Source organism: Sapajus apella, unplaced genomic scaffold (genome assembly GCF_009761245.1).
Source record: "Sapajus apella isolate SASKATOON/1434 unplaced genomic scaffold, GSC_monkey_1.0 scaffold91, whole genome shotgun sequence".
NCBI lineage: Eukaryota > Metazoa > Chordata > Mammalia > Primates > Cebidae > Sapajus > Sapajus apella.
Genome location: NW_022437031.1, coordinates 8,465,409 through 8,588,766, shown reverse-complemented (window position 1 = coordinate 8,588,766; position 123,358 = coordinate 8,465,409). Strand labels below are relative to the sequence as shown.

Genomic DNA, 123,358 nt, shown 5'->3' with positions numbered 1-123,358 from the left:
CTCTGGAGGCTGAGGCAGGAGAATGGCTTGAACCTGGGAGGCAGAGGTTGCAGGTTGTAGTGAGCCGAGATCACACCACTGCGCTCCAGCCTGGCCACAGAGCAAGATTCCATCCAAAAAAAAAAAAAAAATTAACATCAGTCATCCTGAAACTCTTCCAAAAAATTGAAGAGGACCTAAAAAATAAAAATCCCTGGCTGCAGTATAGAGCCTTATTAGATGGGAACACAGAATGGAGATAGGGAGACCAGTGAATTCTCCCCGTCTCCACTCCAGAGAAAAAGAAGTCTCCTTGCCTGTGACAGCTGTCCAGGCGAGAGATGCCGGGGCCTTGGACCACAGCAGACTACGGACTGGAGGACAGGTGCAGTTTTCAAGAGATAGTTAGGAAGTAACACCGCCAATAGTTTAGAGAGGAAGAAAGAGGCAGACGTGACAGATTGTAGACCTGAGTGACTGAGAGAATTATGGCACCACTAGCAAAAACAGGGAATTCAGGAAAAGGAAGTGATTTGGGGAGTGATAAATTTTTGCCTTGAACACACTGAATTGGAGGTGAGTGAAGGAGAGCAAGTGTAGCTGCCCTATAGGCAATTGGAAGCACAGGTCTGGAATTCTAGAAAGAGGTGGGAAGGTACCAATTGAGGAGTTTTCTGCTTAGAGGTGGTGCTTGAAACTAGGAGTCGACAAGCTGGGCGCGGTGGCTCACGTTTGTAATCCCAGCACTTTGGGAGGCTGAAGCGGGCAGATCACGAGGTCCGAGTTCCACACCAGCCTGACCAACATGGTGAAACCCCGTCTCTACTAAAAATACAAAAATTCGCCGGACATGGCGGCACATGCCTGTAAACCCAGCTACTCAGGAGGCTGAGGCAGGAGAATCGCTTTAACCCAGAGACAGAGGTTGCAGGTTGCAGTGAGCCGAGATCGCACCACTGCACTCCAGACCAGGCGACACAGCGAGACTCTGTCAAAAACAAAAACCAAACAAACTAGGGGTCAACACACTACAGCCCACAGGACAAATCAAACCAACCACCTGTTTTTGGATGGCTTGCAAGCTAAAAACAGTATGTGTATATACGTGTGCATATATATGTGTGTATATATACATATATGTGTGTGTGTGTGTACATATATATATATATATATTTTTTTTTTCGGACAGATTCTCACTCTGTCACCCAGGCTGGAATTCAGTGGTGCCACCTCAGCACACTGCAATCTCAAAGTGCTGGGATTATAAGCATGAGCCACCACGCCCAGCCAGTTTTTACATTTTATTTTACTTATTTATTTATTTTGGTAATGTAAGATTTACTTTTGTAAAACCATGTGGACAAAGATTAAACGTTTTGCTTGCATTTTGAACAATATAAATATAAAACACAAGACATCCGATGTTACGTACTGATCTCCCATGCCTGACCTGGATTTAGATACTGAGTATTTCCCATTTTATAGAAAGGAACTTTCTAAGTTTTGTCAATACTTAAAGTATATACTGTTATTCCTCACCGAAATCTTCATGAAATTTAAAAGGCTGACATTAAAAGTAGTTTTTTTTCTTAAATATGCTAAAACATGTGAGTTTGGATTAACCCCCAGAATTTCAAGGCACGAAAGATATACAAATAGAGTATCCAAGAATATGTTTTAACACATTTAGGATAAGTTTGTTTACAGTTGTAACAGGAATACCTTTGACTTTCAGACACTGAAAAAAAAAAAAAACTCTAAGCAAACATAAAGGGTGTTTTGGGTCAAGTTACTTCTTAGTACAAATAATACATTGTATCAATCAATTTTTAAGCCAAAATCTTAAAATCTTTCAAAAATCACTTGGATTTTGTAATTGTCAAGAATGCATTTATGTAATAAAAGCGACAACAAAATTTAGAAAAGAAAATCTCACACTATATTCCAAGTACCAAAATAAAAAAGAAGAAATTTGCAAATGAAGAAATTATCAGTGCTGCTCAGAAACATGCCTTACTTTTACTCCGAAATTCACTTTAACTGCTTGACTTATTTTTAAGTATATTTAATACTTAAAAATAATATAGCCAGCCGGGCGTGGTGGCTCACGCTTGTGATCCCAGCACTTTGGGAGCCGAGGCGGGTGAATCACCTGAGGTTGGGAGTTCAAGAGCAGCCTGACCAACATGGAGGAACCCCCATCTGTACTAAAAATACAAAATTAGTCAGGTGTGGTGCCGCATGCCTGTAATTCCAGCTACTCGGGAGGCTGGGACAGGAGAATGGCTTGAACCTGGGAGGCGGAGGTTGCGGCGAGCCGAGATCGCCCATTGCACTCCAGCCTGGGCAACAGGAGCGAAACTCCATCCACACCCCCCGCACCAAAAACAAACAAACAAACAAACAAAAATATATATAGCTAAGTTGTTTAATAGTGTTTATAGAATGTTGCTTTTCTGGGTAGACACGTTTCACACAACAGCTTTCAATTAATGCTGAGAATTCATTTGATAACTTTAATCATAATTTGTGATTCACTAAGTAATGGATTAATAATTTATTCAGTAACTTAGATGCCATAAGAACCACCGAAAGGAATAATCTGATAGTCGCTCATTGTCCAATGTTGCCCGTTAGTAATACTAAGCCAAGAATCTGAGGGGTATCCCACTCTGTTGAATTACATGTTTCCATGCGTGTGATTTTGGTCGACAACAGAAAATCGATACACAATGTCATGCCTTTAGCTTTCCCTTTTTTTTTTTTTTTTTTTTTGACAAGCAGCTCAATGATTTGGGAAGCTGGTTAGTACAAGACAGAGAACATAGGGAGAAAGTATTACAGGGCACTTAACGCCAGTGCCGACGCTTACCTCATTACGGTTATTACTAAGGATATTATTAATATTTGTGTCGTTTTTCTTTAAAACATAAAGTCATTACCTGAAACTTGAGGTATATGCACAGTACATACACAACCTTAAGCAAAATACTTTTCGTAAGTAACATTACATTTTAAAATATTGGAAACTGAATCTCTCTGCTGATTTGCATTTTGACTTAGAGCACAGCATGCCTGGATATGCCACTGGTGATCTCTAACAGAAGTTAGCTTCAACAACTGGTAAATTTCTGCTAGTCATGCATCCTCTAACATCTTGTTTATTGGCAAGAGTCAGCAATCCAGCTTTGCTTAGGTCCTCACGTGCTAACTTACAGAGTTCTTCTCCAGTTACAGAAATCCTCTCTCTCTGTCTGTACTGTCCACGGCAACTATTGCAAACTCTGTGTTTGTATAGTAAGTGTTCCAGGAAGAACGAAGAGATTCTTGGCCACCGATATCCCACATTAGGAAACTTGTATTCTTAATCACGATCTCTTCTACATCACCTCCTATTATGGAGATGTATGTGCAATTTCATTCATAGACAATTGGTACAGGGTGGTAGTTCTCCCTGCATTATCCAGACCAACAATGGCAACTTTGTGCTCCTGGTGATGGAACAGTCTCCACATTCCGGTGAAGAGAATCCCCATTCTCGGGCAGCGGATCCCCCTCCAGACACCCGGGCCGCCTGGCCTCCTCTGGCTCAGGCTGAGGGGGAGGAGAGAGACGTGCGGGAGCCTCCGCCTCTGCTGCTGCTGCTGCTGCTGCTGCTGCTGCTGCTCCCGCGCCGGCCGCGGGCCCGCTTCCAGGGAACCGGAGGGAGGCCAAAGCCCAGGCCGCCCTGCCGCGCGCGAGGCCCCGGCCGCTGCCGCCGCGGCACTAGCCTGGCTGGCGGTGCGACGAGCGTCGCGGGCCACCGTCCTCCCCCAGCTCCTCTTGGGCGGCTGCGGTGGTGACTACCACGCGAGTGGGCCAGTTTTTACTTTTTAAATGTTTGTATTCTAAGGACGTACAGAATTGCCTCGATTTTGCCTCTTGGCACACAAAGCCGAAGAGATTTACTCTCTGACATTGAGGAAAAGCCCGCCAAGGCCTCGTCAGACCATGAGAGGAGAGGTGCTCACCAAGCGGGTGGTGTTGAGGGAGGAGCATCATGCTTGAGGAAGAGGATAGACAGAGGCAAAACCACAATAAAGCAGCAGTGGAGATCAAGGAAGGAGAGTGTTTCAAAAAAGACAGGTGGGCCAGGGTGCCAAGTGCTAGACAGAAGATGAAGACTGCCCCCTGAGTTTGGGAGCTGGGCGGTCGTCATGTTAGTGGTCGTTAGGTTGGCGATCGAACGGTGGGAGCAGAAGTCAGGCTGCAAGGGATTAACAAGTGAGGAGGCCACGAGCAGCTTGAGGAGCATGTGTAGATTATCCTTTGCAAGAGTTTAATGGGCCCGCACTGCTCACTCCTGTAATCCCAGCACTTTGCGGGGGCCGAGGCGGGGGCCGAGGCGGATGGACGACCTGAGGTCAGGAGTTCCAGACCAGCCTGGCCAGCATGGTGAAAGCCTGTCGTCTCTACTAAAAATATAGAAATTACCAAGGTATGGCCGGGCGCGGTGGCTCACGCCTTTAATCCCAGCACTTTAGGAGGCCAAGGTGGGTGGATCACTAGGTCAAGAGATCCAGATCATCCTGGTCAACATGGTGAAACCCCATCTCTGCTAAAAATACAAAAAAAATACAAAAAATACAAAAAAAAAAAAAAAAATAGCTGGGTGTGGTGGCGCGGCCTGAGTCCCAGCTACTCCGGAGGCTGAGGTAGGAGAATTGCTTGAACTCGGGAGGCGGAGGTTGCAGTGAGCCGAGATCGCGCCATTGCACTCCAGCCTGGGTAATAAGAGCGAAACTCCGTCTCAAAAAAAAAAAAAAAAAAAGAAAGAAAAAGAAATTAGCCAGGCATGGTGTCCTGTGCCTGTAATCCCAGCTAGACAGAAGGCTGAGGCAGGAGAGTCGCTTGAACCCAGGAGGCAGACGTTGGAGTGAGCCGAGATCCCACCACTGCACTCCAGCCTGAGCAACAGAGTGAGACTCTGTCTTAAAAAAAGACAAAAAGAAAAAGTTTAATGAAGGGATAGGTCAGCATAGGGTGGTATCTGGCGTGGAGAGCTGAGAAGGTGTCTTTAGAATGGAGGAGATCTGAGTGTATTATAAGCAGAGGGGAAGGAGATGTAGAAAGAACAACTGAGGCCAGGCACGGTGGCTCATGCCTGTAATCCCAGCACTTTGGGAAGCCGCGGCGGGCGGATCACGAGGTCAGGAGTTTGAGACCAGTCTGGCCAACATAGTGAAACCCCGTCTCAACTAAAAATACAAAAAATCAGCCAGGTGTGATGGCGTGCGCCTGTAATCCCAGCTACTTGGGAGGCTGAGGCAGGAGAATCGCGTGAACCAGGGAGGCGGAGGTTGCGGTGAGCCGAGATCTGCCATTGCACTCCAGCCGGGGCAACAGTGCAAGACTCTGTCTCAAAAAAAAAAAAAGAAAAAAGAAAAGAAGAAGAACATCTGAAGAGGCAAAAGAAATGTAGGATCATGGTTGGAGAAAAGCTTGGAGATAGCACTCTAGGATGTGAGTCAGGGGACATTGTTGGCAAGGAAGGGGATGATTCTTCCTCAGCCATGACAGGAGGAGGCCAGGGAGAGGCAGAGAGGCTTTCCGGTAATGAGAGTGGTCCCATAGCATAAGAGGGAGGGACTTTTTCTCCTGCAAACGTGGACTTTTGGAAGTTAAAACAGTAAGCAGGGGGTTATCTGGGCCTGGAGGCCATCCAGAGACAGGGACTGTGGAAATGCAAGGTAGCAGTGAGCACACAGTGAAAAGTCTGGCCACGAAGTTCTGTCTTGGCAGGGAGGTGACTGAGACCAGAAAAAGATAGTCTGGGAGAATGAGGATGGCTGGAGGGGCTGGAACCCAAGCTAGAGACAGAGCAAGTTTGGTGGAAGGAAGAGAACTGGAAAAATCAGAGGTTGGCCGGGCGTAGTGGCTCACGGCTATAATCCCAGCACTTGGGGAGGCCAGGGGAGGCCAAAGGACGCAGATCACCTGAGATCAGGAGAGAAACCCTGTTTCCACTAAAAGTACAAAAAATGAGTCCGGCGTGTTAGCGCATGCTTGTAATCCCAGCTACTCTGGAGGCTGAGGCACGAGAATCGCTTGAACCTGGGAGGCAGAGGTTGCGGTGAGCCGAGATCACGCCATTGCACTCCAGCCTGGGCAACAAGAGTAAAACCCTGTCTCAAAGAAATGAAGAAGAATTAGAAGGACAAGAAAGAGAAGGAGAAGGAGAAGGAGAAGGAGAAGCGTTCATTGCCAGATACTCGGTTTCTCAGTATAGGCCACGGTGGAGTTTGAAATATCTCTTTTTAGGTTCTATGCAACTGGTGTTTCTAAACCGCTGAATCAAAACATAGAAGAAGAAGAAGAAGAAGAAGAAGAAGAAGAAGAAGAAGAAGAAGCAGAAGCAGCAGCAGCAGCAGCAGCAGTGGTGGCGGCAGAGGTTATACTAAAAAAAGAGGATTTCCAAGTTTAAAATCTTGAAAACGAACAATGGTTGGTTGAGTGAAGAAGAAAGTATCCTAAGTGTGATTAAATGTGTGGGAGGCTGAATGACAGTCAAGATGGAGATGACTGAAATGGAAAGGAATAGGGTGTCGTTTAATCCTCGTCACATACGTGGGCCATAGACATGAAAAAACCCAGGCACTGAGAAGTTAAGTAACCGGTGCAAAGTCATGAAGCTAGCAAATGGAGGAGGTGAGCTTTGACCAGATCTGTGACTCTCAGATCCAGTTGATCGTGTCATGAAAGGAAGATGGTGCTTTGCTCTCACTGGAGATAAGATCTGGGGAGGGGTAAAAGAAAGATGACATGGAGAGGGAGGACAACGTCCTGTGGACGAAGGCAGGTCGAAGCAGAATTAAGCATGAAGTGAGTTTAAAGACTGGGAAAGGAATAGGGAGGATTTAATCCGTATGAACAAGTTCCTAAATTAGGAACTTAATTTTTTTCATCTCTTTCTCTGGGCCACATTTAACTAACGTGGTTCTTTGGAGGTTATTAGTGTGCAGCACATGACCATTTTCAGCACTTTCACTTCATCTCTCAGTATCTGCACAACAGTCTCTGAGGGTAGCTATTATTATTTTGCTCATTTTACTGAGGAAGAGACAGGCTTAAAGACTGTGAGCTGTCCGTGATCACACAGGAAGTGACAGATAGAGGCATGCAGTCCAGATATCGTCTCCTTTTGTTGATCCATCTGGGTGAAAGCAGGACTGACTTTCTGCGCCACCCCTGGTGTCGAAGTCGTCTCTAATTCCAGTCCCTTCAGCCTGAGGCGACTGAGACCAGAGGGAGGTGATCTGGGACAATGAGGAGCTGGGCCCCGGGGGCCTGAAACCAGGTCCTCGGAGAGAGTCAGTGAGAATCTTACAAGATGGCAGGAATGTAGAGCTACCATGCATAGCCTGTACCTTCAAAGAATTCTTTAAGCGGAGGAGAAAGAATTGTTTTAAAAGTTACCATCTTTTAAAGCAACTGAGGTGGGAGGATCGTTGGCGCCTGGGAGGCAGAGGTTGCAATGAGCCGAGATCGTGCCACCGCACTCTAGCTTAGGTGACAGAGCAAGACCCCGTCTCAAAAGAAAAAGAAAAACAATTAAAATCCAATATCCAAACTTCTATTCTATCCTGGTGCACACTGTCCTGTGGGACCCCAAAAAGAAGCAGTCACTACTGCATTGGAGGTTTGAGGCCGACTTCTGAAAGGAAGAGATTCCCAATGGATAAGGCAACTGAGTTAGGATAGAGCACATGGAAACAAGACGCACAGAGGCTTGGAGAGGAGCCTGTTGACCCATTTGGTGAACAAACTTGGCAGTATGCTTGGTAAGTGGGGCTCTTGTTAAAGAGCCAGGCCATGGGGCCTTGTGCGTCAAGATCCGGGCATCAACCTATACAGAGGGCCGTGGGGAGGAGCACCGTCAAGTTTTGAACAGGGAAATGAGATGATGAGGTTTGTATTCTGAGCAATCTTTCCACAGCAAGGCAAGACTGGGCATAGGGGAGTCAGAAAAGAGGGGCTGTCGCGGTGGGCCAGTTGAGAGATGCAGAGAGGAGGGAACCTACTTAAGAACGTAGATTTCTGAGCACGTGTGCTGGTAGGGTTGCTGAATCATCCCAGATGCTCCTGTCGCCTAGATACTAGCCAACTGCTCTCCAACAAGGATGCACCAATTACGTAGGAAATGTTCTTTAGAGCACCCCTGCTATTTTCCATTCTCTCTCACTCTTCCCGTAATGCTATCACGTATCGACTGCTCTGTGAAGGAGAATCATATTCTCTGATGTGGATAAAGAAAATCAAAAGTTTCATGTTAAACTTGTGATTCCCCATGTACCACGCATGGCTCCCCTCTGCTTTCTCTTCTACTATGCCCAGGCTCCTCCGTACGTTGAAAGGTGTAGCTTTCTTTACTGTTAGTCATCCCAGACTAGAAATCTAGGTATACGAGAAACCTTGCCTCTCTTGATTGGTTTTCTAAATCCATCTCATTTCGATTCTGCACTCCATCTCGGCAGAGTGTGGGAAATTCACCCTGAGTCATCCTCACAGTTTCTGCTTCCCTGATGTCAAGAAAAGGTCTTGGGACCCTTCACAGTATCAGACATCTGGGGACGGAGGGGTAGGGGATCTTGTTGTCGTCTGTAAGCTTCTGCTAAGCTATTCGTTGTACCCTGTTCATTGCTGCTTTTGTGGCTGAGGAAATCCGCCAGGCAGCTGGAAGGCTTCAGTTTCTGGTGCATCTCCCTGCGTGCACCGGGGACCACTCCTCTTTGGGGAATTACCACCTCCTCGGAGTGTTACTAGGAAACAGGGCCCGGGGACCCATAGCGCTCTCTCTCTCTCTCTCTCTCTCTCTCTCTCTCTCCCCTCCTTCTCCTCCTCCTACCCAGGCTGTATACCTCTCCTGAGGCGATAAAGCACACGGCTGGCTTCATTTTGATAAGGTGTGGGGAGAAAGAGAGAAACGCAAGAAGGGAAGATACAAGCTTCAGCCTATGGCATCTAAAGGGACGAACTGATCGGCTGCTGAGTGAGAGAATTAAAACTGATGTGGTATCAGAATACAGTAATATTTGCATTTACATTTTAAAAATGCTTACTTTGAGACACAATGGTTCACCCCTGTAATCCCAGCACTTTGGGAGGCTGAGGCGGGAACATTGCTTAAGGCCAGGAGTTCAAGACCACCCCTGCCCGGCAACATAACGAAACCCTGTCTCTCTCTTTTAAAAAAAATGCCTAATTTGAAAATGCTGGCCGGGTGCGGTGGCTCACATCTGTAATCCCAGCACTTTGGGAAGCTGAGGAGGGCAATCACCTGAGGTCAGGAGTTCGAGACCGGCCTGGCCAACGTGGTAAAAGCCCGTCTCTACTAAAAATACAAAAACATTAGCCGGGTGTGGTGGCATGCACCTGTAGTCCCAGTTACTTGCGAGGCTGAGGCAGGACAATCACTTGAACCCGGGAGGCAGAGGTTGCAGTGAGCTGAGATCGCACCGCTGCACTCCAGCCTGGGCGACAGAGCAACACTCTGTCTCAAGAAAAGAAAAGAATATGCCAAGTTCCAATGTAACTTTAAAATACTTAGGCCAGACACAGCAGCTCATGCATGTAGTCCCAGCACTTTGGGAGGCCAAAGTGAGAGCATCGAGACCAGCCGGGGCAGCATAGTGAAACCGAGTCTCCACGAAACGAAAAAAGCAAGCTTAAAATACCTAAATGGGGGTGTAGCCCAACATCACGTATTCCCGGGAAATCTCCCAGGGGACGTTGCCACCTTTCCTCCTAGGATAGCAACCCTTTTCTTCCTAGGCCTGTGGGGAAGGCAGAATAATTCCCCAACTACCAAAGATATCCACATCCACATCCTAACCCAGAACCTGTGTGCATGTGAGATTACATGTCAAAGGGGAATGAAGGCTGCAGATAAAAATTAAGGTTGCCAGTCAGCACACTTGTGACAGGGATATTCTCCTGGATTGTCCAGGTAGGCGCAATGTAGTCTCAGTGTCCCCATAAGTAGAAGGGGGAGGCAGAATGAATGAACCAGAGAGATGGCAGTGTGAGAAGGGCTTAGCCTGACGTTACCAGGTCTGAAGATGGGGGAAGGGGCCGTGGGCCAAGGCGTCCAGAAGTTGGAAAAGGCAAGGAAACAGACTCTTCCCTAGAGTCTCTAGAACAAACACCAAGCCTGCCAACACCCTGATTTTAGTCTAGTGAGACGCATCTCAGACTTCTTTGTTTGTTTGTTTGAGACAGAGTTTTGCTCTTGTTGCCCAGGCTGGAGTGCAGTGGTGCCATCCTGGCTCACTGCAACCTCTGCCTCCCGGGTTCAAGCGATTCTCTTTCCTCAGCTTTTCCAGTGACTGGGACTACAGGTACACAACATCACGCTAGGCCGATTTATTTTTATTTTTAGTAGAGACGTGGTTTCACCATGTTGGCCAGACTGGTCTTGAACTCCTGACTTCAGGTGATCCGCCCGCCTCAGCCTCCCCAGGTACCGGGATTACAGGCGTGAGCCACCACACCCAGCCCACATCTCAGACTTCTGACTTCTAGAACTGTAAGATCATAAATCTGTATTGTTTGAAGCCACTAAATTTGTCACAATTTTTTACGGCAGCAGTAGGAAAAAAATACAAGCTACAAAAGGAAGTCGTGGTTTTTAATTTCTTCTTATGCTTTTCAGTGTAACTGTTTCCATTCTGGGGCTTGAAGGTAGCCCCGAGCATGACTGTTTGCTCCCACACGGTAGGGTGGTGGAGGATGGGGTTAGGACACATGGTCTGCCTCTGGCCCTGGCCTCGTGGGCTTGTAGAAATCCATGTCTTCCCTTTCCTTCTAGGCAATGTAAAAGCCAAGTCTTGTCTAGGGATTAGCGTTGACAGCTGCTGGATCTACAAATAGGTCGTCTTTCCAGGATTGTGACAGGATTGCATATCCTGGGAGCCTCTTTAGAATTAGGTGTGGACATGTGGCTTGCCTTTGCCAATGAAGCTTTAAGTCAGTGTACAATTCATCTCATTCTCATCCCAATGCTGCAGTGAGCATGAGAGAATGTACCAAGACGGGGCCACCGTTAGAGCCTGGGTCACTGGGTGACTACAGTGAGCCAAGCTTCACTAACCTATGTTGCACATTTAATGTGAGTAAAAAATAAAGTTCCGTTTGGTTAACACTCTGCAGTGTGGAACTTTTTGTTTCACAGCATAACCTAGTCCTGCTTGGCCTGACAAATCTGGGTCTTTTTTTTAAGAGCCAGGGTCTCAGTTTGTCACCCAGGCTGGAGTACAGTGGCACAATCATGGCTCACTACAGCTTCAAACTCCTGAGCTCAAGCGATTCTCCCACCTCAGCATCCTGAGTAGCTGAGACTACAAGCACATACCACCACATCTGGCTAATCTAAATTTTTTTTTTTCTAATAGAGACAGGCTCACACTATGTTACCCTGGCTGGTCTCGAACTCCTGGGCTCAAGTGATCCTCCTGCCTCAGCCTCCTGAGTAGCTGGGACTACAGGCATGTGCCACCACACCGGGCTCTGGGTCTTAGAAGGCTCTCTGTCTCCTAGTCAGCCTCTTTACTCATGTGGCCACGAGAGGCAGGGCCTGAGCTTTCTTCATTTCATGCACAAATATGTACAACACAAACTCTGGCCCCAGCCTCACAATAATAAGTGAGGGGGGAAAAAAAAACCTGCCTGGCTTCTCTCCCCAGGGAGCTGGGAGGCTGAGGGAGCTAGGCCCTGCATTGGACCCAGTAGAGAAAGGAAGGAGTGTTCCTTTTTGGAAGTGCTAACCTCAAAAGGGTAGAAGTCAATCCTTCGTGAGTCCTCATACCAGTTAGCTTGACCCTCACATGTATATTTAATACTTTCGAACCAAAAGCACTGGCCCATGCTAAAGGTCAACTTCTGTTGCAGAGAGCCAGAAGAGAGATACTGCAGTCCCTCGCCTCAAGCCTCAGCAGTCATGACAAGGTTGTCCCATCCCCCTGGGGCAGAAGGGAGTAGACACCGCTGACCATTGGGGCCAAACCAGGGGCTTCCCTTTTAAAAAAAACAAAAACAGAAACTAACGAACAACAACAATGAAAAACATCTCTTTCTTCCAGGCAACTCCTGGCAGCTGTCGCTGGTCCTCTACATCCCCACCACCCCGGCCCTGTAGTCTCTCCATGTAGGGGCCAAGGCTGTGGAACTTCAGTGGCTCCAGGGACCCTTTTTCTCTTGTGCTTTTCACTGCCCCTCACGCTTGCTGAGACTTTCTCCCCAGCACAGCCAGTGCTGCTGGATCTTTCGCATTCATTATTATCTCACTGAGAAGGTCAAGAGGGTTAATTATTGATGTCAAAGCTATGAAACTTGCTACTACTCTTAAAGATAATATTCATTAACAGCTGTTTTGAAATTCTCATTGCCTCAGCACTATTGTCTAGTGGCTTTCTACTCTTGATGTGCATTGCAATTACCTGGAGAGCTCTTGAAAACTACCCAGAGCCAGACACTCTCCCCGGCCTAATTAAACGAGAGGCACGGCGTCCTCATTGCTCTCTATCAGGCATAATTACCTCTCCATGTCTTTGTGCGCTGTGGGTCCCAGTCCTTGACACACAAAAAGAATCAGCAGCAGCACTTGGTCAATATCCAGCCCTATCCCTCCCATCCTGAGGAGGGCCTGATTTCCCAGAAATTTTTTCTTCCTGTACTCTATTCCCATCTCTACCCCATTCTTTCTAAAAGCCCATTTTCATCAAGTCAACATTTCTCAGAATATATTCTGTAGAGAGAGCAGGGGAGCTGGGAAAAACACAGCAGTTAATGACTATGGTTGTCTGATAATGTCTCCTAAAGATAAGTCTGGTCCTAACCCCTGAAACCTGTGAATGCTGCTTTATTTAGGGAAAAGGGTCTTTACAAATGTAATGAAGTGAGACTTGACGATGAGAAGACTATCCTGGATTACCTGGGTGGGACTTAAATGCCCTCACAAGTGTGTCCTTATAAGATAGAGACTAAGAGAAAGCAGACACCTGGAAGAGGGAGAGCCCCCATGAAGATGAAGTCAGAGCCTGGAGTGATGCTCTCACAAACCCAGGAATGCCAGCCAGCAGCCACCAGAAGCTGCAAGAGGCGAAGAATGGATTCTCCCCTAGAGCTTCTGGAGGGAGCATGTCCCTGCTGACACCTTGATTTTGGACTTCCCAGCCTTCAGAACTTTGAGATAATAAATTTTTGTTGTTTTAAGCCACCCAGTTTGGGGTGATTTGTTATGGCAGCCTCAGGAAGCTAATGCAGTTACCAAATGAGTTCGGTGACTCTGTCTATAGCAGAAGATCCTGAAAACTTTCCTATGCTAATGGGCATTGTTTTCCAAATACAGGCCCCAGACAGGTGCTCCACAAAACATACCCTGCACTAGGTCACACCTCAGCCAGCAACCATGAACCAAGCTCCCAGCACTGCAGGTCGTTGTGTGCAAGACCTTTATATATGAGACTGTTTTATTTTCTAACTCATTCAAATAAAGAATTATTTCTTGAATATTTATTTATTTTGAGGCAATCTCACTCTGTTGCCTAGGCTGGAGTGCAGTGGTACCATCACAGTTCATTGCAACCTCTGCCTCCCAGGCTCAGGTGATCCTCCTGCTTCAGCTTCCTAAGTAGCTGGGACCACAGGCTTAAGCCAGCACATCTGGCTAATTTTTTGTATTTTTTGTAGAGACAAGGTTTTGTTATTGGAAAGGGGTCCCGATCCAGGCCCAAAGAGAGGGTTCTTGCATCTCATGCAAGAAAGAATTCAAGGTGAGTCCATAGAGTAATGTGAAGGCATATTAGGAAAGTAAAGGAATAAAAGAATGGCTATCCATAAGCAGAGCAGCCCAAGGGCTGCTGGTTGCCCACTGTATTTTATTTCATTTTATTTATTTATTGATATGGAGTTTCCGAGCCTTGTTACCCAGGCTGCAGTGCAGTGGCGCCATATCGGCTCACTGCAACCTCTGCCTCCCAGGTTCAAGGGATTCTCCTGCCTCAGTCTCCCAAGTAGCTGGGACTATAAGTGCGTGTCACCACGCCCGGATAATTTTTTGCATTTTTAGTAGAGATGGGGTTTCACCGTTTTAGCCAGGATGGTCTCAATCTCCTGACCTCGTGATCTACCCACCTCGGACTCCCAAAGTGCTGGGATTACAGGTATGAGCCACCGCGGCCGACCTTATTTATTTATTTATTTATTTATTGTTATTATCATTGAGATGGAGTCTTGCTCTGTTGCCCAGGCTGGAGTGCAGTGGCACCATCTCAGCTCACTGCAACCTCTGCCTCCTGCTTCAGCTTCCCGAGTACCTTGAATTACAGGTATGTGCCATCATGCCTGGGTAATTTTTGTATTTTTAATAGAGCCGAGGTTTCGCTATGTTGGCCAGGCTGGTCTCGAACTCCTGACCTCAGTTGATCTGCCTTCCTCGGCCTCCCAAAGTGCTGGGGTTGCAGGCGTGAGTCATTGCACTTGGCCCTATTGCTTGATTATATGCTAAACAAGGGATGTGAATTATTCATGCCTCCCCTTTTTAGACCATATAGGATAACTTCCTGACGCTGTCATGGCATTTGTAAACTGTCATGGCACTGGTGGGAGAGTAACTGTGAGGACAACCAGAGGTCACTCTCATCCCTATCTTGGTATTGGTGGGTTTTGGCCAGCTTCTTTACTGCAACCTGTTTTATCAGCAAGGTCTCTATGACCTGTATCTTGTGCTGACCTCTTATCTTCCGACTAAGAATGCCTTAATCTCCTAGGAATGCAGCCCAGCAGGTCTGAGCCTTTATTTTATCCATCTCCTATTCAAGATGGAGTTGCTCTGGTTTAAACACCTCTGACAGTTTCACCGTGTTGCCCAGGCTGGTCTCAAACTCCTGACCTCAAGTGATCTGCCCACCTCAGCCTCCCAAAGTGCTGGGATTACAGGATGAGCCACGGCACCCAGCCTATTTATTGAATACCTAAATAAATAAAAATGTATTTGTTGAATGACCACCTACTATGTGTCAGAAATGATTGAAGGCCCTGGTTGATTAAAAAACCCAAAATTATATCTCTCGTTCTAATGGAATAATCGGTCAAGAACCAAATAAGCAGGTAAGTAGCAGGTAGTGATGAATGCTATGAAGAATATAAAATGGGCCAGGCACAGTGGCTTACACCTGTAATCCCAGCATTTTAGGAGGCCAAGACAGGTAGATCAACTGAGATCAAGAGTTTGAGACCAGCCTGGCCAACATGGTGAAAACCCATCTCTACTAAAAATACAAAAAAAATTAGTCGGGTGTGGTGCTACGCACCTGTAGTCCCAGCTACTCAGGAGGCTGAGGCAGGAGAATCGCTTGAACCAGGGAGACAGAGGTTGCAGTGAGCCAAGATCACGCCACTGCTCTCCAGCCTGGGCTACAAAGCGAGACTTCGTCTCAAAAAAAAAGAATATAAAATGGGACAAAAGGATAGAGAGGGATGAAGGGTGTATTTTACAGTGGGTGATCAGAGAAGGCCAGGCATTTCACCAGGTGATTTACTCAAATTAATCTCATGTAATCCTCTCAACAACCATTTCATCATTGTCATATAAAGTAGGTGCAGTCTCTACTTTGTACACGAGGAAACAGAGGCTCAGAGAAGTGAAGTGATTTGTCCAAATCACACAGCTATGAATTGGTCAATATGGGATTGGGACTGAGACCTAGACAGGTCCGACACCAAACAAAGCCCATTTACTGCTACCATGCTACAGGAATTGGTTCCTGTACCCAATCGGACTCCCACTGGAATCCTCTAGAGCCTGTCTTGGCCTTTCTATGACACTTGTTCACTGATTCCCAGTGGAGTTCTGGAGATCATTGACTAATGATCTGAGGGTAAGAAGGCTGGAGACAGTGGATCAGATGGCAAAGGACACTACTAGTCAGGGACTTGGCCTGCAGAATCGCTTCAACTTAGTTCTATATTTGGAAGGCAGCCATAGGGTACTGAAACTTCCTGCTTCCTCTCCTGGGTCTCCTCATCTCTCCTTTGTGTCCTGCCTCATCACCTGGGGACCTCAGGCAGAGCCACAGAGTCCGGCTAAAGGGACTTTTTATGGCTTCGTGGCTCTGAGCTGCATCTCTGAGTCCTGGATGGTGGGTGGGGCTCAGGCAGACAGACCAGCCAAGCAGTGGAAGCTTGGATCAGGTCTACAACAGCATGTGGCCCAGTTTGGCTGGAATATAGGATGCACAAGACAGAGTGGAGAATCAGGCCGGCCTGGAGGCTGGAGCCAGATCATGAAAAGCCTTAATGGCCAGGCCAGGAGAACAGCCTCCTTTCTCTGGGCTGGTGTTTCCCAAAGCGTGTCCTGCAGACCACTCGTGTTTGGGGATAGTGATAGCCGTGACAGGAGGGGGTCTTTTGTGAGAAAGTGAAGATTCCTTGTCAAATAACTTGAGGTTCAGTGAAACTAAACAGATTCCTTTTGTGCAAGGCTTCTCCGACCTGGCATGAGAGCCAGAAGGCAAACCAATGGGTCACGGTGAGTGCCATCCTCACAGAGAAGATGGATGGAGCCCCACTAAAGGCAGACCAGCCTGGGGGTGTCCAGTCAATCCTGTGGACTCCGCTCTTTATTGCCTCCTCTCCCTGCTCCCTGCCACCCTGTTACCTCCACTTTCACTAACACCCTCCTGCCCTCTAACTGGTCTCCCTGTACCTACCTGCCCCCAAACCATCTCCCCTTTTCCAGACTTGCCTTTCCTGCCCACACCACAGTCATGCTCTGCCACCATCCCATTACCCTGCGCCTCTTCACACAAAAGCTCTTCTCCGGCTATTTTATAAGCTATAGTAATGGCTAAATACTCCAGGTAATTAGTTATGTGAAAGACCACTACTCAATAGCAAATATGCCAAAAATTCATCTGAATCTCACAGAGGGTTTGTCCTAAGCCATCCCTGAAAAAAATGTTGACTATTTATGTATTTATTTATTTATTTATTTTTGAGATGGAGTTTTACTCTTGTTGCCCAGGCTGGAGTGCAATGGCGCGATCTCTGCTCACCGAAACCTCTATCTCCGGGTTTTGTTTTGTTTTTTTTGTTGTTTTTTTTTTTGAGACGGAGTCTTGCTCTTGTTGCCCAGGCTGGAGTGCAGTGGCGTGATCTCAGTTCACTGCAACTTCTGCCTCCCTGGTTCAACCGATTCTCCTGCCTCAGCCTCCCGAGTAGCACGTGCCACCACACCTAATTTTTCTATTGTTAGTAGAGATGGGGTTTCACCATGTTGGCCAGGCTGGCGCCTCCCAGGTTCAAGCAATTCTCCTGCCTCAATCTCCCAAGTAGCTGGGATTACAGGCATGCCCCACCACGCCCAGCTAATTTTGTATTTTTTAGTAGAGACGGGGGTTTCTTCATGTTGGTCAAGCTGGTCTTGAACTCCCAACCTCAGGTGATCCGCCTGCCTTGGCCTCCCAAAGTGCTGGGATTACAGGTGTGAGCCATCGCGCCCGGCCTTGACTTTTTAAAAATATCGTTTGCTTTTTTTTTTTTTTAGAACTAGACAGACTCGGAGCTTTATTGCGCTGTTAGTTTTCTTGATAACCACCTCCAGTTCCTGACCCCTAGACCTTCTGTCCTCGGTTCCTAACTGCGGAGTGCCCGAGGCACTCCCACACTCCCTGGCTCTAGGAAGGTGTCCTGCTGTGGTTCTCACCCCAGCCCCTGCACTGTCTCTGTGCTCCGCTCCAGAGCCCAACACCAGGTCCAGCTCTGGGTGTCCTCAGCCCCTAAATTCACATTATTGTCTTTTCAAATCCAGTTGGGGGCAGGAAAGGTATTCACAAGATAAAACGCATTCCCAGAGACAGTAAAGCAGGCTGGTTAGGAGTGTGGACTTTGAAGCCCGGTGGCCTGGTTTGAAAGCCAGGCTTTGTCACTTACTAGCCATTTGATCTTGGGCAAGTAACAGCCTCTTTGAGTCTGTTTTATCATCTTTAAAAGAGAAATAAAAATAGAATCTATCTCATAGAGTTTTCATGAGAATACGTGTGTGTAAAAGTGCTTTAAGCAGCACCTGGCACTCGGGGAGCGTTCCTGATCAATGTTACTGTTGTGGCCATCCATCTGTCTGCTCATCTTCAGATATTTTGGCTTAGTCAGCAGTTAGCCTGGGGTTTTGTGACTGAGGAATTCGTGGGTGGCACAAGCAAGAGCATGTTTTTAATTTGGTGTCTCCTCAAGCTTCTTTTTTATTCTTTTTTTGAGACAGTCTGGCTCTGTCACCCAGGCTGGAGTGCAGTGGCGCAATCTCAGCTCACTGCAACCTCTGCCTCCTGGGTTCAAGTGATTCTCCTGCCTCAGACTCCCCAGTAGCTGGGATTACAGGTTTCCACCACCACACCTGGCCAATTTTTTGTATTTTTAGTAGAGATAGGGTTTCACCATGTTGGTCAAGCTTGTCTCAAACTCTTGACCTCAAATGATCCACCCACCTCGGCCTCCAAAGTGCTGGGAGTACCCAGGCATGAGCCGCCACAGCTAGCCCTAGATTGACTCTTAATCCAGAAGACAGAGAGGTGAAATAACCTGTCTGAGGTCATGTAGCTACTAAACGGCAGAGCCAGGACCAGGAACCCAATCCAGACAGCCTGCTCCAGGGTCTGTGTGCTAACCCACTCTGCTGCCCTACCTTGCATGGAGCCAGCCAGGCTCTGGCCAGACTGCCACTGATGCCTGTGCCTGTACAGATGGCTGGCTGCCTAGTTGGAGAACTATGGGCTCCACTCTAAGAGGAGGCAGCGCCTGGGCCATGGCACCTTGGCAGGGGGCATGCAGACAAAGTCCCCAAGGCCAACACCACACCCTGTTGGGATTGTAGAAAACGAATTTTGACTGGTCGAGGAATTTTCCAGAAGGCCTGAGAGTCCAAGTGGGTAAAGTGCAGCCCAGAGTTGGGACCACCATTAAGAGGCCTCATGCAGGTCCTGGGAGGGCAGCTTCAAGCGTTACTGGGTGTCTCAGAAGTTACGGACCCAGGGAGGGAAGTTACTTGGCAGCTTTGCTCAGTGAAGTGTCTTTGGAGTGGGCACCAGGGTTTCCAGGGTGCACCTTTCTCTCTTCCTGGAAGCCCAGCAGCAGCCAAGAACCCCAGGCTATGCCCAGTCCAGACTGCCTGCTCCTCAGGAAGGGGCCTCACCCAGCTGCGCAGGCCTGAGATTTTAGGGGAAAGAACTTCAGGCTTTCAGCTGGTGACACCCTCTGAATAACACAACCTCAAATCCCTTCTATTCAGACAGTCTGAGCCAAGGATGCGGTCACGCCGGGAGCCTCTGGCATGGCCTGTATTCCTTGAGGTGCCCTGAGTGGCTTGAAGAAGAAGCCCTCCGGCTGCTGATGCCTTGCAGCTGGAGGGCAGGCAGGCTTCCCTCCCTGGCTCAAAAGGCTGCAGGGGAAGTTGGGAGGAACTTGGTTGAGAGGTTGGAGGTTGCAAGACAGTGGGAAAAGGGAAGAAGCCCAGAACCCTAGAGGCACGAAGTGAGGCCACAGGCAGGAAAGGTGGGGACCAACTGAGCGAGGGACTAGGATGAGGCCAGAGGCCACTGACAGAAAGGATGTGTTCCCAGGCAGCCTTGACCCCATCTTCTTCTCACATGGCCTCTAAGCTGATTCAGGGAATAGCATCCGATAGCAAACTCATCCTGCCGGAGATTCTTTTTTGGTAACTTTTATTTTGATATAACATCAAACTTATTAGGTTGGTGCAAAAGTAATTGTGGTTTTTGCAGTTAAATGAGGTTTTTGCAATAGTTTTAATATAATCCTTTATGTCATTCCTCCGAACCATCAGTTATGAGCATGTCATCCCATTTGCTTTATCCTTTGTGCATTCTCTCTTACTCAGCATGTTTGGTTTCCAAGCCACACAAAAGTAAATTACAGACATCATGACCCTTTACTCCTAGATACCTTGATGTGTATTTCCTACAAACCAGGACATTCTCTTACATTATCCAAATTAGCAAAATAGCAGGAATACAAGCTTTTTGTCTAATCTCCAGGCCATATTCAAATTTTAACAATTGTCCCAATCTTTTAGCTTAATTTTATTCTTTTTTTTTTTTTTTTTTTTTTTTTTTTGAGACAGAGTGTTGCTCTATCGCCAGGCTGGAGTGCAGTGGCACAACCTCGGCTCACTACAACCTCCGCCTCCCCGGTTCAAGCGATTCTCCTGCCTCAGCCTCGTGAGTAGCTGAGGTTACAGGCGCCTGCCACCACATCCAGCTAATTTTTATATTTTTAGTAGAGATTGGGTTTCACAGTGTTGGTAAGACTGGTGTCAAAGTCCTGACTTCATGATCCGCCCACATTGGCCTCCCAAAGTGTTGGGATTACAGGCGTGAGCCACCTTGCCTGGCCTTTCTTTCTTTTTTTTTTTTTTTTTTTTTTTTTGCCTTTTGAGACAGGGTCTCACTCCGTCACCCAGGCTGGAGTGCAGTTGTGCAATTTTGGCTCACTGCAGCCTCAACTTCCTGGGCTCAGGTGATCCCCCCCACCTCAGCCTCCCGAGTAGCTGGGACCACAGGTGTGCACCACCACACCCAGCTAATCTTTGTATTTTTTTGTAGAGACGGGGTTTCACCATGTTGCCCAGGCTGGTCTCAAACTACTAGGCTTAAGCCATCTGCCTGCGTTGGCATCCAAAAGTGTTGGAATTACAGGTGTGAGACACCGTGCCCAGCTTATTCTCTTCTTTTTTTTTTAAGATGGGGTTTCACCATGTTGGCCAGGCTGGTCTTGAACTCCTGACCTCAGGTGATCCACCCACCTCCCAAAGTGCTGGGATTACAGGCGTGAGCTTATTCTCCTTTTTGATGACTCTTTAATCACACAGCTACTACATGAATGCAGTCTCTGAATAAAACAATACAGAAAAGTCCAAAGTAGTCCTCTTTGAACACCATTCTCACTCCCAGCCCCTCTCACCTTACACAGTGTCCCTGTAGAGTGTAATGGGGGAGAGTGAGGAGCCTGTGCCACTAACTAGCTGTGTGACTCTGAGCAAGTTCCTTGAACTCTGTGTTTCTGTCATCTGTAAAATGAGGATGATGATGATAGTAACGGCCACATAGTTACTTTATAGTTGTGGATATTAAGTGAATTCATCCCAATAAAACCCTGAGAACAGTGCCTAGCACACAGGTAATCAATAAATGTCCATCAGGCAAGGTGGCTAATGCCTGTAATCCCAACACTTCTTTGGGAGGCTGAAGCGGGTGGATGGCTTGAGTGCAGGAGTTAGAGACCAACCTGGGCAACACAGTGAGACCCCTGTCTCTACAAAAAGTTTTTATTTTAATAAGTTGGGCATGGTGGCACATGCCTATAGTCCCAGCTACTCAGGAGGCTGAGGCGGGAGGATCACTTGAGCCAAGGAAATAGAAGCTCCAGTGAAGAATGATCGCACTCCCGCCTGGGCAATGGAGTGTGACCTTGTCTCAAAACAATGAAAAACAAAAACAAGCCAAAAAAAAGAGCCAAAAAAAAAAGAACCAAAAAAAGCCCCAAAATAAATAAATGTCCTTAGTTCTTATGACACTGTTTGACCTCACCCTGTGAGAAACCCAAGGGAACGCAAGAAGCAAACTTTATCAACTCTCCCCGCTATGGCTCCAGCCCAGCCAAGCAGGTGTCTGCCCTCACCACAGCACAAGATGCCTGATTAGGGCCTCGTGGTGAGGCAGGTGTGGCTCGTAAAGAGTCTTTGAGCAGCAGAATGTTTGGAGGGCTGGCAGTGTGACACAGCCTTTCTGGCTGACTAGGTTTGGACAAGTCACTTCACCTCTCTGAACCTCCATTCTGCAAAATGGGCGAAGTAGCCTCTCCCTCACTGGGTGGCTCAACAGTTTAAAGGAGATCATGTGTACGAAAGTAAAGCCTTGCAGGATGGAATTCGCTGTATTTAACAATTCCCAGGGGACTGCCGGGGACAGGATGACAGGAAGGTCATTGTGCTTGGTGGTGGGGCTTGGGTCCTGAACTGCTTTCCAGTCCCCTCTACCCTCCTGCCCTCATAAGAACATTTTGTTCTAACCAGTCTGACCGCCCCTGGTGTGACAAGCTCTTCCTTACTTCCTTGTCTTGGCACCTGGTGTTCCCCCAGCCTGAACGGTTTGTCTCCCTTTGCCACATGACAAACAGCGGCAACATCCTCCAAGACCCAGCTCAAACTTCATCTCCCCTGTTAGGCCTTCTCCGTTCCAAAAAAAGCAAGTGTCCCCACAGGTCTGGAAACTCACCCTCATGGGCTGGGACTATCTGTCCCACCTCCTGCGCTCCCAAGGCCCCAGCCCACAGCCCCCAGCACTTAAAATGGACTTGCCTCCCAAGAGGGCTCAGAGCAGCAGGACGTGGGCAGAGGAAGAGGCAGGCCCCTGGCCCCAGGTCTCCCTGTGACTTCATCTTGTTCAAGGGAAATTCAGGGCCAGGAGAAGGAAGCCCAGAATCCCAGCACTGTCTGGGGCAGGTATATGCCCCTGCCCAGGGCTCGGACTCTCCTTAATTTCAAGTAAGAAATTCTCAGCCCCAGCCTGGGCCACATGGGAACTTCAGGCCAGACTGAGCCTGCTCCCCTAACAGCCTGGGGATGGCGGCCAAGTCCAGGAGCTTTTGGAATAGGGCTCGAAGGGGCATTCGGAGGAGCTGCGATTGAGGTTGTGAGGCAGGCGCCTCTGAGGGGGAGGAGGAGGAAACGGCCCTTTTCCCTGGCTGGCTGGCCTGGCAGACAGCAGTAGGGGCCCCCCTTCCTGTTAGGCGCTGGGCCCAGGCCTCAGCCTTTGAGCCTCCCATCTCCTCAAACCACAGCCCAGAGGTGTGAAAAAAAGAAAAAAAAAACAGGGGGAGGGGTGGCAAAGAAGAGCCAGGTGCACATTTCACACCTTGACCACAGGTGGGGCCCGGAGCAGCTTCACTCTGACTAACTTCCTCCACAGGCTTCCCCACCAGCTGCTCTGGAGGGCGGAGGCAGGAGGCTCACCAGCCAGAACTCTGATTGCAGGCCCTTGGCCAGGCGGCTCTCCCCAAAGCTGGGTCTGGTTCTGTCCTGGTCTAGGAGCTGTTTAGGACCAGAAAGAACCAAATTAGACAGCTGGTCAAGGGTTTGGCTCGGGCCTGTGACCAGGAACCTTCCAAGGCATCTTAGCTGTGCACGACCGCAGAACCCCACCGACTTACTTTTGGGAGGTTGGGAGGGGTTGGTTTGGAAAGTTCCTAGAGTGGGAAGAGACTGCTGCGCAAGGGGCACCTACCCTGCCCCAGACACTTTCTACACGTATCGTTTGCAGTCCCAGAGCAATCCTATCAAATGTATCGTATCCTTAGACCCATTTTTCAGATGAGGAAACCAAGGTATAGAGATGGAATAATTTACCTGGGATTACACAGCTGGGCAGCCAGAGGATCTGGCTAGGACTGGCAAACCCACTGTCCCCCTCCACCCCCAGCTAAGGCAGAGGGTGGCCTCTCTGGAAAACCAGCCCTCCAGCCAAGTCCACGCCTGTATGCCCCACAAGTGCCACCCTCTATCACTGGCTCCCTTGATACAAAAGGTTCCTGGTTGCTCCAAGTTTATAGCCAACATCTCTCTCAACATTCTCGATTGCACTCCTACTAAGCTCTGGACCCTGTGCTGGAAGCCTACAGCCTTGGTTATTCCAGTTCATCTTGTAACAACGCCGCTGAGGAAACTGGCTCAACTCAGCTATGTATTTAGTCCAAAGTCACACAGCTCGAACAGGGTGGAGTCAGAGCTGGAACTCAGACAAGTTTAGCATTCTTCTCACAACCTCATGGCCTCACCAAGAACAGCTGAGCCCCACAGCCCAGCTTGGGCTGTCAGGACACGGCCCTGATAGAGTGTCCAAGCTCAGAAAGGAAAGCTCTCTGCCCCTTTCCAAAGCACTTGCTCTGCCTTTCTCTCATGTGTCCTTCCCAGCAACCTGGGAAGGACATGGGACAAACAAGTGAAGAGACTGGAAGGACATTAGGAAGGACACCAGGGTTATCTTTTTTTTTTTTGGAGATGGAGCCTCACTCTGTCGCCCAGGCTGGAGTGCAGTAGCACAATCTCGGCTCACTACAACCTTCACTTCCTGAGTTCAAGCGATTCTCCTCCCTCAGCCTTCTGTGTAGCTGGGACTACATCACAACTGGCTAATTTTTGTATTTTTAGTAGAGACAGGTTTTCACCATGTTGACCAGGCTGGTCTCAAACTCCTGACCTCGGGTGATCTGCCCGCCTCGGCCTCCCAAAGTGCTGGGATTACAGGCATGAGCCACTATGGCGGGCCTGGATTCTTATCTTTCACATGGACCAGTAAAATTTCAACATCTATTTAGAGCAGGGCTCCCCAACCCCCCAGCCGCAGACTAGTAACTAATGCCTGATGATCTGAGGTGGGACAGTTTCATCCTGAAACCATCCCCACTCCAGTCGGTGGAAAAATTTTCTTCCGTGAAACCAGTTCCTGGTGCCAAAAAGGTTGGGGACTGCTGATTTAGAGGACCCACACTGGGTTGTCAACTGCCATCACAAGATATTTCCAAAACTATCATCTGTTTTCCCCATCATTTCATAAAGAAAAGGCGCTTGTGTGTGTGTGTGTGTGTGTGTGAATTTCTTTTTTTTATTGCATTTTAGGTTTTGGGGTACATGTGAAGAACTTGCAAGATTGTTGCATAGGTACACACATGGCAGTGTGATTTGCTGCCTCCCTCCCCTTCACCTATATCTGGCATTTCTCCCCATGCTATCTCTCCCCACCTCCCCACCCCCCCGTCCCTCCCCCATTTCCCCCCAACAGACCCCAGTGTAGTGCTCCCCTCCCTGTGTCCATGTGTTCTCATTGTTCAACACCCGCCTATGAGTGAGAACATGCGGTGTTTGATTTTCTGCTCTTGTGTCAGTTTGCTGAGAATAATAGTTTCCAGGTTAATCCATGTCCCTACAAAGGACACGAACTCATCCTTTTTGATGGCTGCATAATATTCCATGGTATATATGTACCACATTTTCCCTGTCCAGTCTATCATCGATGGGCATTTGGGTTGGTTCCAGGTCTTTGCTATTGTAAACAGTGCTGCAATGAACATTCGTGTGCATGTGTCCTTATAGTAGAACGATTTGTAATCCTAGAAAAGGCGCTTTTAATACCAACAAAAGGGGATAAATAACATGATTGCTGAATACAAGACAGGCCTTTACAGATGTGGCTCTCTATGGTCAATTTTCTCATTTGCAGAAGAGCAGGGAACTCAAACCTCTTCACAGGCCAGCAATGTGAAACTGTGGTCCCAGCTCCCGTCCCCTTTCCACCCCCATAGGTAGCTGCTTGCCAAGTCCTGCTCATCCTAACTGGCCTGGCTTCTGGAACTCTTCCTGTTCCCTTCACTGGCACTGCTCCTGACCTCTGCCAGGCCCTCAGTTCCCTCTGGCCTGAATCCTGCAGGTGACAAGCTGTTTTAGAGCAAGGAGAGTCACATCTGTACACAGGAGGGGAAGGGCCTTGATGCCTTGCAAGTATGCATCATGTGAGTAGGTGTAAACTGAATTCCAGGCCCTAGCCTGGAGGCTTTTGTGGAGCAGCCTGGCTGAAAACTGGTCCCAAGACCACGGGCTAGCACTTGCCTCTGTCTCTTTCTGTATCTTCTCCCCCGCCTCAACCCCTGCCAACCCCTGCTTTCCAAATGGGGGAGAGAGAGAGAAAGAGGAAAATGTTTGGGAAAAGCAAGTTAGGGGCAGCCTTGCCCGGTGATAATAAGAGGGTAACAGGGAGGGGAGAAGAGGGCAAAGGGGAGAGCTAAGGGCAGGCGGGAGAGGAACTGTTCACCACTCTCTGCCATACAGTGACTGACGTGTTATACCAAGGCCACCTTACAGCTTTTCCTTAAAATCAAGAGGTTCCTTAAAAGGCCAACAAACATATGAAAAAAATGCTCATCATCAGTGGTCATCAAAGAAATGCAAATCAAAACCACAATGAGATACCATCTCACGCCAGTTAGAATGGCGATCATTAAAAAATCTGGAGACAACAGATGCTGGAGAGGATGTGGAGAAATAGGAACACTTTTACACTGTTGGTGGGAGTGTAAATTAGTTCAACCATTGTGGGAGACAGTGTGGCGATTCCTCAAGGATCTAGAAATAGAAATTCCATTTGACCCAGCAATCCCATTACTGGGTATATACCCAAAGGATTATAAATCATTCTACTATAAGGACACGTGCACACGAATGTTCATTGCAGCACTGTTTACAATAGCAAACACCTGGAACCAATGCAAATGCCCAGCAATGATAGACTGGACAAAGAAAATGTGGCACATATATGTCATGGAATACTACACAGCCATAAAAAAGGATGAGTTCATGTTCTTTGTAGGGACATGGATGAATCTGGAAACCATCATTCTCAGCAAACTGACACAAGAACAGAAAACCAAATACCGAATGTTCTCCCTCACAGGTGGGTGTTGAACAATGGGAACACATGGGCACAGGGAGGGGAGCACCACACATTGGGATCTGTTGGGAGGGGCCAAGGGAGGGACAGCGGGGGGTGGGGAGGTTGGGGAGGGATAACATGGGGAGAAATGCCAGATATAGGTGACGGGGGGATGGAGGCAGCAAACCACCTTGCCGTGTATGTACCTATGCAACAATCCTGCATGATCTGTACATGTACCCCAGAACCTAAAGTACAATAAAAACAAAAAATCAAGAGGTTTCTATGGCCTCCTCCCCAACCTCATCTGCCTTCTTGCCCCAGAAGCAACTGCTTTCATGAATTTGTGGTACCTCCCCTTTCCCTGTTTTAAACTTTGAGAACAAACAGTGTTATCCAAAACAACGTGGTATTGATTTTGTGGTGGTTTTTAGAGTTTACGTAAGTGGCCTCAAACTATAGATGGCATTCTGTAACTTGCCTCTTCTGCGATGTGATCATTAGCTTTTCTAGATGCATCCATGTTAAAATGTATAGCTTTAGTTCATTTGTTTTTAACTGCATGAATATACCATAGCTTATTCACTTAAAAGAAACTGAAGACAGTGTCATGAGTAGGAAAAGGAGAATCAGACAGCCATGGGATCAGTCCTCACACCCACCTTTACTTGCTGTGTCTGGTGAAGGCCTGTCCCCTTTCTGAATCATCCATGTAGATGACCCCGCAGTTCACAAGTGAGTTGTGTGGTTGGAATAAGGCAGTGTCAGAGAAAGCACCTAAAGCAATGTCTAGCACATAGCAAGTTCATTACTGGTAGTTCCCTTTCCTTTTCCCCGTTAATTAGCAGGGAGGGGTGATGGTAAAGAGCTAAATTTAGTGTGATGACTTTTTTTTTAATATTTGTTTTTTGAGAGACAGGACCTCGGCCGGGTGCAGTGGCTCATGCCTGTAATCCCAGCACTTTGGGAGGCAAAGGCGGGTGGATCACCTGAGGTTGAGAGTTCGAGACCAGCCTGACCAACATGGAGAAACCCCGTTTGTACTAAAAATACAAAATTAGCTGGGCGTGGTGGCGCATGCCTGTAATCCCAGCTACTCGGGAGGCTGAGGCAGGAGAATTGCTTGAACTCGGGAGGCGGAGATTGCAGTAACCCGAGATAGCGCCACTGCACTCCAGCCTGGGCAAAAAGAGTGAAACTCCCTCTCAAAAAAAAGAGAGAAAGGGCCTCACTCTGTCACCAGGCTGGAGTACAGTGGTACAATTGTAGCTCAAGGCAGCCTTGAACTCCCAGGCTCACGCAATCCTCATGCCTCAGGCTCCCAAGTAGCTAGGACTACAGGCACATGCCACCATGTCTGGCTGGCTTTTTAAATTTTTAGTAGAGATGGAGCCTCACTATGTTGCCCAGGCTGGTCTCAAACTCTTGGCCTAAAGTGATCCTCCTGCCTCAGCCTCCCAGTAGCTGGGATTACAGGAATGAGCCACTGTTCCTGGCTGAAATTTTTAAGAAGGTGAATCTCCTTTACAGACTTATTTCTCTACTCAACCTTTACAATCGTGCAAAGGTCAACTCAAGGCCAGGATAGATGAGTTCCAATCTATGGAGCACTGACCCTACCAGTGCAGGCAGCAGAGCTGCCCTTCACTTCCCAGCTGCATTGCTGCTTCTTCAGACCTCTCTCCTCAAAGGATCTGCCCCCAACCGGTCATCGTCTGCCCAGCTTTTCTGGTCCCAAGCTTGTGGCCAGCTCCTCCAGAGAGACTTCACCAAGCCACAGAAACAGCTGGCATAGAAACTCTGCAGCCTAAGGTTCAGGGAGGTCTGGTATAGGTGACTCTCTGGAAGAGGCTGCTACTAAGAACTGCCTGAAACTCCCACTTCCTCTGTGACTGCAGGTTTCCAACCACAGCAGAGGGGCACGTAGCACATGACCCAGCAGCCAGAGCACCATCCCAGCCATGGTCTTTGAGGTAAGTGCTGCTGCCCAGCCAGGCCAGGACAGAGCTCAAAGTGGAGAACCCTGGGCACTGGGGGAATGCCGGGGCTGGCCCACAGCCCAGGGTCACCACAGGGTTGGGTGAGTAGCTGGAGGCTGCATGGGTTGTGGTAGAAACAGCACTAGATGGGGAATTGGGAACCCAGCTTGGCCACTGACCCTGGGTGTCTCTCCTCTCCTCTCTGGCTTTTGTGTCTCACCTGCAAAATGGGGGTGGGGGACGGGTAGACTCTAAGGCTCCGTTCAGCCAATTTGGAACTTTGACTCTTGCATGCTGGATTGAATTGGCACTGGGGAGGGCTGCAGGTCTGTAGTGCTGGGGGTGAGAGGGTAAAGAAGATTCTTTTCGAGCTCAGTAGGGGATCCCCTCATGGGCAACTAAATGGCTGTGCAAGCCTCAATGTAGGGAAGGGGAAAGACGGTGCCAACTGCATGCATTTGGGGGGCGTGGTGACTTATAGAGAGGCCACACGGGGGGGCAGGAAGTTGGGGTCCCCAGAGAAGAACCGAAGAGGGAAGAGGAGGGTCAATAACTGGGAAAGGGGACTGTGGAGAGGCACTGGGGAGGAAGGGAGGAAGGTGGTTGAACTAGGTGGCGGGGTGGGGCACTGAGGACGCAAGGCAAGCCGTGAAGGGAGAGCAAGGAGAGCGAGGACAGCAGGCGGAGAAGGCTCTGGGCAGCTTAGGGACATTCTTCCTCCTGCCCAGGGATTCCTGGGCTGATGGGATCACGCAGAAGAGTGAGAGAGAAGCAGCCTTTGAGAAGGGAAGTCACCATCCCAGAGCCCAGGCTGAGCGGACGGAGTTGAGGAGGTCTGGCCCTGGAAGATGGGCGGGGACAGTTACGGGGCCTGCCTTCAGGAGGAGCTGCTCAGAGTAAATCACAGAGGAAGACAGACTCAATTATAAAGGAGTTCCTGCCAGGCCTTTACACAGCCCCTTCCTCCCTGTTCCCTTCCTCCCAGGTGAGTGACCGCCAAGTGCTAAGTGAGGCTGAGGTGGCCGCCCTCCTGAACTTCAGCTCTTCCTATGACTATGGAGAAAACGAGAGTGACTTGTGCTGTACCTCCCCGCCCTGCCCGCAGGACTTCAGCCTGAACTTCGACCGGGCCTTCCTGCCGGCCCTCTACAGCCTCCTCTTTCTTCTGGGGCTCCTGGGCAACGGCGCGGTGGCAGCCGTGCTGTTGAGCCAGCGGGCAGCCCTGAGCAGCACCGACACCTTCCTGCTCCACCTGGCCGTGGCGGACATGCTGCTGGTGCTGACACTCCCGCTCTGGGCAGTGGACGCTGCCATCCAGTGGGTCTTTGGCTCTGGCCTCTGCAAAGTGGCAGGTGCCCTCTTCAACATCAACTTCTATGCAGGGGCCCTCCTGCTAGCCTGCATCAGCTTTGACCGCTACCTGAACATAGTGCACGCCACCCAGCTCTACCGCAGGGGGCCCCCGACCCGCGTGACCTTCACCTGCCTGGCAGTCTGGGGGCTCTGCCTGCTCTTCGCCCTCCCAGACTTCATCTTCCTGTCAGCCCACCACGACGAGCGCCTCAACGCCACCCAGTGCCAGTACACCTTCCCGCAGGTGGGCCGCACGGCTCTGCGGGTGCTGCAGCTGGTGGCTGGTTTCCTGCTGCCCCTGCTGGTCATGGCCTACTGCTACGCCCGCATCCTTGCCGTGCTGCTGGTCTCCAGGGGCCAGCGTCGCCTGCGGGCCATGCGGTTGGTGGTGGTGGTCGTGGTGGCCTTTGCCCTCTGCTGGACCCCCTATCACCTGGTGGTGCTGGTGGACATCCTCATGGACCTAGGCACCTTGGCCCGCAACTGTGGCCGAGAAAGCCAGGTAGACGTGGCCAAATCAGTCACTTCAGGCCTGGGCTACATGCACTGCTGCCTCAACCCGCTGCTCTATGCCTTTGTAGGCGTCAAGTTCCGGGAGCGAATGTGGATGCTGCTCTTGCGCCTGGGCTGCCCCAACCAGAGAGGGCTCCAGAGGCAGCCGTCGTCTTCCCGCCGGGATTCATCCTGGTCTGAGACCTCAGAGGCCTCCTACTCGGGCTTGTGAGGCCAGAATCCGGGCTCCCCTTTCACCCACACAGTCTGACTTCCCCGCATTCCAGGCTCCTTCCTCCCTCTCTGCTGGGCCGGCAGGCGCTGGCTCTCCCCATATCCTCACTCCTGGGATTCACTGGCAGCCCCAGCACCACCAGGTCTCCCGGAAAGCCACCCTCCCAGCTCTGAGGACTGCACCATTGCTGCTCCTTAGCTGCCAAGCCCCACCCTGCCGCCCAACGTGGCTGCCCGGAGTCTCACTGCCCTTCTCATTTGGAAACTAAAACTTCACCTTCCCCAAGTGTAGGGAGTACAAGGCGCTGCATGGAGGGCGCTGCCCCACGAAGCCACAGCCCAGGCCTCCAGCTCAGCAGTGACTGTGGCCATGGTCCCCAAGACCTCTAGATTTGCTCTTTTATATTTACATCTAAAATCCTGCTTTAAACTTTTTAATAAACAAGATTGTCAGGACCAGGGCGTGTTCGTGCATCATTACAGCCCCCACCTGGTCTCCAGGAGCACTTCCTGCTTCTCCTTGCCTGGCCCTGGGTCTGTGCCAGCCCATCCTGCCTTCATCAATGTCTGTCTGCACTCTTGTCTCTGCCCTCGTGGGCACTCCTGTTCTACTCACAAGGAAACACCCAAGTACACAGGTGCAGAGTGAGCAGTTAGATAGCTGGCTGGCATAACTGGGGAAGGGGCCATCAGTCATGAACATGAGAGCTCTGCACTCCAGCAGCTCAGGACAGCAGGCAACATATGCATGGAACTAGTGAAACCCAGCAGCCTGGGCCATGGGGCAAATAAGTGGCACAGTGAACCCAGAGCTCAGGGCACTGAAGGTTGGAGCCATTTGGGAAGGCTTCTTAGACTTAAAGGGCAAGTAGTATTTCCGGGCATAAGGGAGGGCAGTAGCAAAGGTGGGAAGGCTGAAAGTAAGGATGAAAGGTAGTTCGGCATCAGGTGACGGTATTGGGGACCAGCTAGAAAGCCCTACTCATTTTTCAGATGAGTGATACAAGCGCTTACTAAGGAAATGGCTGTGGACTTGAAGAAAAGCAAGGCCGGATGACTTGCCAACAGTCATTAGCACACAGCCACCTGGAGGAGGGCTGTGGGGAGCATTATTCCAGGGCTATCGATGAGATTGAAGTGAGGGGAGGAAATAACTGGGGCTTCCCAGAAGGGCAGATGACAGGACTACTCAGTCAAAACAGAAGGTGATGGGCTGGGTTTACTGCACTGTCAGTGCCCCCTACTTAAGTCACTGACGTGCTAGGATCCAATTTCACAAGCCCACTGGGTCCCTGCTGAAACTGCAGATATGGCTACAGATGGGAATAGGGAGGAAGAATCTGAAGAGTTGGCTGCGAAAGCTCGTCCCACCATATAAACACACCAGCCCACTTTGTAGCCACTAGACACTCCAAGCTTTTAGAAAATGAAGAAAGGAAGGGAAATGACAGAACCCACCTTGACTAGAAAAAGTAACAGGATAGTCAAGATGCTTGTAGCCGGCTGAAAACGTGGGCCCCAAGACGTCCACGCACTAATTCCCAGAGCTTGTGACTATGTTACCTTAGATGACAAAAGGGAAATGAGGTTACTAATCAGCTGACTTGAAGAGGCTCCTGGATTATCCAGATGGGCCCAAAGGAATCACAAGCGTCCTTTAAAAGTGAAAGGGGCTGGGAGCAGTGGCTCACACCTGAAATCCCAGCACTTTGGGAGGCCGAGGCAGGTTGATCACTTGAGGTCAGGAGTTGAGACCAGCCTGGCTAAACCCTGTCTCTACTAAAAATACAAAAATTAGCCAAGTGCGGTGGTGCATGCCTGTAATCCCAGCTACTTGGGAGGCTGAGGCAGGAGAATCACTTGAATCCAGGAGGTGGAGTTTGCAGTGAACTGAGATAATACCACTGCACTCCAGCCTGGGCGAGAGTGAGACTCCATCTCATAAAATATATACATATGTGTATGTGTTTGTTTATATATATATATATATACACATATATATAAAGTAAAAGTGAGAGGCAGCAGGGGAGTGAGAGAGGGAGCTGCTGACCAAGGAAGTGTGAGCAGCCTCTAAAAGGCAGAAAAGGCCAGGTGAGGTGGCTCATGCCTGTAATCCTAACACTGGGAAGCTCAGGTGGGTGGATCACTTGAAGTCAAGAGTTTGAGACCACCCTGGCCAATATGGTGACTAGTAGTCAATACTAAAACTACAAAAATTAAGTGGGCATGATGGCAGGTGCCTGTAATACCAGCTACTTGGGAGGCTGAGGCAGGAGAATCACTTGAACCCGGGAGGCAAAGTTTGCAGTGAACCAACATCGCACCACCGCACTCCAGCCTGGGTGACAGAGCAAGACTCTGTCTCAAAAAAAAAAAAAAAAAAAAGAAGAAAATACAAAGCAATGGATTCTCCCCGAGACTTCAGGAAGGTACACAGCCCTGCTGACACCCTGATTTTAGCCCAGTGACACCAGTGATAAGACTATCTGACCCCCAGAACTGTAAATGTGTGTTTTAAGCCACTATGCTTGTAATTTGTTGCAGCACCCATAGAAAACAAACACAATGTGGGTCCCAGTCCACCCCCTGAATCACTCTAAGTAGGGAGGCTGCTAAATTCTTATGGGCAGTCACAGAAGCCAGAGAAACAGGGAGTGCATCGCGCTCCTCTAGACATGTCCTGGAGGGCTTCAGATGTCCGGTGTCTTGGACAAAAGATCAGAGGGTCTGTTCCGGTCTAGGTGCAGGGAGTCAATGAACGGACTTTGCTAACAAGTGAGATGCATACAACTTTTATTTTTTGATTACATGGCTCAGATAGTTTCAATCAACGTCATCAGAAACATTTATGAAACACGTTTGTCTTTCCTGTCTACATAGATGTCACAGTAGCCCTGGTGTTTTAAGTGCTGCCTCTAAGTAATTTGTCCTCTTTCAAGCATTCTCCTCTTTCTCTCAACCTGCCACTCTCAAAACCTCATTTTTCTTGTGCATTTTGTCCTACATGTGAAAACTATGGAGCCAAAGTGTCTTTCCTCTGTCTATGTAGATGTCACAGTAGCTCTGGTGTTTAAGTGTTACCACTAAAACTTGTCCTCATTCCAGCATTCTCCTTTCTCTCCACCTGCCACTCTTGAAAACTCACTTTTCTTTTGCATTTTGTCTTACATGTGAAAACTATGGAGCTGAAAAAAGACCCAAGGTAGATCCCAAAGGCTTCAGATCTTCCCTGTCAAGGGCACAGAGTGGTTAGCAATAGAGCCCCTGGTTAAGATCAATTATCATTAATAACATGAATCTTAAATTCTAATATTACTTACTTAACAGTACCTAAATTCTATAATATTCCTAACTTCACAAAAACAAAGTTTTCTAAAACTTCTTAACAGTAAAAAATGTAGCTCACTTGTCTGTAGGTAGGATGACAGACAACTGCAAAAAACAAAAACATATATAGCTCACATGAATATACCCTCAGATAACCTTAAGAATTCTTTATTGGCCGGGCGTGGTGGCTCACGCCTGTAATCCAAGCACTTTGGAAGCCAAGGTGGGCGGATCACCTGAGGTTGGGAGTTCAAGACCAGCCTGACCAACATGGTAAAACCCCATATTTAAAAAAAAAAAAAAAATTCTTTATCACCTTGAAATTCCTACCAAATGTTTTCATCACATCCCTGTGGCTAATCCCACCCATCTCCTGCAGAATTTTTCTATAATACTTCTGTATATACACAGCAAATGGTCGCACGTGGGGCACAATGTGGGTCCCATCTTTCCAAGTTAACGGCACCATGACCAGAGACGCCTTGAACTTGACATAGATGAAACACCTGGTATCCAATGATTTGGTGTAGCGGCCAATTCTGGGAAGGAAAGGAACAAAACACAACAAAAGAATCAGTCACTGTTCCTTAGCATCAGATCTGAGATGTTGGTCTTGAGCCCAAAGCAAGAATTTTCTCTGGGTTGTCAGAGACCGGGGCACCAAGCTGCAGCAGGGGTCAGGCCGGCTCAAATTACACAAGAGAAAGGAGAAAGAGAACATGGAAAGGAGGGGAGGTTCTCCTCCTCAATTCAGACAGCCGCCTAGTTAAAAATCACTCGAGAGCCACTTGGAGGCCCCAGCAAAACATAACTGGGAAAAGTCTGAGGACAAGAGTCTTAGCTGGTTTTGCACTTAGTACATTCATAATGGACCTTGAAGGTAATCTTATAGCTATGGCAACAGGTGGCCTTGGGCAGCTCCAGGTGCACCCTGTTGGATTTCCTGGCATAATACTTCCACGTGTCACCATAACAATGACGGAAACCATGAGCCAGGAAACAGCATGGCATATTTCATGCATCAAGGTATCCTGGATTTGATCTTTAAAGAATAGAAGGCTGGGCGCAATGGCTCATGCCTGTAATCCCAGCACTTTGGGAGGCTGAGGCGGGTGGATCACCTGAGGTCAGGAGTTCAAGACCAGCCTGACCAAAAAATGTTGAAACCCTGTCTCAAAAAAAAAAAAGAAGAATGGAAAGAAATTGTGAGCACTAAAACCAGTCCCCTTCTTTTTGTTTGAGACAGAGTCTTGTTTTGTCACCCCAGCATAGTGGCGTGAGCTCAGCTCACTGCAACCTCCACCTCCCGAGTTCAAGCAACTCTCCTGCCTCAGCCTCCCGAGTAGCTGAGATTACAGGTGCACACCACCATGCCCAGCTGATTTTTTGTATTTTTTTTTTTTCAATAGAGATGGGGTTTCACCATGTTGGCTAGGCTGGTCCCGAACTCCTGACCTCAAGTGATCCACCCACCTCGGCCTCCCAAAGTGCTGGGATTACAGGCCTGAGCCACTGCGTCCAGCCTCAATCCTCTTCTTATCTGCTACCCAACAATCCCTCGACTTTCAGCCCCATCAGACACAAGGCTATCTTCCAGAAGCACATGCAGGTGGGCATGAGTGTTACCTTCCCAGGATTCTCAAAGTGAAATCTCCACCTACTTCAACCCGATATTGTTTATGGCAAAGAGCCTTCGGTGAGCAGGTCTTTTTGGAGCAGCTCCAACATGCTCATCTTTTTGTGAGGCACTGCCAGAAAAATATCCAGACAAGATCTAGTTTCTGCCTCCAGGAACAGAGGTGGGTGGACAGGGTGGGGAGCAATCACTATGGCCATGAGATTTGCTTAGGGGAAGCTCCATGGAGAAAATGAGACCTCAGGGGCACTTACTAATTGATTGAATTTCCAGTCAGGAAGGTCATTCTGGGTGTGGTAAAACACGACTGTGGCACATTTTTAAAAACATTTGAGAGACTGAGTCTCGCTATATTGCCCAGGCTGGAGTGAAATGGCTATTCACGGGTGCAATCATGGTGTGGGCTTAAGCGAGCCTGTCAACTCAGCGTCTGAAGTAACTGGGACTACAAGTGTGTGCCACCACACCCAGCCTGTGGTATGTTTTGAAGGCCAGTGTGAAGAGAGCCTGTCTGGGCCATGGGCTAGTAGTAGAGTACTGAGAGACAAGATCGGCCAAGGAGAATGGGAGCAGATCACAATGGCCTCAAAACCCTGGTTTCTCAGCAGGAAAGCAATGCAGTAGCATGCGGGAGAACAAACGGAGCAGGGATGAGGGCCTGTCTCTGGATGGAGGCACAGATGGAGAAGAAATGGTGAGCTACTGTGAAGGAAGATTTGGTGACTGGCTAGACAATAGGGAACCTTGAACCTCAGCTCCTGAGACAATGAAGATGCTACTGCTGGCAAAGGGGAAATGCAGAGAAAGGCAGGCCTGGTAGAAAGATGGATGGGCTTGATTCACAGGGATGGTGAGATATCCAGTAATTATGTCCTCTAAGCAACACACAGTATACCTGCCCACCCAAAAATGACAGTTCAAGCTGTAACACAGGCTACCAGCTAGGAGTAATTTCACAGGCACAGTGTCAGAAGGAAAGAGCATAGTGGTGAAACTGCCACAATCCTGCAATCACCTGTAGATAGCTGCATGCCAATCTGGATCTTTGCTGAGATTTTCATGCCAATCTGGATCTCGGCAAAGCACTGCCTGTTTTGGTACGGCATCTCACCAGTGCTGCATGGGCCAGGAGTTTTCAGCATCTTGTTATTCCAGGCAATCCGTCGTTTCTCTTGCAGCTGAGAATGAAAAGCAAACGAAAGGAATCAGAAAAGCAGTTTAGTTTTTTGTCGTTTTTTTTTTCAGACAGAGTTTTTGCTCTTGTTGCCCAGGCTGGAGTGCAATGACACAATCTCAGCTCGCTGCAACCTCCGCCTCCCAGGTTCAAGCGATTCTCCTGCCTCAGCCTCACAAGTAGCCAGGATTACAGGCATGTACCACCACACCAAGCTAATTTTTTGTATTGACGGGGTTTCACCATGTTGGTCAGGCTGGTCTTGAACTCCTGACCTCAGGTGATCCACCTACCTTGGCCTCCCAAAGTGGTAGGATTACAGGCGTGGGCCACTGCACCTGGCCCAGAAAGCAGTTTTAAGCAGACCAGAAAATATGACCTCCAGAATTTTTTACCATCTAATAAAAAGGAAAAGAAACTTTCTCCCCCAGGTTCTTGGCTCAGAGCAAGTTTGAGAAGAAACTTATTCAAAAAGCACACAAATCAAAACATTCCGGGGAGAATAAAAGCCACATCGAAGTCTGGGTAAAGACAACGAAAAGGCAATCAGGACACAAGGGAGACTGCTAGAACACGTGAGTGCAGGACTTGGGCTCTCTTGTCCTTGGGGCAGCTAAGGAGAGAACAACAAGCCTGCTGAGGTGGGTGGGGCTGAACTGAAAATGCAACTCAGAACACTTCAGGTTCCACCCATCTGATGTGACACCACTGTCATCAAGAAAAGCACCAAAAGCTGGGGAATCTTTAGGAATATATGAGAACTTCCCTCCAGAAAGTCTTGTCACCAGAGACAATGAAGTCTGAAAAATCTAATGACCAATAGGTCTCTCTGCCTCCAGATTTTATCCAATCCAGTCCATACCCACAGGTTACTGTCAGGTTAATTTCTTTCAGCAGGTTAATTTCATTCGCTCCCTGATGCACCTCATCCCTATGCAGTGGTGCCTACTGATGTAAATTTAACCTGCTCAAACCAGATTCCCAAGGCCCTCCAGTATCTGGTCCTAAACTGTCAAAAAATAAGAGCTTACTAAGTCCTAGGCCCTGTTCTAACGCACTGTATGTGTATTAACTTATATAAGTGTAACAATAATCCTATGAGTTAATAAGTATCATGTTGTCCCCATTTTACACATGAAGAAACTGAGGCCAAGTAACTTGTTCAAGGTCACACAGCTCTTTTCCATTATCCTTCCACATGAATCCTCTCTTCCTGATTGTCAAGCTTCAACTCTCCTTCTCCCCCATCCTGTTGTTCTCACCACTTACCATCCTTTAAGAACCAGAGTCTCACTTCCTCCAGGCAATGTTACTTCCTGGCTGTTGAGGCTGTCAATGATTTCTCCCTCTGCTGATCTCCTGAGGTAACAGCTGTCTGTCCTACACATTATAACTCATACACATTCTCTACTGCTTTTACCTGTACCAGGGCTCGTCTCCCAACCTCAACTGCCTCTGCTCAAGGGTGGGAAGTATACATGGTTAGCACACCTCGCTGCGCCAAGAGTACTGGTGTATAGCAGGTGCTCAATCAGTGCTCGTTCACTGATCCTACCTTTTTATCACAGTCGGTTGTGTTAAACAGGTCGTAGATTCTCTGAAACAGTTCATCCTTATTTTGCTCTAAATTTTTTCCAGAGTATTTCTTTGACTTTCCAAGGCCATGCAGGAAACTTCCATGGACTTTGCACTTACAAGTCCTGCAAAGGTAAATTCAACTGAGATTTATGAAGCTAAATAGAGAGAAGGAATGCACGCATTAAGTGTCTTGTGAAGAGACCCTGAAAACCTGTCGCTTCCCTCTTCCACCTAGATCCTTAGATGAGGGCATTTCCCAAGCATCCGTCTGTAGCCTTTTCTCTTCACTCTCTGCAACCCTCAGAGGTGTGAATGAAGCACATGGTTTCAACTTCAATGAGACTTATCCCCACATCTGTATCTGTACTCTGGAGCTCTCTCCTGAGACCTAGTTCTGAATTTACCATTGCCCAGTGCAAACTTCCAACTAACAAGAATGTATCTTGTATCTCCAGCTAAAGTGTGTTCAATTATCAAACTTCTGTTACAATTGGCTGAAAAACCTCAAAGCCATTTTAAAATTCCTTTTCTCTCTTTATTTGTGCAATTGGGCACAGAGACAGACTATCTTTCTTCACACTTTCTCTTCCAGCCAGCCCCTCTTTTCCATCCCCCTGGTTCCTACTCTAGTTCAAGTTCTTATCCTACCCTTTATGCCTGGATATGAGAACATTCCAGTGTTCCTTACCCCCAGGCTCTTTCTCCTCTCAATCACACACACCCCTCCCTCCAGATTCATTTTCGCAGGCCATGCTCCAATTAACGTCCCCATCTGGTTTTTCACTGACTGCTTGGCCTCACATTCATGGCCAAGGTCAACCTGGTCCCAAGCTTTACTCCCAGCTACCACTGCCACTCTAGCCAAAGCGGGCAACTTAAATGTTCCCTGGATACAAATTGTGATTTCCCACATTTGTGCCTTGGCACAATCTATTTTCCCACAGCTAACAATGACCACATGTCCACCTCTACCGAGAATAACAATCTGTGTAGCACTTTAAATATGCAAAGAACTTCCTTTTGCATTGTCATATTTAATCCTCACAACCGCCCTTCAAAAAAGCTACTACTATTTTTACGCTCTCCACTGTGCTCAGAGGTCAAGAGACTTGCCCAAAGGTCACAGAGACAGTGAATCTCCTGATCCAAATCTCATGGTATTTGGTTAAACCACAATCGCTGCCCCATCTTTCAAGGCCTAATTCAAAGGGCACAAAGAATAATGCTGAGCACATAAAGGACTCATACTATAATAACTATTATTTAAAAAGAAGCATTTTTATCTTAGCTGGAACAGTCCAGTAAGTCCACAGATGAGCCCAAAGAGCCGGAAAGATAGAACGGGAGCAAACGCAGCAGGTTTCTGACTAAACAGAACTCCTAAAACTGAGATTTTGCCAGAACACTTATTAAACCTTAAATCACAAACTAAACCCTATGTGAGGAAATTGGGCTGCAGAGCAGTTAAGTACCAGACAAGACATAGGTTACGGAAGGGTCTTCATCTCAAGCCTAAAATGGGGGACTTCTGCCTCCAATTACTTAGACCTGAAAGCAAATTTACATCAGTATTTAAGGTGGCAGATGCAAACCTGAACCCTCTGCAGACTTTGGCAGAGCCTGTGACCCATGTGTTTGTGCTCACACAAAGCTGGCCTTTTCGCTTAGCATACTTTTGCCTCAAGGCCTGAGCACCTTCACATCAGAGAAACCAACAAGACCCGAAACTGGGTATATCAGACACCATGACCAGCAAGCAGCCTCCACAAGCACAGTGCCAAGCGTAACAGGAAGCCTCCAGACTGCCACAGGAAGTGCTAAACAACAGTTAAGAGTCCAAAAAGGCTAGCCTCCTTTGCATAATGCAGACTGACGACACAAAGGGGCAGCTTCTCCCTTCTTTTGTCACGCTCTAGCAAAGCAACCTGGGAGCTACCCAAGACACACATCCCTGGAGGCAAAGCGGCTTAAATATGTAGCTAGGAATCCAGAGCAGAAACCTTGCTGAAAGGCTATCCAGCCAAGAGAGCACTTGGAAAGCTGCTACCGGCTGCCTCAGCCAGCACAGAAACAGACAGCCCTTCTGCTCAGGTCCAGGGTGACCTGGTGCCCCTATGGCTGACACATTAGTCCTTTTCCCCTCCCTTAAGATACACTTATTGTCTCCAAATACTACTTAAAAAAATAACATATAGTCTTTCAAGTACATTCCTTGTCTTGTAAGACAATTCAGATGTGAGTATATATTACTTTTCAATGAAAGTAAAAACAAAGAAAATTATGCTTACTGTATCAGATTTTTAAGGAAAAAACTAAGAAATTCCTGGAATCTAAATAAGAAAATATATTAATTTTTTGCCTTAAGTATTAACATGACTTTGGTCTAAATGATCAGTTGTTGTTTCCAGTATCAACTATATATAGCTTAATAAAAATAAAGGAATGACAAGCAATCCATTTCATCCTAACATTTAAGCTTTAAAAGTTCATAAGAATATACACACTAAGAGTAACTGGGTTCAGCCAAAACACTAGAAAAACCTGGAAGACAATCTTGACCACTCTCCCTCCAATTCCAACAGATCAATGTGTTGCTTCCACTTTCTCACCATTTCCACTGCCTTTGCCTTGGTTTAGAGCAAAGTGGTAGCCATGAGGCTGTATCCAGCCTGAAAGAAAGTGTCTTTTTATTTTTTAATTTTTTAATTTTTTTTTTTTTAATTTAAAGACAGGGTTTCACCATGTTGGTCAGGCAGGTCTTGAACTCCCAACCTCAGGTGATCCGCCTGCCTTGGCCTCCAAAGTGCTTGGATTACAGGCGTGAGCTACTACGCCCAGCCAAAAGTGTCTTGTTTGGCTACACATCATTCTTTGATCTGAGTTGAAGGACACGGGCAATCTGAGAGGCCAGAGCTGCTGTCGGGGCAGACAGGCCCCCCTCTATCCGGGTAACTGTAGGCACCTTGGTAGAGAGCCCATGCCTAACCTCAAAGACTGGGGAAAGAAGCAAGGAGGAAGTCAGTGGGTGGTGTTCTCCCTTTCTTGGGCCCTCCCACTCAAGGATAGAAATCTTGAACTCCAACCCCATCCCAGCCACACTCCTTCATCCCCTTGCAGAGCACCCCTACCCAAGTGCCCAGTGTACTACCCAATGTGACAACTGTGCAGTCAATTCCTGTTCAACTGAACATGAGCAGTACATACCTAGTCTTGCGATTTTCAACTTTTGCTGCACCGGGTTTCTTCTTTGAATGCCCACACTTCTTATGTCCTTTATCAGCTGAAAGAAGAATAGTTTACTTATATCCTGAAAATTGGTATCATCCAGAGACTAACAGAAAGGTAAACCCAAAAGGAGCCCTTACAGCCAAGTCCAGTGCAACATCTCTAAACAAAACTGTCTGAAGTGGCGTACTGCCACCTTCATCATTCTCAACCATCTCACCCACATGAATTCACAGTGCTGCCAGCAGCATGAGCTGGGCAGGATTCTGTCACAGGAACCAAGCACTATGAGGGTCCAGGAGTATGCCCTTAGAAGCTAGACAGTGTGGGCAACCGAAGCATGTGCAGTCAAAGAGGTGGTACAGCACAGCTCATGCATTTGCTCTGATGAGTGGCTCATATCCTAGGCAGCACCTTCACCCAGTGTGTAGCAAAGGCCAATTTTTCTGCCTTGGCCTAGGACCCATCCTGCCAGCTGCTCTGGCTAGAGACTTGTGTTATCAATAATCAGTCATTCATACACTTAAAAAACTTATTGAACCCCTATCACGTCCTAAGCACCAGTCCAAATCCTGAGAGAGACTAAAAAATGAGGAAGAGTCCTCTCATGAAGAGGCTCACAGTCTACCAGGGCAGTGCCAAGGTGGGACAGACTCAGAAACATATTCTAACAGTGTGACTAGTGCTTTGGTAGAGATGCGCTCCAGAACTTTGGTAACCCGAGAGAGAGAGGAGCCACTCTGACTTATGGCTTCATAGAGGAAGTGATAATTGGGCTGAGTCGTAAGAAAAGTAAGATATCCTCAGGACATAAGGTTTAGGGAGACAGCACTCCAGGCTGGTGAACAGCAAATACTAAGATACAGGAGCATGAGAAAGATGTGGCCATTCCTCCCCCGTTCCCAGAATCATCGTTTCACCAGGATGAATGCCTCCTGGGGCCACAAGGAAGTTGCTGAAATGGCACAGGGCTGACGAGGAGGACAGGCAGACTAGATAAGACAGGCACATTTGGCAGGCAAGGCACATTCAGTGGGACAGGCATACTTGGAATGACTGGCTTACCAGGTGTCACAGGTACATTTTTGGTTTTTGCCTTCCTCTTCCTCAGTGGCTCCACAATACTTTCAGTTTTTGCCTTCCGTTGCTTTAGTGGCTCCACGATAGTTTCGCTTTTTGCTTTCCTTTTCCCTGACTGTTCCACCCCAGGTGCAGGCTCCACCTCAGTTGGCAGCTTTCTCTTTGAAACCTCCAGGTTAGCCTCAGGATCACTCAGTGGACCGCAGAAATTCTCACCAAGATCCTGCTCACCAGCCTCATCCAGCTCTTCTTCATCTGAGGCAATTTGGCTTTCATCACACAAATCTTCTTCTGCTGGCACAGGAACTTCCAAATCATCACTATTGTTGTCAGGAACTTCCCAATCATTGCTGTCATTGGGAACATCCGAATCATTACTGTCTTCATCGGGAACATCCGAATCGTGACCATCGTCATCGTCAGGAACATCCGAATCATGATCGTCATCGGGAACATCCGAATCATGACTGTCGTCGTCATCGGGAACATCCGAATCATGACTGTCGTCGTCATCGGGAACATCCGAATCATGACTGTCGTCGTCATCGGGAACATCCGAATCATGATTGTCGTCGTCATCGGGAACATCCGAATCATGACTGTCACTTTTGGGAACATCTGAATCATCACTCTTGTCTTTGGGAACTTCTGAATCATCACTCTTGTCTTTGGGAACTTCTGAATCATCACTCTTGTCTTTGGGAATTTCTGAATCATCACTCTTGTCTTTGGGAACTTCTGAATCATCACTCTTGTCTTTGGGAACTTCTGAATCATTACTCTTATTGCTGTGAACTTCAAAATCATTACTCTTCTTGTCGTCATCGTCATCATCATCATCACTAATAACTATTAGGGGTCCCTGGATGGTAGGCTTCACATTATAACGTTCCATATCCTTACCTGAAATTCAAGAGACACAATCATATGTAAATATACTCTCTCCTTCTTTACACATTAAATTTCAGCAGATTACTTCGCACAAATTAAGACAGGAACTGTAACATTTTGAACAGCAGTTAAGAATCAGTTATTTTAAGGCTGGGCACAGTGGCTCATGCCTGTAATCCCAGCACTTTAGGAGGCCGAGGCAGGAGATCACTTGAGGTCAGGAGTTCTAGACCAGCCTGGCCAACATGGCAAACCCCATCTCTATTAAAAATACAAAAAATTAGCCAGGCATGGTGGCACACGCCTGCAATCCTAGCTACTGGGGAACCTGAGGCAGGATAACTTCTTGAGCCCAGGAAGCAGAGGTTGCGTTGAGCCGAGATAATGTCACTGCACTCCAGCCTGGGCGACAGAGTGAGACTCCATCTCAAAAAAAAAAAAAATGAGTTATTTTAAAGGGGACACCAACAAATGGAAAGATTCCATGTTCATGGATTGGAAGAATCAATACTGTAAAAATGTCCATACTACCTAAAGAAACCTACAGATTCAATGAAATCCCTATCAAAATACCATTGACATTCTTCACATAACTAGAAAAAAACCATTCTAAAATTTATATGGAACCATGAAAGATCCAGAATAGCCAAAGTTATCCTGAGCAAAAAGAACAAAACTGGAGGAATCATATAACCTGACTTCAGATTACATTACAGAGCTATAATAACCAAAACAGCATGGTATTGGCATAAAAACAAACACACAGACCAATGGAATAGAATAGAGAATGCAGAAACAAATCCACACACCTACAATGAACTCATTTTAAACAAAGGTGCCAAGAACGTACACTGGGGCAAAGGCAGTCTCTTCAATAAATGGTGCTGGGAAAACTGGATATCCATATCCAAAAGAATGAAACTAGATTCCTATCTCTTGCTACGCAAAAATCAAATCAAAATGGATTAGACTTAAATCTAAGACCTCAAACTATGAAACTACTACAAGAAAACTACAAATACCCCACAAGCAATGGTAACCAAAGCAAAAATGGACAAGTGGGATCACATTAAGTTAAAAAGCTTCTGCACAACAAAGGAAACAATCAACAAAGTGAAGAGACAACCCATAGAATGGGACAAAATAACTGCAAACTAGCCATCTGATAAGGGATTAATAACTAGAGTATATATGGAGGTCAAACAACTCTATAGGAAAAAAATACAATAATCCAATGAAAAATGAGACAAAAGATCTAAACAGACATTTCTCAAAAGAAGTACAAATGGCGTGCCGGGCGCGGTGGCTCAAGCCTGTAATCCCAGCACTTTGGGAGGCCGAGGCGGGTGGATCACGAGGTCAAGAGATCGAGACCATCCTGGTCAACATGGTGAAACCCCGTCTCTACTAAAACTACAAAAAATTAGCTGGGCATGGTGGCGCGTGCCTGTAGTCCCAGCTACTCAGGAGGCTGAGGCAGGAGAATTGCCTGAACCCAGGAGGCGGAGGTTGCGGTGAGCCGAGATCGTGCCATTGCACTCCAGCCTGGGTAACAAGAGCGAAACTCCGTCTCAAAAAAAAAAAAAAAAAAAAGAAGAAGTACAAATGGCACACATGCATATGAAAAGGTGCTCAACATCATTGATCATCAGAGAAATGCAAATCAAAACTACAATTAGTGACCAGGCACGGAGGCTCACACCTGTAATCCCAGCAGTTTGGGAGGCCAAGGCAGGTGGATCACCTGAGGTCAGGAGTTCGAGACCAGCCTGACCAACATGGCAAAAATCCATCTCTACAAAAAATACAAAAATTAGCCAGGTATGGTGGTGCACAACTGTAGTCCAAACTACTTGGGAGGCTGAGGCAAGGATAATCACTTGAACCTGGGAGGTGGAGGTTGCAGTAAGCCGAGATCATGTCCCTGCACTCTAGCCTAGGCGACAGAATGAGACTGTCTCAAACAAAACAAAAAACCAAAAAAGCCAAAAAGGTATCATCTCGCCCCAGTTAAAATGGTTTTTATACAAAAGACAGGCAATAACAAATGTTGGTGAGGATGAGGAGAAAAGGGAACCCTCTTACACTCCTGGTGGGAATGTAGATTAGTACAACCACCCTGGAGAATAGTTTGGTGGTTCCTCAAAAAACTAAAAACAGAGCTACCATACAATTCAGCAAACCCATTGCTGCATACATACTCAAAAGAAAGAAAATCAGTATATCAAAGTGATAGCTGCACTCCCATGTTTGTTGTAGCACTGTTCACAACAGCCAAGATTTGAATCAACCTAAGTATCCATCAATAGAAAAATGCAGGCCAGGTGCAGTGGCTCGTGCCTGTAATCCCAGCATTTTGGGAGGCACATGGATCACTTGAGGCCAGGAGTTTGAGGCCAGCCTGGTCAAAATGGTGAAACCTCGTCTCTACTAAAAATATAAAAATTAGCCGGGCATGGTAGCACATGCCTATAGTCCCAGCTACTCAGGAGGCTGAGGCAGGAGGATTGCTTGAACCCAGGAGGCAGAGGCTGCAGTGAACCAAGATTGTGCCACTACTCTCTAGCCTGGGCAGCAAAGCGAGACTCCGTCGCTTAAAAAAAAAGCAAAAACAAAAACAGATGAATGGATAAAGAAAATGTGGTACATATACACAATGGAGCAATGGAGTACTACTCAACCATAAAAAAGAATGATATCCTGTCATTTGCAACAACCTGGATAGAACCGGAGGTCATTATGTTAAGTGAAATAAGCCAGGAACAGAAAGACAAACTTCGCATGTTCTTATTTATTTGTCGGGTCTAAAAATGAAAACAATTGAACTAAAGGAGATACAGAATAGAAGAATGGTTACCAGAGGTAGATAGTGGAGGGGTGTGGAAAAGTGGGGATGGTTAATGGGTACAAAATAAACAGAAAGAATAAGATCTACTATTTAACAGCATAACAGGATGACTATAAGTCAATAACTCAATTGTACATTTTAAAATAATTAAGAGAGTATAACTGGATTGCTTGTAACACAAAGGATAAATCCTTGAGGGGACAGATACTGCATTCTCCATGATATGACTATTACATATTGCATGCTTGTATCAAAACACCTCATGTATCCCATATAAATATATACATCTACTATCTACTTACAAAAATAAAAAATTATTTTTTAAAAAAGAAATTTTAGATTGTTTTTCCCTCTATTTTTTATTTTACTGAGAGCAGTGACAGATCAAATAGCAACCAAATTCATGCGTCAATTTTCAAATCACAGTCTCTAAGTAGCAAGATTCAGTTGTTGCTCAGGGCTTCCCAAACACAGGCCTGTAGACTTGTATATTTTCACTGGTCCACAGCAAAATAAGATAAAATAGAATAATAAAGTGTTATTTTGCCCCCATCAAGCAAAATTTCTAAAATTTAAAGGACTGTCCTTTATTTTGTGATTATATCTTGGTTAAACTTTTGGTGCTCTTTACAAAATTACAAAAATAGCAAATGGTAGCTGAAGTTTTTTTTTTTTTTTTAATTTCCTTCATTAGACAAATTAAAAATTGACAACTCTGTTGGTCACCAAAATTTCATTCTTTAAATTAGTTCGTAAGTGCAAAGCTCTCAGAGCCACTGATCTAAGAGCCAGGAGAAAGTCCCAATGCCAGCAATCTCTGAGAGGCCTCGGGAACATCTGGGACATCACTGCCTGCACTGAAAGGAAGCCAAGTGTGTCTGATGCCACATGCTCTTTGGAGTCTGTTTGGAGCTCAAGTTCTAGGTTTGTATGATTCTGGATGCAAAAAAAATCTAAAAATCTAAACCATAGCATAGGCAAGATGTGAAAGATATATTTATGGTACAAAAACTCTTTATCCTAAAACTGCAGATTTGAGGTAATATATTTTGAGTCTCATCTGTTATTTGAATTAATTATGAAAAAACTTCAAATACACAGTAAGGGAAGGGAAAAGGAGTGGATGTTCCTATGGTAAAAAGCCCCACCTCCTTCCTAGAAAACTTAAAAGATTTGCCACCTACAGCTGAAATTAAAAATTAGAAAAAGTAGGGACACACTGCTTACAATATATTTTAAAATGACTACATACAGCAACAAAGGTTGGAGTTATGCTTTAGAGTTTACTGGGCCTTGTTTTCTGTAGAACTGTCTAAATAAAATGAAATGCCACATAGAGAACAGTAAAGAAACATACAAAGCCTTTCCTATAGGAGCATCCTTCATCCCTCCATTGCTGGGATGGATGCCCACAGTTACAGTCCACAGGCCAGCAAGGTAAGAGCAGCCTTAGTTGAAAGTTCACGCTCAAAAGAATCTCTCTCTTCTGATTCAAGGAGTCAAGCACCTGGCAGCCTCCAGTTGTGAACTGGTTTCTGGCTCTGTCACCCCTCCCTGCCCTCAAGCTGCCTCCTTGGAGTTCCTTTCACATTTCAACAGCTTGTCAAGTCAGACCCTCTACTCTGTACTCAAACCTCTGTCCTGCTTAAGCATAGCCATCCAGAGCTAGAGAGAGGAAGCAGGGAAAGAAATTCAAAACGATGGGTGATGGAACAATAGGAAACTAGCATTTCAAACCACCTCTCCCTTCCCTGCTCTGATATCCCGGGTTAACTAAGAAGTTCTGGCTAACAATAGCTCTTGGGTAATTATCTAAGAAGTAGCTGGTGCTGGTCAGGCCCAGTGGTTCACACCTGTATCCTAGCACTTTAGGAGGCCAAATCACTTCAGGCCAGGAGTTCAAGACCACCCTGGCCAACATGATGAAACCCCATCTCTACTAAAAAAAAAAAAAAAACACAAAAATTAGCTGGGAACGGTGGCAGGTGCGTGTAATCCCAGCTACTCAGGAGGCTGAGGCAGGAGAAACACTTGAGCCTGGGAGGCGCAGGTTGCGGAGAGCTGAGAACACACCACTGCATTCCAGTCTGGGCAACAGACCAAGACCCTGTCTCCAAAAAAAAAAAAAAAAAAGTAGTTGGTGCTTTACGGGCCTTTCATTTTCAGTGGAGTTTGGCTCACCAAACATTAACTAGGTGTATCATGTATCATGCCCTACACCTGTACTGGGAGAACAAAGGTCAATGAAATACTGTCCCTAGTGCTTAAAGTTTCTAGTCTTCCTGTGTTTCATGCCCACTGAGCAGGTAGGTTTTAAACTGAGTTAAGCTCCAAGCCTCCCAGAAGGTTAAAGGGGCTTCTGAATCCAAACAGGCTCTAAGAAATACAAGAATCTGTAGAAAATACAGAGGGACTGGCAAACAGCAAAGACCAACAACTCAATGGAGAAAATAAGGATTCTTCCCAACACGACACTGCCAGCTGGCCCATAAACCACCACCCTTCAAATTGAAAGGAAAAATGAGCCAGGCCTCTTATTCCTTTCTTCTTCCTCGTCATTCCTACACATAGAAGGGGGAGAGAGGAAGAGGGGACTACAGAGCAGCTTCCATACTTCCCAGCCTCAGTTCTTGACCACCCACCCCCACCCCGCTTCACTGATGTAGCTCTGGACAGGTAAAATCTCTACTGAGGGGGCCACCAAGGTCTCAGGCAGCGAGAACAGTTGCTGCTGCTGGGAAATTAACAAGGGGGTATAGGGAACCCAGCCACATTCACATCCAGCACATATGAGGAAGGAAACGGTGGCACTTGCTGCTGAGGAATTCCAAAGATAAAGTCTGCGGACACTGATCCTGAAACTACCATGTGTGATGAGGCTTTGGGGCTCAGCCACTTCTCTAACAAAGTGATATATACTTGCCGTCATGGTTTGTTTTCAGTATCTTAGCTTTCTTCTCAGAGGGGTAGCATTCGTTATCAGAGTCAGAGTCAATCACTACCACGGAGCTGAGTGATAAGACAGGAGAAAAACAAGAGAGAAGTATGAATGCGACAGTCTTCGTTTCATGGCATTTCCCACCTTTTCTGATCTTGACCATTTGTAAATTTTTTGTTTCCCACAATAACTCTGTTCCCCTCCTTTGGAACTACTCAATCCTTCCATTCTACCTGATTTTCTATCTTTTTCCATCTTTCTACAACATCATTCCATCTGTCTCATATCTTTCTAAGGAGGAGTCTGTCACATACTGAGAGTGAAATGGGCTCTGTCAGATTATATATATTCAGATAGTTTTGGTGCAGGGAAAAATCTGATCAGGGAGTTGTCATTTTTCTTTATCAAATTTTAGGTCCAGTTGTCTGAGAAGGGTAGAGGGCCTCAGATGGAGAGAGGCAGCCTCAGAGTAGGGAGATTCTCTTCAGTGCTACTCTCTACAGCATCAAATCAGGACTACCATCTTGAACTGACAGACTGCTCTGGTAGGTGTCAAATTCAACAGTGCACCTGCACCACCCAGGGTACCAGTGGTGAGAACCCCCTGGGGTCCTCATCCTTGGCTGACCCTGGTATTTGGCTCAGAAGTTCCAGCAGGTTTAAACTGACCACCCTCCTGTCTCCAAATAGTGTATAATAAGTATAATATACTTTCATAATGAAAGAAAAATACTTAATACACTGTTACAGGACATACTGGCACCTGCTACAGACACACATGTTCATCTGTTTCCACTATGTTTACCACTTCTGACATTGCCAAGTTGATAGGCGTTTATTATCCTATTGACTACTCTATCCTTAAAACTCTTTTTGATTTCTGGGAAACAGTTGTCTTTTGGTTCTTGTCTCACCTTTCCATTCACCCGTCTTCCTCGACTCATTCCCAGGACTCATCCACAGCCCTCTCATGACAATACAATCAATTATTAATTACACCAGCCCAATCCATTATATTGAGCCCAACTTTTCTTCTGATTTCTAACTCCAACTTTCTACCTGGATGTCCTGTGGGCAGGGTTGATATGCTGATATATACAAACTGATTTGTTTATTAATAGTATCCGTCCTCACCAGCAGCCAATTCCTGCCTGTGCTCTGTTGGTTGGTAGAAAGTTTTGAATATCAGCCCTGTCTACAGGCTCCTTGATTCTAGCATGACCAAAACCAAACTCATCACCTTCCTCCCATATCTATTCTTCCTATATTATTCCATATATAGACGCCACGTGGGATTGGACCAAAACCTGTGGGCACTCCTTGCAGGCTCCTTAAAATTGAATTTTTAAAACATTTGTTCACCATCTATCTAGCAGAGACTGGAATAAACTTATTCTCTTTTTTTGAGACGGAGTTTTGCTCTTGTTGCCCAGGCTGGAGTGCAATGGCACAATCTCAGCTCACTGCAGCCTCCGCCTCCCAGGTTCAATCAATTCTCCTGCCTCAGCCTCCTGAATAGCTGGGATTATAAGCATGTGCCACCATACCCGGCTAATTTTGTATTTTTAGTACAAACGGGGTTTCTCCATGTTGGTCAGGCTGGTCTCGAACTCCTGACATCAGATGATCCACCCACCTCGGCCTCCCAAAGTGCTCGGATTATAGACGCGAGCCACCACGCCTGGCCAGAAACTATTTTTTCTATTTAAAAATCAGACACATTTCAACTATCTAATAAAGACTTCATTATGTACAATATTATATACCGGAATACTTCTTAGGAGCCATGATAGAACATTTAAAATGAATATAACAGCAATGGAAATACTCTGCATCTTTATAGTAGTGATGGTTACACTACCACATATGGTTGTCAAAATCTATCAAACTATACACCTAAAAAGAGTTAATTTTGCCATATGTAAATCATACCTCAGTAAGCCTGACTTTTGGTCAGGCACGGTGGCTCACACCTGTAATCCCAGCACTTTGGGAGGCCAAGGTGAGTGGATCACCTGAGGTCGGGAGTTCGAGACCAGCCTGACCAACACAGAGAAACCCCATCTCTACTAAAAATGCCAAATCAGCTGAGCATGGTGGTGCATGCCTGTAATCCCAGCTACTCAGGAGGCTGAAGCAGGAGAATCACTTGAACCCAGGAGGTAGAGGATGGAGTCAGCTGAGATCGCGTCATTGCACTCCAGCCTGGGCAACAAGAGTGAAACTTTAACTAAATAAATAAGCCTGACTTTAAAAATACAATTAACAAAACTAATCATCAACAACTAATAGCTTTATACGATGCTTTATTCGGCACTAGAATTTCAACTGACTACAACTGACTTCATTTTTTTTTTTTTTTTGAGAGTCTCATTCACCCAAGCTCAAGTACAATGGCACAATCATGGCTCACTGCAACCTCCACCTACCAGGTTCAAGTGATTCTTTTGCCTCGGTCTCCTGAGTAGCTGGAATTAGAGGCGTATGCCACCACACCCCGCTAATTTTTGTCTTTTTAGTAGAGAAGGGGTTTTGCCATCTTGGCCAGGCTGGTCTCAAACTCCTGACCTCAAGTGATCTGCCCACCTTGGCCTCCCAAAGTGCTGGGATTACAGGCATGAGCCACCACACCAAGACTGCAACTGCTGACTTTAAATGACATTTCACACATTGGTGTCAGGAGTTGGTGTCTTACATGTTGTAAAAATACTCAACAGAGATCAGAGCTAGCCAGAATACAAACTTTCCCAACCTGACAGCACTATTTGGCTTGATGGGGGGAACAAGAATGACCAATTCACATTTGTACAGTAATTCAAGGAAACAATGTGGAAACCATAGTTATCTAGAACCATACTTGGTATTTACTCCAGTAATTTTTTTCAGCAACCCGTATAGTTAGGCACCTGGGCAACAACCCTCCATCTAGCTCTGGCTAGAGCAGAGGATTCATTAATAGGAAGAGTAGCAGACGAGGCTGAAAGATAGGTTATGGCCAGGTCACAGAAGGCGTTAATTATTGTTGGGGTAAACAGCTTGATTTTTCTATTATGAGCTATTTGAATTGGGGACTGACATAACCAAAGCAGTGCCTCAGGAGATTCAGCTGCAAGTGGTACACAGACTGGAGTAAAAGACCAAGGTGAGGACGCCACTTAAAAAGAAGTAAACAGGCCAGGCGCAGTGGCTCACATCTGTAATCTCAGTGCTTTGGGAGGCCAAGGCAGGCAGATAATTGGAGGTTAGGAGTTCAAGACCAGACTGATCAACATATGAAACCCTGTCTCCACTAAAAAGACAAAAATTCGCCAGGCATAGTGGCGTGTACCTGTAACCCCAGCTGCTCGAGAGGGTGAGGCAAGAGAATAACTTGAACTCAGGAGGTGGAGGTTGCAGTGAGCCAAGATTGTACCACTGCATTCCAGCCTAAGTGAGCAAGACTCAGTCTCAAAAAATACTAAACTAAAAATAAAAATAAAAAGGAATAAACACTGATAAGTGCTTAGACTAGCAGAGCCTGGAATATTCACGCACAGTTCACAGAGATACCTTGCAGAAGAAACTGACCACTTAGATAATGGGTCGGGGACAAGGACTCTAATATTTTGAAACTGACTGTGATGAGAAACAGCCATTGTGATCCTGCTGAGAACCAGTGTCCACAGAGGAAATGTGAAGTTTACTCTTTTTTTTTTTTTTTTTTTCCCCGAGACGGAGTTTCGCTCTTGTTACCCAGGCTGGAGTGCAATGGCGCGATCTCGGCTCACCACAACCTCCGCCTCCTGGTTCAGGCAATTCTCCTGCCTCAGCCTCCTGAGTAGCTGGGATTACAGGCACGCACCACCATGCCCAGCTAATTTTTTTTTGTATTTGTAGTAGAGACGGGGTTTCACCATGTTGACCAGGATGGTTTCGATCTCTTGACCTCGTGATCCACCCGCCTCGGCCTCCCAAAGTGCTGGGATTACAGGCTTGAGCCACCGCGCCCGGCTGAAGTTTACTCTTAAATTTCCTTACCCAGAGCATTGGGTTTTCCCCCCTTTAAAAAAAAAACAAAGTCAAGTTTCATTAATTCTTCTACTCACGTGGCCTGTCTCTTCGGAGCTGCTCTGACCACAGCTAAATCAGACAAAGAAGGCATTAGAAAACATCTGACGCACGATAAAATCTGGTTGCCTACGTCTTTAACTCCCTAAAACCAAAGTCTGTAAATCAGAACCGATTAAAATTTACATCTCCCATGAAAGGAAATAAAAGTAAGAAAACCCAGAGCCAAGAACAAAAATAAAAAAAAAGAGGAAAGGAAGTAAGTTGGAAAAGAAGCAGAGGCCCTCCTCCACTCCTGACAGTAGGGAAATTTCATTTCACCAACCTAAAGACAGCCCTAGAGGTGATGAACCTAGAACCAACTTAGGCTAGACATCCCAAATCACATTTCAGTCTTCTCTACAAAGGCACTTTGAAATGTTACTGCTTTGAGTGGACTCTACTTACAAGACCCACTGGTGTTACCAGGTCTTGACCGGACATTCAGGATGCAACTGCAAAAACAAAAGAGATACTTTATAAAACGAGGGCTACCGACACCTAAGCAACCAAATAGCAAAATCCCATATAAGTGAGGAAAACAACCAATCAGAATTCCTAAAATGCAAAAGGGTTTTAAAGACTTTAAACCCTTAGGAAATTAGAATTACAACAGCAGAAGTGAACAAAAATTAGAAGCAATGAGCTACTCAGTCTTTACTACTGAATCAAGGACGGAAAGAATGTTAGCTGAGTAACATTAGCTATCAGTGAGAAGTCTGCTTTCTGCCAAGTAATTTATTTCTATTTAAAGTATGAAAGGCTCACGCCTGCAATCCCACCAACTCGGGAGGCTGAGGGGGGAGGATCGCTTGAGCCCAGAATTCAAGGTTCCAATGAGCTATGATGGCGCCACTGTACTGCAGTGTGGGCAACACAGCAAGACCTTGTTTCTAAAAACAAAATAAAAAACAAAGGCATGAAAGTGAGTCTTAGGGTAGGGGCCACAAGGGAAAGGACTTGAGGATGAAGAGATTGCAGCTAAAACTTCAAAAGGCAAAAGGGCAAGGAGGTCCCATTTCAGGGTGTACTTTTTGGAGACAGCCTACAGTTTGGGATTGCTATCTAGGTAAATGGACAAGTACTGAACTCAGTTTCATGGGGAACCAATGAAGGATAGTTTCAAAGCTACAACTGCTCCCTGCAGTGAACCATGATGCTGGGGGGGCCTCTTGCTTCTCTGCCTCATCTGCCAGCGGCCTCGGCACTCACTCTCCACTGCTGTGTGGCAGGCCACTTTACCTCTTGCCATCACTTACCAGACAGCTGTGCGGCACTACCTGAGGTGAAGCCAAGCAGTTCCTGCTCGGAACCCTTCAGCTCACCAGACAGCAGCCGGCTGGACTTCCACTGTCAGCCAGATCCAAACTCCAGCCCAGAGAAGTCACACTGTGGTGAGCATCACTTCACCGTCACTGCCACTCCTCCGATGTGGTGCCTGGCTACATCATAGGTCATCTTGTTATTAGTTATTGTGACACATAGTCCACTGAGGGTATCAAAATGCTGAAGGAGGGGACATAATGGCTATAAGGAATTCCAGGTTCGACATATTAAAAGTTAGAATTAGGCCAAGTGCGGTGGCTCATGCCTGTAATCCCAGCACTTTGGGAGACCGAGGCAGGTGGATCACTTGAGATCAGGAGTTCAACACCAGCCTGACCAACATGATGAAACCCCATCTCTATTAAAAATACAAAAATTAGCCAGGTATGGTGGGGTGTGCCTATGATCCCAGCTACTCTGGAGGCTGAGGCAGAAGAATCACTTGAACCTGGGAGGTTGAGGTTGCAGTGAGCCAAGATGGTGCCACTATACTCTAGCCTGGGCAACAGATCAAGACTCGGTCTCACAAAAAAATAAAAGCAAAAACAAAAAGGAGTAAACACTGATAAGAGATTAGACTAGTAAAACCTGGATGTTAAGGCACAGTTCATAGAGATACCTTGCAGAAGAAACTGACCACTTAGATAATGGGTCAGAAATAAAGAATCCAATGTTTTGAGCCTGGCTGCAATGACAAACAGCCATCATGATTCTACTGAGAACCAGAGTGTCCACAGAGGAAATGTGAAGTTTACTCTTAAATTTCCCAGAGCATTGGGCTTTCCCCCTTAAAGAACAAAAAAAGTCAAGTTTCATTAATTCTCCTACTCACCTGCCCTGTCTCTGTGGAGCTGCTCTGGCCACAGCTAAATCAGACAAAGAAGGCATTAGAAAACATCTGAAGCACGATAAAATCTGGTTGCCTACGTCTTTAACTCCCTAAAACCAAAGTCTGTAAATCAGAACCGATTAAAATTTACATCTCCCATGAAAGGAAATAAAAGTAAGAAAACCCAGAGCCAAGAACAAAAATAAAAAAAAGAGGAAAGGAAGTAAGTTGGAAAAGAAGCAGAGGCCCTCCTCCACTCCTGACAGTAGGGAAATTTCATTTCACCAACCTAAAGACAGCCCTAGAGGTGATGAACCTAGAACCAACTTAGGCTAGACATCCCAAATCACATTTCAGTCTTCTCTACAAAGGCACTTTGAAATGTTACTGCTTTGAGTGGACTCTACTTACAAGACCCACTGGCGCCATCACTGCTTGACTGGACGTTAAGAATGTAACTGCAAAAACAAAAGAGATGCTTTATAAAATGAGGGCTACCGACATCATAAGCAACCAAATAGCAAAATCCCAAATAAGTGAAGAAAACCACCAATCAGAATTCCTGAAATGCAAAAAGGTTTTAAAGACTTTAAACTCGGCCGGGCGCGGTGGCTCAAGCCTGTAATCCCAGCACTTTGGGAGGCCGAGGCGGGTGGATCACGAGGTCAAGAGATCGAGACCATCCTGGTCAACATGGTGAAACCCCGTCTCTACTAAAAATACAAAAAATTAGCTGGGCATGGTGGTGCATGCCTGTAATCCCAGCTACTCAGGAGGCTGAGGCAGGAGAATTGCCTGAACCCAGGAGGCGGAGGTTGCAGTGAGCCGAGATTGCGCCATTGTACTCCAGCCTGGGTAACATGAGTGAAACTCCGTCTCAAAAAAAAAAAAAAAAAGACTTTAAACTCTTAGGAAATTAGAATCACAACAGCAGCCGGCTGGACTTCCACTGTCAGCCACATCCAAACTCCAGCCCAGGCGTGGTGACACATAGTCCACAGAGGATATCAAAATGCTAAAGGAGGGGGACATAACAGCTATAAGGAATTCCAGGCTCTACATATTAAAAGTTAGACTTAGGTCAGGTGTGGTGGCTCACACCTGTAATCCCAGCACTTTGGGAGACCGAGGTGGTGGATCACTTGAGGTCAGGAGCTCAAGACCAGCCTGACCAACAAGGTGAAACCCCATCTCTACTAAAAATACAAAAATTAGCCAGGCGTGGTGGTGTGAGCCTATAATCCCAGCTACTCTGGAAGCTGAAGCAGGAGCATCACTTGAATCCAGGAGGCAGAGGTTGCAGTGAGCCAAGATGGTGCCACTGCACTCCAGCCTAGGCCACAAAGCAAGACTGCATCTCAAAAAAAAGAAAAAAAATAGTTAACCACTTCTTTAGGGCTTTTTATTTGGCCTAGAGGCTGATATTGCACTGCCTGTATACTTTTCTAATCTTTCAAAATATATGATGGCTCAACTCCTTGATTAAAATTCCTATGCATTTCTCAACCACTGTACATTGGACTTGTTCAGCAGTAGACTTCAAGTTTTTTTCTTTAATCAGGAAAGAAAACTGTTGCTGGGTATACGATTTCCCAGGTATAGGTCATTATGTGATGTTGGTTGTTAGTAAACAGCACTACATTTTACATAAACCAAAAACTGACTCAGACTTCATCCATCTTCTTACATACTTTTGTGTTACAGACACACCTGTTTTTTGAGAGATCAGTCCAAAGGAACAAAGGATCAGAAACATGATGCAAAAAGTTACATGACAGAGAGCCCCACCCAAATCCCTAAGCGAAAATATCAAATTCCAGGTGAGATAGTAACCAACAGGTAAAGTAGTCCAAGGAAAGAATACTAAGGAAGGAATACATGGTCAGAAAGAAGGCAGATTTTGTTTGGTATCTTTTCCAATAAAATTCACTACCAGGGGTACAAGTCCCTAGAATGTATTTCAAGGCTCATGTTACTATTATTAGAAAATATACACAGGCAGCTGAATGCAGTGGCTCATGCCTGTAATCAGCACTTTGCGAAACTGAGGCAGGAGGATCACTTGAGCCCAAAAGTTAAGTACCAGCCTGGGCAACACTGTGAAACTGTACTTACAAAAAAAAAAAAAAAATCAAAAATGAGGCTGGAGAATTGCTTCAGCCTGAGAGGTGGAGGCTGCAGAGAGCCATGATAGCACCATTACCATTGCAGTCACACCTGAATGATGGAAGTGAGACCCTGTATCAAGAAAAAAATAAAATAAAGAAGAAAGAAAGAAAATATTTGCAGACTAGCTGACACGTTAAGAACAGGAGAAAAAAAGAAAACAGGAGGCTGGGTGCACTGGCTCATGCCTGTAATCCCAGCACTTTGGGAAGCCGAGGTGAACAATCACCTGAGATCAGGAGTTTGAGACCAGCCGGGCCAACATAGTGAAATCCCATCTCTACTAAAAAATACAAAAATTAGCTGGATGTGATAGAATGTGCCTGTAGTCCGAATTATTTAGGATGTTGAGGCAGGAAAATCGCTTGAACCCCAGAGGTGGAGGTTGCAGTGAGCCAAGATCTCACCACTGCACTCCAACCTGGGTGACAGAGCGAGACTCTGTCTCAAAAAAAAAAAAAAGGAAATATATGCAGGCCAGGTATGCTGTAGTCCCAGCTACACAGACGGTAGGAGGATTGAATCAGCCCAGCAGTTGGAGGCCTCAGTGCACCATGATCACACCTATGAACAGCCACTGCACTCTGGCCTAGGAAATACAGCAAGACCCACCCCCATGTCATTAAAAAAAAAAAAAAATTAATATATGCATTGAAGGAAGAAGAGCCGAACTCTATCATGAAAGGACTAAGAAATAACATTGGAAGGCTTTAAAGATACATTAAAAAAAAAAAAAAACCTCAAAAATTATAAAAAGCTGGAAACAGTAGCTCACGCCTGTAATCCCAACACTTTGGGAGCTTGAGGCTGGAGGATCACTTGAGAGCAGAAGTTCAAGACTAGCACGGGCACGACAGCGAGACTCTGTCTTTACAAAAAATATTTTTAAATTAGGTGGATGTGGGATCCTCCCAGATACTCAGGAGGATCCCTTGAGCCCAGGAATTCGAGGCTGCAGTGAGCTATGATGGCATCACTGCAGTCTAGCCTGGCTGACAAAGAAAAAAATAATTTTTTTAAGTTACAAAAGATCCAAAGAAAATCTCTCCTTTATTTTTTTTATTTGAGACACAGTCTTGCTCTGTCACCCAGGCTGGAGTGCAGTGGCATGATCTCGGCTCACTCCAACCTCCACCTCCTGGGTTCTAGTGATTCTCCTGCCTCAGCCCCCGGAGTAGCTGGGATTACAGTCACACACCACCATGTCTGGTTCATTTTTGTATTTTTAGTAGAGACGGGGTTTCACCATGTTGGCCAGGCTGGTCTCAAACTCCTGACCTCAGATGATCCATCTGTCTCAGCCTCCCAAAGTGCTGAGATTACAGGCGTGAGCCATGGTGACTGGCCAGATATTTTCTCTAAAACTAAGGCCTTAAATCATAAAGATTATATATGCTTTTATATGACTACAGAAAAATCTCTAGAAAAAAACACTGCCAAATTATTCATAATTATTACCTCAGAAGAATGGGAGGATACATGCACATGAAGGCAGGCTTTCACTTTTTACTTTATGTGCTTCTGTACTGTTTATTTTCACCACAGACCTGTATTCCCTTAGTAATTTTTACAACTCAACAAATATTTTACAATGTGATGAGAATATCCGTTATCTGTGGGTCATTCACTCACTTGACATTTATCGAGCATCTACTATATGCTTGGTACCGGGGCTACAAAAAAAAAAAAAAAAAAAAAAAAAAATGACTTCCAGGGATCTCACAATCTAGTGGCAAAGAAAAAAAAAAAAAAAAAAAAGAACATTTTCATGAGCCTTACTACTCTAGAACAACAGGAATCAGAAACTGCATTTTTGGCCAGGCGCAGTGGTTAACGCCTGTAATCCCAGCACTTTGGGAAACCAAGGTGGGTGAATCCCTTGAGCTCAGGAGCTCTAGACTAGTCTGGCCAACATGGCGAAACCCCATCTCCACTAAAAATACAAAAATTTTAATAGCTGGGTGTGGTGGCACAGACCTGTAATCGCAGCTACTGGGGAGGCTGAGGCACAAGAATCACTTGAACCCAGGAGATAGCGGTTGCAGTGAGCCGGGATTGTGCCACTGCACTCCAGCCTGGGCGACAGAGCAAGGCTGTTTCCAAAAAAAAAAAAAAAAAAAACAACACACAAGAAACTGCATTTTTAACAAGCACCGCCAGGCAATTCTGATCCAGGAAACTTGCAGACCACACTTTCAGGAATACCATTTAACTGTGACAGCCTTCTTTTCCTTTAAATCAGGAATTGAAAATATCAACAGAATGCTAATTAAGTAAATTTAGTATTGTCGAGAAATTTAAAACAATAGCCAACCTACACTAGGTGACCCATTTGCTTTTCTGATTAAATTCAGCCTAACAGGATAATTTTTAAAATACAGTATTTCTGCATATCATCAAGGCTATCTTGTAATAGTATTGACAAAACAATATTGCTTGGGCTAAAAAGCACTGGACAGTGGGCTTCAGAGAGTACTAATTAGGCTTATCAATGAAAACCAGATCCCCACCTCTTGCATTATGCATTTCAGTACAACTTCTGCCTCTGAAGTGCCAATCCCTCCTTCCCCCAATCCTTCACTGTGTTAATGATCTTGTCTCATAAAACACTAGGATAATAGAAGCAATCAGCTAGGAACTCACTCATCCTCCCAACAACAAATCTCTTGACCTAAACATACCAGACTCTCTGCCTTCTCTATTACTGACAGCAGAACACAGTGTCCCTGCCATTACCAAAGGCCAATCCCTCCCTTATACTTTGGACCTCATCTCCTCTAGCCTTCTCAAGGATTTTATTCCTGTAGTTCCAGCACTCTGTACAGCATCATTCTCCCCTCTCTCCTGAACCATTCATGCTACTAGCCCTAGACTCCATGTCCTGAATTTTATATTAACAGCCTTGAGCTCTTCGCTGAACTCCAACTGACTACTTGACAAGTTGGATATTTTTTAAGTCTTTAAAAGGTAACATGGGCCGGGCGCAGTGGTTCACACCTGTAATCCCAGCATTTTGGGAGGCCAAGGCAGGCGGATCACCTGAGGTCAGGAGTTCCAGACTAACCTGGCCAACATGGTGAAACCCCGTCTCTACTAAAAATACAAAAATTAGCCCTTCACTCTTCTGCCATGTAAGGACACATTCATCTTTTCTTGCCCTCTGCCTTCTACTCCATGAGGATGCAATAACAAGGCCCACACAAGGTGCCGGCACCTTCATCTTGGATTTTTCAGCCTTCATAACTTATATGTACTCACTGGGAGAACTGATTTTCCTCTTGCCCCAGTGATATAAAACTTCTCAGGATACCTGGGCAAGATGGCCGAGTAGGAACAGCTCTGGAGTGCAGTTCCCAGCAAGAGCAACGCAGAGGTTTTTACTGCCCATAAACCAGGAGATTCCCAGGCCAAAAAGCACCACGAGTTCCCAGCACGGCTGTCTCAACTGGTGCCGTGAGTTTCCACAAAATAACTCACACAAATCTGGGCATTCCTTTCAACTGGCTCCTGGAACGCCTGGGAGACAGAGCTGCCCATTCAACTGAAAAAGAGGGGGCTGAAAGCAGGGAGCCAGGTGATCCGGCTCAGCAGGTCCCACCCCCACAAAGACCAGCAATCTGAAATGCTCTGGATTGAGAGTTTAGTAGCAAGTACAGCTGGACCCGGGACAGTCCAGCTCTGTGGGGGGAAGGGCGTCTGCCATTACCAAGGCAGTCCACCAATACCGAGGCATTCCACCATTACCGAGGCAATTCTAATGGTACCTCTGTAAACAAAACTGCAAGGAAGTTTACACAGCAGCTGGGTGGAGCCTGCAGCAGCTCAGCAACACCTCTGCTGGCAGACTGTGACTAGACTACCTCCTTGCTGGGCAGGGCATCTGTGAAAAAAGGCAGCGGCACACATCAGGAACTTATAAATAAAGCCCCACCTTCCCAGGACAGAGCCCCTGGGAAAAAAGGCAGTTATGAGTTCCACTGCAGCAGACTTAAACGTACCTGCCCAGCAGCTCTGAATGGAACAACAGAGCTCCCAGTACAGCACTTGAGCTCTGATAAGGGACAGACTGTCTCCTCAAGTGGGTCCCTGACCCCCGTATATCTACAGAGGTACCTCATAAAGGAGAGCTCTGGCTGACATCTGGCAGGTACCCTTCTGGGACAAAGATAACAGAAGAAGAAACTGGCAGCAACCGTGGTGATTCCCAGGCAAGCCAGGTCTGAAGTGGACCTCCAGCAGTCCTGCAACAGAGGGGCTGGTTAGAAGAAAAACTAAAAAACAGAAAGAAATAGCTTCAACATCTACAAAAACGACATCCACTCAGAGACCCCATCCGAAAGTCACCAACTACGAAGACCACAGGTAGATAAATCTGTGAATATGAGAAAAAACCAGCGCAAAAAGGATGAAAGCACCAAAGACCAGAACGCCTCTCCTCCTCCAAGGGATCACAACTCCTCACCAGCAAGGGAACAAAACTGGATGGAGAATGAGTCTGATGGACTGACAGAAGCAGGGTTCAGAAAGTGGGTAATAACAAAGTTCTCTGAGCTAAAGGAACATGTTCTAACCTAATGCAAAGAAACTAAGAACCTTGAAAAAAGGTTAGACAAAATGCTAACTAGAATAACCGGCTTAGAGAAGAACATAAACGACTTGATGGAGCTGAAAAACACAGCATGAGAACTTTGCAAAGCATACACAAGTTTCAATAGCTGAATCGACCAAGCAGAAGAAAGGATATCAGAGATTGAACATTAACTCAATAAAGTTAAACGAGAAGGCAAGATTAGAGAAAAAAGAGTGAAAAGAAACGAACAAAGCCTCCATGGGATTATGTGAAAAGACCTAATCTACATTTGATAGGTGTACCTGAATGTGACAGGCAGAATGAGTCCAAGCTGGAAAACACTCTTCAGGGTATTATCCAGGAGAACTTCCCCAACCTAGCAAGGGAGGCCAACATTCAAATTCAGGAAATACAGAGAACACCACAAAGATATTCCTCAAGAAGAGCAACCCCAAGGCACATAATCATCAGATTCACCAAGGTTGAAATGAAGGAGAAAATGCTAAGGGCAGCCAGAGAGAAAAAATCTGGAGACAACAGATGCTGGAGAGGATGTGGAGAAAGAGGAACACTTTTACACTGTTGGTGGGAATGTAAATTAGTTCAACCATTGTGGAGGACAGTGTGGTGATTCCTCAAGGATCTAGAAATAGAAATTCCATTTGACCCAGCAATCCCATTACTGGGTATATACCCAAAGGATTATAAATCGTTCTATTATAAAAACACATGCACACGTATGTTCATTGTGGCACTATTTACAATAGCAAACACCCGGAACCAACACAAATGCCCAGCAACGATAGACTGGACAAAGAAAATGTGGCACATATATATCATGGAATACCACACAGCCATAAAAAATGACAAGTTTGTGTCCTTTGTAGGGACATGGATGAACCCAGAAACCATCATTCTCAGCAAACTGACAGAAGAACAGAAAATCAAACACAGTATGTTCTCACTCATGGGCAGGTGTTGAACAGTGAGAACACATTGACACAGGGAGGGGAGCATCATACACTGGGGTCTGTTGAGAGGGCTAAGGGAGGGACAGTGGAGGGTGGGGAGGTTGGAGAGGAGTAACATGGGGAGAAATGCCAGATATAAGTGATGGGGGGGATGGAGGCAGCAAACCACCTGCCACGTATGTACCTACGCAACAATCCTGCATGATCTGCACATGTACCCCAGAACCTAAAGTACAATTTAAAAAACAAAAAAAAAACTTCTCATAGCACCTCTCCCCCCACAAAAAAAAATTAAAAAATTAGCCAGACGTGGTGGCTGGCACCTGTAATCTCAGCTACTGGGGAGGCTACGGCAGAAGAATCACTTAAACCTGGGAGGCAGAGGTTACAGTGAGGCGAGATCACGCCACTGCAGTGCAGCCTGCATGACAAGAGCAAAACTCCATCTCAAAAAAAAAAAAGGTAACATGGCCAATACAGAACTCTATTTTTTCCCTCAACCCTGTTCCAATCCCAGCCCTACCCATCTCAGTCAATAGCACCACCATCACCCAGTAATGCCAATAACTAGGAGTCACCCTTGATGCTTTTTTTTTCTCACCTCCTATATCCAATGTGCAAGACCTGTTGGCTTCACTTCTATAAAATATTTCATCTAATCTAAGACACATTATTATATATACCTCCTCTATGAAAGAAATAAAACACTACCAAACTATAACCTGCCAAATGTATGATACATGCCAATTTCAGAAATGTGAAAATGTCAAAAGACATTTACGAACTGATGAACTATAATATATTGCATATTTATCCATATCTCTCCAACTCCACTAGTAGTACCATACTCTAAGCCACCATCACTTCTAGCCTTTTTTTTTTTTTTTTTTTTTTGAGACAGAGTCTCACCCTGTCACCCAGGCTAGAGTGCAGTGGCATGATCTTGGCTCACCGCAACCTCTGCCTCCTGGGTTCAAGCAATTCTCCTGCCTCAGCCTACCAAGTAGCTGGGGTTACAGGTGTGCACCACCATGCCAGGCTAATTTTTTTATTTTTAGAGGAGACGGGGCTTCACCAAATTGGTCAGGTTGGTCTCGTACTCCTGACCTCATGATTTACCCACTTCAGCCTCCCAAAGTGCTGGGATTACAGATGTGAGCCACCACGCACAGCCACCCTCCTAGACTTTTATAATACCAAGTTCTTGGGCCTCAGCTGAAAAAAAAAAAAAAAAAAAAAAAAAAAACATTTATTTCATAGGGCTATTGTGGAAAGTCAACAAGATCCTGTCTGCCCTCCTCTGTACTCCTATGGCATCATGTATTTCTGCCCCATCACAGCATTGATGACACTCTAACTACCTGTTTACATGTTTCTAACCCCCACCCCAGACAGTAAGCTATACAAGGACTTGGAAGAGTATTTGTTTCACATCGTTCCATACAAAGTCAGGATTCAGTAAATATTTGTTAAACGAATGAATGTATGAATGAATCTCAAAGAGTGATTCCAAAGACCACTTTTATTCTTTTCCACTTCCCAAAAAACCCTCAAGTTGTGAAAGGATTCTGCCTACTAGATCTCACTAAGTAATAATTTTCTGTGTGTAAAAATGTAATTACATGGCCGGGCACAGTGGCTCACGCCTGTAATCGCAGCACTCTGGGAGGCCGAGGTGGGCAGATCACGAGGTCAGGAAATCAAGACCATCCCGGCTAACATGGTGAAACCCCATCTGTACTAAAAATACAAAAAATTAGCTGGGTGTGGTGGCACACACCTGTAGTCCCAGCTGCTTGGTAGGCTGAGGCAGGAGAATCGCTTGAACCCAGGAGGCGGAGGTTGCAGTGAACCAAGATCATGCCATTGCACTCCAGCCTGGGCGACAGAGCGAGACTCCATCTAAAAAAAAAAAAAAATGCAATTACACATATATGCCCATCTATAAAGGGTCAGCCCAAAGTAAAAAACAAAAAAGCTAACAATCTTCATTAATGAAAATACAATGCCTAGATCAAGGGAGGTAACAGTCCCAATTTGGAGCTTAACATGGGTTAGAGACTGGCAGGCTGGTGTCTGACCTCAAGAGCTATCTCCTACCAAAAGCCCAGGATCTGCTCTTTGTACTTGTAGCTTTAGAAACTCAGATTTATCAATTCATCAAATGCTAAAGGCATGACTCCTGTCAACCAAATTCACAAGGGGCTAATAAAAAACATAACCCATTTACCTCTCAGGACAACTGAGACTAATGATCCACCCTGGACACTCCCTGTTTGAGGGTAAGTGACTGAGGGGTCATAGAGTTGCAATTTGACTTTTTTTTTTTTTTTTTTTTTTTTTTTAGACAGGGTTTCACTTCCATCATGAAGACTGGAGTGCCTTGACTCACTGCAACCTCCACCTCCTGGGTTCAAGCGATTCTCCCGCCTCAGCCTCCCAAGTAGCTGAGACTACAGGTGTGCACCATTGTGCCTGGCTAATTTTTGTATTTTTTTTTTTCGTAGAGACAGGGTTTCACCATATTAGCCAGGCTGGTCTCAAACTACTGGACTCAAGCCATCTGCCCACCTCAGCCTCCCAAAATGCCAGGATTACAGGTGTGAGCCACTGAGCTTGGCCATCTTTTGCATTTTTGATCACACACATAGTATTAATTTAATTTTTAAATTAAATGCTACAAGCCCAGGTACAGCAGTCACGCCTGTAATCCCAGCACTTTGGGAGGCTAAGGCAGACAGATCACTTTGAGTCCGGAGTTCGAGACCAGACTGGACAACCTGGCAGCAAAACCCTGTCTCTACAATAAACCCAAAAATTAGCTGGGCGTGGTGGCACATCTGTAGTCCCAGCTACTCTGGAGGCTGAGGTGGGAGGATTGCTTGAGACCAGAAGGCAAAGGTTGCAGTGAGTCATGATCATGCCACTGCACTCCAGCCTGAGTGACAGAGTAATACTCCAGACTGGGTGACAAAGTAATGCTGTCTCAAACAACAAAAACAAAATTAAATCTTAACAAAAAGCACCTTTGGCCATTTAATTGGTTTCATAAACTGTATTTTCCTATGCTTGGTTGCCAAAAATCAAACTACTCAATCAAAAGTATGTCCGGCTGCGCACAGTGGCTCACACCTGTGATCCCAGCACTTTGGGAGGCTGAGGCAGGTTGATCACTTGAGGCCAGGAGTTTGAGACCAGCCTGGCCAACATGGTGAAACCCCATCTCTACTAAAAATACAAAAAATAAATAAATAAGCTGGGCATGGCGGCACACGCCTGTAATCCCAGCACTTTGGGAAGCCAAGGCGGGTGGATCACTAGAGGCCAAGGAGGTCAGAATCAGCCTGGCCAACATGGTGAAATCCTGTCTCTACTAAAAATACAAGATAAAAAAATACAGGAATAAAAAACGTATTAGCCAAGCATGGTGGCATGTGCCTGCAATCCCGGCTACTCAGGAGGCTGAGGCAGGAAAATTACTTGAACCCAGGAAGCAGAGGCTGCAGTGAGCCAAAATCGTGCCACTGCACTCTAACCTTGGCAACAGAGCAAGACTGTCTAAAAAAAAAAAAACCTAAACCAATTTTATAGCTCTTGGTACATCTGCTTAATCATTTCCAAAGGCTTCTGCCAGTTTATGATGTCAGCAGCATTACTACAATGGCATTAAATATTTTAAATTTAGTAACAGGTAAATGATTTTTAAATTAGCATTCCTTTTTATTACTTGTTAAGACGTATATTTTCGAACGCTGGCTTCATTCTTTTGCTAATCCCCTCTACCCCGCCCCCTCCTTTTTTAAAAACAAAAAAAGAGAGGTCATGCTACAATGGCCCAGGCTGGTCTCAAACTCATAACCTCCAGCATTCCTCCTGCCTCAGCCTCCCAAAGTGCTGGGATTACAAGCATGAGCCACCCCATCCCCCACCCCCATTTTTATGGCAAAATAACGTTTACCAGGTAGTTTTTTTCCTAACTGATAAAAAACTCTGAAAAGAGCAGTGAGAAGCACTCTATCTTTGTTCTTCCCAGAGACAATGTATCTTATTTATTCCTCTAGAAAGTTAAGTGTAAGTACACATCAGAACAAGTACACATACCCTTTTTTCTTTCTCTTTTTTTTTTTTTTTTGAGACGGAGTTTCGCTCTTGTTACCCAGGCTGGAGTGCAATGGCGCGATCTCGGCTCACCGCAACCTCCGCCTCCTGGGTTCAGGCAATTCTCCTGCCCCAGCCTCCTGACTAGCTGGGATTACAGGCACGCGCCACCATGCCCAGCTAATTTTTTTTGTAGTTTTAGTAAAGACGGGGTTTCACCGTGTTGACCAGGATGGTCTCGATCTCTTGACCTCGTGATCCACCTGCCTCGGCCTCCCAAAGTGCTGGGATTACAGGCGTGAGCCACCGCGCCCGGCCCCCTTTTCTTTTTTACAAATATTATGCTACATGGATTGTTCTGCAGCTTGCATTTTTCACTTTATATTTCTTAGTAGTCTTTCCATTATCAGTACATATAGCTCTTACCACATTTTTTAAATGAATCATAATTTATTCAACTAGACACTTAGGACATTTTAGCTCTTTTCAAATTTGTGCTATCACAAACAGTGCTGCAATGAATGTTCGTATACATATTTCTCTATACTGATATGTACTCCTTCCACAAAAGTGAACAAAGACCAAAATAACCTGTAAATGTCTATATATGATTATGTGAACATGGAAAAAAGTATGGAAGGCTAGCTACATAAATATTTAGCATGGGTTGCAGAGAGAAAGGCCATGGGAGAAGGGGAGGGGGGGAAGTCAAGAAAAAGTAAGACCGAATTACAATTACTGAATTAGATGTATGATATAATCACAATTATGTGTATGGGAGTACAGGTATAAAGAAATTGAAAAAATGGCTTTAAAAGAAAAAGTCTCAGTAGTGGAACTGCTACTTCAAAGGACATCGGCATTTAAAATGTGATACTGCCATACTGCCCTACAAAAAGGTTGTACCAAATATATACTCTCACAAAGAGTAGCAGATTTTCTGTTTTCCCACAAATTTGCCAACACTGGGAATCATCAAACTTTTTGCAAATTTATAAGAAATGAAATCTCATTTTAAAATTTATCATTTCTTTACTTTTCCAAGTGGGAGAACAAGAAAATAAGATTTATCATTTATTTAATGAGAAGCAATATAATTAAAATTATTTAATGAGAAGCAATATAATTAAAAGCTGATTTTTTTTGAGATGGAGTCTCCCTCTGTCGCCCAGGCTATAGTACAATGGCACAATCTCGGTTCACTGCAACTTCCACCTCCCGGGTTCAAGCAGTTCTCTGCCTCAGCCTCCCAAGTAGCTGGGATTACAGGTACCCGCCACCATGCCCAGTTAATTTTTGTAATTTTAGTAGAGATGGGGTTTCACCATTTTGGCCAGGTTGGTCTTGAACTCCTGACCTCGCAATCCACCCGCCTCAGCCTCCCAAAGTTCTGGGATTACAGGTTTCAGCCCCCCACTGCCCAGCCTGTATATTTTTAGTAGAGACCATGTTTCACTGTGTAGCCCGGATGGTCTCAGTCTCGATCTCCTGACCTCGTGATCTGCCTGCCTCAGCCTTCCAAAGTGCTGGGATTACAGGTGCGAGCCATCGTGCCCGGCTTTTTTTTTTTTTTTTTTTTTTTTTTTTTGAGACAGGGTCTCCAGTCGGGTTGCTAAGGCTGGAATGCAGTGGTACACTCTTGGCTCACTGAAGCTTCCCACCTTGGCCTCCCGAGTAGCTGGGACTACAGGTGTGGCCGCCATGCCCAGCTCATTTTTTTTTATTTTTTGTAGAGGCAGAGTTTCACTATGTTGCCCAGGCTGGTCAAACTCCTGGACTCAAGCGATCCACCCGCCTCTGCCTCCCAAAGTGCTAGGATTACGGGCCTTAGCCGCCGTGCCAGGGCAAAGCTGAAAAAATTTTAATGTCTGAAGGCCATTTGTATTTTGTTTCCCTGAGAGCTACCTTCTAATATTCGTCATGTTTCATGTGTTTGTTCACCTTTTTCTAAATTACTGATTTATAAAAGCCCTTTGTTAAACAGCCCTTTATATATGTAATACAAATATTTTTCAGTTTATTCTCCATATTTATATTTTGTTTGATCTCAAACTTAGACCTTTTTACTCCAAAACTATTGGAAACAAAATCCATCTATGTTTTCTAACATTTTAATGGTTTCATTTTTTATTTTAAAATATTTGATCCATGTGAAATTTATATTGGCATAAGAACTAATAAGGCAAAAACCCAAGTCTTATTTTTTCCAAATGGTTTGCCAATTATCCTCAAATGGTTTGTTGACCAATCCGTATTTTCCCCATTGATTTGAAATGTTGTTTTTCTTTAGTAAATTTTAATATGTACTTAAGTCTATTTCCAGACTTTCTGTTGATTTGTATCTTCTCCCATATTACACTCTTACATGCGTATCTGTGAGGGAGGAAAACAGGGTAGTGTTCCAGAAGAGAAAAAACTTAGGCAGCTATCTTAAAATAGCTCCTGATCACGCCACTGCACTCCAACCTGGGCGACAGAGCAGACCCTGTCTCACACATTCACACACAAATACCTCATGTTGGAAGCTCTCTGAACCTTTCGTGGTTGAGGGTGCATCTCAATAAAAAAAATTAAAAACAAACAAAAACACCTTGTGTTATCATGGAGAGGAAAAATAATTTGTGTACCTCTAGAGGGCAGCACTACCAATACTGGCGTGGAACTACAGATTTGAATTGCACCAGAATGAAGAACTTTCTAGAAACCACATATATTCAACGATGCACTGTCGCTTCAGATGTCGTTATTTCCTGCCCACTAACAGAGAAGTTATATAGTGGATTCATGAATTTCATAGGAGGCTGGACTCCCATATTGTAAAATTCTTCTTTACGATTCTCATTTTATGACAAACCAAGTTATATGTACCACAGACACTAAAGGAAACAAACATACTTCTCGAGAAAGCTGTTTTGCCAATACGGTAAGACTAAACTAAAAGAAAAGAGAACTTTCCAATCTCACCAATCCTCATCCTCCACCGGGTCTTGCAAGCAGCGCAGCTCTTCTTCATACGGGTCCATGTCTGTAGAGCAAAGATATACTTTCTTAAGAAAGCCAGAACTCAAAACCAGAGACATCTCTACATTCTGCAGTTATCTTTGGGCGTCTTCCCTACCCTAATTTAAAGCCGAAACTTTGCTCTGCAAAATAGTAAGTATTTAAATTTGTTTTTGTTGCAAACCTTTCCCACTCAGGCCTTAACCACTCCAATCCCTTCCCACCCCCCTCCACTCCCACCTCAGCTTGCCAGCCTGGCTTCCACCTATCAGGCCTCGACCACCCCCACATCCCACTGGCCCTCCACCTCCCTACACCTTCAGTCTCCTTACTCCCACCCTAAGTAAGTAAGTAAGTCTGCCATCTACCAGGTATCAACCTCTCCTGCCTTCCCCCACTTCCTTACTCCCCACTCTGTCAGTCTTACCCAGGCCAGGCTACCACCACCCCCTCACCCTGCTAGGCAACCTGCACCGCCCCCTCACCCTGCTAGCCAACCTCCACCGCCCCCTTACTCCCACCACTCTGGCTTCTCACTGGTCTTACAAGAACCCGGCCAGGCCCTCCCCACTCCCAATTCCTGCCTCCAGCCAATCTTCCACCAATCAGTCCTTGACCCCTCCCCGACTCCCTCCTCCTCCTATCAGGTCTGGACCCTACCCCCACCATGCTCATCTAGTCTTCCACCAATCAGGCCTCAATTCCACCACCCTTCCCCCACACTTGCACCTCCAACCACCTCCAGCCATCTTCAACTGCTTCCAACCAGTCTTCCAAGCAGGCTTCCACGCCGCCCACACCTGTATCCAACTTCTGGTCTCCCACCACCACTCAGACCTTGACCCCCGCCACACACACCCCTACCCACAACCACTGGCTCCCCCCACCCTCATGGCTGCCACTGCCCCCTCCACCTCCCCCAACCCTGCCACTGGCACCCACACCTCCCCAAACATTGGCACTGGCACCCCCATCTGCTCCTATGCCACCACTGGCACCCCCAATGCTGCCACCGGGTACCCACTTCTCCCCACGCCCACCAGCAACACCACGTGCTCCTAGGACACTGCTCCCGCCACTACCACGTTTCCGCTTCCGCCACGCAGGGCCGCTTCCGCCACCACCACGTGTTCCTGCGCCCTTTCGCCGCTGCATCGCTTCTTTCTCCGCCACAACATGGCCGCTTCACCATGTGCTCCTAGTCCACTTCCACCGCCACCATGTGCTCCTGCGCCGCTACCGACACCACCACATACTTCCACACAGCCACTGGAACCTCAACTTCCCCCACTCCGGCGGCCAGCACCCCCACTTCTCCCCCACGCAGCCACTAGGACTGCCAAACCTTCTCCTACGCCACCAGCGCCCCCCCCCCCCCCGCCACTTAGCCCAGGCCGCCATTGCTGCCACATGCTCCCATGACGCCATCGGCTCCACCACCTCCCCCAATGCCGCCATTGGCTCCCTGCCACTTCTCCCCACTCCGCCATTGCTGCCGCCAGGTGCTCTCATGCCGCCATCAGCTCCGCCACCTCCCCCAATGCCACCACCGGCGCCCCCACCACTTAGCCCAGGCTGCCATTGCTGCCACATGCTCCCATGACGCCATCAGCTCCACCACCTCCCCCAATGCCGCCACCAGCACCCCTCCACTTCTCCCCAGGCCGCCATTGCTGCTACCACATGCTCCCATGCCACCATCAGCTCCAACACCTCCCCCAATGCCGCCACTGGTGCCCCCCTTCTCCCCACACCGCCATTGCTGCCGCCATCAGCTCCACCACCTCCCCCAATGCCACCAATGGCATGCCACCCCCGCACTTCTCCCCATGCCGCCATCGCTGCGGCCATCAGCTCCACCACCTCCTCCAATGCCGCCACCGGCGACCCCCCCACTTAGCCCAGGCCGCCATTGCTGCCACCACATGCTCCCATGCCTCCCATGCCACCATCAGCTCCACCACCACCCCGAATGCCGCCACTGGCGCCCCCCCCACTTCTCCCCGTGCCGCCATTGCTGCCACGTGTTCCCATGCTGCCATCAGCTCCACCACCTCCCCCAATGCCGCCACTGGCGCCCCCCTACTCCCCACGCCGCCATTGCTGCCACCACATGCTCCCATGCTGCCATCAGCTCCACCACCTCCCCCAATGCCGCCAATGGCGTGGCACCGCCCCACTTCTCCCCGTGCCGCCATTGCTGCCACCACGTGCTCCCATGCCGCCATCAGCTCCACCACCTCCCCGAATGCCGCCACTGGTGCCCCCCCTCCTCCCCGTGCCGCCATTGCTGCCACCAGGTGCTCACATGCCACCATCAGTGCCTCCACCTCCAATGCCGCCCCTGGCAACCCCATTTCTCATGCCATTACTGCCACCACGTGCTCCTACACCACCACCAGCACCCCCACTTCCCCCAACACTGATACCGGTGCCCCCACTTCTCCCCATGCCGCCATTGATGCCCCCACTTCTCCCCATCCACCACCGGCACCCCCACTTCTCCCAACACTGCCACTGGCGTCACCATGTGCTCCTACACCACCAATGGCATCCCCACCTCCCCCAGTGCTGCCACTAGCACTCCCACTTCTCCCAATGCCGCCACTGGCGCCTCCACTTCTCCACGCTGCCGCTTCCCCTACTCCCACCTCATTCCACCGGATCTTTCACTGCTCAGTCCTACACTCTCCACACCTACTCCCACCGGAAGTTCCCAGTGATTCTTCCACCCACCGCTAGGGCCTAGACTATCCCCTCAACCTCAGCTCCCCCGCGTCACCTCCACTCGCACACCAAGATAGCCTCACCAAGGTCTCTGCCTCCGCCATTCCCCATTGTCTCCAAAACAGTATAAGGCACTATAAATTTAACAGAAATAAATACAAACAATAAATTTCTTCCAAAGGCCTTTGTATATGGAAACAGGCACAACATTTCTTTTGGTCCACAGGCTAAATACCAACGTCCATGGACAATCACAGTCCAAGGAATACAGTGGTCCTGTGGTCCTACTTTTAATTAAGTTGCTCAATTAGGACTAGCTTCTGGACCACTTCAGCACCCATCTCAGTCTGACCAGTCGGTCACCTACCAGCTGTTGCAGCCTGTGGCGTGGCCGGCACAGCTCACCTCCAGCTGTCCATGGAGTGCGTGCAGAAATCCCGAGCAACTGCGACGAATGCGAGGCGCAGGCCCTTTTATAGTGCCCAGACCTAGGGGGCGGTAAGAACTGACGTGTACCCGCCCGCGCTCCCCCGTACCCACCTATCACAGTGTGGTCACGAGGCAAATTTGAACTTTGCAACTTGGCGCCTAGCCGTAACGCTTCCAGAGTCAGGTCTATCACTTCCCCCTCTCACGGACGTTGCTTATTTGTCCCGAAGCGCCATTTTGATACAGAGTGTGGGCACCCGAGGCCAATTCTGTGAGTAAAAGTCCCTAATAACTTTCCGAGTGATGAGGAGAAACCATGTCAAATCCTTCCTAACCAAGTTTCATCCTGCGAGAACTTGAATAAGCGAGCCTTGTCCCCTGCTTGAATTATCCAGACCTCTAAGTCCGTTATTCCAAGCACAGTGTGGGGCGTGGAGGAGGGGGAGCGGGGTGCGGACGGGAAGGGCGAAGCGCGCAAGAGCTAGGGCGGGCGTTGCGGGGAAGGCCTAGACCCCTAGATAAGACCAAGGCAGCAACTCAACAGCTCCTGGCAACGGTGAACTGTTTACTTCCAGAACCCTCTGAACCCTGGAGATAGAAAAGGGTTGGTTACTTGAGACTTTTTGGCACTCCATACACACCGAGAAAAACAAATGGGGGAAGCAGCGCTTTCTAGATTATACCAGTTTCTCCAGCGAACATCCATACATTTCATAAGGTAACCCTTTGGCTAACAGAATACAAAGAAAATGTCCCTGCATTTGATATTATTTTGTGCTAGGTGTTGTTCCAAGTGTTTTATTATTTAATTCTTACATTTTAAAAAGTAGGCAATTGTTAGTGCTCTCATTTTACTGAGATCACACAGCTAGAAAGTGGCAGAGGTGGCAGGGCACGGTGGCTCACGCCTGTAATCCCAGCACTTTGGGAGGTCAAGGTGGGCGGATCACGAGGTCAGGAGTTAAAGACCATCCTGGCCAACATGGTGAAACTCCGTCTCTACTAAACATACAAAACATTAGCCAGGCGTGGTGGTGCGCACCTGTAATCTCAGCTACTCAAGAGGCTGAGGGAGGAGAATAGCTTGAACCCAGGAGGCGAAGGTTGCAGTGAGCCGAGATCACGCCATTGCACTCCAGCATGGGCGACACGGCGAAACTGTCTCAAAAAAAAGAAAGAAAAAAGTGGCAGAGCTGAGATTCAGACTCCAACTCTAGTTCCAAAGCTTGCTCTTAAGCACTGGATTGCCTACATAATTTACAGTCACTTTCTCAGTTGATAGGGGATTGGATAAAGAGGACTTATTACTCTCTTTACAATACAGTTGCAAATTAACCTCTAACAAGCCTCTTTATAAAAATGACGATTACATAACTGTGCCTCAGAGGTTTGGCAAAGAACCAAAATGTTAGCTATGATTGAGAGGCATATTCGTCAAGTAAAAGAGTTAGGATTAGAATCAAATCTTAAAACGGGCAGTTCAGAAATTACACACATTTACTCCAGGTGTGCAAGCAACAACTCCTTTAGACTGAAGTCAGGAGGAGCTAAAGTAGACTGGAAGTAATGCAGATTCTTCAACAGAAGCGGATAGGAGTAAAAACTTTTGAGTAGGCTGCTGAACACCTTTCTTCCCATAATCTTTTAGAAAACAAACACCAATCCACATTAGGGCTTTAACGGTACAACCAACAGAAGTTGGGAATTATGCAAAATGCTACCGAAAAACATCTTCCCTCTCACTTATATCTCTGAGAAAACTGGCAAACAGTGTGTTCTGACCCCTCATGCACTGATATCTTCCTCCTTCACGCTCGTGGCAGAGTTTGAGCACTATACACAGCAAGAAGGAAAATAATTTTGCCCCCAAAGAGCCAAGAAAAGAATGGTCCACATGAAGACTGAAACAAGTGTAAATAAAAGCAGAGAGGTCATAAGCAAAAGAGGAACAAGCATGAATGGGTGTGTTGGGGATCACAGCCTTTCTCTTTTCCTTTTTTGAGATGAAGTCTCACTCTGTTGCCTAGGCTGGAGTGCAGTGGCACAATCTCGGCTCACTGCAACCTTCGCCTCCCGGGTTTCAAGTGGTTCTCCTGTCTCAGCCTCTTGAGTAGCTAGAATTACAAGCATGCACCACCACACCCGGCTAATTTTTTGTATTTTCGGTAGAGATGGGGTTTCACCATGTTAGCCAGGCTGATCTTGAACTCCTGACCTCAAGTGATCCACCTGCCTTGGCCTCCCAAAGTGCTGGGGTTACAGGCCTGAGCCACCATACCCGGCTGCTTTGTCTTCTTAATGGATCATAACGCCACCCTCCACCAGACCTGCTGAGAAAACAATTCCTAATATCATAGCTAAAGAAGGGAAATTTGGTACTTTAATGTTGTTTGGAGCTGTTCAAACACAGGTTTCATCACTGGATGACCCTATTCTTCAGTAACACTCAATATAACAGGAGACAAAATACATCAGCCATATTAAGGGGAAATCATTCATTTATTGTTTAAGGATCGCAAGACAACATCTTAATTTCTGTAGCACGATTTAAATGTTTTACTTCTTTGATAAAGCAGAGTACAATAGGAAAAAAAAACAATTAGTTTCCAGTAATATCTATATCTCTAATCAGAATTAAGTCTTCCACAGACATGTTACCTGGAAATAAAAGCCTGTTACAATAAGCAAAGCTTCAACCAGAGCGGCTACTTTTCGTGCCATGAAAAAGTTCATCCCTATAGGAGGAATGATGTGCTATGTCAAATGGCTGTAAAGTCACAGCCTTGAGGGCACTGGAAGTATATTATCCTATTATTCCACATTAAGTAATTCGGTGAATTTCAAACATTAGTTTATCTGCAACCATGCTGGTAACCTTTAACTGATATTTCAATCATCAGGTAAAAAATAAATTAAGAAATCCCTTCACTGATATTCTGCGATTTACAATGTTAAAAGGTACACTGTTTATTAACATGTAATTCTGGTTCAGAATTACCTTCGAGACTCCTTGCTCAAAATTTGGTTAAGAGTAAGAATCTTTCAGAAATTCAAGTTCTTACTAAGCAATAATTTGTCAGCTAGGATACATTCAGGCATCAGCTGCAACTACAGAATAGGTGCACAGCCTCAGCGCTTCGGAAAGACATAATCTAGAGTACTACTAGCAGACAACTATCTGCGACTGGATAGCATAAGTGCAGAACAGCAAGACAAAACATATATTCATACGTTGGCTTGTTTAAACCTCAAACCCTCAACCCTTTGTTAAAATCCCGTAATTTTATTCCTATGATTTTATTGTCAACAACTCAAGTTCCAGGACTGTAAGTCTAATTTGTACTCCAAACCAAGTACCAGTGCAGTTTGCTACTATTGAGGCTGAATCTGTACAGACTTCAAGACCAAGTCCAGAAGACAGTTATTATAGAATACCCTACAAGTTCTAAAAAATAATTACTTGAATACACAGATGGTCCTTCAGAGATTTTACCTATAACCTGTTTCTTGATGAAAGTTATTTAATGCACCAGAGATAATTGTGACTTACTGATTTGAATACTTATACTTACCTGGGATTTCATTTCTGCTGAAAGAAATAGGAAGAACAGGACTCACTTAAAAAAAAAAAAATTTAGAAAGGAAGGTAAAAATCTTAACACACACTATCACTTTTGGAAGCAGCATAGAAGGGGCAGTCAAGGGTAAAACACTGGTGAAATAGGTCAAAATTAGTGAAAAAAATCTATATTATTATCAATGACAGTACCACAACTGTAACCTTCATAATTAGTAATCACTCCTAAAAATCTTCATTTGGCACCAGATGGTGTGTTTAAGAGAAACACCCTAGGATGTTTTGAATCAGACTTGATTTTGTTAGCTGAGTTACAGGAGAAATTGTAAGGGTGGGGGTATGGGGGTCAGGGAAGAGAAGGAAATGGGAAATGGACCAGAAAAAAATCTTTGAGTCATCATCTAAATCAACAAAGAACTGATAGCTCCAAACGTTAGGTCAGACACTAAAACGACTGATATAGGCTCAAGTGGTTTATAAAACCTATAAAAAGACTACACCAGCAAAGTCCCTGTCGATCTGTCAGAGTTCAGAAACTAAAACAGGGAGTAACATTTTAGCTTAAAACCTTATCTCAAGAGAATCATATACACTTCACATGAATAAAAATACCTGAAACCAAACATTTTTAAAAGTTCCAATACCCAAAATATAAAGAAAAAAATTAATCCAGAAGATTCAATCAATCCATGGAATCGCAAAGCGGCCGGACAATCTATATCTCCCCTCCACACTAACCATCCCATGGAAGACCAAGGGAGATCAGACCTTCCAGACCTATGCACCATCTGGTTGCTGTAAAATTCTACGGAGATTCCTTGTGGAACAGCAGTTTCCCATCTCTTATCTCTTGTGTCTCTCCCTATTATGCAGGAAGCAAGTCTGGCTGTGCTATTCTATTACCATTATATATCACCCATCTGCAACAAGGTACTGTACAGACAAGTAAGAAGTATGTTATCTAGTTCCCTTTCCCCCAGAAGGTTGAGGCTCAGGTATAGGGGTAATTCTCCTGTGCAGTCTTTCTTTACGCTGACTCAGTGACTTCAACAGGCTTAATCATGTGGTCGGGTTTGTTGCCAGCTGCATAATGCTCCCACATCTGTAGATAGAGCCGCTCTAGTTCCATTGTGTATTGTTTGGTATTGAACAGAGGGCTAGATATTCTTTGCTTCCAGACTTTGCCACGAATTTTCTTCAGGCTGGGTAATAAAAAAAGAGAACTTAGTTTACCAATCAGAGCAGAAACTCAGAACCACACCCTATAAATACCTAGTCCCCTTTGTGGCAAAAAATGCATGACCAAACTTTACACTATCTCATTTCCTGATTGGCTTCCTGTTATCTCAATGCTGAAAAAGGGAAGGGTCACAGCTTACATAATGCTAACACTGAAATGAGCTCACCTCCATGTACTCTGAAAAAATTTAGTTCTTTTCTAAACAAGTATATCCAAGGGATACCAGGCCTTCTCCATTTCGTCTCATTTCTACCTTTAAAATAAGAATTGACAATGGCACATGACTATTCCTATGTATTGTCAGAACACAGACTGCTTACCTTTTGGTAAGCAATTTAGCAATGTATGTATTAACTTTAAATGTTCATAACCCTCTGACCTAACGTAACACTTTTAAATCTATTAATTTTTTTATTTTCTTTTTAATTTTTGAAATAGTTTCACTCTGTTGCCTAGGCTGGAGTACAATGACACAGTGATCGCTCACTGCAGCCTCAACCTCCTGGCTCAAACAATCATCCTGCCTCAGCCTCCTGAGAAGCTGAGACTATAGGCACACACCACCACACTCAGCTATTTTTGTAGTTTTTGTAAAGATGGGGTGGTCTCGCCATGTTGTCCAGGCTGGTCTCGCACTCCTGGGCTCAAGCAATCCTCCCACCCCAGCCTCTGAAAGCACTGAGTTTATAGGCATGAGCCACCATGCCCAACCTTGTTTTAATGTTTGTTGTGAGAGAAGTAGTAAAATGGTTGTGCACATCTGTTGGTCTCAATACAACCATGTCCATATTAATGCTACTCTCCAAAGAGAAAGACCTATGTACTCTACTTTTTTTTAAGTTCTATGTATCAATAGGAAAACAAACTGTAGTACATCCATACAGTGAAATACTACTCAGGAATCAAAAGAAATAAACTTGCTGAAAGAAGGCTTTAGAGTGCATACTGACAGAGTTCCATTTGGATAAAATTCTAGAAAAGCAAACTAATTTATGGAAGGGAAAAAAAAAATCAGAACAGTGGTTGTCTCTGGGGGCCGGTGAGAAAGACTGACTGAAAAGGGGCATGAAGAAACTCTCTGGAGTGATAGTGTTCTATGTCTTCATAGGTGTTTGGGTTACAAAGGTATTTTTCAAAGCTCACTGAATATTAAGATCTGTGTATTTCACTGTATGTAAATTCTGCCTCAAAAGAAAAAAATGGCCAGGCATGGTGGCTCACGCCTTTAATCTCAACACTTTGGGAGACTGAAGCAGGTAGATCACTTGAGGTCAGGTGTTCAAGACCAGCCTGGGCAATCTGTCAAAACCCTGCCTGTACTAAAAATACAAAAATTAGTGGGGTGTGGTGGCTGGTGCCTATAGTTCCAGCTACTCAGGAGGTCGAGGTGGAAAGACTGCTTGAGCCCAGGAGGTGGAGGTTGCAGTGAGCAGAGATTGCATCAACTGCATTCCAGCCTAGGCAACAAAAGGAGATCCTGTCTCAAAAAAATACATGTATACTGAACTCCAGTTAATGACAGCCATTCTTAAGTATTTAAAAAGAAGTGTACTGATGTCTGCAATTTATTTCAAAATGTGTCAAATAAGATGGATTAGCAGATGAATAAAGAGAATAAAAGGATGAATAGATATGTAATAAAGCAAGAATAGTAAAATACTAATGGTAGATTCTAAGCAGTAGGTATAGATGTGTTTATTATAAAATTAAAAATTTTCATAACAAAAATGTTGGGGGAAAGTATCATATGAACCAAACTAAGTTCCAAAGAGTCTAATAAAGAAAACTTTTTTTTTTTTTTTTTTTTTTTTTTTTTTTTTTTTTTGAGACAAAGTCTTGCTCTGTTGTCAGGCTGGAGTGCAGTGGCGTGATCTCGGCTCACTGCAACCTCCACCTCCCAGGTTCAAGAGATTCTCCTGCCTCAGCCTCCCAAGTAGCTAGGACTACAGGTGCACGCCACCATGCCCAGCTAATTTTTGTATTTTTAGTAGACACGAGGTTTCATCATGTTGGCCAGGGTGGTCTCAATCTCTTGACCTCGTGATCCGCCCTCCTCAGCCTCTCAAAGTGCTGGAATTACAGGCTTTAGCCACCAGTCCTGGCCAAGTCTAAAAAAATTTTAAAATGCACTACAGGCTGATACAGTGGCTCATGCACATGTAATCCCACCACTTTGGGAGGCCAAGGCAAGTGGATTGCTTGAACCCAAGAGTTTGAAACCAGCCTGGCCAACACTGATGAGACCTCATCTCTACAAAAAACAAAAATTTTAAAAAGCCAGGCATGGTGGCATGTGTCTGTAGTCCCAGCTACTAGGAAGGCTGAGGTGGGAGGATCACTTGATCCTAGGAAGTAGAGGTTGCAGTAAGCCATGATCATGCCACTGCACTCCAGCCTGAGTGACAGAGCGAGAACCTGTCTGAAAATAAAACACACTACATTTTTTACTATAGTTATTTCTGGGCTAATGGACATCAGTCTTAATTGTTTTTAATGCCTGGGCTCAAATTTCTCACTTTTCTTAGATGTATGTGACGTTCTATGGAGAAAATTCTGAAAACAGTAGTAGCTAATATCTGCCAAATGCTTACCAGGCACCAGTAACTATTCTAAGCACTTTACACAGAATGCCTTTTTTAATCCTCACATCATCTCTGCAAAGTAGGTACTAGCATTATGCTCCATTTTGTAGAAGAAACCAAGGCACAACACTGAGTGAGATTTATTTCCCCAAAGTCACAAAGCTCATAAGCAGAAAAGCTTGAGTCACTCAGGTAGTCTGACTCAAAAAGTATGCTTCTTTAATTTCTATGTAATATGCTACTTCACAGAAAAACACAAAGAAAAAAACATCACCCATTATACCGAAAGAAAAACCTCATTTAAGAAATATCCAGCCTAGGCAACATATCAAGACCTCGTCTCTACAAAAAAATTTAAAAATTAGCCAGGCATGGGGCATGGTGGCATGTACCTATAGTCCCTGCTACTCAGGTGGCTGAGGTGGGAGGATCGCCTGAGCCCAGGACATCAAGGCTGCAGTAAGCCAAGATCACACCACTGCATTCCAGCCTAGGTGACAGAGTGAGATAAGTGAGATACTATCTCAAAAAAAAAAAATACAAGAATGAAAGAAATACTAGTTTATTGTATGGATAAATCCTCACTCATCTAAGCATCACCTAATTCTTACTCATTTTCAGCCAGTTAAGTTATGCTTTTTTTATTTCTTACACTGACTGTAGTGAAGAAGTGACAGTATTAGGGTCAAAGATCAAACTTTTTTTTGAAGATGGAGTCCCACTCTGTAGCCCAGGCTGGAGTGCAGTGGCGCGATCTCGACTCACTGAAACCTCCGCTTCCCGGTATCCAGTTCAAGCAATTCTCCTGCCTCAGACTCCTGAGTAGCTGGGATTACAGGAATAAGCCACTATGCTAAGCCAATTTTTGTATTTTTAGTAGAGACTGGGTTTCACTATGCTGGCCAGGCTGGTCTTGAACTCTTGACCTCATGATCCGCCCACCTCAGCCTCCCAAGGTGCTGGGATTACAGGCATGAGCCACCGTAACTTTTAAGGCTCTAAAAACTCTGCGGAAGGGCTCTATCAATTTGTTCACCAATGCATGAAAAGGCTAGTCCTCAATGCTCCCTCACTGATATAAAAAATCTTTTTATTGTATAGGCAAATAATGGATACACCTCAGTATAATTTTTTTCTTTTTTTAAGACAGAGTCTCACTCTGTCACCCAGGCTGGAGTGCAATGGTGTGATCTCAGCTCACCACAACCTCTGCCTTCCAGGTTCAAGCAATTCTCCTGCCTAGGCCTCCGGAGTAGCTGCAACTAGAGGCATGCGCCACCACACCCAACTAATTTTTGTATCTTTAGTAGAGACGGGGTTTCACCATGTTGGCCAGGCTGGTCTCGAACTCCTGACCTCAAGTGATCCGCCCACCTCCATCTCCCGAAATGCTGGGATTACAGGCATAAGCCACCGTGCCCGGCCTCAGTGTAATTTTCATTGGCATTTCTACTACAGAGCCTGAAACATTTTGTTAACCATTTGGTATTTCCACTTCAGTGAGGTGTGTAGTCATTTCCATTTTTACTTTCCTACTGGGGAATTTAAAATGTAAATGTTCTGCAGTCTTTATATAGCCAGGCAATTAATACTGAGACAAAGATTTTTTCCCGTTTGCCTTTTAATTTTCTTGAATATTTTTTATTTAGCCATTTACTTTTTACATAGCAAAACCTATTGATCACTTCGTTTCTAAGAGTTTAGAAACTGGTCCCATCTAGAGGGCATACAAGCTAAGCTAGTTCACCTATTTTATATTACACTTATTTTATGGTTTCATTTTATAACAGCTACCTTCTCTCTACTTTATAATTTGTTCACAGAAAAGTTTACTTACTATTCTAGATCAGTTCCCAGCTTCACAGCTATGTCTTCATATTCTTGTCTGTTTTTAGCAATAAGCTCAAGACAGCCTAAGCAAGTGAGCTGGGAAGCTGCAACTCGAGAAGCAAGAGTCTCTCCTGTAATACAAAAGATAACAACTGCACATCTGCGAATGTAAAATAGCAGAGTTAATGTTTATAAGTCCCCACACAATGCAGATGAAGAGAATGAAGTGAGAACAGGTTTCACTTTGTATCACTTTGCCTTCAATGTTGCTTCTAGTACATATAATTTCACCTGGAAGTTTCTCCCCAAAAGGAGATATTCAAAAAACAAGGAAGATTCCAGTGATTTATCAGCAACTTACCTGGCATAGTCACCATGGGGGTCCCTGCCCAGAGGACATCCATCCCTGTGGTGTGCCCATTACAGAGTGGAGTATCCAAGCAGACATCAGCCAGCTGGCCTCTCCTGACATGTTCCTCTTTAGGCGCAACAGGTGAAAAAATGATACGGTTCTGGGGCAGGCCCATGTTTTGTGCATACTGTTGAATATTAGGTTCTCCTACCGCTGGAAAACGCAACAGCCAGAGTACACTATTGGGAACACGCTTCAGAATCTAAAATAGGGAAAATAAGCATAATTATTAATAGCAGTCTTTCTCAACAAAGACTCCCAGAGGTCTCTAATAGTTCTACCACACTCCATTCTATCCATGTAGATAGACGCCTACTGTGAACTTAAGTCTTTCCTTCACAGAGATGATTAGATCAATTGAATTAGCCCTCTTCTGCTTAGCTGTCCTCAGAGTGAGTTCAAAAAAGGAGAGGAGGTAGACGTCGGTAAACAAAACAAATTACTAATCGGCAAAATCTGAGGCAGCTACCTCCTGTGGAAATTGACACAGGCAGTGGGTTTTGTTGAGAGAGAGAAATTTTGCATTCCAAATTTCAAATCCCCCACTATGATACAACAAAGAAAGTTACCTCACACTTCCCTAACTTTACTTGTCTAATGTAAATTGGTCTTTTTTGTAAAGGGCCAGATAGCAAATATTTTTGGCTCTGTGGCCACGTGGACTGTTAAAACTGTTCACCACTTCTGTTGTAATTTGAAAGCAGCCATAGACAATGTATCAAACAAGTAAACATGTCTATGTGTCCATAAAACTGTATTTACAAAAACAGGCAGTGGGCTGGGTTTGACCCATGAGTCATAGTTTGCCAACTCCTGATTTAGATTTTTGTCTACTCAATGTACCACATAAGTTCAAAATCCCTTTCTCTGAAAGCTATGAGAACAGATGAATTTCCAAACTCAGAATTTTTCAGATTTTAAAATAGTAGTAGTGTGTGTGTGTGTGTGTGTGTGTGTATTATGTTAACACCCTTAGCAGCAACTTCCTACAAATAAACACATCAGTACCTCTGCACTGAGATGCAGGAATAGTCATACTAAATGGAATAAATAAAAGACTATAAATACCCTGATGTGGTTTGACTGTGTCTCCACCCAAATTGCTCATCTTGAACTGTAGTTCCCATAAGCCCCACATGTCATGGGAGGGACCCAGTGGGAGGTAAATGAATCATGGGGGCAGTTATTCCCAATGCTGCTGTTCTCATGATAGAGTGAGTTCTCATGAGATCTGATGGTTTTATAAGGGGCTTTTCCCCCTTTTGCTTGGCACTTCTTCCTGCCATCATGTGAAAAAGCATGTCTTTGCTCCTTTTTCCGCCATGACTATAAGTTTCCTGAGGCCTCCACAGCCAGGCAGAACTCTGAGTCAATTAAACCTCTTTCTTTTATAAATTACCCAGTCTCGGGCAGTCCTATATAGCAGCATGAGAACAGACTAATACATATTCTAATGTCAGTTCAGGTAGTTTTGCTGCCAAACAAATTTGCCACACACTTATGAAAAAGCTTTTGATTTTCATAGATTTTGTGAACATCGGGAAGTAAGGATTAAGGACAGTAGACCTGTACTAATCTGCTTCCTCTTCTCTTCTATCCTCCCCTCTCCTCTGAACATAAAACAGATACCAGGGGAAAAAAATTAACCAAGAAATTATCTCCAGATTACCTAAAGGTAAAACATGCTATTTTATTTTACTTCTATCGGTTAAGAGCCAGTTACAGCTATCTAATATCCCACATATGCAAACTTGTCTGATGAACTAAGAGATAATTGTATGTATAGATCGACTCCTTCTTGGTTATAACTCTACAATACTACAAGAATGTTAAACACGGGTGGATGTACATGACAGTATATGCTATCAGTTTAGACCAGGGGTTGGCGAACTACACAGCCTGTGAGCTAAATATGGCATACTGCCATTTCATACAAATACAATGTTATTAGAATACAGCCACACTCATCATTTACAAAATGCCTATGGTATTTTCATGCTACAATGACAAAGCTGAGTAGATGTGAGACAGTATGGACCACAAAACTGAAAATATGTACCATCTGGCCCTTTAAGAAAAAGTTTGCTGACCCTTTAGACAGAAGAATACTTTGAATATGTAAATTTAAAAGGTTCACAATGACATGTTTAGACTTTGGAACCAAAATGCCTGAAAAATCTGTAACTCTTGAAGATTATAAATGAGCACAAGGCCAAGCTCGGTGGCTCACACATCTAATCCTAGCACTTTAGGAGGCCAAGGCAGGCAGATCTCCTCAGGCCGGGAGTTCAAGGCCAGCCTGGCCAACATGGTGAAACCCCGTCTCTACTAAAAACACAAAAAAAAATTACCCAGGCATGGTGGCACATGCCTGTAATCCCAGCGACTTGGAAGGCTGAGGCACAAGAATCACTTGAACCTGGGATGCAAAGGTTGCCATGAGCCAAGATCATACCACTACACTCCAGCCTCAACAACAGAGTGAGATTCTGTTTTTTAAAAAAAGAGCACAACCCAGTTGAGTCACATGTAAATAAATAAAATGAATTTTTTAAAAGGTTCTATTTATTTATTTATTTTGAGACAAAGTTTCCCTCTCGTTGCCCAGGCTGGAGTACAATGGTGTGATCTTGGCTCACTGCAACCTCCGCCTGCTGGGTTCAAGGGATTCTTCTCCTGCCTCGCCCTCCCAAGTAGCTGAGATTACAGGTGCCTACCACCACACCCAGTTAATTTTTTGGTATTTTTAATAGAGACGGGATTTCACGATGTTGGTCAGGCTGCTCTCAAACTCCTGACCTCAGGTGATCCACCTGCCTTGGCCTCCCAAAGTGCTCGGATTACAGGCATGAGCCACTGCACCTGGCCAAAAAAATTTTTTTTAAATAAATGAGCAGAACAGCTCCTAAATGGGAGTGGAAGGACCATCTTCAGCAAGAAGCTCTGTATACAAAATCCTTATTTATTAGTCTCTGAGACGGTAACAATGAGTCTATGCATACTCACATTTGCCCACATCTGCAAAGTAGAAGGGTCAATTTTATACAACTGATTAAAGTTACAGTATACAATGGCATCTTCTGGTAACCCGTACTGAGAACGGGTGGTTACGATAATGGTACGGGGAACCTCCTCTCCAGTTGCAGCCTTATTGTTGATCTAGAACAAGGAAAAGATGATGGTTATATTTAAAGGCAAAAGGAGTCCAATATTTCAATCCATAAGATCCAAAATGGTATAACCAAAGTCCCTGAATCATGAGAAAATATTCATGATATATGAAATTTAAGAAAAGGCAAACAGTTGCAGCATGATCTTAATTTGGGGGAGACTGCACTATGAAACCTCTTGCTTTAACCAAAAAAAGGTCTCAAGATCCAACAGTTTTTGATCACTCTTTTCTTTATGAATGAAATGTCCTTTTCTAAATCACATCTACTCTTCAAGGCTAAATAAATTACTCCTCCAAATGGTCTCTTCTTCCAAGAGTATCTCTCTTCACATTGATCATCACCATTTCTGGGCTTCTACATACATAGTTAGTCTTATCTTGTAATTCTCACACATCTGAGTACTGCCTTACATTGCTACATAACTATTCCAGGTATGCAAGGACATCTATGACCTCTAGAGGCCAGAGATCTTCCTTTGCCTTACACGCTCTTGATAGAGCTACTTATTTAAACATGCAATATATTATTTATTAAGTACATACTACATTACTAAGAGATGGGCCCAGTAATTCAATTCAGTAGAGGATACAAACACAGGGAATTATCATCTGTTGTGTTGTATGTAATGATATATTCCAAACATAACAGAGGCATAGAAGACAGGTACCAATGAAGTAGGGGTAGAGACATTAGTAATAAGTACGGAAATGGATTCCTGGAAGAGCTGTCTGAACTGAATGTCTGAGTAGGATTTAGCTAGGGAAAGGATGGGTTTACAAAAGCAAGAAACTGTACAATATCTACAGATAGTTCATCATATGCTAAGAGAATAAAGCCACAGGCAGGGAATAACAACATGGTATTAACACAGCAGATTCTCAGTAAGTAATAATCTGCTGGCTGAATCCAGGAGACTTTTAAAATCACACAAACCTACATAAGATGCCCGTTTACACTAAACTCATTTCCTCATCTATAAAATGATGATAATGATACTTGCCTCCTAGAATTATCATGAGGTTTAAAGGAAATAAATGCAAAGTTGGTGGGACATATAATGGTGTATTATCTTCTCACCTGAGTAGTTGCCAGTCCATTGCTAATACTGAATCCATTAATTGTTATTTGAATCTGTCCTCTGTTAATCATTTCAATAACTGCTTCTGCAATAGTATTCATAGGAATAACAGGCATATTAAGAGCTGTGTTACTGCTGTCTGCATTGTCTCCTCCATCAGGACACTTCATCTAAAAGAAACACACACACACACACACACACAAAATGCATCATTAGGGGAAAGATCCTGAATGCAGTTAACTTTATTTCAATGACAATACTGACTAGGTTCTGACCTTGACAATCTTCACATCTGGTAGACTATCAAGAAATGCTTTGAGGTCGATGCCATTCAGAACTATCCGATTGTCATAAATGTGCCCATTGGACTTAAAATCGATGACTGCCTTTTTCTAATGGAAAAAATAGTTTCAGACATGTCTTTTAGGATTTATACAGGTAACAGCAAGGAAATAAAAAGCTACAGTTCTTTGAAATTCCTCCATAGCACTGTTTCATGCCTACCTTCAGGTGAGGGAACATATTAGCATGATCACCAATAAAAAAAGTGTGGGGCATATAAGCCAATTTCTCAGAATACTGCTCAGCAACTTCAGCTGGCGAAGTTTCCTGATCAGTGATAATATAATCCATGAAAAGCGCACCACTTGTCCCAGGGTATCCCAGCCACATTGCCTTAAAAAATCACATCAAAAACTGATTAAGAACCTTCATCAGTACACTTATCTCTAAATTCATCAAGTCATATACATTAAATATGTACAAGTTTTTACATGTCAACTGTATCTCAATAAAGTGGTTTTTTAAAAAAGAACCTAAACATGCCAAAATTAAATAAGTAAATAAACAAGAAGGTCTAACTCTTTTCTTGAGTCTTTTCTAGGTCTAACTCTTCTCTAGAGACAGGGTCTCACTCTGTTCCCTAGGCTGGAGTACAATGGTGCAATCATAGCTCACTGCAGCTTCAAACTCCTGGGCTCAAGCGATCCTTCTGTCTCAGCCTCCAGAGTAGCTAAGATTACAGGCACTTGCCACACGTCCAACAAGGCTGACTTCTTTAGCTGAAAGCAATGTAGTAGTTTTTTAAGAGACAAAGTCTCACTCTGTCACCTAGGCTGAAGTGCAGTGGCACAATGATAGCTCACTGCAACCTCAAACTCCTAGGCTTGAGCAATCCTTCCACCTCAGCCTCCCAAATAGCTGGGATCGCAAGGCCATATCACTAAACTGGCTAATTTTTTAAATTTTTTATAGCAAGAGGGTGTTTTGCCTTGTTGCCCAGGCTGGTCTCAAACTCCTGGTTTCAGGTGATTCTCCTGCCTCAGCATCCCAAAGTGCTGGGATTACAGGCATGAGCCACCATTCTCGGCCTGTATTTTAGACTAACTTTCAAAATGCTAAAATGTTCTTCAAATTTGCAAGACAGAGTAAACTGTTTATACCCAACCATGAATTGCAAGTCTCTATATACATGTACCTGTAAGCATTGTGCTCTACACTCTTTTTGTCCCTGTGCATTTCAACAACCTAAAAAAGTTAAAAAATAAAGCATGTCTGCCCTACAGTTTCAAATATCAGTTAACCAGAGGTAGGAAAAGAAGCACATCACCGTCTTCTTAGCCAAATACATGTTATCAGTGATGACTATTAATCGGTTTACCTGAATAGGAGCTGGCCTGAGAGCAAAGAGCTCATTTCGAGCACCCTTGGTATAGCCATTCATATTTACAAGGATATGAATTCCATCCTGATGGATGCGATCAGCAGCTTTTCCATTGCATGGAATCTACAGAATAGAAAATAAAAACTCACTATGTATAATCTCGGATCAACTTCTTTTAGTGGCATTTAACAGAATTCAGATTCCCAGATGGAAAAGTGATAAGAACACAAATTAACTACATTAATTCGGACATAAATATGGTTGAGTGCCATTAAAATGGGCCCAAAGCATTACGGAAACAGAACGCAGAGGAAGGAGAGTTCACTTCTGGATTGAATGTATGAGTAACATTTCATAGAGAAACTAGTATTTGAAATTTGTAATTTTCTTTTTTAAGGTAGGGACAGGGTCTATTTTCCCATGATGGTCTCAAACTGGCCTTAAGCAATCCTCCCACCTCAGCCTCTCAAAGGATTATAGGTGTCAGCCACTGCATCCAGCTTAGAATTGGTATTCTAATTAGGCCTTCAAAGATGAACAGGAGTTTTAAGGAGTTTAACAGAATGCAGTCTCATTAGAGAAAAGTATGAGTGAAGAACTAAAATGTGAGGGAGTTTAAAAAATAGTGAGTAAGCCGGACATGGTGGCTCATGCCTATAATCCCAGCCCTTTGGGAGGCCGAGGCAGGTGGATCACCTGAGGTCAGGAGTTCAAGACCAGCCTGGCCAACATGGTGAAACCCCATCTCTACTAAAAATACAAAAATTAGCAGGGTGTGGTAGCAGGCACCTGTAATCCCAGCTACTTGGGAGGCTGAGGCAAGAGAATCACTTGAACCTGGGAGGTGGAGGTTGCAGTGAGCCAAGATCACACCACTGCACTCAAGCCTGGGCAACAAGAGCGAAACTCCATCTCAAAAAAAAATTTAAAAATGGTGAGTAATTCACTTCTATTTGGTATGGGTATATATGATGTTGAATGGTGGGTGAAAGTATCGACAAAGTTGTGGCAAACAGAGAAAGATTACAGAAGCTATGCTGAAGAGTTTAGACTGTAGTCAATCAGCAGTGAGTCTCTGAAGACCTCAGATGTAGGAAGAGGTATGCTTCTTGGTCACAGAGTCCAACTGTATATCAAAAATGGCCAGGCATACTTTTGAAGCAACAGCTATACTGCAAAATTTGTTGGTACATACTATTTATTGAATGAGAAGTCTTACAACCTTTCTGCTAGGACTTCAATGATTCATATATATACATACACACATATATTTCTATATATATGCATACATACCATACCTGCATGTGTATGTACATACATGTGTACACACACACACTATGTAAAGAGTATATTATCCCTATTAGTCAAAGTGGCTAATAGTCTACAAAGAAAAAACTGTAGCCTACACACTCAGCAAATGAATTTCCCCACAGGTTTCAATCTTAATTTATCATAAAACTTACTCTCAGAGAGGATGCAACAATAGCACAACTACAGAAATAAAGATAACCAAAGGCAAAGGCCCATGGAAACTGATGAACCATATTTCATCTATTTTCTTTTAAAGACCTATTTATTCTTCTCCCAAGTCACCATTTTGTCAATATTTATTAAGTATCTTCTGTCACAAGTGCTGGCTCAATCTCCAGAAAAGCTGTATGTCCAAACACAAGCATAACACATTTCTGTTTCATTTGCTACCTCAGCAAAAGCCATGCTGATTAACATAAATAACCAAGGAAATAAGATCAACACAATTGCCTATACGTGGTACTATAGCATTTAACACGTACAAAAATAAACTATATGCTAATGGTTTTATTTAAACTTGCTCAAAATAAAAAGTTAAAGTATGAGAGTTTCATCTACCTGAGAAAGATCAATGAAATGATTGGCTTCTGCCATCACCTTCACTCGGAAATTTGTGCCATCATCTGGGCTCAGGGCATAACAGAACACCTGAAAGGCAGCACATGGCATATTTAATAACACTGGCTCAAACCTTTCCTGTTCAAATCTTTCCAAAAGACACTGGGTTTCCATGCCTTATGGTGACAAGCCAACATTGTGGGTTTTTTTCTTTAAACAAATAGTAATTTTAGAGAAACACTAGTCTTACCTCAAATTTATCAGGATTGTGCATGCCTGGAATAGACTGCATAAGGTGAGAAGTAGGATGATTCCCAAAGTCAGAACTCACATATCCTACACGCAGCCGACCATCACTGAGCTTCAAGTCTTTTGGATGTTCATATGGTGGTTTATGAAGAACATTAATCTATCAACAGAATGCAATGCTTGTTAGTAAAATCTACACATAAATTTCAATCTAGGAAAACTGTCGAAAAATACGCCAAACCTATACCTCACACCTGTTGAAAAAGGTCTGCCCAGAGCATTTAATTAATATTGCCAGAGAGATGGAACCTCAGCACTTCATGTAATATGCTTCATACTTTGACCTGCTCCTGAGATCTATAAAAGGCATGAGCAAATCCCAGCACTCTGGGAGGCCAAGGCGGGTGGATTGCTTGAGGTCAGGAGTTCGAGACCAGCCTGGCCAACATGGCGAAATCCCATCTCTACTGGAGAGAAAAAAAAAAAAAAAACACCACCAAAAATTAGCCGTGTGTGGTGGTGCGTGCCTGTAGTCCCCGCTACCTGGGAGTCTGAGGTGGGAGAATCGCCTGAACCCAGGAGATGGAGGTTGCAGTGAGACAAGATTGTGCCACTGCACTCCAGCCTGGGCAATAGAGTAAGACCCTGTCTCAAAAAGTGAGCAAATCTAAAACTTGTAGATATGAAACAGTACGAACAGAGACTGATAAACCTTCCAGCATTTTAGAAAATTCTACAGGGCAACATTTTCTAAAAACAAAATTATGGCCTGGTGCAGTGGCTCATGCCTATAATCCCAGCACTTTGGGAGGCTGAGGCAGGCAGATCACCTGACGTCAGGAGTTCAAGACCAGCCTAACATGGCAAAGCCCCATCTCTACTAAAAACACAAAAATTAGCCAGGTGTGGTGGCACACGCCTGTAATCCTAGCTACTCAGGAGGCTGAGGCACAAGAATCACTTTAACCTGGGAGACAGAAGTTGCACTGAGATGAGATCACGCCACTGCACTCCAGCCTGGGTGAGAGAGACACTCTGTTTCAAAACAAAAACAAAAACAAAAACAAAAAAATTACACCTAGTACTCTATTCTCCAACCTTTGATCCAATCCTTGATCAAGCAGTGCTCTAATTCGCAAAGGTGAATACAAAATACCAAGCACTCCATGATGGCTGGCCAGGCGCAGTGGCTCAAACTCGCAATCCCAGCACTTTGGGAGGGCGAGGTGGGCAGATCACTTCAGTCCAGAGGTTCAAGACCAGCTTGAGCAACATAGCAAAACCTCATCTCTACAAAAAATACAAAATTAGGTGTGGTGGCACGCGCCTGTAGTCCCAGCTACTCAGGAGGCTGAGGTGTGAGGATCGCCTAAGCTTGGGGAGGGCGAGGCTGCAGTGAGCCATGATCACACCACTGCACTCCAGCCTGGGTGACCGAGCAAGACCCTGTCTCAGAAGCAAAAAAAAAAAGAAAAAGAAAAAAGAAAAACAAATTATGGCTTTCAACTTAAAAGTACCATCAGTCTACTGTTAGTGTTTAAGTTAAGGAGTTAATGAGTCCGTCCTATGAAGTACAGGGGGTTATATTCAAGACAGGGCACAATGGAAGGGGCTCTGAAGTGGCTCACAAAAGTTTTATTGCTCAACCTGGGTGGTGTTCACTTTATAATTATTAAGCCACAAATTTGATTTGCACAGTTTTCTGTATTTGTGTTTTAGTTTACAACAAAAAGATTAAAACAAAAGAATCAGACCTTATCTAAGCAGAGGTTCCCATGCCTCTCAGCAATAGCCTTCCTGAAGCCATGAGAAAGAGGATATAGCATACTATGATGAGGATGCACAGAAGGCAACCTATTCTTCTCTAACTGGTCAGCCACAATACTGACCAACTTCTTCATTCGCTCGTCATAGTCTGTCCAATCACAGACAATCTAGAGAAAGCAAAAAGAAGTTATTATCCAGAAAGCCCCATTCCAGGATTTAATATTTGATATGTCTTTGGCCTAAAGCAATGTCAGATAGCCTATTAAAAACACTGTTTCCAGTCAGGCTTGGATTCTTATGGGACATAACAATTAAAAATCTATTACAACACTGAGAGCCAATTGCTGGCCTGTTATTCTTTACCTGCAGGCAATGAGCCAAGTTACAATAAGCATCAGGAAAATCAGGCTTAAGTTTCAGAGCCGTGCGATAAGAAGCTATAGCTTCTGGAATATTCCCTGAATCCTGGAAAATAAAGCAGGATGGTAAAAAGTTTCCAAAACTTAAATTTTAGGTGCTAAGCTGCATATATTATACTAAACAGTAGTACCTTATGAATGGAAGCCAGATTGCTATGTGCATCTGCAAATGCAGGATTAATTTGGATGGCACGCGTATAACACTGCAAGGCTCCCTGAACATCCTGCATCTCCTTTAGAGTGTTTCCCATATTAGAGTAGGCATCAGCAAAGGTGGGACTGATTCTAAAAGAGAAGCCAAAGGTTTTATTTCTCTAATACAAAAATCTTTAACCCATTGTAAAGTTAACTTATTCTGTTGTTAAAGCCATTTTAGCACCTACAATGTGCCGAATGTAAACATTTTTAAATTAAAAGTAATTTCTAAAATAAGGCTGTTAGTGTCTCTCACCGAATAGCCTCCTTATAATGCATCAGAGCTTCCTGCAGTTTTCCCTGCTGTTGCAGTACACTTGCTAAATTTGAATGAGCAGCAGCAAACTCTGGGAAGACCTATAAAGAATCAAGATCATAACTGAGGTTAAAAAAATTGCTAAAGCAGCAGTAATAACTCTCCACAACCTTAAGAACTTTGCTCAAGTACATTTACACACCTAAACTTGTCTCTACTTTTCCAAGTCTACTCACTCTGAAATTCTACCTCTTCCTCTATTTTATAACTCTTGTTTCAAACATAATGAGGTACACCTCTTCTCCTCTTAGTTTATCCTGACTACTCCAATGCTACTGAAATCTCTCTCTGCTAAACTCCTACCACATCTACTAACCACTACCATACAGCCATCAGGCACTAAAATTATATACTTATCGGTAACTTCTCTTGAACTGTGGGTTAATGTTTAGTTTTTTTGTACAGATCTTATCCATAGAATAATGAACTCTGAAAACAGGGATTTTCTGGAATGTCACCTAGGACCTCACATCATACCTTAGTTACTCAATTATTATTTCAATGAATAATCCTTTTTTTTAAAATAATCCTCTTTTAAATGGTTCAACCACTATCTTTACAAAACAGGTGGATAATGGTTAACTGCTTTCCCTCTACTATCACACTAAATACCCAACTACACCATCCTCACATACTTCTAATGCTTTGCGATACAAGCGAACTGCCTCTTCAATGTTTCCCTGTTCTCGTTTGATATTGGCTAGGTTATTCAGAGAGTCTGCATGGGTGGGACACAGACGGAGAGCTGTATTATAACAATCTTCTGCTTCAGCAACCTAGAAAACAAAACAAAGTCTTCAAAAACTACAGAGAATCATAAAGCCTCCACTGATACTCTTCTAATAATTGCTTTATTAAACCTATTGACTGGTAATACTACAGAAAATTGGTATTTTTTGGTATTCTTATCCTCAACCAAAACTCTAAAGTAAACCAATACACCATCTCAATACTTGTACAAAAGACTTTCCTTTTTTGCTGTTTTTTGGCTTTTGTAATTTTTTGAGACAGGGTTTCAATCTGTTGCCCAGGCTGGAGCGCTGTGGCACAATCATGGCTCACTGCAGCCTCGACCTCCCAGGACTCAATTGATCCTCCCACCTCGGCCTCCCAAGGAGCTGGGACTACAGTTGTGTGCCACCATGCCCAGCTAATTTTTATATTTCTTGTAGAAACAGGGTTTCATCATGTTGCCCAGGCTGGTCTCGAACTTCCAGGCTCAAGAAATCCTCCTATCTCGGCCTCCCAAAATGCTGGCATTACAAGTATGAGTGTTCTACTCCCACATAAAAAATAGGCTTTCCTTTGACACCTGGCCAGAAAAAGACTCTGAATCCTACCAGATAACAAAAAAATAGAATGAGTAAAAATCCTTACACTGCCCTTCTCTTTGAGAGCATTGGCTAGATTGCAGTAAGCATCAGGGAAATGTGGCTGTAGTTCAATAGCCCTCCTGTAGGTGTCTATTGCCAGATCTATCAGGCCTTGCTCATAGTATACACAAGCCAGGTTGCCGTGCACCACTGCATGATTTGGACTCAAACTTAGGGCACGAAGATAAGCTGCCACAGCTCTGTAAATAAACATACACACACACACACACACACATAAAATATAACTCATTCTTAACAGATGGTTTGTTACAACTCATTCAAGCTGTATTATATAAAATATATCAAGTCATTGTAATTACATAATTCATGCTGCATTATATTTTAACCTCAAACCAAAATTACACCTTTATAACATGTATCTTTACAATGAGAAATTTTCTACTCCCACATAAAAAACAGGCTTTCCTCTGACAACAAAAAAAGTTAAGTCAGGATTTACTTGGCTTTCTAAATCAGATCAAAGGATAATTTAGTCTAAGAAAGAACCATTTCAGCCATTTTACAATAAAAATGTTTCAACCCCCGATGAGAAGGATAATTAATGGCTTTGAGGAAAGCCAACAACAAAAAGTCAGGCAACAAACAACACCTACAAATAAAAGGCAACACAGCAGACATCATGGGCAGGGAACAACAATATACTAGAAAAGGCAAATGTATTTCAATGGACCATTGTCATCATTTCAGTCCAAACTGTCAAGTGTCAATACAACAAAGATTCAAGAAAATTTATTAAACAAAACATTCTCTCACCTGTCAAAAATTCGTGCCTCTTTCAAGACATTTCCTAAATTGATATAAGCATCCAGAAAATTTGGGTCAAGGGTGACAGCCTAAAAATTTCAAGACAGTTACTCAGAGAGCAAATTAGGATTTCACCGGATCAACTTCCGAATTACAATTTTTTTTTTACTCTAAGGTCCTTGCAGACTTTCAATTACATTTCATTTTAATAAACCAATTATTTAGTGCCTTCTCATTATTTTTACAAACCTCAACATTATCAAAATGACTTCTCATGCCTCATGTTCTCATAAGCAAAATGGGTCCTAAAGAGAAAAAAAAAATTGGGTCTGCTCCAATTTCATTAAACTGAATATTTCTAATGATTGGCCCCATTTTACTCTCAATTAACCAGTCTAACTCTTCTGAAAAAATATTGGCAAAAGAGGCAGCAAACTCTTACCAAAAAGGAAATACAAACCTCAGTTGTACAACTTACACTCAGCAAGACCTTATTAAGACATTCAATTAGAGCTGTATACACAGTAAGATATAATATTTCAAGGAGATACTAACCAACTACCCATTAAATGGTGCTATCCAAATAGCTGTCATGTTGTCTTGAAACATAGCTGAATATACCTAGAGCAATGATTCTCAACCCTGGCAGTATATTAGGAATTTACCTCCTAGAAAACGTACCTGGGCTCTATCACAGGCCAGTTAAATCATACCCTCTGAAGACAGGGTCAGGATATCCAGATCTTTTTTTTTTTTTTTTTGAGACAGTCTCGCTCTGTTGCCCAGGCTGGAGTGCAATAGTGAGATCTCAGCTCACTGCAACCTCTGCCTCCTGGGTTCAAGCGTTTCTCCTGCCTCAGTTTCCCGAGCAGCTGGAATTAAAGGCCCCCACTTGGCTAATTTTTGTGTTTTTAGTAAAGACGGCGTTTTACCATGCTGGCCAGGATGGTCTCCATCTCCTGACCTCAGGCGATCCACCCATCTCAGCCTCCCAAAGTGCAGGGATTACAGGCTTGAGCCACGGCACCCGGCCTCTTTTTTCTTGAGATAGAATCTTGCTCTGTCACCAGGCTGGAGTGGAGTTTTGCCATGTTGGCCAGGATGGTCTTGAACTCCTGACCTCGAGTGATCCACCTGCCTTACCCTTCCAATGTGCTGGGATCACAGGTGTGAGTCACTGCACCCGGCCAGTGTTTTGATTAAAGTTTGCATTTACCATATTATAGGAGTATCCTTCTTGATCAGCAGTTCCTTTCCTTGGTTGCACATGAGGAGCTTATAAAAGATCTGGATAGGCCAGGCACAGCGGCTTACGCCTGTAATCCCAGCACTTTGGGAGGTTGAGGTGGGCAGATCACGAGGTCAAGAGATCGAAACCATCCTGGCCAACATGGTAAAATCCCATCTCTACTAAAAATACAAAAATTAGCTGGGCGTGGTTATGTGCACCTGTAGTCCCAGCTACTTGGGAGGCTGAGGCATGAGAATTGCTTGAACCCAAGAGGCAGCAGTTGCAGTGCGCCAAGATTGTGCCACTGTGCTCCAACCTGGGTGACAGAGCAAGACTGTGTCAAAAAAAAAAAAAAAACCACCAAAAGGTATTTAAGACACTATGTTTATTAAACATTGATAAAGAACACTTCCTCTGCTGGGCACAGTAACTCATGCCTGTAATCCCAGCACTTTGGGAGGCCAAGGTGGGTGGGTTACTGAGGCCAGGAGTTCAAGACCAGCCTGGCCAACAGGGCAAAACCCTGTCTCTACTAAAAATACAAAAAAATTAGGCGGGCATGGGGGCAAACGCCTGTAATCCCAGCTGCTTGTGAGGCTGAGGCAGGAGAATTGCTTGAACCTAGGAGGCAGAGATTGCAGTGAGCCGAGATCACACCACTGCATTCCAGCCTGGGTGACAGAGCGAGACTCTGTCTCAAATTAAATAAATAAATAAATAAAAATAATAAAAAATAAAGAACACTTCATCTTCACTTAGATGACAACTCTAGTAAACATGGCATGATGCATTTAATTTAGATTGTCTATAGTGATAGCTGTCCACCCCAAAAACTTTTAAACTTTATAATAGAAATGTTTAAACACACACAAAAGCAGAGGAAGATAACTCCCAAGTCTCCATTATCCATTTTCAACAATTCATATATCATGTTCGATCTTATTTAACCTATACTCCAACCTACTCCCCCTCTTCCCAGATCATTTTGAAGCAAAGCCCAGACATATTCCATTTCAAAATATTTCAATATGTATCTCAGGGACAAGACAAGAATGCTTTTTCCTCCCAACCTAACCACAATACCATTATCATACCTAACAACAACAATAAAAAAAAAAAAGACAGCAATTCCTTAATGGTCGGGTGTGGTGGCTCATGCCTATAATCCTAGCACTTTGGGAGGCCTAGGCAGGCAGATTGACTGAGTTTAGGAGTTCAAGACCAGCCTGGGCAACACAGCAAAACCCTGTCTCTACTAAAAATACAAAAAATTAGCCGGGCATGGTGGTGCAGGCCTGTAGTCCCAGCTACTCCAGAGGCTGAGGCAAGACAATCACTTGAGCTCAGGAGATGAAGGTTGCAGTGAGCTGAGATCACACCACTATACTCCAGCCTAGGCAATAGTGTGAGACCCTATCTCAAAACAAACAAAAAAAAAAAAAAAACAACCAACCAACCATTCAGTGGTCCAATTTCTCATTAACTGAGCCAGGATCCAAATAAGACCCATATAATTTGTCCATGTGTTTAACCTTCTTTTAATTCTTTAAAAGTTTATTTATTTTTGAGATTGAGTCTCACTTACTCTGTCACCCAGGCTGGAGTGCAATGGCATGATTTCAGCTCACAGCAACCTCCACCTCCCGGGTTTAAGTGATTCTCCTGCCTCAGCTCCCAAGTAGCTGGGATTACATGCACAGGCCACCACACCCAGATTTTTGTTTTTTTTGTTTTTAAGTAGAGACAGGGTTTCACATGTTGGCCAGGCTGGTCTCCAACTCCTGACGTCAAGCGATCCACCCACCTTGGCCTCCCAAAATGCTGAGATTACATGCGTGAGCCACCATACCTGGCCTAAAAGTTTAATTTAAATCTCCATTTTTATTACTACAATTTGTTGAAGTAAGGTCAGCTTCCCAAAGTTTGAATTTTGCTGACTGCATCCCTATGGCGTCCTTTAATACGTTTCCTGTCCCATGTATCGCCTGTAAATTGGTAGGTAGAACTAGAAGCTTAATTAGATTTGTGTTCTTTTCTTTTTTAAGACTACTTCACCGGTGAGATTGTTTACCACAAGGTACTTAATACCTGACTGTATCTCTTTTTTGTCACTGATAAATGCTTAAACTATTAACAGTGATACTCTATTTATTCCTTCTTCACTTATTAGCTGGAATGCTTTTATAAAGATAAACTTCCCCTGTCAACTACCGGGTTACTCTATGGTCCAGTTCATATAGGAGAGGGAAGACAAATGCTTTATTCTTCTAATTTTTAAGTTTTCAGTTCACATATAATTGTGTATATTTATGAGGTACAATGTGATGGTTTGATCCATATATACATTGTAGAAGGATTCAACAAAGCTAATTAACATATCCATTACCTCACTATTCTTTTTGCAATTTTGAAATATACGTTATTAACTGTGGTCACCATGCAGTACTACAGATCTTTAACTAAAGCATTCCTCCAGTCTAACTGAAACTTTGTGTCCTTTGATCAATAATATCTCCCTTTTCTCCATCTCTCCTCCCTGCAAGCCTCTGGTAACCACCTTTCTACTCTGTTTCTATGAGATATACTTTTTTAGATTCCACAAATAAGTGATATAAGTGTATTATATCACTTTTAACTTTCTGTGCCTGGCTTATTTCACTTAGCATAAAGTACAAACAACAAAAGCAAAGATATGCAAGATTGAATCAAACTAAAAAGCTTCTGCACAGTAAACAAGAGTGAATAGGCAACCCACAGGTTAGGAGAAAGCATTTGCAAACTCTACATCTGATAAAGGGATAAGGAACTCAACTCAGTAGCAAATACGCCCATTAAAATACAGGCAAAGGATCTAAACAGACATTTCTCTTTTTTTTTTTTTTTTTTTTTTTTTTAAATAGAGACAGGGTTTCACCATGTTGGCCAGGCTGGTCTCAAACTCCTGACCTCAGGTGATCCACCCGCCTCAGCCTCCCAAAGTGCTGGGATTACCGGTGTAAACCACCACGCCCAGCCTAAATAGACATTTCTCAAAAGTAGTACAAGCCAGGCACAGTGGCTCATGTCTGTAACCCCAACACTTTGGGAGGCTGAGGTGGGAGGACCACTTGAGCCCAGGAGTTTGAGGTTGCAGTGAGCTATTATGACACCACTGCACTCCAGCCTGGGCAACAGAATAGGACCTCGTCTCAAAAAAAAAAAGAAAAAAAAGGCAAGTAGATATATAAAAATATTTTCAACATCACTAATCATCAGGGAAATGCAAAATAAAACCATAATGAGTTAGCATCTCATACCTGTTAGTATGGCTATTAACAAAAAGACAATAACAAGTGTTACTGAGGATGTAAAGAAAAGGGAAGCCTTGTAACTGATGGGGAAAGTATAAATTAGTATAGCCATTTTGGGAAACAGTATAGAGGTTCCTCAAAAGCTTTATTCTTCCTTTTTTAACCAGTTTTCAAATGAATTACTCCTTATAAGCCTTCCAAAGGTGACCAACGAATTTTTTAGCATAATTATGAGCTCATAGATTTAAACATATTTGATAAGTTTCAGTATATTTCAGTTATTATTCCTATTGATGCTCAAGTCCCCATCTTTAGCCAGTGGGAGCCTCCTCAAGTTACTTCCTGAGTCCTTTTGACACAAAGTAATGTCAAAGCTTCCTCGCTTTCTGGTGTAACAAGGCATTTCAAAAAATTTTTTACATTTCCTGCCCTAGACCTGGAATCTGCCGTTTCACCAAGAAGCCTTGCTTCTTTAAAGCCCAATTATAAAAATCATTTTTAATTACTAAAGTGTATTTTCTTTGAGACAGGGTCTCACTCCGTCAGCCAGGCTGGAGTGCGATGGCATGATTACGGCTCACTACAGACTCAAACTGTCAACCTCAGGTTATCCTCCCATCTCGCCTTCCCCAGTAGCTGTGGCTACAGGCGTGCACCACCACTCCTGGCTATTTTTTGTATTTTTTTTGTAGAGATAGGGTCTTACTATGTTGCCCAGGCTGGTCTCAAACTACTAGGCTTAAGCAATCCTCCCACCTCAGCCTCCCAAAGTACTGGATGACGGTGTGAGCCACTGCACACAGCCTAAAGTACATTCTGAACACAAACCGGAAACTGCCATACCATGTACTGTCCAGCAAATACTGCAATAAAGATGTTCCTCAACTTAGGATGGGGTTATGTCCTGAAACACCCATCATAAATTGAAAATATCTTAAGTTGAAATACATTTAAAACACCAAACATCCTAGCTTAGCCTTTTTTTTTTTTTTTTTTGAGATGGGGTCTCACTTTGTTGCCCAGGCTGGAGCACAGTGGTACAATTTAGGCTCACAGCAGCCTCCAGCTCCTGGGCCCAAGCAATCTTCCCACCTCAGCCCTGCAAATGGCTGGGACTACAGGAGCGCCACCACCACACCCAGCTAATTTCTGTAGAGACAGGGTCTCATTATGTTGTCCGGGCTGGTCCTGAACTCCTAAGCTCAAGTGATCTGCCCTCCTCGGCCTCCCAAAGCACTGGGATCCCAGGTGTGAGCTACTGCACCTGGCCCACCTAGCATAATTTTAAACATGCTCAGAACACTTAGATTAGCCTATAGTTGAGCAAAATTATCTAACACAAAGCCCTTTTTGTAAAATTTAATATGAGTTTTATTTTAATTCCAACATTTATTTTAGGTTCGGGGTACACATGCAGGCTTGTTACATGAGTAAACTGTGTCACAGCAATTTGCTATACAAATGATTTTGTCACCCAGGTAGTAAGCATAGTAACCAGTAAGCAGTTTTTCTACCCTCACCCTCTTCCCACCCTCTACCCTCAAGCAAGCACCACTGTCCGCTGTTCCCCTTTGTGTCCATGTGTACTCAATGCTTAGCTCCCACTTATAAGTGAAAACATGCAGTTATTTGGTTTCCTGTTCCTGTGTTAATTCACTTAGGATAATGACCTCCAGCTGCATCCATGTTGCTGCAAAGGACATGATTTCATTTTTGATGGCTGCATGGTATTCCATGGCATATATGTACCATTTTCTTTAGCCCACCGTTGATGGGCATCTAGGTTGATTCCATGTCTCTGCTATTGTGAAAAGTGCTGTGATGAACATATGCATGCATGTGTCTTTATGGTACCTTTTTATTTTTTAATCTTAGAAAAAGGGCCTCACTCTGTCACTCAGGCTAATTGCAGTGGCATGGTCATAGCTCACTGCAGCCTCTAACTCCCATGCCCAAGTGACCCTCCTGCCTCAGCCTCCTTTTTATGTTATAATAGTGTGTTGGGTAGCTCATGTAATTTACTGAATGTTCTACTGAAAGGGAAAACCAGAATGGCTACATGGGTACTAAAAGCAAGATTTCTATTGAATGTGTATCTCTTTTGCACCACTATAAAGTTGAAAAAATATTTAAGTCAAATCATTGTTTGCTGTAAGTCATGTACTGCCTATATTGCCAGAGAAAGATATGACTGGTTAAGACCTGTTACTTAGTTCTAGTAAAAACACTCTACACATGTAAGCACTTCAAAAATACCATTATTAATTTAATGACTAACCTTTTCAAAGTGATGAATTGCAAGCCAAATTTCCCCTTGTGCATTGAAAACACAGCCAAGATTACTCCAAGCTACTGCAAAGTTCGGTTGCGTCTCAATTGCTTTCAAATAACATGCCTTAGGAGGGGTTAATGAAAGAAGATGGGAGGGAAAGGAGGTAAAGGGAAAGGGGAAAATTTGTAAAGGGAAAAAAAAAAGATTGGAGGGGGGGGAAGAAGGTGATATCATTATTCCTTCTCTGACCAGCCAAAAGTGACCCTGCAGCATAGGCTCGCTTGCGCCAAAACTAATGCGCTGCCACAGCTGGCTGCTCCTGCGCCTGCGCCACCAGAACCCAAGTGCAAACCACCATGTTCAGTTCTGCCAACCAAAGACCAACCCTTACACTGGGACTTAACTAGGAAATCAGTTGCTATAAGACTCTATGCTGGAGTTCTCTTACCCAAACAACTAAGGGCTTTTGTCATGTTTTTAAGTGCTATCTAGAGGGTGCAACTTGGGGCCAAGTTTTCCTACCCCCACCATTTCCCAAAGTGTGTTCTATGAGGTGTTAAGAGGTATGGCTGAAAAAAAAAAGAAGTTCATGATCAAATAAATTCGGAAAACAGGTTTCTTCACTATAGGACTTCCCTAATCCTTTAACAGTATAACAAGGTTCCCTGAACTTAGTTGACCATGGAACTCTTCTTTCATTGGGCATTTTATTAAAATACTATGAAACACATTTTGGGAAATGCTGCTCTTCAACAATGTTCCTCACTAACGTCAAAACTATGCTACTGAGGAGAAAAATGTCTTTCTGCCAGGTTGGATATCACAAAGCCAGGCTTTAAGTTGCATTCTCACAATACCCATCTCCCAAGGAGGACTGAAGCTGAAACCTCACATGACAGGATTGCACCTAGGTTGAGGTCCCTGTAATGCGAGCGCAAACATCGCTTGCGCAACCTAACAGCATCGCACTGCGCAATCGCTGCGAACTGCTGCGCTACATACAACACCCCTAGACGCAGCAAACGGCCAACCAGATCCATTAATCTACTAGACAGGCCCATAGAGAATATTTGTTTAATGAGATTAGTTGGACTCGAGGTATGTTAAAACCCAATTTTATCCAAAAAGGCTACAGAATAGGACTGAGGGAGCCAGTCAATCAGATTACTCATCTAGTCAACCGTTCACAGGGGCTCATTCGCACGCAATGCGCATTAACGCTGCGCAGCCTTTGCGCTACTGCAGGGTCACAGCTCATCATCAGAAGAGCAGAATGCTGCAATCCAAACAAAGAAGAAAAAAGGAAAAAAAATGAACAACAAGAAGAGTTAGAAGCTTTTACTAAGTAAATTATCTCTAATAATTTTAATATCAATTAACTTTTACTTATCTTTGACAGAATTGTGGCTATAGTATAAAACATTCTCTTACATAACTTGCTTGTAAATAAAATTATTTTAAGCTGTTTCTGAAGCCACAAGACAGAAGATTCAGGCATGGAGGCAAATTGTTTTGCTGTGGCAGTTACAAACCCGTTACCATATTTCTCATCATGTGACTTTTCGGTGCGTTCCTTGCTGGAAGAGGAGGAGGAGGTTGTGTGTCTGCCCTAGATCCAGGCCTCGAGCTCCCTTCAGCGAGGCACCTTACGCATGGAATAGGAGGTTTCACCCACCTGAAACCTTCTAAATACAATATCAATGGTGAAAAACCAAAAACAAGAGAGAAAATAAAAACAAGATCATTAGTAAAAGTTCAACAAAGCAATTGAAATTCTTTGGATGTCTATTACATATGGGAATGAGGACAGTCTCAAGTCTGTAACATGGGAAACATGCAGAAGGGACAGGGTTAATCAGGGCTATTGCATACAGCAGGGATTTTTGCTGGAAGAAAGGCTCTTCATTTTCTACAAAGACAACTTAATTTTGCTTCCATCTACTAGGAATGTGCTGGCTTGAATTTTTAAATGCACTGATTACAAAAGAAATACATTGCATTTCACTCAAGAGTATTTTCTTGTTTACTAAGTTCTCACAAAAAACAGAATAACATTTTTCAAACTAGGTGTCTCCAGAGCTCTGAAATAAAGAAGTCAGCAACCTAAGGCAGGCGCAACGTCTCAGCCTAAACCGATCTCTAAAGCTGCAGTGAAGTGCAATTCATGTTAGCTGTCCGCTTGGTGGGGTGACAATTAATAGGAGCTTATCAAATGTTTGTTCTATAAATTACCAATTAGATTTATCAGCTAAGATTGAAATCAATTACAATTCATTAGCTGGCAACCTACATAAGGTTAATCCAAAATGTCAGCAGAATTTATGAGCTACGCACTTCAAACTAGTGCCTTTTAACATTAGATGGTGCTGAAAAGCCTTCTCCCTCCCTGGATGAAGCAGTCAAACAGACAGCTACGCTGCGCATACACTCCACGCATTAGCATGCGCGTGGGGCTCAGAGCAACAGGTGGGAGTTTCAGAAGCATTCTGGTTTCTCCCCACTCCTCACCCCTGCAGCGCGGTTGCGTAAGGTGGCTTGTAACAAGACAACTGCATTTATAAATTTAATTTTAAATTATACCAAAAGCTTTAATTAACCCAACCTGGTGTTCAAATTCATTATTTGGAAACACAGAATGCTAAAAGCCACCTTTCCACTTTGGCAAGTTTTCTTTCGATCAGTCCATTTCCCAAACAAACCAGCTTTGTCCTTCTGACCTTTTTTTTAAGGGGTTGGGGTGGGAAGGAATAAAAGAAGGAAATGAGGAAGAAAAGAAGGTAGACAACTAGGATTGGAAAAGAGGAAAAAGGAACTTGGGAAGGGAGTGGGGACAAGAAGGGACAGGATGCTCCAATTATTAATTTGCAATCATTTTAACAGCCTTTCTTCCACTGTAAAAAGGGTGAGGAAGATGAAGGGAGGAAGGTTAAATAAGAATTTTAAATGCCAGTATTACAGGGTAACATTTGGATGAAATTCTTCTCCACTTACAAGCCACAAAGGACTTAGAAGAGCAGCATTTTCAATGGCACCTGCATCATATAGGAGTCTTGAGCCAAATCACAGGCGCTCTGCTTGTCACCAGCAGGCAAGCCTCAGATTTGAAGGAATGTTATTTATTCCCACATAAGATCATGACGGAGCCCATTGTTATAAAGATGGTCTAGCTCAGCAGAAAGGCTCCAAAATGTTCAGGTTCTTGCTTTACCCCAGATTTAGAACAGATATGCCAAAGCCTGGCCCTGCTCTAGTCTGAGGCGATTCATGCCGTCAGTTTTCCTCAGTTTCAAAGGACTGTTTTGTGAAGATAGCTCAATGAAGAGTTGAAGACTTGGCAAAAAGTACAAGTTTTCGTAACACTGATGTTTAAATGTGTTCTATCAAACACCTACCTTGGCTTCTTCCAAGCGACCCAGGGCTTTGAGCAGGTTCCCCAGGTCACTGCGAACACAGTACAAATCCTAGAAACCCAGAGACACTCTGTCATTAATTATATTCTGCTTTGTCAATTAAAAATATCTTGAAATCACTTTTAAGCATCTAGCTCCCTGCCACTTTATTCTATCAACTAAAGATACTGCCTGACAAACTTCAGTGCAGGACCACAACTCCTCATCCACAATTCCAAATCCCAAAAAATTCCAAAAACTCATTTGAGGGTTAAACCTGACCTTAAGTGACATGAAACTATTTATAGATTTGAGTTATCTCACTTAGCATGAATACGCCTATCTTTTGCTGCAGAAATATAAATGTGTTTTACAAGAAGATACTGCTCCAGACCCGTCTGGGTGTTTTAATATATGGCATTATCTTTCTAAAATCCAAAAATTCTGAATTTTGAAATGCATTTGGCCCCATTAGTTTCACATAAAAGATTACAGGACCTTACTAGAGCTTCTCTCCTCCCCAAATGTCAGTCACGCTAAAAATATATATCGGGCCGGGCATGGTGGCTCACGCCTGTAATCCCAGCACTTTGGGAGGCCGAGGCATGAGTATCACCTGAGGTCAGGAGTTCGAGACCAACCTGGCCAACACGGTGAAACCCCATCTCTACTAAAAATATAAAATTAGCTGGACATGGTGGTGCGCACCTGTAATCCCGGCTACTTGGGAGGCTAAAGCAGGAGAATCGGTTGAACCCAGGAGGCAGAGACTGCAGCGGGCAGAGATCATGCCACTGTACTCCAGCCTGGGCAACAGAGAGAGACTCTGTCTCAAAAAAAAAAAAGAAATACATATATATCTCAAATATTTGTCCAACTATGATATTCAAGGTTATGATGAATCACTCCTGTATCAAGGACCTAAAATTTTCCAGAGTGGAAAAAACCATATTTAGCAAATGACTACCTATGAGCAAACCTACCCTCTTAGGCTGACAGGCACATTTAGAAACCCTGACTTCATTTCACTATCGGGCAAAAGGATTACCATCCAACCAAAGCCTCAATCCTGGCACCTGCCACTAGATTACTCATTAGTATTAAGTGCCATTAGAGTTGAGTGGGTGAATAATGAAAGCAGTTGACTCTGCTTTTTATTAGCAGCTCAATTGTGCTGCCTGCCAGTCATCTGACTCACCAGTCCGTTCATCAGGATGAGACACTCATCAGAACAGAGAGCTTAAATTTTTATTTGCCCTATTTTGCCATTGTCAGTCACATCTATCAGTCAACAAGCAGAAACAATGACAACAGGAAGTATGCTAATTATTCCAAACTCTTCCGTGGGTGAAAGAGCCTTAAATTAAGTCCTACAAAGTGAAATTTTGTCAACTATGCCAAAGAATCATCATACATATGATTTGCTCTGTAACTGTATTATGGTTTCCAGAATCAGTTGATTAATTTTGATAAACAGCTTTTGTGGTTGCATAGTATCATACATCAGGTGAACCAAAAAGTCTGCCAACAAAGTATAGGCTGCCACACAACAATCTTACAGTCAGCCATACTGGGTCAGCTCCATGATCTCCCTGACTCAGTACTGTCCTTCAAGCAGTGACTGATGTTCTAGAGAGTAAGGTTGTCTCCCATCACTTCTAGCACAAAAGGCTAATACTAATCCTCAAAACATCAAAGGTACCATTAATCTTATTTGACTTCTCCTCTAATTAGACTAAGCATTTTTTAACACTATACTCTCAGAAGTAATGAATTATATGATCTTGCTATCTACTTTGTATGGTTATGTTTTTTCTAAACTTAAAGGGTTACCCCTGTTTGGCAAACCATGACTGCATAATCCAATTCATTCATACAAGCTCCTTCTACTACTTGATAATTGTGGTTATATGTTTGGACTTTGACCAACTCCTGTGCCTTTTCTAAGCCATAATAATCAAAAGTCTCCAAAAATGACTGTAATGGCTATACGTGGTAGCCAACTGTTGCGTCATTTTATTACCCTCTAGTTTCTATAAACTCTTGGATGGATGCCACTTAAGTCCTGACAGTCTATCTGTCTATCTATCTATCTATCTATATTTGGTTGTTATCATCTAGATCCATCACAGCATACTAAATCAAGTTAACACAATGCTCACAGTTAAAAATAGATTATCTTCAAGATTACTATAAGCTAATCAATCAGGCAGTTTTAGAAAAAGCCAAAATGTCATATTAAATATAACAGTGAAATCCAATTCTCCTGTTTGGGAATCCAAACATATGTGCATAAACAGCTAATTTCTAGAAAATGCAAGGACACCACCATTCTCCCAAAAGTTCAAAACCTAAGACTTCAATTCTGCTTCATCTGTCAAATCAAAACGTTTTTGACAATTATATTTCTCAAAGCTAGCCCATTCTATCCATCCCAGGTTAATACATTTCATGCAAACTGTTATTCAATTCAAAAACATGCCTGGAATTGTAGGGAAAAGAAATTAATAGAATCCTTATCATCTTACATAGGCTTACAATCTATGTGAAAAGACAAGGCACACACTAAATGCCCACACAGTAGTAAGGAATTTTAAGAGAAATAAATGATGAGCTCATAGGAGAAGTTTAAGCTGGGCCTTGAAGGATGAGTAGGGTTTTAATAGACAAAGAAGGAGAGCACAGTATACAAGGGAAAATCGTGTGAATAAAAGTAAGGAGATGGAAATGAGTAAGATTTTCCTATAGAACTATTCCTCCTAAGATTGCATCAGTTTCCTGCCTTTGCTCCTAGAGCCTCCCACCCCCACCAGCCACAACATCTAGACACATACATACATATGAAGTAAAATCAGGCCGATAAAAACCTACAGTAATTCTCAATTGCCTCTCAAATTAAATTCAAACTCCGAAGCCTCTCTATTCTTTCTAAATCTTCCAATTGACTCTCCTCTACTACATTCACTTCTTGTTACTACTTGACTCACCACTTCAGCCAAGGAAGTCTACTTGCTATTTACCTTCCTACAGAATGCTTAGGTTATAAGCACCCACTCGAGGAAATCTTCTGATTAATACTCTCCAACAATTATCATCCGAGGAGCTTACACCATTTTTTCCTTTATAGGTCAGATCCTGTCTTACATTATCACCCGCAACTTCCCACACAACACATCTCCCCAGTTCCTAACAAAGCACTGCCCGCACAATAAGTACTCAGGTATTTAAATGTGACATTTGCACAGCAATGTTAATAAAAAGCAAAACAGAGAGGAATAGAAATGTATGGTTTTCTACAGCGCAGCTGTATAAGTGAGGCTCAGCAGTAATAAATAACATGACAGGAACACACATGATGGCCAGGATGCCAGCAGCTCTCAGTTCTGAGCATCCACAATCAAAGCACAAGCAACAGTTCAATGACCTACAGATTCAGAAACAGATCTGTTTAAAACTCAGGGTTATAGCCATTATACAAAGGACAATTTTATACATAATCTGTAAAACGAATTGCCAGATATAGGCAACTCTAGTGAGTCATGATGTAAAAGAACATGTGCTGCCACTGCAAGGTGCTATCTGCAATAGCACCTTCAAATACAACAGAATGGCCAGGCACAGTGGTTCACGCCTGTCATCCCAGCACTCTGGGAGACTGAGGCAGGCGGATCACCTGAGGTCAGGAATTCAAGACCAGTCTGGCCAACATGGCGAAACCCGGTCTCTACTAAAAATACAAAAAATTAGCCAGGCGTGGAGGCAGGCACCTGTGATCCCAGCTTCTTGGGGGACTGAGGCAGGAGAATCGTTTGAACCCAGGAGGCGGAGGTTGCAGTGAGCCAAGATCGCACCACTGCACTCCAGGCCTGGGTGACAAGAGCGGAACTCCATTTAAAAAAAAAAAAAAATACGACAGACTAAAGTCTTAGCAAAATTATGAAACCACCCAACATTATAGAATTAAGAATGTAAAAAATGAGATAGCTGTCTCAAAAATAATTTCTATAATCAAGTCACAGAGAACAACTTCTAAATTGACATATCTATTAACTTAAAAAGATAAACGCTGTTGAAAACAGTTACCAAAGTTACTAAGGATATTACCTTAACATTCTACTCTTTCACTGCTGCAAAACCAAAATAACCTGAGCTTCTTTAACCATTTTTCATAGAATGCCAACTACATCTGTGATTTAGGCTCACAATGTACTAATGATACATTTAAGCACTGTCAACAAGAACATAAGGAACAGACTCATGATTCTACCAGTACTGAATTGACAATGGGCATTTGACAGTAAGTTTAAATCTAATTAAAACTTTAGATATCGTGAAATAAATTAAAATATGATCACTACGACACATTTAGTTGAAATCAAGGGAGTTTGCACAATCCCATTTTCATTCTTATTGGTAAAAACAGTAATAAATAAGTAAAGAAGCACCTTCCACTGGAAGAAACATAGAACCAGATGAGAACACATGGCCATTCAATGCATTTAAGAGGTAATCCCATGATTTATATTAGCGCTATCTCACTTCCTTAGTAGGGTACAACAATAAGCTTCCTGTTAACAGCAGGTTAGATATTAAATGGACATGGTTCTATCTCTCACTTTAGTTTTCCTTCTCAACATACTCCTACTGCTTGGTATACTATCAGTAGCAATGACTGCTCTGCTACACACACAGGACACTGGAAACCTGACCCAAGGGCATCACTTAAAGATGGTAAGGACCACAGCTGTGTAAGAGGGTACGCAATCAACAAGAGTAGAATCAACCTGATTAATAAAGGGAAAGAACTTACTGTGACAACTGGGTAGAGGTGAGCCCTGGGAAAAATAGGCTCCAAAGCCCAGTGGTAACACATACTGGGCTCTCTAAAACTTTATGTGGGTAACTAGCTAGATTAGTACTGCAATAAAACTTATAAAGTCACTCAAATTTATATATACACACACTGAGTATCTCTGAAAAGACAGACAAGAAATTAGTTTCATTTGCTACCTCCAAGAGTGCTAACTGGAGGTATTCACTGTATTCATTCAAAAACCAATACATGCTGGGCACAGTGGCACGTGCCTGTAGTCCCAGCTACTCGGGAGGCTGAGGTGGGAGGATCGCTTGAGCCCAAGAGTTCTGGGATATCATGCGTTATGCCAATCGGGTGTCCACACTAAGTTTGGCATCAATATGGTGACCTCCTGGGAGTGGGGGACCACCAGGTTGCCTAAGGAGGGGTGAACCGGCCCAGGTCGGAAACAGAGCAAGTCAAAACATCATGCTGATCAGCAGTAGGATTGTGCCTGTGAATAACCACTGCACTCCAGCCTGGGCAACATAGCGAGACACCATCTTTTAAAATATATATATAGATATATATACACACACATACATTTAGAAGCTGGGTGTAGTGAAACACACCGGTAGTCCCAGCTACTCTGGAGGCTGAGGCAGGAGGATTGCTTGAGCCCAGGAGTTTGAGTACAGCCTGGGCAACATAGCAAGACCCCATCTCTTAAAAAAAAATTTTTTTAAAGCGATGGATTTTTTAAAAAGGACATGTCTAAACTCTCAAAATTAACTTTAAAAAACTGTTAATATATGTCATCATGAAAAGTGACTTCGGATCTTTGAGCAAAGTACTAAATTTAGTTTCAGTTTCTTAACCAATAAAATGGAGATTAAGGGGCAGCAGGATATGATCAATGGTTTTTGAATTGTGCTCCAGGGCTGCTTTGATGGGTGGGTGCCCTCTGGGCATATCATCCCACTTTTATTTAACTTCAACATTTGCTTTGAAGATATTCACGTTCAGCTTTTAATGTCTATTAATACTTCATTACTAGCTTTGTGATCCCAAGAAAGCCACATAACTTGAGTCCACGTTTTTTTAAAAAAAATTGGTAAAATTAGAAATATCATCTATGTTTAGGAATTATTATGAGGATTAACTAAGACCAATAATTTGAAGCTGTCAGTAGAGTGTCTGACCACACAGACTTTCAGTAAATGGTAGCTAAAATAAACTATTAACCATTTCCAGGCTGGTTACAAAACTGAATGTTGACAATGTAACTTGGGAACTTTTTCTAGATTTCTATAATTCCACTATCACTTACCTCTTAAGTTTACATCTACTTTCTCTAACTACATCAAAAGTTCTGAGGGAAAGTCTTATGTTTTTGTATCTTTCGGAGATCCTAAACACAGTATGAACTTAAGGTCTGCCAGCTGGGCCTCACTTGTTCCCAGAACACATCTGCAACTTAGACAAAAAAAATTTTTAAACTAATCGAAAGCCCAGTGTAAGTAGTATCATCTAAATTCTATCACTTCTAATTACATTGAAAGAAAAGAAACTAAGATATTGAGGAAGAAATTTTGTAGCCTAGTTTTCACATCACTAATCCATATATTGGCATCTTGTTTTAAACCATTTTATATTACAGATTTTACAGATTAAGACCCATTAGCCACTATTCCTTGAAAATCAATTAACCTGCAAACACTTATCAGAATTTATCCAGTTAACCACAACAGAAAAAAGTCATGTGCCCTGTACTTTATAGCTGTTATTTTAAAATTGATGTAGTTTCTTGAAATAAGAATTTTTATGTTTTTTAATATAACTTGCTAAATAAAACAAATATTTTAGCACAACACAGACCAGCTAAAAGCAATTTCACCATTTTAAGGACATAAACATTTCTAAGCTTTTGACTTTATTCCATTCGAAAACCTACTTTAGTGTCTGAAATATCACACTATGTTTCTTTCTGGGTTTCTAGGAAGGGAAAATAACCATTAAAATTTTACTCACAGGATTGTACTGAAGAGCAGAGACGTAAGCTTGTACTGCCCCTTCCATGTCACCTGCTGCTACCAAGGCGGCTGCCAGGTTAATATAACCATCGATGAAATCAGGTTTGAGACGCAATGCATGTCGATAATGCTCAATTGCCTCCTGCAACTGCCCTCTTTCCTTGTACACATTCCCCAAATTCGAATAGGCTTCTGCCAGAAGAGGGTTCTGTTTAATTGCCAGAGTGCTAAAGTGAGCAGATCTGGAAAAGGCGAGAAGTGTTAATGCATGGGTATGCATGTTACAGAAAAGAAGGTATGGCCCATATGCAACTCAAACAGTTGGAGATCTGTGCTACTGCTCATTATATAATACCTTATCTTTTAACTAGTGCATAGCAGGAAAAACTTGGGAAAGATTTTCAAAAGTAGAAGTATTCTACATTTCAAAATGGAAAGCTTTTTCTTACGAAATAAAATTACTGGCCAGGTGCAGTGCCTCACACCTGTAATCCTAGCACTTTGGAAGGCTGAGGCAGGACGATCACATGAGGTCAGGAGTTTGAGACCAGCCTGGCCAACATGGTTAACCGAGTCTACTAAAACTACAAAAAATTAGCCAGGCGTGATGGCAGGCGCCTGTAATCTCAGCTACTCAGGAGGCAGAGGCAGGAGAATCACTCGAACCCAGGAGACAGAGGTTGCAGTGAGCCAAGATCATGCCACTGCACTCTAGCCTGGGTGACATGAGTGAAACGCCATCTCGAAAAAAATTTTTTTAATTCTAACTAGAGTCTTGTTACAAAACTACCATATTGGCCAGGCGCGGTGGCTCATGCCTGTGATCCCAGTACCTCGGGAGGCCAAGGCGAGCAGATCACTGAGGTCGGGAGTTCAAGACCAGCCTGACCAATATGGAGAAATCCCTTCTCTAGCAAAAAAAAAAAAAAAAAAAATTAGCCGGGTGTGCTGGCACGCGCCTGTAATCCAGCTACTTGGGGGCTGAGGCAGGAGAATCACTTGAACCCGGGAGGTGGAGGTTGCAGTTGTGGTGAGCTGAGATCCTACCATTGCGCTCCAGCCTGGGCAACGAGAGCGAAACTCTGTCTCAAAACAAACAAACAAACAAACAAAAAAAAACTACCACATTGGAAATCATGATCAAGATCAAAAATGAAAAGCTATGTGAATGAGTGTCATTTTTCATTTCTTAAGATTTAATGATGCACATCTTTAAATGACAACTTATGAAAAGGACAGGAACACAAGTTCTTCCCTTTCGATTAATTCAACTGAAGTTAAAAGCAACACACCATAACAACTTAACAACTGCATTTGCAACTTCAGGTATGCATCTCCTGCCACAGCATATGTAACCATCACTTCTGAGCATTTCAGTCCCTCAAACTGACAGGTCTCATGAAAGGGAGACTGGATGCTCAGATATACATTGACAGTAATTTATTACCTGAACAGAGTCTGGAATGCAGCAGACCCAGGTAGAAAAATCTAGAAAAGGTCCCTAGTCACACTGATAATATAACCACCACCACAAAAGGAAGGAGGAAAACTGGCAGCTGGGCATGTCACAAGTGGGCAAGAGAGATGTGCGTTGGCGGCTCAGTTGAAACCCGGTACTGGAAAAATTTCAAGTTCAAATATTAAAGTATCATTTTTCAAGCTCAGCACCCAGAGGCAGCAATCACCAGCAGGTACCCCCACATCTCCTACCTGTCCAGCCTTCGACACTGGAAGTGTATAGATGAAAGTAATAAAAGCACACCAGTATTGTCTGGCTCTTGTCTCCAGAGCTGCATGCAGTGTCTCTCAGCTGCCTCAAAATCTCCTGCCTGATATTCTCGATGTGCCAACTCAGCTAACCCTTGGAAGGAAAGCATACGTTTCGTTGGTTCTGGAGAATCATCAAAACATTTGAGGGAAGGAGGGGGGAAAACAAAAAGTTAGAAATGCAAACAAAAAAATGTAAAAATATGGTATATTTAACTTAAAAATGAAAATGCTTGAAACTATGTAAAGCACTAGAGTGTTCTGCACGTTATTTATATCTCCAAGTTAACATCAAGTGCAGAATTGGTATTTTTAGAATTCACCCATTAATACTTTCTTTCCCAAACTAGAAAGGAATATTTACTTCCATATAAGATTATATTTTAGACCAAAAATACTTTGTACTTTTAAATTATAAATCATAGGTAGCATCTAACGATTCACTGAACATTATTCCTCATACCTTAGTTAACATAAACAAAATATTAAACATGTGATTTGTAAGGTCACAAAGATTTAATAAGATCAGAATTTAACATACTGGGAAACAATATTTTGTGCCCTATTTGAGGTTGAATTTGTGGAAGTGGAATACTGGTAATAATCTATCTCTTAACCTTAACCTCAGTAAGGACACCAGATATGTTAACTCTTTAAATTATATCAATGTGTTTGTATATTTCACAATTTAATTCTTTAAAAGGACAACGTAGAAATGAGCCTGAGGGAAAAAACCGAAAAGTCAAAGTGCTATTTTTAAAACAGCTGATAAACAAGATGTTTGTCATTTGTCAAGAGCCAAAATATTTAAAGGGGTCATTAAACATTTCAAATAAAGACCCAAGATTATACTGCTCCTCTACCATCCCAAGCTCACAAGGGGACTAAATTGGCTAAATCTCACCCACGTTGGTTTAGCACTAACATTTTCCAAAGAGCTCTGGTATAGACTAAAGGATTAAGACATTGTAAACAAGCCTATATAAACAAGGCAGTTTACCTGCAACTGCAATGATCAAAACATTTGGGAGGGGGTGGAAGCTAAAATATAAGATATTTGATAAAGCGCAAAAGAATGAATAAAAGCACTTTGCTGCAAGTGACTTAATGCAGATACATAAAGATCTTTGAAGGATAGAACTAAAGCCCATAGAGGGAAAACAACTGCTTGTCACAAGTGAAAATACTTAAACTGGGAATTCGACTATAGCACTTCACTAGCTCGTTGAAATGGGAAACCATGGACTAATTATTTAATTCTACCAAGGTTAAAGTGATGAGTTCAAATTTGAGCCCAGCTCCCCAATCATTAGAGCTGATGAGTGTTCTGGATACTGAGGAAAGCAAAGTAAATTTCCTGACAGAATGCACAGCTGACCACCAACACAAAGAGCATTGAGATCTGCAATCCACATCTGGGAGGTTTTCTCTAACAGAAACTATAAAATTACATTTTAGCTAAGTCTCTAGAACTTCCTAGCTCCTTATTTTCACATTGTCACTTTTCAATGCCGCTTATCTGGTATTTTAACATTTGAAACAGCTTCCTCAAATAAAATAACACATTAAAAAGGGCAAGCCTAGTACAGAATCCAGTACAGAATCTTAAACCTTTGAAAATCACTGTGGAGGAGTGGGGAGGAGAGCACGGACTAATTATTAATCCCACTCCCTACAATTACGGATAAGGTACAATTGACGATTCACCTACTACTTACAGCACAACGTCCACAAACAGTAAGTAACTAAAACCCTCGACACAGCTCAACTGAGAAACCACCAAAAAAATAACCTCGCGGGAAACCTTAGAAGCGCAGCCCAACTCCCCACCCCCTTCCGCCCCAAATCGCCTCAATATGGAAAGGCAGCTGAAGGACACTCCTATAATTTGGTTGTTTTCATTTTTTTAGTACCAAATGCTCGCGACTGAATTGTCTAAAAGGGCAACCGCCTGGTACTTGTGCAGCTACACTCCAGTTGCTTTACAAACTCTTCAAGCAGGGATGGAAACTTAAAAAAAATATACACCCTGTGAATAAAGAGATACTGGGCTGAAGAATGGGGATGGCAGACCCAGAGGCGGCGGCGGAGGAATACATCGAGAAAGTAACACAAAGCGAGAATTGGGCGGGCAGGGTGGTCAACGCCAAAGCAGCAGCATTGGGGTGGTTTCTCCCCCAAGGATAGGAAGTGAACAGTAGGGCTGGCAACCTCGCGAAGGGAAGGGTGTGGTTCCCCGCGGACAGGGTGGGAAATCCAGGCTGGGGGCAGCAGTGGAATTGGGCGATGGCAAAGGAAACCCCTGGAAATTTCCAATCTAAACTGGGACTGCTCAACCGAAAGAACACCAGAAAGGCACTGCCTAGCGGGAGGCTGCTCAATGTCCCCTCTTCTCGAGGTGACTTGTGGCACCATCGACGAGCTTCTGCTACTTCTCGGGTGATGCAAAGTGAGGATATGATTACATCGGAACGGCACCCCCGCCCTAGATTGGTAGAGAAGGACCAAATCTGGCTAAGGGGAAAAGGCTGGAGGGGGAGGTGGAGGGAAAAAAGGAGAAGTGATGAGCTGGATGGAGAAAACGGCTGCAAAGAAGTAAAAGGGCAGGGGTTCCAATGCAGTCCATTCCACGACATTCTAAGCGCGCACGTGTGATAGAAGCGCCGGGAGAGAGTGGAAAGCTAGAACATTTACGAAATAAAAACAAAGCAAAAAAGGGAGCAAAAAGCAAGCAAGGGAGGAGGAGGAAATGTTCGGGGAGCGGACGACAGCGGAAAACCCGATCTGATCAGATGCCAGTAGATCACGAAAAGCTGAGCAATGAATGTCATTGATGTAATGGGGATGGTTAGAGGGAAGGTAGGGAGTGATGTAAGGCAGAAGACGGCGCGAGACCCCAAGGGGGCATCTGCCAAGGTAGAACGGGACACCGGTACCTGTGCTGTCGGCCACGTTGCCCACGGAAGACGCCATCTGGAGCTTCTCGAGGGAGAGCAAAGAAGAGGTAATTGGTTCTGCTGCCGCCACTACCGGCAAGAACGTATTTGGAGGTAGTAGTACAAGGGCAGCAGCTGTAGCAGCGCTCTGGAGGGCTTGAGCGGCGGCAGCAGTTACAGGCTTCGAACCCTAGGAACTCTAGTTGGCCATCTACCTAGCACGATCTTGAAATGGCGGCGACGGCTCCTCGGCCGAAACAACACGGGCCGGAACTACTTTCTGTTACAATCAAGTGCCCGCGCGGAGGTAGACGGTAACAAGCGCCGCCAACAAAATGACTTTAAGCTGCAAAGTCGAGATCCCATGTAGTCCTCCGCGCAGCGCCCGTTGCGACAAACACCACGGTGGAGACCGCGCATGCGATCAGCCCTGTCAACCTGACTCTGGGTTAGGGCACTCTTCGGGGCGGGAGCGGCCAAGTTTCTTAAGAGTGTAGCGGAAGGGTAAAAACAAACACACAAACGAGACGGATACATTTTTCCCACAGCGATAAAGAAGAGTCTGTTACTTAGCCGGTGGTGTCGTTTTAAACATAAATGCCAAGGCGTCTAAAAAAGTTTCATCAACTTTATTCTTACAAAAACGGATGGTTACGAGTCTCGCGGATCAATTCTGAGCCAATTAATTCAAAAGAGTGCATCGCAAAGACAGCTTTTCAAAAGGAGACAGAGGGTTCCGATTTGAACTGTTCTTCATTGTAACTTAGCCATCGATTTCAGCACTTTGATGAAAAAGAATGATGCTTTCACAGGGCCAATTGAATGCAGACATCTCCAATGTTTTGTCGTATAGCCTGAAATTTCAAAATCGTTTTGGTATTTAGGAGACTCCTGCCCACGGTGATAGGGCAAATACTTAATAACTCAGGGGGCGTGCCGGGCGTTTGGACTCAGAAGGCAGCTATAAAAATGTTAAAGGTGATTCATGTTCAACAAAATCCACGACTCCCCTCCACCAACAAATGATTTGTGACTTCATTTCCACCAACTAGCCCTGCAAATTGTCACAATCGGCGATTCCACTGAGCTCAAGGCAGACCAACAATGACAAATGAATTCATTTGCCATCTGCCTAAACCACACGTCTAGATTGAGTCATGAATTGCCTCCACTTCCTTGAACAAATCGGCTCTTATGATCCTCCTGCAGTTTCAAGTCCACTGTTCAGACATTTTGTCACACTAGCATTTATACCTCATCTTTTGTTCTAGAAACGATTTAAGGTAGCTTGCCACATCAGCAAGAAATTATTACAAGCCACTGGAGGCTACAAGGTGGATCTCTGAGAGCCTTCTTATTTCAAAAAGTCCTTGATCTAAGAAAGCAGGTCAATGAATTTCTTCAAAAAGTTTTTGCTACCTAGCCCCCTCACTACATTTTTTTAAACAACTAAATTCTCAAGTTCTGCTTAAGTTTCTTCAAAACAGTCGACAAACAATTATGGAAATGAGCACAGAGAAAATTCATAATGCTAATTTCTTCCATCCTATAATCAAGTCACATCATGCAATGAAAAAGACAAAGATCGCTACACAAACTCTCCTGAAAATTGGGCACCAACCTCTTGTAATTTGATTTAACTGGTAAACCCCTCCCCCAATACACACACCCACTACAAGTTCCCCATCTGTCATAAATAAACGCAGCTTTTCAACTTTTAGAAGAGAGTTCCCAGGTTTCACTGGCAGATGTTTAGGCCTTGCTGATGAGTGGGTGTTAGCTAATTAAAACTTTTTCTGTTGCTAAATGCAGGTCATTCTCCTACTTGTTCAGCCAATAAGTAACATTTACTAGATTCTCTATGTGCAAGATACTGTGGGGGGTGAGGGGGGACACAAAAATGAACAAAACAAATCCTCCTCTCAAGGAACCTGAAGCCTAGTTAGGTAGACACAAAAAGGCACTAGAGGGCAATACAGAAGACTATTATTTAGATGATAAAACATATTACTGTCTATGAATCTCTAGAGAGGAAACAGGTCAGGTTGCAGGGGGTCACGAAGAAGGCTTGATCTGGACATTGACGGAAGTGCTTGTGTGGTTTTTTTGCTGTTGTTGACATTGATTTCAGGTTTTTTCTTTTATGTGCAATTTTAAATTTAGAATCAACTGTAATTAAATCAGCTGAGTCTTCAACTCCATTCCCAAACTCTGCCACCCTAATAACACCATTGATGTTGCATTAGTTTTCTGCTGCTGTCTAGCAAAGTATCACAAATACAGCTGCTCAAAACAACACACATTTCGCAGCAGTAGCGCCAGAGCTGGACGAGACCCGTGTTGGTGGCTGCTGCCGCGCTGCTGCTGGAAAAAAAATGGCTCCAAAGGTTAAATGAAGCCAAAGAAATACATAGATGCAGCGGCACAGGCACTTGAGAAGTGTGGGGCTAATATTCCAGAGAGAAATTGGTCCACTGGATGAAGTAACCAGTCACAAAGACTAATTAAAATTGATCTTAAAACCTTCCAGAAATCTTGTAACCTGAATAAAAGTTAAGAAAAAACTGATTTCATGGTAGTACAACAACCATCACTACACACAGTGAATTTGGAAAAGATGATTTCTTATTTGGTAGCTGATATGGCAACCTGTGATATCAACAGTGAAAGATGAAAAAGGTAAAAAAGATGAAAAAAGAATAATCAAACAGTGAAAGCCTAATTAGTACATTGAAAAGGCAGCTTTCTGCAAAACAAAAGCAGACCAACCAAGGGGAGCGCACCCTCTGGGAGTTCTGCCAGATGAGGATACTTTTTCTCTTCTCAGCACCAACAGTCTTTAAAGATGTGAGAGCTCAAAGACCAATAAGGTCCGCTTCCGTCCACAGTCCTCACTAGAGTCCTCTCCTTGCCTTGTTGACCTACAAACTGAGGAGAGGCATATCAAAATGGAGATGACACCATGAGACTCAAAGCCTTGCTTCATTCTTCCGATCCAGGTCCTGCACGGATTTTCACTATCTTCAGCCTGAAGCTGCGTGCAAAGAACAAAATAGTGAATTAAAGAGTTCAGGCCAGGCGCGGTGGCTCACGCCTGGAATCCCAACACTTTGGGAGGCTGAGGCGGGCAGATCACGAGTCAGGAGTTCGAGACCAGTCTGGCCAACATGGCGAAACCCCGGCTCTACTAAAAATACAAAAAATTAGTCGGGCATGGCGGCGCGCATCTGTAATCCCAGCTACTCAAGAGGCTGAGGCAGGAGAATCGCTTGAACCCGGGAGGCGGGGGTTGCAGTGAGCTGAGATTGTGCCACTGCACTCCAGCCTGGGCGACAGAGCAAGACTCCGTCTCATTAAAAAAAAAGAGAGAGAGAGAGAGAGAGAGTTCAGAATTTCAGAATGAAGACTTGTATCTTCACCTTGATGAACATGTGCCTTTACCTATTAGACTTATGCCTCAAGACTATGTTCAGTATTCTGTGCCTTTAGATAAGAGGCTCTATCCTTTGCAAGGGTCTCATGCTATTATCTGGACAGTTCTCCCATGGAAGTTTCTGGGATTTCTATCCCCAAAGCTGAGAATCAGGTAGAGCAGGACCTGGTTGTTGCCCCGGAGATCTTTGTGGATGCATCCCTGAATGGCTTGTTTATTGGCACCTATAGGAGTTACAGTACAGAGCCCAAGAGCAAGTCATGAAGACACTTTCATCATTACTACCTCCAATACAGAACAATCAAATCTAAAGGAACTTCTGTGGACTCACAGGTGCAGATGTCCACGTGTCCATTAGTTTTCTGCTGCTGTGTAACAAAGCATCGCAAATACAGCTGCGCAAAACAACACACATTTAGCAGCAGTAGTGCCAGCGCCAGTCCATGTGCACTGTCATTTGAATTCTGATTCTGACTCTGTTCCTGGGGTTGCAAGAGTTGATGATTCTGCCCAAAGTCGTGACGTTATAGTTGTGACAAGTCTTACAGAGGAGGTGAAAAAAACTTACAAAATAAGGATGGTGCTGGGGGGCAATCACACGCTGACATGCAGAAGAGAAGCGAGCAAATGTGCTAGATGGTTTTTTTCTTGTCCGGGATAGCCCTGGTGACCATTATCTTTCAAGCTCAAGCTTCTGCTCCCATGGTAAAACACATCACACTAGAATTGAACACTCAAATGGTAGGTTTTGCTTTTATGAACAACCAGATGTGAAAGGACAGTTAGTTAATCTAATTGAACATTCAACCAGGGACTCTGGAAAATCAAGTTTTTTTGTTATTCAAGGTCTCAGTTGCCTGGATCTGCAATTTACCCTGTAGGACCAACCAATCCGATATCATAATTCACACAAGTTTGTTCTTTGCAGCACCCATGTCATTTGTTTTATGTCAGTATACCAGAATAGACTTATTTCACAAACTACCTTTGCCAAACAAAATGAAGACTTATTTACAGGAGAATCATTGCTAAAAGACTATGAAAACCCTGCATCTTGCACTTTGGAATCAAGAAAAAGAAACTGCAATACAGTTTTATAAACTTTTGCTGCTCTCAATTTTGCTGCCATAACTGTTTCAGTTTTATGTGTAAAAGAGTAATCAATTTGTTGAGAGGTGGGGAAGTGCTGGCAAGGTGTCTTGAGTTTATTTCGGTTCTTGAAAAAGGAAAGTCTTGAGTTTTTCGAAGTGTGAATTATCTTCATCAATTTCCAAAATAATTACAATGGGAATTCTCAGATTCTCCTTAATCTGCCATAACTCCCTCTCTACTGCTACCCCACTCCTTTGCTGCTATCCACTATGAGTTTTATGTATTTATGTATTGATAGCACATGTCATATGTCTTCAATCCCAAGTAAAATTGAATGAATTTTTTTTTTTTTTTTTTTGAAATGAAATTTTACTCCTCACCCAGGTTGGAGTACAGTGGTGCAGCTCACTGCAACTCCGTTTCCCGGGTTCAAGCGATTCTCCTGCCTCAGCCTCCTGAATGGCTGGGATTACAGGTGCATGCCACCACGCCTAGCTAATTTTTGTATATTTAGTAAGACGGGGTTTCACCATGTTGACCAAGCTGGTCTCGAACTCCTGACCTCAGGTGATCCGCCTACCTTGGCCTCCCAAAGTTCTGGGATTACAGGCGTGAGCCACCACGTCCGGCCTGAATGAAATTTTTCAAATGAAAATTGTTGTCTTTATTTTTGAGACAGGGTCTCACTCTGTCACCCAGGCTGGAGTGCAGTAGCACAGTCAGGGCATGGTGGTGTGTGGTAGGAGGATCGAAGTGAGAGGATCCTAGGCTCAAGTGATCCTCCCACCACGGGCCACTACGTCCAGCTAATTTTTTTTTTTTTTTTTTTTTTTTTTTTTGTAGAGACGAGGTTTCACTACGTTACCCAGGCTGGTCTTGAACTCCTGGCCTTACGTAATCCTCCTGCCTCGGCCTCTCAAAGTGCTGGGGGTTACAGGTGTGAGCCCTCAAGCCTGGCCTAAAAATTATTGTCTTTTCAAATGACCCATTTTCAAAAGCTAATGAAGAAACATACCTATGTGATAAAACACAGAATGGGCATATACCTTGTAAATTAGATTACATATTTTTAATGTTACACTTTAGAAAGATTTAGAATTATGCATTGATATAATCTTGGACAACAGAACACAGATCTGCAACATATC

General features: G+C 44.3%; 3 protein-coding genes and 1 pseudogene across 7 annotated transcripts; 1 reads left to right on the top strand and 3 right to left on the bottom strand.

Annotated features, from left to right (window-relative positions):
* Positions 1 to 2,958: 2,958 nt before the first annotated feature.
* On the bottom strand, positions 2,959 to 3,548 carry LOC116535000 (annotated as a pseudogene).
* Positions 3,549 to 28,022: 24,474 nt separating this feature from the next.
* On the top strand, positions 28,023 to 31,024 carry CXCR3 (C-X-C motif chemokine receptor 3). Of its 2 annotated transcripts, none has more exons than XM_032255936.1 (2): positions 28,023 to 28,480; positions 29,472 to 31,024. In XM_032255936.1, exons 1-2 carry the CDS (start codon positions 28,469 to 28,471, stop codon positions 30,561 to 30,563), a joined length of 1,104 nt encoding a protein of 367 aa, XP_032111827.1. In that variant the 5' UTR covers positions 28,023 to 28,468; the 3' UTR covers positions 30,564 to 31,024. The 2 variants fall into 2 exon arrangements, with proteins under 2 accessions (XP_032111827.1, XP_032111826.1); XM_032255935.1 differs by having other exon boundaries at positions 28,418 to 28,587; positions 29,472 to 31,021.
* Positions 31,025 to 33,341: 2,317 nt separating this feature from the next.
* GCNA (germ cell nuclear acidic peptidase) lies at positions 33,342 to 70,769 on the bottom strand. The gene is given in 13 exon segments (XM_032255934.1): positions 33,342 to 34,435; positions 34,738 to 34,881; positions 34,884 to 34,934; positions 36,544 to 36,706; positions 38,258 to 38,402; positions 41,485 to 41,560; positions 42,571 to 43,488; positions 49,248 to 49,333; positions 53,348 to 53,381; positions 53,757 to 53,803; positions 55,507 to 55,540; positions 55,915 to 55,961; positions 70,273 to 70,769. Coding segments are annotated over 13 exon segments (2,154 nt in total). The 5' UTR covers positions 70,389 to 70,769; the 3' UTR covers positions 33,342 to 34,142.
* Positions 70,770 to 75,944: 5,175 nt separating this feature from the next.
* Positions 75,945 to 117,955, bottom strand: OGT (O-linked N-acetylglucosamine (GlcNAc) transferase). Of its 4 annotated transcripts, none has more exons than XM_032255930.1 (22): positions 117,686 to 117,955; positions 114,693 to 114,873; positions 112,981 to 113,224; positions 106,158 to 106,226; positions 102,772 to 102,888; positions 95,982 to 96,061; positions 95,212 to 95,407; positions 94,470 to 94,610; positions 93,775 to 93,875; positions 93,455 to 93,608; positions 93,268 to 93,369; positions 92,892 to 93,071; positions 91,139 to 91,297; positions 90,889 to 90,978; positions 89,017 to 89,142; positions 87,861 to 88,031; positions 87,632 to 87,748; positions 87,356 to 87,526; positions 86,112 to 86,264; positions 83,055 to 83,307; positions 82,701 to 82,824; positions 75,945 to 78,243 (listed from the first exon to the last, which is right to left on the bottom strand). In XM_032255930.1, exons 1-22 carry the CDS (start codon positions 117,720 to 117,722, stop codon positions 78,069 to 78,071), a joined length of 3,141 nt encoding a protein of 1,046 aa, XP_032111821.1. In that variant the 5' UTR covers positions 117,723 to 117,955; the 3' UTR covers positions 75,945 to 78,068. The 4 variants fall into 4 exon arrangements, with proteins under 4 accessions (XP_032111821.1, XP_032111824.1, XP_032111822.1 ...); XM_032255931.1 differs by having other exon boundaries at positions 75,997 to 78,243; positions 114,693 to 114,843; positions 117,686 to 117,952; XM_032255933.1 differs by lacking the exons at positions 114,693 to 114,873; positions 117,686 to 117,955 and adding an exon at positions 112,280 to 112,425 and having other exon boundaries at positions 102,772 to 106,226; positions 112,981 to 113,119.
* Positions 117,956 to 123,358: the final 5,403 nt, after the last annotated feature.

Excerpts from the sequence above, each read along its gene's own strand:
- OGT (XM_032255930.1), bottom strand. The coding sequence starts at position 117,722 with ATGGCGTCTTCCGTGGGCAACGTGGCCGACAGCACAG. Across the intron at positions 94,611-95,211 it reads CTCTCAAAGAGAAGGGCAGT|GTTGCTGAAGCAGAAGATTG; the intron begins GTAAGGATTTTT and ends TTTGTTTTCTAG. Across the intron at positions 93,072-93,267 it reads ACTTGGCTCATTGCCTGCAG|ATTGTCTGTGATTGGACAGA; the intron begins GTAAAGAATAAC and ends TGCTTTCTCTAG.
- CXCR3 (XM_032255935.1), top strand. The coding sequence starts at position 28,546 with ATGCCGGGGCTGGCCCACAGCCCAGGGTCACCACAGGGTTGG. Across the intron at positions 28,588-29,471 it reads CAGGGTCACCACAGGGTTGG|GTGAGTGACCGCCAAGTGCT; the intron begins GTGAGTAGCTGG and ends CCTTCCTCCCAG.